Source organism: Echiichthys vipera (genome assembly GCF_963691815.1).
Source record: "Echiichthys vipera genome assembly, chromosome: X".
Lineage (NCBI taxonomy): Eukaryota > Metazoa > Chordata > Actinopteri > Perciformes > Trachinidae > Echiichthys > Echiichthys vipera.
Genome location: NC_139825.1, coordinates 39638228 through 39782406, shown reverse-complemented (window position 1 = coordinate 39782406; position 144179 = coordinate 39638228). Strand labels below are relative to the sequence as shown.

The 144179-nt window shown below is 40.9% G+C and overlaps 7 protein-coding genes across 10 annotated transcripts; 1 reads left to right on the top strand and 6 right to left on the bottom strand.

Annotated features, from left to right (window-relative positions):
• Positions 1–34674: 34674 nt before the first annotated feature.
• On the top strand, positions 34675–41718 carry traip (TRAF-interacting protein; the record flags this gene model as incomplete). The annotated part of the gene is made up of 10 exons (XM_083939631.1): positions 34675–34713; positions 36412–36486; positions 37659–37787; positions 37887–37981; positions 38786–38899; positions 39002–39089; positions 39843–39888; positions 39975–40079; positions 40164–40214; positions 41470–41718. 8 exons carry the CDS (start codon positions 34675–34677, stop codon positions 39980–39982), a joined length of 594 nt encoding a protein of 197 aa, XP_083795757.1. The 3' UTR covers positions 39983–40079; positions 40164–40214; positions 41470–41718.
• Positions 41719–43640: 1922 nt separating this feature from the next.
• Positions 43641–61313, bottom strand: grm6b (glutamate receptor, metabotropic 6b; the record flags this gene model as incomplete). The annotated part of the gene is given in 12 exon segments (XM_083939686.1): positions 43641–43880; positions 45961–46272; positions 46347–46970; positions 49082–49221; positions 50364–50564; positions 50643–50783; positions 51047–51201; positions 51324–51459; positions 53392–53608; positions 59576–60135; positions 60138–60168; positions 61299–61313. Coding segments are annotated over 12 exon segments (2772 nt in total).
• A 2633-nt stretch (positions 61314–63946) lies between these two features.
• comtb (catechol-O-methyltransferase b) lies at positions 63947–68047 on the bottom strand (the record flags this gene model as incomplete). Its single annotated transcript, XM_083939630.1, has 4 exons — positions 63947–64126; positions 64421–64614; positions 64710–64827; positions 67985–68047. 4 exons carry the CDS (start codon positions 68045–68047, stop codon positions 63947–63949), a joined length of 555 nt encoding a protein of 184 aa, XP_083795756.1.
• A 345-nt stretch (positions 68048–68392) lies between these two features.
• Positions 68393–80434, bottom strand: LOC310965936 (SRSF protein kinase 3-like). The gene is made up of 16 exons (XM_083939693.1): positions 80281–80434; positions 79252–79555; positions 79066–79174; positions 78870–78957; positions 77634–77721; positions 76780–76886; positions 76466–76631; positions 76267–76292; positions 76105–76161; positions 74540–74906; positions 74284–74381; positions 70898–71005; positions 70719–70788; positions 70549–70641; positions 69257–70417; positions 68393–68477 (listed from the first exon to the last, which is right to left on the bottom strand). Exons 2-15 carry the CDS (start codon positions 79481–79483, stop codon positions 70233–70235), a joined length of 1794 nt encoding a protein of 597 aa, XP_083795819.1. The 5' UTR covers positions 79484–79555; positions 80281–80434; the 3' UTR covers positions 68393–68477; positions 69257–70232.
• A 4639-nt stretch (positions 80435–85073) lies between these two features.
• ccdc120b (coiled-coil domain containing 120b) lies at positions 85074–99487 on the bottom strand. The gene is made up of 10 exons (XM_083939692.1): positions 99397–99487; positions 91173–91272; positions 89154–89284; positions 88570–88671; positions 88354–88474; positions 88113–88172; positions 87660–87813; positions 87387–87488; positions 86032–87066; positions 85074–85297 (listed from the first exon to the last, which is right to left on the bottom strand). The coding sequence occupies exons 2-10, from the start codon at positions 91219–91221 to the stop codon at positions 85201–85203; spliced, it is 1851 nt and encodes a 616-aa protein (XP_083795818.1). The 5' UTR covers positions 91222–91272; positions 99397–99487; the 3' UTR covers positions 85074–85200.
• Positions 99488–104970: 5483 nt separating this feature from the next.
• mbd1b (methyl-CpG binding domain protein 1b) lies at positions 104971–121701 on the bottom strand. 4 transcript variants are annotated; one of them, XM_083939688.1, is made up of 18 exons: positions 121606–121701; positions 121346–121451; positions 120038–120596; positions 119327–119467; positions 118548–118689; positions 118174–118460; positions 117956–118038; positions 117785–117828; positions 116760–116900; positions 116361–116441; positions 116035–116055; positions 115822–115914; positions 112641–112802; positions 112365–112544; positions 112175–112255; positions 111996–112076; positions 107674–107808; positions 104971–107568 (listed from the first exon to the last, which is right to left on the bottom strand). In XM_083939688.1, exons 3-18 carry the CDS (start codon positions 120412–120414, stop codon positions 107092–107094), a joined length of 2526 nt encoding a protein of 841 aa, XP_083795814.1. In that variant the 5' UTR covers positions 120415–120596; positions 121346–121451; positions 121606–121701; the 3' UTR covers positions 104971–107091. The 4 variants fall into 4 exon arrangements, with proteins under 4 accessions (XP_083795814.1, XP_083795816.1, XP_083795817.1 ...); XM_083939690.1 differs by having other exon boundaries at positions 104971–107565; XM_083939691.1 differs by having other exon boundaries at positions 111996–112073.
• A 5599-nt stretch (positions 121702–127300) lies between these two features.
• On the bottom strand, positions 127301–138318 carry cxxc1b (CXXC finger protein 1b). Its single transcript, XM_083939695.1, has 14 exons — positions 138180–138318; positions 136484–136599; positions 136286–136386; positions 136044–136183; positions 134954–135109; positions 131175–131315; positions 130937–131044; positions 130641–130819; positions 129848–130055; positions 129582–129692; positions 129419–129468; positions 129242–129338; positions 128947–129099; positions 127301–128686 (listed from the first exon to the last, which is right to left on the bottom strand). Exons 1-14 carry the CDS (start codon positions 138180–138182, stop codon positions 128540–128542), a joined length of 1710 nt encoding a protein of 569 aa, XP_083795821.1. The 5' UTR covers positions 138183–138318; the 3' UTR covers positions 127301–128539.
• Positions 138319–144179: the final 5861 nt, after the last annotated feature.

The following is a 144179-nucleotide window of genomic DNA, read 5'->3' as shown; positions in this document are numbered from 1 at the left end:
GTGACCACTTGAGGCAGCTTAAACTGCTCACTGTCGCTCGGGTCCTCGTCATCCTCACTTCCCTCAGACCTCAGGTTCCCTGCCGGATCCTGGTCGCCGTCACTCATGCCCTCAGGTTCTGCTAATGCATTGGGGTCTTCCTCCTCACTGCCTGTCTCCTTCATATGACGACTTCAGCTGAAGTGCTTCAGCTAGAGCTTTCATCTCGACAAATTGAGCTTTATGCTCCTGAATTTGATGAGCAGCTTATTTTGTGGCTTTCTATGTCCGACAACACATATTCCACTTGTAGGTCGTAGCTGATAATTTTGACAATCAGGTCATACCTGAAAGATGGACTCACCAGGGTTTTGATGTTGCCCCCAGTCCAGCCCTTCAGCAGTTTAACCCAATATTCAATCTATAGCTGGGTGTCACTCTTCTTTTTAACTCCCTTAGGACACCCTATTACCATCATCCCCTGCTTTCCTGACAACAGGTTTCGGGAGCAATAGTATCCTCTGTCCTCATTCTCTACCGCTTTGATTGTTTCTTCCTTCATGAAGTCCCAGTCCAAGCCCGGGTTATAGTGCTTAAAAGCGTATAACATTTTTGTCCCCAGAATCCAGTAGGTCTCTTTTCTGTCGTATTTCACTCTCGTCTTTGTTTTGTCGAGTTGTCTGTCCCTCAGATTCTCTTATGCGCATTGAGCAGGGATGAGTTGCAGACTGTTTGGCTATTCAGCTCCGCCTCTCAGAAACAGCAGCTCTGTCCCTGTCGATGGTTGCTCTATTACCTGCAGGTCTCTGAAGATCTCTGCAGGCTGGCGACTCTGCCTTTCCTTGCTGGCCGCCTGGAGACTCCAGTTCCTCAGTGGGTTGTCTCCCAAGACGCTCAGGCAGATTCCCTCTCTGCTGCACGCCTTCTCCTCGGGTCGCCTCACATGAACAGAGGCTGTTCACTCCGCTGGAGTCCCGTCTCAGCTCAACGAATCTTTCGTCAAGCCCCACTTTGGGCGCCACGTGTTAGATACCGCGTATTTCCCCCTTTACAGGTGGTCACGTCCCCGCTCTCCGTTCAAAGATTTAGAGCTCTCAGTGGCTTTACTGGGATTTAACAGTTAAAGGATAACTGATGGACTAATTACGCAGCTGGCGAGGAGACACGCCTAGATTCTAACTATCCTCACACGGACGTCTTCCCTGCTTAGTCCGGTTTGGCACCTGGTTGAATAGCCCCGAACGATCCAGCCACGCCGGCTATGCCCGTTATTGGTAGCTCCCTGTGTGCTGCTTTGTGCTTCATGTCCGTGTGCGCCGCTGTGATTGTTTGGCGGCTGTAAGTGTAATCTCTCTCTCTCTCTCTCCGTTGTGGTTGATGGCGGCTGCCTGGAGTCCTTTCTCCCTCCCTCCTCTCGTGAATGTGTGAGTGTCTGTGCTACTAAAAAAAGGTATGTAGCCTATACGTTAATGCATAACCATCATTTCAACTTACTTAGCCAATGCTAATGATGGTTTTTCCTTATTAAGGTGTTACTGTAGCCACCTCCTTGGGCCTGGGCTGCTGCTTTGTGCGTTGTGTTTACTACGTTCATATTTGCTGCTGCTGCATGCCGTGCGGCGTTGTCCTGCAGTCATCGGAAGTGTCACCACGTCAGCTTGTACAGGACAATTGGTCGGCCGCACGCTGCAGTATACGACTGTGTATCTGTTTTACTGGGGACTGGTGCCCCTTATGTTGAATGAGTGTATCAATGTGTGGATCCTGTTTCATTATTTTTGAGTGTGTGTGTGTGTTTGAGTTCATTTTGGATTCTGTTTATGTAAATCTATTTTGCAAATTCATGTTGTTAATTGAGATATTGTAAATAAGGTAACTGAGTTTTGGGTGTTTTTCCTTACAGCAGGCAGTCATTGCTATATTGTGATTTTAGGTAAGGGGTATGTGGTTTTGTTGGGTTTTCTTTCTGTTTGTGTGTGTGCAACCCCACTAATTTATTGTCTCCTTTCCTTTCAGTCGCTGACCTGGTGGTGGCACCCTGTCTTGTCTTGCTGTGTCCCTTGGAGTGGGTTTTTCTTCACTGAGTGTGTCTACCACGTGTGCCCGTTGACTTACGTTTGTTTCTTTATTTTGGTGGATTCCTCCCCTGCACTAGCCTTCGTCCATCCACTTCGGCCTCAGCCCTGATTAGGTTTGTTTTTTATGTGAATGAGTTTCTTGATTTTTAAGAATATATTAAAATAAAATGCTTTTTAAAACTTTGAACCACTTCTCGCCTTTAAGTAACTACGAACCTGTGTGCCTTGCATGAGAAAATCATTTTCTGGGTGAAATTCCCAGGGTGGCGTTGTCGAGCTCTTAGTATTAGTTTTTTTTTTCTTTTCACTTCCTCCTTGCCACATTTAAATGCAGATTCTTGTATTTATTGCAAATTTAGCAAGGCAAGCAAACAGCTCAAAAATGTTATAATTCATACAAAATCATTAAAACTGATTCCAAATTTGATTATTAATATTATAAAATAAAACTATCAATCCCAAACTACTGAGCTGAGGTGACCAGTCCATAAATCCTTTATAAGGGGAAGAGATGGATGGAGGGAATAGTCAGGCAACTCATTTAGTTCAAATTGTAATCTACAACTGTTTGGAAGTGGTTAATCCTCCCTTATTCGTGATCTTCTTATAATCATTTGCAGATTCTTTTAACGACAGTCCCTTCAAAAGCTTGCTCACTCCGTCCCGTTTCAAACTGCAAAAATAGACAATCTCTCTGTGGTGGTCTGCACAGATGTAATGTCATGTCTTTGCTACGCCCTAAACTTTTATACAGGACATCGTCGACAAGTTTTACCTACAATCGTATGACTACTTTTAAATAATTCTCGGAATGTTATACAGTTGTTTATTTCAATATATGAATTTGTCTTTGTGCTGATCCACAGCTACACATCCCTGGTACTTTCCGTATCAGTTTCACTTTTCCTATTATATCCCCCGGAATTTCCAAAGAAATCCATCTGTCACTCAGTTACATACACGCATACAAAAACATCTTGTAATTTACTTCTGTTTTTTTTATCCGTGATTTTTCATTCTTCGTGTTTAACTTAATCATGTTGTCACATCATAATCAACTTTAACATTAAATCATTTCAAAGAATCCATAGACACCTGATTCCATAAACCTTCTATATCACTCTGCTTGCTTGTGTTTAACTCCTTGGGCAAGAGAAATCGGATTTTGAACCAACTAAGCTAGTTCAAAATTGTTGCCCTTCTCTTGGAGCATGTAACCTTCATACACATTTCTTTACTCCTACTATTATGATTATCAACTGTTAAAAACCTTAGTGAGTAATGATTAATACAATATCAGATGGCAGCTCTAATCATACTTTTTTGTGCTCATCAGTACCCTCTAGTGGCACAGATGGAGATTGCTCCTGTTTTTTGTCCTAAATCTACATCATTTTAAGACACTGTGCTGGTTTAAGCAGTTGAGAGATCTCAACTTATTTGGACAAAGTGTAAACAGTGTCGGACTGTATCCTGGACACCACTAGGGCTATTGAAAAACAAATGATGAACTGTTTCGCTTGTGGATGCAAACTACAGATTTCTGGTGACGCAAATAGGGGACTTTGGCAGAACCAGCAATGGTGGTGTGTTCAGGAACTCTGCCCTGTGCAGGGGGCTGGAGAACAACACCCTACACATGCCAACACGAACTAAACGATTTAACTCATTTACATACACATAAAAAAACATGTTGTGATTTTCCATTCTTCGTGTTTAACTTTATCATGTCGTCACATCATAATCAACTTTAACATTGAATCATTTCAAAGAATAAATACACATGGGATTCCATAAACCTTCTATATTACTCTGCTTAACTGTGATTATCTCCTTGTGCAAGAGAAATCGGATTTTTAACCAACTAAGCTAGTTAAATTTAATGCTGCCCTTACCTTGAAGCATGTAACCTTCATACACATATATTTACTCCTACTATTATGATTATCAACTGTTAAAAACCTTAGTGAGTAATGATTAATACAATAGTTATTGGCAGCTCTCATCATACTTATTGGTTACATACTTGTGTGCTCATCATTAACATCTAGTGGCACAGATGGAAATTACTCCATTCTCCTGCTTAATGTCCCAATTTACATGACTTTGAGACACTGTGCTGGTTTAAGCAGATGAGAGATCTCACCTTGTTTGGACAGGGTGCAATCAGTGTCTGACTGTATCCTGGACACCACTAGGGCCATTGAAAAACACGATGTACTGATGCCCTTGTGGATGCAAACTACAGATTTCTGGTGATGCAAATAGGGGATTTTGGCAGAACCAGCGATGGTGGTGTGTTCAGGAATTCTGTCCTGCGCAGGGGGCTGATGAACAATACCCTCCACATACCACCACCAACACGCCTGCCAGACGCTGACGTCCTAGGGGAGGTGCCACACATGCCTCACAGTGGATGGTGCAGCCTTTCCCCAAAAGCCATTTCTCCTAAAACCTTTTGAAGGACAAAACCTCTCTAGTGACAGAGCAACATATAACTACAGGCTGTCAAGGGCTCGCATGACATTGGAAAAGGCCTTCGGTTTGCTGCCGGCGAGATGGAGGATCTTCCTCTGTACAATACACATGTCGGTGGAAAAAAATGGACACATTGGTTGTGGCAGCCTGTATTCTTCATAACTTTCTCACAAGAACTGGTGATGCAGAATGCAGGCTGTCGTGGGGGGGGGTGAAAAACTGGAGTAGAGTAAAGAACTACTAACTAACTAACTAGAGTAAAGTAATGTGTAAAGAGAGTTGTGTAACATTGCAACTTATCATCAAATATATAAATGAAAACATGTTTAATTAACATAGTTTAACTAAAGTAAAATGCTGTAAAAATAAGTACAGTCAGTAAAGCAGATGGTATCTCTATATTTACCCCACCCAATCTTTGTTTATCCAACCTGCTATCTGTAAAGAAACAACATTTTTTTTTAAATAGACTTTGTGGATGTCAACAATAGCTTTAAACATAAATGGATTAAAAAAGGTTTGAAAGCTCCAGAATCCCTTTGGTATATGTGTCTGTACAACACGAACGATAAGGTAATGTGTGATATTCCAGTTAAAAATAGTTTTAAATACCTAATACCTAAAAATCTTAAGGAACGACAGGACAAAAAATTTAAAGCCAAAATACAAAAAACATAAAGTATATTCAATATGTGTCTTTAGAGAGATCTGTCCGTGTTCCTTTTAAGTAAAGCAGATTGTATCTCTAGATTTCCCACCCAATTTCTGTTTATCCAAACTTCTATCTGTAAATAAATAAATAAAACTTTAATTTTATTTGGGAAAAATAAATGCCACTGTTTAAAAAAAGAGATTTTAGCAGCTCTGAGAGGCGAAGGTGGCATGGAAAGATTAGACTTTGTGGATGTGAACAATAGCTTTAAACTTTAATGGATTAAAAAAGGATTGAAAGCTCCAGAATCCCTTTGGTATATATTGCAATATAGATTTAATGAAACTAAATTATCTTAAAAGTTGTCTAAATTTCATCAGGAGGCGCTTACCGCAGCAAAATTATGCTTTATTCATAATTTCTCTCCACACCAAACTATCATAAGGAACAATGAATTCATAACCAGAAAGAAGAAATCCTTATATCTACAACACTGGGTGGACAGGGATATAATTTATCTTGCAGACTTACAAAATAAGGAAATTCAACTTCTCAGTTATGAGGAATTTCTTAGATCTAAAACTTTTCCAGTCACCCATAAAGAAAATCACGTAGTGATAAATGTTATACCGAGTGAAATCCTTCAACTGATGAAGTGTCAACCTGAAAGCCAAGAACTGCAGGATTTAGACTAGTCCCTTTTGTTAATGGAATAAATATTAAAAGTCATAAATGTTATAATAAACATATAAGGAACTACTTCTACAGAAAAAGGTTAATCAGTCCAAAAATGTGTTTGAAATTCTTAGTTTTCTAATATTCAGTGGGATAAGCATGGCTTCTATCGTATACATTTTTTATAACCAAAATATTGAAAGAATTACATTACAAAATAATGCACAATATTTCCCCCACTAATAGATTTGTTTCAAGGTTTGCAGATTTGGACAACAAATGTGAATTTTGTAAGATTGAAGATGAAACTATTATGCATTTATTCTGGGAGTGTCAGTGTACTTTGAAGTTCTGGAAAAAAGTTAAATTCAAATTTTAAAAAAGCTCAATAAGAAAATAATTTTTGCTTGATTCAAACCGTTAATATAGGTTTATTGAAAGTAGAACTGACTGTCTTTACATACATTCATATCTTTATCAAGTAAGATGCCATACTGTTCCATGTTTGTATTATATTTGTTAAAATTTGCAAATAAAGGACAAAAAACAGCCAGAGTGGCCTAAAGTCTACACACAGCTTTTCATTATGTATACGAAGATATTATTATGATCAATATTAACATATTCCTACATCATATGTTAATAATAAATATATGAATTAAAATATATAAATATAATAATGCCAGTTATATTCAAGATAATGCTTAGGGCACGGAAGTATAATTAATATTACTTTTGGCTTTAGATGGTATTTTAAGAAGAATTGGGAAAATTGAAGAGAGAATTGAAATTGTAAAAAAGCTCAATAAAGAATACAAACATATTTTAAGCTTGATTCAACCCGTCAATATATAGCCTACTATGGTTATTTCTGCTAATTTAAATACATAAATAACATATGCCAACCACGTATATGGAAAATATTTACTCAGTCTACTAACTACCGAGCCATAGAAACCATGGACATAAAAGATAATCCAAAAATATCATACCCCTAGAGAATAAGAGGCTTTGTTTGTAACAGACAGACTCGCTCCTGCTTGGCTCTCGGGCATTTCTACATCCGGTAAGTCCTCCCGCGTTCACGAGAAGCCAAAATGGCGCCGTCCTTAGGGGAGCCTGCGCCACTGAGCAGCTTTCCATAGGAATGAATGGGGCGCCATTTTGTGTCTTCTGACCGTTCTTTTTTCTATGTCCATGAGAGAGCTGCTTTTTGTCAACAGAATGGCAAGATGGCGGCTCCCGTGGTTATATCCAACGTTAGTGATGAAGAGAAAAACACCCGGAAATCCTCTTAAGTGGGCCAAATGCATTCTAAACCGTGCTGGATACGAAACCGCGACCAAGAAGAACAATAAGAGGAATATACGATAAGGTGAACTTTTTATGTTAAGTTATCTAGATCAATAAAAGGCTAAACTATACTTATACAGATTACTATCCATTTGTTAATTCATTCATTCATTAATTTATCCACAAACGAAAACAGCACTGATCAACCATAAAAAACGATCTTTATCAAAAATATGAAATGTAAAACTGTAGACAAAGGATATGTCATAAGGGATAACAGAGCAGCCCAGAGCTAAATATGAAATAAAAAAAACTGTACAAAATAGAATTAAGGAATTAAGCACAGATAGCAGTGTACACCAGAATCCCTTTGATGTCAGTGTTGAAATAATGACACTTCTTGATCTTACTGTCAGTGTCAGGACAATTGTCATCTTCCCTTCTCTTTTTTATTGGACAAATTTGTACAATTATTAACACATTAGTTTGTGCAACACAGTCCTGCAGAGAAACAGGAACGTCTGCCTCACAGGCACTTTCTTTACAGCTGCTTTGTATCACATGCAAAACACTGTCAGGGGCCAGATTTCTTGTCATCCAGGTGACATGTATGTCCCCATCCGCTATTTGCCAACCGTATCCAGCAGGTGATGGAGCACTCAAATTTCTTTGAGACAGGACCTCATTATTGCAGCCTGGTAGTTTGTCCCTTTGCAGTGTTGGTGAGGGCATCAGTAGTAGGGGGAATGCATAAATCTGGTAAGGCCGATGATGCCGTACAGAAAGCCTTGTACCTATCCTGTTTAACATTTCCAGCAGCTGGCTGATCATATAGGTGGCATACATACTGGCAAAGAAGTGCAATTGTTGACTGCTCCAAGTTAAAGTTGGTTCCTAAACTTCCTTAAGCCTTAAGGTACTCATCTTTCTCACATGCAACAGAATAAGCTGAAATAATAATATTTAAAAAGCTGAATATTTGAAAATAATATTTAAAAAGCTGAGTATCTGCAAAAGTACTGGTAAAACATAAAGCTAAATAGAAAAGCTGAATATTTAAAAAGAATATTTAAAAAGATGAATATTTGAAAGATTATTAAAAATTGCTGAATATGTGGAAAAGCTTTAAAAAAGCAGAATATTTGAAAAGAATATTAAAAAGATTAATATTTGAAGAGGATATTGAAAAAGATGAATATGTGCGAAAGTATACAAAACCTTATAATTGGAAAATAATATTAAAAAATCTGAAAATTGTGTAAACATATAAAAAGATTTATTTTTATATTTTTTTATATTTTATATTTGAAAAGGATATTTTTAAATATTTGCTCCCTCATCTTTAACCGCTTAAACAGGATTGGGTCGCGGGGGCAGCAGCTCTAGCAGGGTACCCCAAACACGCTTTTTCCAGGCCACATTAACCAGCTCCTACTGGGGGATCCCGAGGCGCTCCCAGATCAGTGTGGAGATAAAAATCTCTCCACCTAGTCCTTGGTCTACCCCGAGGCCTCCATCCAGCTGGACGTGCCTAGAACACCTCCGTATGGAATCGCCCAGGGGGCATCCTCACCAGTTTCCCGAACCACCTCAACTTACTACGCAAAGGAGCAGCGGCTCTACTCCGAGTTCCTCACGGATTGCTGAACTTCTCACCCTATCTCTAAGGAAGACTCCAACCACCCTCCTGAGAAAACCCATTTCGGCCGCTTGTACCCGCAACCTCGTTCCTTCGATCATGTCCCAGCTTTCATGACCATAGGTGAGGGTAAGAACGAAGACTGACCGGTAAATTTGCCTTCTGGCTCAGCTATCTTTTCCTCACAACGGTGCGGTAGGGGCGACTGCAATAGCATCCTCACTGCTCAGATTCTCCGGCAAAACTCAAGCTCCATCGTCCCCTCACTCGTGAACAAGATCCCAAGGTACTTGAACTCCTTCACTTGGGGTAGGGACTCATTCCCTTATTCCCTCCTGCTGAGAGCCATGGCCTCAGATTTAGAGGTGCTAATCCTCATCACACTGAGCTGTGAACCGATCCAGTGAGTGCTGCAGGTCACTGATTGACCACGCCATTAGGACCACGTCATCTGCAAAAAGCCGAGACGACATCCTCAACCAGCCAAACTGCAACCTCTTCCCTACCCAACTATGCCTCAATATCCTGTCCATGAAAATCACGAACAGCTTTGGTGACAAAGCGCACCCCTGCCGGAGGCCAACCTACTTTGGTAACAAATCCGACTTACTCTCAAGGATCTGGACACACCTCTCGCTTTGAGTGTATAGAGATTGAATTGCCCTCAGAAGTGACCCCCTAACCCCATACTCAGCAGCACCTCCCAAAGTATCTCCCAGGGGACCCGGTCATATACCTTCTCCAGATCCACAAAGCATATGAAGACTGGATGGGCATACTCCCAGGCCCCCTCCAGGATCCTTGTGAGAGTGAAGAGCTGGTCAGTTGTTCCACGTCAAGGATGGATCCGCAATCTTCCTCTTCAATCCCAGGTACGACTATAGGACGAACCTTTCTTTCCAGTACCTTGGAGTAGACTTTACCAGGGAGGCTGAGTAGTGTGATACCCCTGCAATTGGCACACACTCTCTGGTCCAGCTTTTAGAACAGGGGAAACACCATCCCGGTCTGCCACTCCTTTGGCACTGTCCCAGACTTCCATGCAATGTTTTAGAGACGTGTCACTCAAGACAGCCCCTCACAACCCAAAGCTTTCAGCATTTCTGGATGAATCTCATCAATCCCTAAGTGGTTTACCACTGTGGAGTTGTTTTACTACCTCATAGACTTCCGCCAGAGATATTGACGATGATTCCCCATCAGCCTCCAGCTCTGCCTCTGCAGAAAAGGGCGTGTTAGTTGGAATAAGGAGTTCCTCAAAGTGCTCCTTCCATCGCCTGATTACCTCATGGGCTGAGGTAAGCAGCCCCCTGTCCTTACTGTTAACAGCTTGGACATTTTCCCATTGCCCCCTCCTGAGGTGTCGAATGGTTTTCCAGAAGCACCTTGGTGCCACCCGAAAGTCTCTCTCCATGACTTTTTCGAAATTCTCCCACACGCGCTTTTTTACGTCTGACACGGTAGAGGTTGCAGCCCTTCTGGCCCGTCGGTCCCTTGCATCCGCCTCTGGAGTCTTCCATGATAACATATCCCGGAAGGACACCTTTCTTTAGTCGGAAAGTTTCCCTGACCACCGGTGTCCACCACGCGTTACCGCCCCTTGAGGCACCTAACACTTTAAGGCCACAGCTCACCGCTGCAACTTCAGCGATGGAAGCTTTGAACATTGCCCACTCCGGTTCAATGCCCCCAACCTCCACAGGGATGCCAGAAAAGCTCCGTCGGAGGTGTGAGTTGAAGATCTCTCGGACAGTTGACAGCTCTGCCCATCTCTTCCCTGGAGTGTCCAAAACATACGGCCTCAGATCAGATGATGGTACCACTCTGGTACCACGTACACTTATGAGCATCCTTATGTTCGAACATGGTGTTTGTTATAGACAATCCACGACTAGCACAGAAATCTAATCACAGACAGCCTCTCCGGGTGTCTCCATCGTTGTCCACGTGGGCGTTGAAGTCTCCTGGAAGAACTATGTAGAATATTCACTCACTCATCTTCAAGCGCTTAACCAGGATCGCCTGGAGACTCCGGTTCCTCAGTCGGATGTCTCCCAAGTTTTACATACGACTACTTTTACATGATTCTGGCAGTGTTATACAGTTGTTTATTTCAATATATGAATATGTCTTTGTGCTGATCCACAGATACACATCCCTGGTACTTTTTGTATGCAGTTTCACTTGTCCTATTTTTGCCCCTGGACTTTCCAATGAAAGCCGTCTGTTGTTCAGTTACATACACACATACAAAAACATCTTGTGATTTACTTCTGCTTTTTTTATCAGGTATTTTACATTCTTCACGTTAAACATCGTGTTGTCACATTATAATCAACTTTAACATAAAATAATTTCGAAGAACTTGTCACAGATTGGTGATTTTGGCAGAACCAGCGATGGTGGTGTGTTCAGTAATTCTGCCCTGCGCAGGGGGCTGGAGAACAACACCCTCCACATACCACCACCAACACCCCTGCCAGACGCTGACATCCTAGGAGAGGTGCCACATGTCATAGTGGCTGATGCAGACTTTTCCCAAAAGTAATTTCTCCTAAAACCTTTTGGAGGACGAAACCTCTCTTGTGACAGAGCAACATATAACTACAGGCTGTCAAGGGCTCGCATGACAGTGGAGAAGGCCTTCGGTATGCTGCCGGCGAGATGGAGGATCTTCCTCCGTACAATAAACATGTCGGTAGAGAAAGTGGACAGATTGGTTGTTGCAGCCTGCATTCTTTATAACTTTCTCACAAGGCCTGGTGATGCAGAATGCAGGCTGTTGTTTGAGGGTGAAAACCTGTAGTCAGTGAATGACCATCCAAACCGTGGTGGTCAGGAGGCCTTTGCTGTGCGATGTTTTTCTGAAGCATAAACACATCTCATCTATGTCTCAATTCTGATTACAGTCAAAGAGGGCTTTATTGGCATGGAAAACATGCTTTTAAAATGCCAAAGCAAGTGTGAAATTAAAACAAAAATATATGTACACTAATTAAGATCTACAAGAGTAAAGTCATGTGTAAACAGAGTTGTTTAACATTGCAACTATGTTATCAAATATATAAATGAAAATATGTTTAACTAACATAGTTTAACCATATATACAGTATGTCTACTTACAGAGGTCAGCACAATGCAAATTACCAGTGTACACCTCCTTTTTGGTTATCTTTCATCTTTCATCATCTATCTTTATATCTTTCTCATGAAATTAAACATTTAATCAATTGACGACTGTTTGTGTGTGCAAAGAAATTCACTCCTCTGTGGCATCAGGCTTAAGACTTAATGTTTTAAAGTATGAAATCCTATGTCTCTACAACACGGACGATAAGTTAATGTGTGATATTCCAGTTAAAAATAGTTTTAAATACCTAATACCTAAAAATCTTAAGGAACGACAGGACAAAAAATTTAAAGCCAAAATACAAAAAACAAAAGTATATTCAATATGTGTCTTTAAAGAGATCTGTCCATGTTAAGTAGAGTCCTTTTAAGTAAAGCAGGTGGTATCTCTAGATTTATTTATCCCACCAAATCTCTGTTTATGCAACCTGCTTTCTGTAAATGAATAAATTAATCTTTAATTATTTTTATTTGGGAAAAATAAATGCCACTGTTTAAAAAAAGACATTTTAGCAGCTCTGAGAGGTGAAGGTGGCATGGAAAGATTAGACTTTGTGGATGTGAACAATAGCTTTAAACTTTAATGGATTAAAAAAGGATTGAAAGCTCCTTTGGTATATATTGCAATATAGATTTAATGAAACTAAATTATCTTAAAAGTTGTCTAAATTTCATCAACAGGCACTTAACGCAGCAAAATTATGCTTTATTCATAATTTTCTCTCCACACCAAACTATCATATGAAACAATGAATTCATAACCAGAAAGAATAAATCCTTATATCTACAACACTGGGCGGACAGGGATATAATTTATCTTGCAGACTTACAAAATAAGGAAGCTCAACTTTTCAGTTATGAGGAATTTCTTAGATCTAAAACTTTTCCAGTCACCCATAAAGAAAATCACGTAGTAATAAATGTTATACCGAGTGGAATCTTTCAACTGATTAAATGTCTGAGAGACAAGAACTGCAGGATTTAGACTCGTCCCTTTTGTTAATGGAATAAATATTAAAGTCATAAATGTTCTAATAAACATGTAAGGAAAAAATTGAAAGAATGACATTATAAAATCTTGCACAATATTTCCCCCACTAATACATTTGTTTCAAGATTTGCAGATGTGGAAAACAATTGTGAGTTGTGAACAGACTGAAGATGAAACTATTATGCATTTATTCTGGGAGTGTCAGTGTAACTTTGGAGTTCTGGAAAAAAGTTGAAAGCTTTTTTAGCATTCAGTAAAATCACTTAATTAAATTGGAAGCAAAAGACGTCATTACCTGCTATGAAAACAAAAACAATACAATACAATGGTTTGTCAATTTACTAGTTCTTCAAGGGAAACATCATGTCCATAAAACTAAATTCTCCAAATATCGGCTAAACTTTAATCCCTTCAAAATTAAATTTCGTAACTTTGAGTCTGTCCAAATTATTAATAATAATAAAAGTAATTATACCACGGATAAGTTACATTACTTTTTTCAAAGAATTGTAACAATATAGCCCACGTCTTAATTTAAGTTCTTTGTATTTATTTTTTCCTTATTTGTTGTTTTTTCTATGCCTTTGTATCTTATTAAGTATCTAAGTACTCTTATATCATGTCATTATAGTCTATTGAAAGGAGAACTGTCTTTACATACATTCCTATCGTTATCAAGTCAGATGCCATACTGTTCCATGTTTGTACTATATTTGTTAAAATTTGCAAATAAAGGACAAAAAACAGCCAGAGTGGCCTGAAGCATGTACACAGCTTTTTATGGTGAATACGAAGATATTATTATGATACTTATTAACATATTCATACATCATATGTTTATAATAAATATATGAAAAACATATATAAATATGATAATTCCAGTTATATTAAGGATACGACAGGGAAGTAGAATTAATATTTATTTTTTCTTTAGATGGTATTTTGATACATTTTAGTCAGAGAATTTAAATTTTTTAAAAAGCTCAATAAAGACAACAAACGTAATTTTTGCTTGATTAAAACCTTTAATATACAGAGCATCCGGAAAGTATTCACAGCGTTTCACTTTTTCCACATTTTATTACGTTACAGCCTTATTCCAAGTTGTATTAAATTAATCTCTGTCCTCAAAATTCTACACATAATGCCCCATTATGACCACGTGAAAAAAGTTTTCTTGAGAGTTTTGAAAATGTATTAAAATAAAAAAACAAAGAAATCACATTTACGTAAGTATTCACAGCCTTTACCATGAAGCTCAAAATTGAGCTCAGGTGCATCCTGTTTCCACTGATCATCCTGGAGATGTTTCTACAGCTTAAATGGAGTCCACCTGTGGTAAATCCAGTTGATTGGACATGATTTGGAAAGGCACACACCTGTCTATATGTGGCTTGGTCAAGAATGATGAGACCGAACACAATAAAATATTTTTGTGGGTTTTCTTTATTCCCCGACTGAGCTTAATAAAGAACAGCGTTAATACTATTTTTCTTTTGAGGACACAGGACAGGTTAACAAAACAGAATGGAAACTTTCCCTATTTCTTCGTCTGACCAAACTTATCGACTCTAACAGTTCTCTTTAGCACTTGAGGAGCATTGGTATATGTAAGATACCCACAGCTGCAGTAACCAAGCTCAAACTCATACTGATCAATTTGCTTTAACTGAATTCCAGAGTTTAATTAGCTATCTCTAGACAACAGTAGTGGCACCTCTTTGAACAAAGAAAATAAAAACATTTCTAAGTGCATTTGTAAGGCCACACAACTCATCGCCACTTCAAAATAAAATACTTAAATTCCATGAGAATTATATAAAAGTACATTCTTACAATTTTTGGAAACTCACTTTCACTCCAGTGTGCAGCCTGTGCTCCAAGACACACACACCTGGATCAATATGCATATATCTCACCTCTAAATTAGACAGAAAACATACAAATGGACATAGCTTAGCTGGATAGTTAGTGTGCATTGAAATGAGAGGATTCTGTTTATCCATATGCTTTAGAATGACTCACGCTAACCCCCGCTGTTCAGTGTTGCGCTTACACGCACACAAACTCATTTACAGATCTGCATAAATCGTCAGGAATACAAAAACCATCAAGAGTCGACCTTAAGCCTTCTAACTCATTCCTTATCTCATTGCTGACACTTCTAACCATTTTTATACTTTACTAAAATTTGGAGGGATATTATGGGTTACATAAACAAAAATACACACCACGCAGTCAGTTACCTCCCGTCACAGCTGCTTCCTTGTTCCCGGTGTCTCTGCAAAACTGTGTACTCGCGCGATTTGCATAGTGCTCAACTCGCTGCGCAAGACTGCTCCCTTGAGCGAAAAAGTCTGATACCGCAGTACTAATCCCACAAGCAAAGTACACAACACTTTAGGGAGCCCAAAACTCCAGCGTAAACCTTGTTCACCCGTTTACATATATAAGGTCCCACAGTTGACTGCATGTCAGAGCGCCAACACCAAGCATGAAGTCAAAGGAATTGTCTGTAGACCTCAGAGACAAATTTGTCTCGAGGTACAAATCTTGGGAAGGATACAGAAAAATATCTGCTGCTTTGAATGTCTCAATGAGCACAGTGGCCTCCATCATTCGTAAATGGAAGAAGTTTGGAACCACCAGGACTCTTCCTTGAGCTGGCCGGCCATCTAAATTGAGCAATCGGGGGAGAACCTGATGGTCACTCTGTCAGAGCTCCAGCGTTCCTCCGTGGAGAGAGGAGAACCTTGCAGAAGGACAACCATCTCTGCAGCAATCCACCAATCAGGCCTGTATGGCAGAGTGGCCGGCGAAAGCCACTCCTTAGTAAAAGGCACAAGGCAGCCCGTCTGGAATTTGCCAAAAGGCACCTGAAGGACTCTCAGACCATGAGAAACAAAATGATCTGGTCTGATGAGACAAAGATTGAACTCTTTGGTGTGAATGCCAGGCGTTATGTTTGGAGGAAACCAGGCACTGCTCATCACGAGGCCAATACCATCCCTACAGTCAAGCATGGTGTTAGCAGCATCATGCTATGGGGAGGTTTTTCAGCAGCAGGAACTGGTAGACTAGTAAGGATAGAGGGAAAGATGAATGCAGCAATGTACAGAGACATCCTGGATGAAAACCTGCTCCAGAGTGCTCTTGACCTCAGACTAGGGCGACGGTTCATTTTTCAGCAGGACAACGACCCCAAGCACACAGCCAAGATCTCAAAGGAGTGGCTTCAGGACCACTCTGTGAATGTCCTGGAGTGGCCCAGCCAGAGCCCAGACTTGAATCCAATTGAACATCTCTGGAGAGATCTGAAAATGGCTGTGCACAGACGTCTCCCATCCAACCTGATAGAGCTTGAGAGGTACTGCAAAGAAGAATGGGCAAAGTGCCTAAAGAGAGGTGTGCCAAGCTTGTGGCATCAAATTCAAAAAGACTTGAGGCTGTAGAGGCTGCCAAAGGTGGTTCTACAAAGTATTAAGCAAAGGCTGTGAATACTTATGTAAATATGATTTCTTTGTTTTTTAATTTCAATACATTTTCAAAACTCTGAAAAACTTTTTTCACGTGGTCATAATGGGGCATTATGTGTAGAATTTTGAGGACAGAGATTAATTTAATACAACTTGGAATAAGGCTGTAACGTAATAAAATGTGGAAAAAAGTGAAACGCTGTGAATACTTTCCGGATGCACTGTATAGTAATTAATTAATGAATTAATTACATTAATATATACTATCGTTATTTCTGCTAATTTAAATACATAAATAACATATGCCAACTACGTAACGGACATCATTTACTCAGTCTAATAACTACAGAGCCATAGAAACCATGGACAGAAAATAATGATACGAAAATTTCAAACCCCTAAAGAATCAGAGGCTTTGTTTTTTAGAGACAGACTCGCTCGTGCTTGGCTCTCGGGCATTTCTACATCCGGTAAGTCCTCCCGCGTTCACGAGAAGCCAAAATGGCGCCGTCCTTGGGGGAGCCTGCGCCACTGAGCAGTTTTCCATAGGAATGAATGGGGCGCCATTTTGTGTCTTCTGTCTGTTCTTTTTTCTAAGTCCATGAGAGAGCTGCTTTTTGTCAACAGAATGGCAAGATGGCGGCTCCCGTGGTTAGATTCAAACTTAGTGATGAAGAGAAAAACACCCGGAAATCCTCTTAAGTGGGCCAAATGCATTCTAAACCGTGCTGGATACATAACCGCGTCCAAGAAGAACAATAAGGGAAATATACGATAAGGTGAACTTTTTTATGTTAAGTTATCTAGATAAAATAAAAGGCTAAATTATAATTATACTGCTGGTTATTAGTTTGTTCATTCATTCATCCACAAATGGAAACAACACTGATCAACCAAAAAAAAACTCTTTATTAAAAATACGAAATGTAAAACTGCAAACAAAAGATATATAATAAGGGATCACAGAACAGCCCAGAGCTAAATATGAAATTAAAAAAAACTGTGCAAAATAGAATTAGGGAATTAAGCACAGATATCAGTGAACACCAGAATCTGTTTGATGTCAGTGTTAAAATAAGGACACTTCTTGATCTTACTGTCAATGTCAGGACAGTTGTCATCTTCCCTTTCCACTTTTTTTTTTAATGGCACAATTTGTACAGCGAGTAACACATTAGTTTGTGCAACACAGTCCTGCAGAGAAACAGGAACCTCTGCCTCACAGGCACTTTCTTTACAGCTGCAGTGTATCACATGCAAAACACTGTCAGGGGCCAGATTTCTCATCATCCAGGTGACAAGTATGTCCCTATCCTCTATTTGCCAACCATACCCAGTAGGTGATGGAGCACTTATATTTTTTTAAGACAGGACCTTATTATTGCAGCCTGGTAGTTTGCCCTTTTGCAGTGTTGGTGAGGGCATCAGTAGTAGGGGGAATGCATAAATCTGGCAAGGCTGTGCCGTACAGAAAGCCTTTTACCTATCCTGTTTAACATTTCCGATAGCTGGCTGCTCATATAGGTGGCATACATACTGGCAAAGAAGTGCAATTGTTGACTGCTCCAAGTTAAAGTTTGATTATTTGAAAAGATTATTTAAAAAGCTGAATATGTTTAAAAGTATTAAAAAGAGATCATAAAATGTTTTTCTATTTCCTTTGCCATAAAAGACACTTGTGGAGTCACACCCAGAGAAAGTGTGAATTCCAATTAAGGCTGAACACACGCTGGTTCAGAGATGATGACACCTTGGTAATGTCTATGATATGTGTCCTGTGGCCAAGCTGCATCATTTAATAAGGTGAATATGTGCGAAAGTATAAAAGATCTAAATATTTAAAAGGAATATTAATAATGTAGATATGTTGAAAAGAACAAAAAAAAGCTGAATATTTGAAAATCAGAATATGAAATATTTTAATAATGACAGGGGGAATTATTTAAAAGAGAAGACTATTAAAATAGCTGAATAAGTGCAAAGGTATATAAAGGCTTATTATTGGATACAAATATTTAACATGTGAATATGTGCAAAAGTATAAAAAGATGAATATTTGAAAAGAATATTAAAAAGCTAAAAATGTGCAAAAGTATAAAAAGCTGAATATTTGAAAATAATATTTAAAAAGCAGAATATGTGCGAAAGTATAAAAAAAGATGAATATTTGATAATAACATTAAAAAACTGAATATTTGAAAATAATATTATAAAAGCTAAATATTTCAAAGTAATATTAAAAAAGCTGAATATGTGCAAAAATAGAAAACAGAATATTATTTAAAAAGAATATTAAAAAAGCTGAATATTTGAAAAGGATATTAAAAAGCCTGAATAGGTGCAAAATTATTCTATAAAGCTGTAGATGTACAAAAGTATGAAAAAGATGAGCATTTGAAAATAATATTTAAAAAGCTTAATATGTGCAAACGTATAAAAAAGATCTCTCTCATCTCATCTTCATCCGCTTATCCGGGGTCGGGTCGCGGGGGCAGCAGCTTTAGCAGGGGACCCAAAACTTCCCTTTCCCGGGCCACATTAACCAGCTCTAACTGGGGGATCCCGAGGCATTCCCAGGCCAGTGTGGAGATATAATCTCTCCACCTAGTCCTGGGTCTTCCCCGAGGCCTCCTCCCAGCTGGACGTGCCTGGAACACCTCCCTAGGGAGGCGCCCAGGGGGCGTCCTTACTAGATGCCCGAACCACCTCAACTGGCTCCTTTCAACGCTAAGGAGCAGCGGCTCTACTCCGAGTTCCTCACGGATGGCTGAACTTCTCACCCTATCTCTAAGAGAGACTCCAGCCACCCTCCTGAGAAAACCCATTTCGGCCGCTTGTACTCGCGACCTCGTTCTTTCGGTCATGACCCAACTTTCATGACCATAGGTGAGGGTAGGAACGAAGATTGACCGGTAGATCGAGAGCTTTGCCTTCCGGCTCAGCTCTCTTTTCGTCACAACGGTGCGGTAGAGCAACTGCAACACCGCCCCGCTGCTCCGATTCTCCGGCCAAACTCACGCTCCATCGTCCCCTCACTCGTGAACATGATCCCGAGGTACTTGAACTCCTTCACTTGGGGTAAGGACTCATTCCCTACCTGGAGTAAGCAATCCACCGGTTTCCTGCTATAAAAAAGATGAATATTTCAAAATAACATTAAAAAAGCTGAACATGTGCAAAAGTATATAAAAGCATATTTTTGGAAAAACAATAAAAAAGCTGAATATTTGAAAAGGATATTAAAAAGCCTGAATATGTGCAAAATTATTTTAAAAAGCTGTAGATGTACAAAAGTATTAAAAAAGATGAGCATTTGAAAAGAATATTTAAAAAACTGCAAATTTATATAAAAGCGTGTTTTTGGAAAATAATAAAAAAGCTGAATATGTGCAAAAGTATAAAAAGCAAAACGTTTGAAAAGAATAATAAAAAGCTGAACATGTGCAAAAGTATAAAAAAAGCTGACTTTTGCTAAATAATATTAAAAAAGCTAAATATTAATATCAACCATAGACCAATTCAGAACAATCTTAGTGTAGAATGCAAGATCTTCTTTTCTGTACTGGCTAAAAGGATGGCCTCATACATGACAGAGAATGAATACATCAACACTGCTATCCAGAAAGGTGGGATCCCAGGCTTCTCTAGATGTCTGGAACACACTGGAGTTGTCAGTCAGATGGTCCGGGAGGCCAAGGCCAGCAATGGCAACCTGACCGTTGTTTTGCTGGACTTGGCTAATGCTTACGGATCAATCCCCCACGCCCTCATCCATGCAGCACTAGACCATTACCTCATCCCTCAGCACATCAAGGGAATGATCATCAGTTACTTTGGCGGAATCCAGCTACGATTCAAGACAACCCACTTTACCACCAAGTGGCAAAACCTGGAAAAAGGGATCGTAACTGGCTGAACAATGTCCCCCATCCTCTTTCATGGGAATGAACCTCATTATAACAGCTGCTGGGAAGGAAGCCAGAGACCCAAAAATGCAATCAGGCATCCGACAACCCCCAATGAGAGGTGACATGGACGACCTTACTGTGACGACCACAACCCATGTGGAGGCAAGGTGGGTGCTTACTGTTCTAGACCGCATGGCAACATGGACCAGAATTAAGTTTAAGCCAAAGAAATCAAGGTGCATGGTGATCAGGAAACTGACGAACAGGGTCACGCTTCATGTGCAAGGGGAAGTGATCCCGTCGATAAAGGAAAATCTGATCAAGTGCCTCAAGAAGTGGTTTGACGACTCACTTACCGAACAACATCAGCAGTACAGAGAAGCAGACAGAGGAATGGCTGAGGAGGATCGAAAATTCAGGGCTCCCGTGGAAGTTCAAAACATGGCTTTACCAACATGGGTTGCTGCTAAGACTCATGTGGCTGTTAACGGTGTATGAAGTTCTGATGACAAGCGTTGAAGGAGTGAAGAGGAAGATCAACAATCACCTCGTAGGTGGCTGGGAATCCCTCCAGGCTTCACTTCAGTAGGACTCTACATAAGATCAGGGCAGCTCCAACTTCCTCTGTCAACCGTGGTGGAGGAATTTAAGGTCGCAAAGTGCAGACCCATAATAACATACAGAGACTCCAAGGATGAACAAGTCAGACATGCAGGCATCCTCACAAGATCAGGATGCAAGTGGACAGCTGACTCATCTGTTGCACAAGTTGAAAGCATGTTGAAGCTACATGACATCATTGGAACGCCATGCACAGGAAGACAGGGTCTTGGAACTTCCCATGTCCAGCAATGGCAGAAGGCAGGATCCAAGGACAAAAGGGCCATGATCCAGAAGGAGGTACGGAACCTGGAGGAGGACGGACAAAGGGCATGGGCAGTGGAGCTAGCGTCCCAGAGAGCATGGACCAAGTGGGACCTACTCAAGAGGAAGATCACATGGGGAGATCTGTGGACATTGGAACCTTTCCGCATCTCATTTCTGCTAAGGTCGGTGTATGACACACTTCTGACTCCGACAAACTTGCACAGATGGGGCTTGAGGACCCATTGTGCAAACTCTGCGGGAAGAGGGGTACCATGGCACACATCCTGTCAGGATGTAAAACAGCACTTGCCCAAGGAAGGTACAGGTGGCGCCATGATAAGGTGCTCATGACACTTGCTAACAGCCTGGAGCAAGATAGACGCAAGAAACGGCAATCCCAGGTTTGTGAGCAAGTGTTTGAGAGAAAGAGTGCCAAATACCAGGATCTCTTGCATGACTGCAGGGGGAAAGGTTGGCTGGCATGGCTCTTTCCAGTCGAGGTCGGCTGTAGAGGATTCCCTGCCCAGTCAGTGTGGAGGATGCTCACAGCCATTGGGGTGACGGGGAGGGAGAGAAAGACGGCAGTTCACAGGATGGAGGAGGCAGCAGAAAGAACCTCTTGCTGGTTAGCTGGAAGCCAAGTGGAGTTGATGGGCAGTGATTTGGCCACCACTGCTGACCCACCAATGTTGAGGGTGTTGCGGTTCACGGTTGAAACTCCCAATGATCATTCGATACCGCCTGATGACATCAACTCTTCCTGGCCAAGGCTACATTCACCAAAAGTGAATGAAGGAGAAGCATCTTTGGATGTAATTGTAATCATGAAAAGATTATTAAAAAAATGAATATTCACTCCCTCATTTCAACCGCTTAACCAGGATCGGGTTGCGAGGGCAGCTGCTCTGGCAGGGGACCCCAAACTTCCCTTTCCCGGGCCACATTAACCAGCACCAACTGGGGGATCCCGAGGCGTTCCCAGGTCAGTGTGGAGATATATTGGTTACTACCATCAGGGCATACCCTGTCAACACCCAGGGGTTCCCCTTCCACACAGTCTCCTACAATGTCCACAGTTCTCGCTGACAGGGCAAATGAGATAACTCAATTAGTTCAAATTGTAATCCACAACTGTTTGGAAATGGTTAATCCTCCCTTATTCGTGATCTTCTTATAATTCCAGTTGCTGATTCTTTAAACTAAAGTCCCTTAAAAAGCCTATTTCAATCTGCAAAAATTGACAATCTCTCCGTGGTGGTCTGCACAGATGTAATGTTGCATCTTTGCTAGAAGGTCCTCTGGGGTGGAAGAACAAGGAACAGACTACAACCTAAACTTGTATAAAGGACATCGTCGAGAAGTTTTACGTACCATCGTATGACTACTTTAACATAATTCTGGGAGTGTTACACAGTTGTTTATTTCAATATATGAATATGTCTTTGTGCTGATCCACAGCTACACATCCCTAGTACTTTTCGTATACAGTTTCACTTCTCCTAGTCTATTCCCAGGACTTTCCAAAGACAGCCATCTGTTACTTATTTACATACAAATACAAAAACATCTTGTGATTTACATCAGTTATTTTCCATTCTTCATGTTTAACTTTATCATGTCACATCATACTTCAACTTAACTTTAACATTAAATCATTTCAAAGAATCAATACATTTTTGATTTCATAAACCTTCTATATCACTCTGCTTTTTCTGTGTTTATCTCCTTCGAGATTCAAGATTCAAGAAACTTTATTTATCCCGAGGGAAATTATTGTGCAACAGTTTCAATACAAAGGTGGGAAAGGATCAGAGTAACTATAAGTGGAGTGTAGCAGCATTTCTTTCTGGAATAAGTTACATTCAGTTACAGTAAAGTACAGTGAAGTGTAGCAGCCTTTCTTACTGGAGTAAGTTACAGTCAGTGACAGTAAAGTACAGTGTAGCAGCATTTTACAGAGATACGTTACAGTAAACCACAGTAAAGAGTAGCAGCAGTAAGTTACAGTACCACTAAATAAAGTGATGTAGTGGTGATATAAAGTGACAGTGTAAAGTATAGCAGCATTTCTCACTTAAGTGACAGTACAACTGTGTAAAGTGGTGCAGTGATGATATAAAGTGACAAAGTGACATTTTCTTAGGCTACAGTGTCTCCACTGTTCCTTACCTGACCAGGGGGAGATGAATTATAAAGTTTGATGGCCACCGGAAGAAAAGACTTCCTCCGACGTTCAGTATTACACCGGGGGAGAATGAGTCTGTGGCTGAAGATGCTTCTGCTGGAGGTCAGCAGATGGTGGAAGAGAAATCTGATTTTTAACCAACTAAGATAGTTCAACTTATTGCTGCCCTTCTCTTGGATCATTCTTTACTCCTCGATTATCAACATTTTAAAACCTTAGTGAGTAATGATTAATACAATATCATATGACAGCTCTAATCATCCTTACTGGTTACATCCCTTTGTGTGCTCATCATCACCATCTAGTGGCACAGATGGAAGTTACCCCTGCTTTATGTCCCAAATCTACATATATTTAAGGCACTGGGCTGGTTTAAGCAGATTAAGCAGGGCGGAAGTAGCTCAGTCCATAGGTGACTTGGCTGGGAACCGTAGGGTCGCTGGTTCAAGTCCCCGTGTGGACCATGTATGGAGCGTGGACTGGTGGCTGGAGAGGTGCCAGTTCATCTCCTGGGCACTTCCGAGGTGCTGTTGAGCAAGGCACCGAACCCCCAACTGCTCGGGGCGCTGGTTACTGGCAGCCCCCTCGCTCTAACATCTCTCCGTTAATTGCATGTATAGGCCCTGTTTGTGCATGTGTGTATTTCGGGTCTGTGTAACACGTATAATAATAAGAGTGAAAAAATCCAATTTCCCCGTGTGGGATTAATAAAGTAATTCTTCTTCTTCTATTAGAGATCTCAACTTATTTGGACAGGGTGCAAACAGTGTCGGACTGTTTCCTGGAGACCACTAGGGCCATTGAAAAACACATGATGCACCGATGCCCTTGTGGATGCAAACTACAGATTTCTGGTGACGCAAATAGGGGATTTTGGCAGAACCAGCAATGCTGGTGTGTTCAGGAATTCTGCCCGGTGCCCTACCACCACCAACACCCCTGCCAGACGCTGGCATCCTAGGAGAGGTGCCACATGTCATAGTGGCTGATGCAGCCTTTCCCCTAAAGCCATTTCTCCTTAAACATTTTGGAAGATGAAACGTCTCTCTTGACAGAACAACATTTAACTACAGGCTGTCAAGGGCTTGCATGACAGTAGAGAAGGCCTTCAATACGCTGCCGGCGAGATGGAGGATCTTCCTCCGTACAATAAACATGTCGGGGGAGAAAGTGGACACATTGGTTGTTGCAGCCTGTATTCTTCATAACTTTCTCACAAGGCCTGGTGATGCAGAATGGTGGCTGTTGATATTTTTCTGAAGCATAAACACATCTCATCTACGTCTAAATTCTGATTACAGTCAAAGAGGGCTTTATTGGCATGGAAAACATGTTTTTAAAATGCCAAAGCAAGTGTGAAATTAAAACAAAAATATATGTGCAATAAGTAAGATCTACTGAAGTAAAGTAATGTGTAAACAGGGTTGTGTAACATTTCAAATATGTCATCAAATATATAAATGAAAATATGTTTAACTAACATAGTTTAACTAAAAATAGTTAAAAAATGTAATTTTGCTATAAAAAATAAGTACAGATAACTCAAGGTAAACATGGAAAAATGTAGACTCTGCAGGAAATGTATTTGAAAGTATCTTTTGTGTATATACAGTATGTCTATGTACAGAGATCAGCACAATGCAACATTGTCAGTGTACACCTCTCTTTGGTCATCTTTCTTTTTTTTTTTTTACATCTTTCTCAATTAAACAATTTAAACAATTAATGACTGTTTCTGTGAATGTATTTGTCCCTTATGACTTTCCCAAGTAAACTTATCTAGTACTGTGAGATACTTGTTTTTATACTTCTACTCCACTAATTTTCAGAGGGAAATATTGCACCTTTTACTACACTTAAATTTGATGACTGAAGTTCCAAGTTACTAAAATATATTGAAAACCTACATTCAAAAAATATGAAATGCATTGTTATGAGGTCAAACTACCTACAGTTTAAAAAATGTTAAGGAGGTATGGTACAGAAACCTATTTTCAACTTCCTCATTTCTAATTTAAATACATATATAACATATGCCAACTACGTATATGGACAACATTTACTCAGTCTACTAACTACAGAGCCATATATACCATGGACAGAAAATATAATACGAAAATATTATCAAAAATCCGAGGCTTTGTTTTTTAGAGACGGACTCGCTCGTGCTTGGCGCTCGGGCATTTCTACATCCGGTGAGTCCACAGGCGTTCACGAGAAGCCAAAATGGCGCCGTCCTTATGGGAGCCTGCGCCACTGAGCAGCTTTCCATAGGAATGAATGGGGCGCCATTTTGTGTCTTCTGTCCGTTATTTTTTCTATGTCCATGAGAGAGCTGCTTTTTGTCAACAGAATGGCAAGATGGCGGCTCCCGTGGTTAGATCCAACGTTAGTGATGAAGAGAAAAACACCCGGAAATCCTCTTAAGTGGGCCAAATGCATTCTAAACCGTGCTGGATACAAAACCGCGTCCGAGAAGAACAATACGACAAATATAAGATAAGGTGAACTTTGTTAGCCTAAGTCATCTAGATCAATAAAAGACTAAATTATACTCATACAGATTACTATCCGTTTGTTCATTTATTCATTTATCCACAAACGAAAACAGCACTGATCAACCATTAAAAAGCGATCTTTATTAAAAATACAAAATGTAAAACTGTAAACAACAGATATATAATCAAGGGATAACAGAACAGCCCAGAGCTAACTTAAGAGGGATCCACACAGAAAATGGAGGTCCCAAGAGAACGATGCAGAAAGTAAATTAAAATTAAATGAAAATGCAGCAATTATACTTTAAAAAATGACGATCGACATAGAAAATGTTACCACATGTAATGGGGAAAGCAATATGGGTTGTTTTTCTTAGATTGGAATGTATTGTCTATTAATTTCCAAAACATATCATAAAAAAACCTAGTGGCTCAAACTAGAGACCGAAACATAAAAGAAGGACACCAAAGAAGATAGAACTTAACGTTTTTTATTAAACAACTTCCCAATCCCAACAGGAAACAAACATTCCTGAGGAAAACTAGCAAAATACAAATGAGGATCTTACCCAAAAAGGGACCTGGAGATGCCGGCCAAACTCAGCAAAAAATGGAGGGGGGACCAGGCCACCCCTTATAGGGACGTCGGAGCTGGCCCCCCTCCCTACCTAACAAAACCTAATTATAAACTAAAAACCAAACTTAGAAAGAAGGCCGCCGGCCATCTCCAGGCCAAAAATAAAACAACTACTAAATCAAAGATTTTAACAAATCATAATGTGGGACCAAAGGTGCTGGTGGGTCTGTCTCTCGAGGGAATGGTCTTGCTGGCTTTATATAGCAGGTTGGCAGCCTGATTGCCAGCCTGCTGAGAAAAGGGAAAACAGGTTTAGGCACGGAGATCTTTCATGGCCACACGCAACACCCCCACCCTATGATGGCGAATACCGGGAGTGCAACGTGAGGTCATTCACTCATCAGAAAAAGAGCGGGACAATGTGTCGGCCAGGACATTATCCTTCCCACGGACATGCCTGACCTTCACATTGAAATACTGCAGTAATACTGACCACCTCATTAACCTTCGGTTTGTGTTCCGCATCTGGTTCAGAAAAACAACAAGGTTATGATCAGTATATACACAAGCGTAGGTTCCTTAGTAGAGCCTACATAAACCTTGAAATGTTTTAAGGCCAAAATAAGCGCAAGCGCTTCTTTCTCAACCGTGGAATACACACGTTGATGCAGATTGAATTTCTTTGAGTAATACGAGACCGGATGCTCAATCCCATCATCCCCATCTTGAAGTAGGACCGCACCCGCGTCACTTGCATCCACAGCGAGTTTGAACGGCCGCTTGAACGCCGGTGCAGCAAGAACTGGAGCATTAGTTAATAAGGCTTTTATGCCATCAAAAGAATGCTGACAGCTCGGAGACCACTTGTAACGCACTTTTGGGCTCAACAGGTCGGTTAAGGGGGCTGCGACGGCAGAAAAGTTCTTGCAGAAACTTCTGTAGTATCCTGCCATTCCTAAATACCGCATTAGACCACGGCGAGTGACAGGCGGAGGAAATGAGAGGATTGCTTCTACTTTAGAATGGACAGGCTTAACTTGACCCCGACCCACAATTTTGCCGAGGTATGTCACTGTAGCCTGCCTGAAATCACACGTGGCAAGATTCAAAGTGAGATTGGCCTCACTCAATCTGCCAAACACTGCACGAAGCTGTTGAATGTGTTCCTCCCATGTTTTGGAAAAAACGACAATGTCGTCCAAATAAGCTTCGCAGCCCGATAAATCCGACAAAACCGTGTTGAGTAAATGCTGGAACGTTGCCGGAGCGTTTCGGACCCCAAATGGCATTACAGTGTATTCTAGGAAAGCATCAGGGGTCACAAAGGCAGATATAGCTTGAGCCCTGGGTGTTAACGGCACCTGCCTATAACCTTTTAATAGGTCAAGTTTTGTGACAAACTTGGCACAGCCAACATTATCAACACAATCATCTATTCTTGGCAGAGGATAACAGTCAGGTTTTGTGACCCCATTCACCTTTCGATAATCAGTACAAAACCGATCCGAGCAGTCAGATTTTGTAGCCAAAAGACAGGGTGCACTTGTGCTAGGCACAGCTATGCCATTTTCCAACATGTAGTTCACCTGTTCTTGGAGACAAAGCCTTTTTTCAGGATTAACGCGATATGCGTGTTCTTTGATTGGTGGAGAACTATCATCAATGTCATGCTGCAACACATGTGTACGAGTCGACACATCTGAAAAGAGAGTTAAATTTGAGCCAATTAAACTGAGCACATCCTCACACTAAGACGGAACCAAATTTGGATGACATTCATGAAGATTAGAAAGCATTTCTGAGTTTTTAAGGCACCAATGAATTACGTCACTGGATATACCTACAATATCATCTTCGTCAACCTGAGATTCAGGAGAAGGAACACTGATGTTGCTAGACAGCACCAGAGTTACCTTGTTACCTTGTCACCATCAGCAGTTCCTACACTGGACAGCCCCGGTGCCACACTGACGTCTGGACCATCAGAAGAAGTAGAGACAGACTGGGACTCCCTGTCAAAATAAGGCTTCAACATATTAATATGGCACAGCCTACTACGCCGTTGACGTTCAGGGGTGTCAATGATGTAGTACCGATCGCCTACCTTCTTTTTGACCTGCCAGGAATAGGCAATAAAACCAGCACTTTATCACCAGGACTAAAACTCCTGCTTTTTGCATCCTTGTCAAACCATCTCTTCATTTTACCCTGTGCAACGGTCATGTTTTGCTTTGCCAATTCACAAGCGCGGTGAAGTTTGAAACGGAACCTCGACACATAGTCAATCAGATTTTGAGGTTTGCTATCACCTAGCCACTTCTCCCGCAAGAGTCTAAGGGGCCCTCTCACAGTGTGTGCAAACACCAGCTCGGCGGGACTAAAGCCGAGGGATTCTTGTACCACCTCACGAGCGGCAAAGAGGATGAGGAGATGGACACCCTCGTCCAAGTCCTTGTCAAACTCAAGGCAGTAGGTGCGCAACATGGACTTCAATGTCCTATGGAAACGCTCGATGGCTCCCTGACTCTCTGGGTGATAAGCGCTTGAACACAAATGAGTGATGTTAAGCTGTTTCATAACTTGTGCAAAAACACGCAACATAAAGTTAGTTCCCTGGTCGGATTGTACAATATTGGGAAGGCTGAACAGAGAAAAACTTGACCAAGGCTTTAACAACAGCTGGAGCTGTAATAGAACGCCAAGGAATGGCCTTGGGAAAGAGAGTTGCTGTACACATTATAGTTAACAAGTACAAGTGCGATGGAAAGGCCCAACACAATCAATTTGCACACGCTCAAACGGCTCAAAAATAACAGGGATCGGATAAAGTGGATATGGAGAGATGGCTTGAGTTTTAGCAATCTGACAAACATGACAAGTTCTACAATGGTGACGCAAGTCACCTTTTAGCCCTGGGCAGAAAAAGTACCGCAAGATTCGATCAAAGGTCTTATTAATTCCTAGGTGACCAGAAAGTGGATTATCATGTGCTAGTTTCAAAATCTCACTTCGATACATCTGAGGGATAATGGTCTGTTCCACCACCCCCCAACTATCATGACCAGATAACAGTGGAAGTTTCCACTTGCGCATGAGCAAGTTACCTTTGAGGAAAAACCCTGTTGACAAATCTTTTAACTCCTCTCCTGAAATGGACAGGGTCTGTTGTTGGCTCTAAGCTTGTCACCCTGGAGGAGGTCTGAGGGATAATGGTCTGTTCCACCACCCCCCAACTATCATGACCAGATAACCGTGGAAGTTTCCACTTGCGCATGAGCAAGTTACCTTTGAGGAAAAACCCTGTTGACAAATCTAACTCCTCTCCTGAAATGGGCAGGGTCTGTTGTTGGCTCTAAGCTTGTCACCCTGGAGGAGGTTGTGGAGCACAGGACGCTGGCAAAACTGCTGGTGATCATGGACAATGTCTCCCATCCCCTCCATGAAACCCTGGACAAGCTTCAGAGCAGCTTCAGCAACAGACTCATTCAACCCCGCTGCCTTAAGGAACGGCACAGGAAATCATTCCTACCTGTTGCCGTCAGACTCTACAACGCTGCACAACAACGCTGAGCGGCGCTCAGGGAATAAACTCTCACTACTCATAGTGATCACTGAGATGCACCTTATCTCACTTGCACATTAAAATCCACATTGCACATTTTAATAGTGTTTTTATCTGCAATACTGTACTTCTATTTTATTGTTCATATTTTATCTTATTTTTAGTACTTCTGATTGCTCTGTACCGCTGCTACGATGACCTAATTTCCCCTCGGGGATAAATAAAGTTATCTATCTATCTATCTATCTATCTATCTATCTATCTATCTAAATCACACATTCAAAGAGAGGAGCTAGTGATGCGCCTCGCTTCTGATCTGCAACTAGCTGCTCATGTGACATGCAAACCTTGGAGTCCAGTTGAGGCAGAACAGGCAGGAACCTCTGGAGAGGCAGGTGGAGAAGTTGAACAGTCAACCAGAAAACTGTCAGACAGTTCCACCTCAGCCTCCAGTTTTTGATGCTCGGCCATTGCTCGTGTCGCGGCACAGACAGAAAACACTTTGGGAAATCTCAAGGCCAAATCGTCAGAGTTTTCTGGCAGAGGAACCTCTGGATTATGAGCATTTTACCGCCAGCCAAATCATTGCCCAAGAGCAGAGTCACCCCCCTCGATTGGGAGTTGCGCTCGGAGCCCCACCTTTACCCCTTGACCAAATCTGACTCAAGATAGATGTTATGAAGCGGCAGGCCCACATATCGCATGTCAAAACCTCGAACAAGCACATCTGGTTTAACAGCAGATTTATCTGAAAATGGCAACACATGCTCCAAGATTACAGATTGATTAGATGCAGTGTCCCTGATGATATGAACTGGTACCTTAGGGTCCCCCTATGTCAAAGAGACAAAACCTTTCATTAAAAAGGGCTGGAATTAAGGGTCAGGACTACGCACCGGCTCTGCTGAAGCTGAAATCAAAGACTCACTTTTAATTAACACAACAGATTTTGGTGATTGAGACTTGTTCTTAAGAGTAAAGCATTTGTTGATGTTGTGACCAATTTTCTTGCCATAACTGCAAGTTGGCCTCCCCACTGTCTGACTGTTCAGGCTTCTCTTCACCCTCCCGTTTAACAAATGGAACATAGGTTTTCACTTGAACATTGTCTGAGTGAGAAGAGCTAGATTTGTCTGAGTGAGGAGTGTTAAATTTGCGCCATGAGGAGTAAGAACTACACTACGACCCAGGAGTCCTCTCAAAACTGTCTGTGAGTGAGCACATACTCATCTGCAAGGACAGTTGCAGCTGCGAGAGTCCGCGCCTTTTGCTCATTAATATAGGTTGCAAACCTATCTGATAAACAGTTTTTAAACTCTTCTAGCAGGATGAGCTCACGTAACTGTTCAAATTCCATTACTTTAGATGAATGACACCAGCGGTCAAACAGAGCCTCTTTCTCCCGACCAAACTCAGAAAAGGTGTGATTGTCTAACTTTTTATACCGGCGAAACTTTTGCCTATAGGCTTCTGGCACCAATTCAAACGCTCTAAGCACGGCAGCCTTGACTTTGGCGTAGTCAAGACTGTCAGCAGGTGACAACGATGTGTACGACTCCTGGGCTTTCCCAGTTAACACACATTGCAATAGTAACGGCCAAACCTTTTTGGGCCATTTCAAAGTGTCACCCGTGCGCTCGAACAGAATTAAGTATTTATCAACATCCTTACCATTAATTGGAGGAATCATACGGATACATTTGTTCATATCAAAATTGGCTTGTGCACCACTGCCATGTTGTTGGGGAGGGGGCCGGTTTAGCTCTAGCTCTTTTAAGCATATTTCTCGTTTAGTCTGCTCTTCTAATTCCATCTGTTTAAACTTGAACTCCTGCTCTTAAAGCATGGCTGCTGCATCCCCCTCACTAGCTTTGTACTGCAACTCTAGCCGCCGCAGCTCTAGCTCCACTTCTCAACTTCCTAATGCTCTGATCAGGAAAGGCCTGTTTTATTGACAAAACAGCCATGCCAGGGTCAGTAAACATGCCTTTTACAAACAATGCAGTCCATAATTCATGTTTTATCACTTTATTTGCTTTTGTCTTTGAGACTGATGCTATAATGAACAGCAAAAGAAGTGAAATTATCTTTAGTGCAGTTATGAAACACCTCAAGAGAAGGCTGCTTAACAAACTCTTCCAAAATAAACTCCATCCTGAACTATGGTCACTAAATTATGTCTTAAATTATCACAAAACAAAAAATACCAACAAACAAAGCGCATCAAAATTTGCAAGAGCAATAAAGGTTTTAAGGCATAAAGCCACCACAAAAACACTTATCAAAAAATACAACTAAGGCACAAAAACAATGCCCGATGAGACACAGAACAGCAATGAAAAACACTGCCCAACACAGCATTACATAAGTGGTGTCCTAATAAGGAGTGTGCCAAAATTGAAGTCTACCAATGCAAATGACAAATCAGAAACTCAGTAAAACGTACCCGTAACTAATACTGAAAAAAATACTGATATTTTTTAAACAAAAGAGACTAAACAATTCAATTTGGGTGGACAAAATAAATCCAAACCTTCAAAATTCCAAATGTGCACACCAACAAAATTTACCAGATTTCAGTTAAATTTAAGGAGCGAGAGAGGGAAAAAAAAGTTGGGACGAGCCCCCATTATGTTACGGCCTCCAAACAATTGAATAAATTGACTAGTGGCTCAAACTGGAGACCGAAACATAATAGAACGACACCAAAGAATATAAGACTTTTAACGTTTTTTATTAAACAACTTCCCGATCCCAACAGGAAACAAACATTCCTGAGGAAAACTAGCAAAATACAAATGAGGATCTTACCCAAAAAGGGACCTGGAGATGCCGGCCAAACTCAGCAAAAAATGGAGGGGGGACCAGGCCACCCCTTAAAGGGACGTCGGAGCTTGCCCCCCTCCCTACCTAACAAAACCTAATTATAAACTAAAAACCAAACTTAGAAAGAAGGCCGCCGGCCATCTCCAGGCCAAAAATAAAACAACTACTAAATCAAAGATTTTAACAAATCATAATGTGGGACCAAAGGTGCTGGTGGGTCTGTGTTTCTCGAGGGAATGGTCTTGCTGGCTTTATATAGCAGGTTGGCAATCAGGGAGTTGATCGGCTGCAGGTGTGTCAGCCTGATTGCCAGCCTGCTGAGAAAAGGGAAAACAGGTTTAGGCACGGAGATCTTTCATGGCCACCTTTACCTGGTTAAATAAAGGTTTGACAATAATAATAATAATAATAATAATAATAATAAATGTCATAGGACACATTTACAGTGCCCTTCAGTGAAAGTGTTCAAAAAAACAGGAAAATCATTTTTTTCTTCCAAAATGGTGTTTCACAAAAAAAAATGATTGCCTATTTGTCAACTACCCGTATATGTGCATTAATCTTGCCCTCTAATAAACCTGGAAAGGAGGCGAACAAAGCATGTAATTATAGACCTATTGCCCTAACTTCCAATCTTTGTATATGGATGGACAAAATTCTAGTTAGAAGACTTAACTATTTTCTTGAACGTAGAGGAATTTTTGCTACTTATCAAAATGGTTTTACTGACGGTCAACTATGGATACTGTAGTTAAAGTCAGTAATGAGATGGAGAAAACCTTTAAAATGAAGGAGTTGATGGTTATCATGTTTTTTGATATTGAAAAAGTTTACAACTCCATGTGGAGGGAAAGATTAATATATATTATTATTATATTGATAAAACTGATCAAGATGGGGATTAGAGGAAGATTTTATAACTGCGTCCAACATTTTCTATCTGAGCAAAGATTTAAAGTTAAAGTGGGATCAGAAGTGTCTGAAGAATTTTTAGACTTAGAAACATAATTCCACAAGAGAGCGTTATCAGTCCAGTTTTATTTAACATCATGATTAATAATATATTCATGAATTTGGACAGAAGAATCGGATCGGCTTTGAACGCAGATTATGGGGCAATTAGGACAAGGGGAAGAGATAGATACAATAGTAATGAACACAATTAGGGGAGCAGTCAGAGATGCAGAAGAGTGGTCATACAACTGGGGCTTTAAGATTTATATAAGTAAATCATGTTTCATGAGAATAACCAAGAAGAAAAGGGATAGATGCACAGAATGTACAAATATATGGGAAAGATATGAAAAAAGTGGACAAATTCAAATATCTTGGGATTTGGCTAGAACAAAAGGGCGTATGGAGAACAAAGGTGGAGTATATAGAATTAAAATGCAAGTAAGTTATTCATTTAATGAGGGCAATAGCTGGGAAAGACTGGGGAGCAGACAAACAGTCATTAATGTGTGTCTACATAGGGATCTACAATAGATTATGGATGCATGGTGTATGGAGCAGCAGCTAAAACACACTTAAATAAAATAGACAGAGTAATAAATAAAGCACTGAGGATTTGCCCTGGCGCAATGAGGTCATCACCCATGAAATCACTACATGTAGAATGAGGAGAAATGCTGATGGAGCTCAGAAGAGATAAACTATTGCTGGAATATTGGAGTCGACTACAGGGATGTGGATTTGAAAACCCTGCAAAAACTGTAATCCAGGACTGGAATATGAAACTTATCAAAGTAATGGATTTGGATGGATACAAAAGCTAATTCAGAGGACATAGGGTAAGTAATATACAAATGGCCGCTACTCCTGTTAGTAATGGGCAGAAGTGGTTTTAAATTCAATAGAAATGAAGAGAGAATGGGAAGAGGGTGAGACAGTGTACAAGGTAAGTAACTATATTAAAAACAATCACTCCAGGTATTTAGACATATATAGAGATGGATCCAAAGATGAAAATGATAAAGTAGGAATAGGTGTAGATATTTCATCAATGCATATCAATATTAGGAAAAGGTTACCAGATTAAATTTCAGTCTATTCAGCAGAGATGATGGCAATCATTATTGGTTTACAGTGGGTAGAGGAAGTTCGACCAGATAGTGTTCCTTGTTGATTCATTAGCCGCCCTTCTAAGTATACAGAATTGTAAATCTAACGGACAATACCTTCTCTTAGAAATATTACAAAGCTTATCTACAAAACGGGATTATATGCTGGGTTCCTTCCCATGTAGGAATCAAACCAGCAAAAATATATAATGTAATATATATGCCTTTTGGAAATGAAGAAGTTAAAGCAATATTTAAAAAAATAAGTAATAAAAAAGTGGCAAGCTATGTGGGATAGAGTAATCACTGGAAGAAAGTATTATCATGTACAAAAAAATGTGAGTGCACATGATGTTAAAGGGAAAAAAGAAGGGAGGAAACTGCTGACAAGAATGAGAATAGGACACAGGACTGAATAAAACAGGAAAAAGTGTAACGCACGAGTGTGAATATGGACAAACAGAAAGTGTAGAACATGTATCGATGAAGTGGGAGAGATACATGGTGGAGAGAAAAATAATAAAGTGCAGAGAGCAGGAAGAGTGTGGAGGCATACTGGAACAACAGGAGTATCAAGTATTTAAAAAAACAGGATTATTTAAAATAATTCACTGTTTATAACCAAACTCCCCTTTTTCAATATAAATATATGATTTTATTATTTTATTTATTTACCCAATTATTTAATTTCCTCTTTCTTTTTATGTAAAAACACAGATGGTAGTGTTACATGCTCCGATACAGCTGGTGGCGGTAAACACCAAAGAAAGTCATCGTTGCAACGCACCAATTAACAAAGAGAAGAAGAAACATGAGCATAAGAGGGAGACGAAGAAGAACGCACTGTGATGGGCGGGGCTTGCGTTTGAACGTCCAGCGGGTAAACGGGACAGTCAATTGTTTGTGTTTGAGTTTGAGTTATGTCTGTGCACTTAACTACATCTTCTTCATTTCCAGACAATATAATCGATGCTTGGTGTTGTAACGAAGGGCTGCACGCTGACGTAAAGTCTTACATTTGTAAGTATGTCGACTGTCAAAGCAGCCGAAGTTGACAAAAGTTAAGTCGTGTTGGCGTCACAGAGCCTGAAACAGCTGACATTAACACGAACACCGGTGTGAACAATGTTTGCACGTCGAGTAATACATCTGGTTTTCACGTTATTGTTCACAACAGGATGATACTTATCACAACAAGATGCCTTATCGAGCATTTTGCACAATCTGCTTCGGTGCATTCGAGGCATCCAGAGATGTTGCTGCCATCCAGTGTGGGCATACTTTCCACTATGACTGGTAATCTGAAATAGAAAGTCAAATCTTCAGCAGACACATTTCTAACAAGTTATAAATGGCAAATTAATCAATTCCCCCCTCTCTCTCTCTCTTCTCAGTCTTCTCCGGTGGTTTGAGACAGCACCTTCTGAAATCTGTCCAAAATGTAGACAGGTAACCTTGCAGCACTTTAAACTTCCACCGTCTTTTCAAACAGAAGAAAAAACGTCAAATTAAATGCTGTTGTGCTCTGTATGAAGGCCAGCACTAGCCAGGATATGACCAAGCTGTTCTTTGACAAGGAGGAGACCACGGCGGACCCTGAAGTCCTACAGGTGCCGAACTATGAGCATCAACGCAATACGACGCTTCACCATGACGTCACAACAGTATTCGTGCTTCCGGGTGGCAAATCCACTAGTGAACAAGTCCTTCCCTGTCATTTAACCTGAGTAAATGGCTTTAATTACAGGGTGATCTGCACCAAAGTGGAAGTAGAATTAATTTACACACTTCTGAGAATCTACAAGTGAAGTTTCATAGTTGTACATGAGTCAGATTAGTAAACTAAAGTGACGTCGATGAGAGAAAGCAGTCAGACTGTTGGTGGGGCTTTACATTTAAAACTTCTTTAAAACTTTACAGTATATTTTGGAGCTGTTAAAGTATGTCTTATTGTGAATGACATGAAGTATGAGCCCCAATCCTTTGAGATTGATGTTAATGTGGATGACGGCAAAGAGATTGGGGACGTCTGACTAGGGTGGAGAGGAACACATGGCTAATTCATCAGTGTTGGTGTCCTTTTGACCACTCTGGTTAACACAAAGATAAATCAGGCTGTTAAAGTGATATTTGGTTACAAAAAAAGGAGTTAGACTATAGTTTAACACCATTAAATTAACTCTAAACATTACAGCATCATTTATATTTGTAGTTTAAACAGAAAGTTTGATAGAATTTAGTCCAACTGGTGACACGTATCTGTTATCTGTGAGGAAATGTCTCCACAAACACGATAATGGAGGTTTGGTTCACAGTCTGCCCCGTTAGAAGAGGCTCCTCCTCCACCAGGCAGTCTTACGGTCTTCTCTGTAGCACTAGTTCTTTTAACAACGTTCACTCCCTTTAACCTCCTCACCGACAGGTTCTGCTGGATAAATTTAGTATTTTCTGAAGGAAATCGATAGAACCCCTACACCTTTTGCTCTATATCAGGCGGCTCAACCCAAAACACCACACATTTTTGTTTTTAACTAACACTGTTTAAAGTAGCAGCAGTGGTCAGCTTCAGGTCAGTGGAAGCTGCTCGTGTTCTGCCACCCGGAAGTGTCTTGATGACTGTTGTTTACACACTTTCTGAAATGCCCTATTATGACTTTTAAATGTTTTATAGAGAGAAGGCACTTAAGCTCTAAAGGTAAGAAACCTAGCTATGTTGTGATCCGGTGATGCTTGATTGTTAAAAGTAGACAGCACTAGTTCATCGTCTGAGATCCTTTTGTAGAGCACAACTTGCGTATTAAACAAAAGGGGGTTGAACATTTTGAAGCAAACGGCGGAAAAGCAGAAGAAAGATCTGGACAGTACACAGCAAAAGCCTGTGGACGAGGAGATAATCTGTGCTACCCTCAGAGTAAGTTGTCTGTTTTGTTGTTTAAACCCATTTGCTATACTGACTCATCTCTCATAGTCTCTCTGAAATGTGTTTTATTTGTGTAACTGTTTGTGACAGGCACAGATGTCATTCCTGGTGATGCAGCAGAATGAAATGCAGGCTGCCAAGGAGGAAGTCCGCAGTCTCAGGGTCAAAATACAAACCCTTGAAAGGTATATGCAAGCCTTTAAGTTCTGTCATATGATCATATGTGGGGTTACACTTTATTAATTACAATATGGGAACAGGAACTCCATGCATCGCAGGGCACAAACCTTTAGAGAGATAAGAGCAAACAGGCGGGTATCTGATCTGTGCAGGTGCATTATAATAATGTCCCAAGCACGCAGGCAGGCTTAGCAGATCTTTTTTTTTTTTTAAAACTTGGAAACAAAAGGTAAAAATATTTTCTTATCAACACTGAGTTCAGACTGACATAATTAATTAATGCTGAAAACCTGTGTACTTGTACTTTATTCTACACAGAAATTGTACTATGAAGCAATAAGGGAATCTATTAATAATTGGGTTGATACCAGAGTTGGTATCAACAGAGTCTTATCAGTTCCCCTCCCTACCCACTGTATGGTAATTGCCTTCAAGACACAAGATTTGCGCTCACTGGTGTTTGACATGGGAGATACTTTAAAAATACAAAAATAGCCAGAATACACAGAGCTACCTATAGCGCCGTAGCCCCACCTAGTGGAAAAGACACGCCACCACTGTCTGGGATGCACAAGTTGGAAGCAATCCTACAACACCACTACTTGAATCTAATTCTACAAATAATATAACACTATTTATATTAGTGTAGTCTAATCTTTACCAGCAACTGTGCAGAAATGCTACCATCTAACAGAATGAATGGATGTGCAAAAAAAACAGCTGTGCAGAATTTGAAAGTTGATAGATTATTGCTGTCATACTGAAAGTCATACTCATTCTGTGCACTAACACTGCTGGTTTGGCTGCAGCCTGGATGTGGTGTTGCAGGGCCAGAGAGATGAGGTGGAGTCCATGGTTGAAGATATAGGGGTCAGCGAGGCAGCAGTGGAGCAGCTCTCTATGTACTGCATCTCCCTGAAAAAGTAAGGAGCCCAAGAGCTGCTGTGACATTCACAGGTCATTTTCACACTGCATCATTTAGAGCCTGTTATTCACTCTACATTTATTTCCTCCCTTTTTTGTAGAGCGAACGATACTCTAAAAGGTAGACTGAAGTCTTCAAACGACATGCGTGAGGAGCTGAAGAGACACGTTTTCTCCTCAAACAACAAGGTAACATTTTTTAGCCATAGCCAGTCACCACATCCAGAGGAATCAGTTGTTGAATGTCAGTTGTTTTTTGTGTCATATTAGTTACATAAAGCCAAAATGGAGGTGAATCAGACTAAAGAGGCCATGACGTCTCTGCAAATGGATCTGGCTGATGCTGACAAAAAGATCTCTGTAAGGCAAATCCCCCAAATAAGTTCTTACTTTCAGTATCAGAGAAAGCCATGGTTGGGATGCCTGCATGTATGTCTGTCTGCAGAGTCTAAAGAAAAAGATGGAGTTTCTTCAGAGTACTCCGAGTACCTCAAAGGGGACTAAAAAAGCCAGCAGGTGGCTTAGCTTTGAAAGGTGCGTCACCCAGCCACTAGACTGCAATCTCACACGCTTAGACCTGTGTTATTTAACAATGAGGTTTTTGCGCCCATCTTTCAGCAGGGCTCCAATGAAGCTAGACCAACCTTGCCTCGACGAGCCTTCAGATAGCAAGGTTCTCAACAGGACTTATGACGTCACTATGCCAGAGGCTGGGCCTAGTAGACAGACAGGGACGAAGGCTAAGAAGATTCGTCTTACTAAAGCGTAACTTTAATATTGCTCATTGTGGGAACGTGTGTGTTGATCTGTTCTCAGGTGGTTGTGGAAGCTGCTCTCGTGTGAGCCATGTGTTCATAATATGGCGTTTTGAAAACTGTCTTTTTATATACTAAAGATTAAAAAGAAATTCCTTGAAACATTATGTAAAATGCTTTGTTTCAGGCCAGCTGCTTCCAAACACAAGGAGAAAAGTTCACCTCTAAACATGGTAGGTTTGTAAATGTCACTCAACAGTCTGTTTTCAAATTAGTTGCATATATCTCTCAATACTTTTTAAAAAATGTTTTACCTCAGGCTTATGATGATGAGGACGAATCCAAGGATGCTATTTCGAAGAACTCCCACTTCAAAAGGAAGACTTCTAGTAGACCGTTGCATTCACAGACGAGGTCTGAAGTTGTAAGCACAACCATCTCCTGTACTTGGAATGTTTTAATGCATCGCTTGTCCATTCAGTGATTTGAAGAAAATGTCTCATTTCAGATGAGCAGTGGTTCTGATGGTTTAGGAGGACGTATGAACTTCATCCAACCTGTATCCTTTTTTTGCTGACATGTGGAATCTATGCGTATTGCTTGATTTGAGTTACTTAATTATTCATTTGATTGTGGATTGTAGAGCTGTTGAGTTTGGTGTTCAAACAAATCAGCTTGTTTGTCGAGGCTCACATTTGTGGTGCAGTGCGACATTCAACAAAATTTAAAGCTAATTATTATATTTGTATTATCTAATCATTTTTTATATTAGCTCTGTTAAATCTACTGTACACAACCTGCCCAGTGAGAACCCGCAGACAGTTATTGACTAGCTAGTGAACACAGTATAGCATTTAGCAGCTAAAGAACCAGATTTTTTTACTCTGGACTCGATGAAGCTCAAACCACTACAAAATAAAATATTGGACTTTTAAGTACATTTATCAAAAGCTAATGTTGCTAAAGTTTCCCCTTATAACTTTTAAAATTAATAGTATGTGACTGCTGTGTTTTAACCAAGCACCAACCTCCGGGCCTTTTTGTCTAGCAGGGGGCGACGCCACTTGTGGCAAAAATTAGTGTTTCTATAGAAGTTAGCGAGAAAATGGCCCTACGTCTCACTTGATTTACCTCCAGTAAACATTTTCCTAATGGGTTTATGGTCTCAATCTCTAGTTTGAAGTCTTGTTCCATACAGCGTGATGTTCATTTTGTAAATTATGGTCCCATTTAGAATAAAATAGATGAGAAAGCAGGGGATGCTTAGGACGTGGCGACCTGCTGATTGATAAGTCACTACACCACAGTTTTGTCCGGTTTGTGTACTGTCTGTGTTTTCGGTGCATGAGAGTTGATTAACATTTTCTTCACCCATATATGTAATGTTTAGCTTTTGGCTGGGATAAACACTTAAATGAGCCAGCACTTTAGTTTTGTACCTTGCTAACCAAGCTAGCACAAGGAACCACATTTGATTACTTGGTTCCACCCTCTCAGCCAAATATGGTCACTTCTGGCTCCAAAAAAAACCATTTCACCAGCCAAAATGCCAAACCAGAGGCTTTAAGCTGGTAGTCCACAAACCAGTGAGTGAGGTCACAGCCACTTCCTATTAACAGTCTACAGTTTTAACCTTGTTCCATGAAACCCCAATGACAAAAGAAGTGACTGTGGCTTTAAATAAAAAGCACATTCTCCTGGGTGTCAAAAGTCACAGAAGTGAAATTTCAGCAAATATTCATATCAGAACGTGATTATTACAGAAGAAAACATGTCTAAACTGTCACACTCCTTAACTGATTTGTCCACTCCAGCCTCCTTTATCGGATTTTTTCTCCCCGGTTAACACTGAAATTAGAATAACTAGGCCTCAACCCAAGAATGAAACTTCCCTGGCTCCAGTCAAGATGGCTTCCTCGAGTAAATGTGTGTGTTGCGCGGACACACTGAACTAACCTGGCAACGGTTCTGCCACTCAGCACTAAACTTGAACTTGTAGGTGGAGACGGTCTTGAATAGCCCTGGAGTTGGAACTTATTCTTTTCTTATGTGGGTTGTCTTATTTTGTGTTCGACAAACTGATGTCAGGTTTTTTTTTTTTGTGTGTATATAATTGAGGTATTTCTTTAACTGATCCTGCGAGATTCAAACCAATTTAAAAAAAAAATATTTTGTTTAATAAAGGTGTTTGCTACAAAAATTCCCTCTTGACTGCATTTATTCACAAACATTTTGCTCTTCTGCAGAGGGCAGTACAAGCAGTGTTTTATCACAGGAGGTTGTGGATCTCAGTCTTCTTGCTCTGTGAGGACAAAGTACTGCACGTGGTAACTGCTTCATCCATTTGTATTAAAAAGGCCGAAAAACGTCGCTCAAAACACTATCGCTTACGCCAGGTGATTTTTACCTGACATAGTACACCTAATATAAAGTACTTGTCATCAAATATATCAAAACATGACAATACATGACAAATTTGAGGAGTGTTTTTTTTATTTGAAACAGTGTCATGTCTAACAAAATGAAAGAAATACACGAGTGGACCATATAAAAATGCTCCCAAATTACTGGAAAATTAGGAATTTGCAAATAAAAAATTCCTATAATAATGAAGATGGAAACTTGTTTTTTGGTCCACCCGTTCCTGGTGAAGTCTCAGTGTCCTTGGCACACAAATAACGCTTTCCCTGGGTAGAATCCACCAAAAACTGCTTTACCTTTTATCACTATTGCTGAGTGAAAATCACCCAAACATGTGCCTGTTGTGTGTTTTGGATTAGGAAAACACCCATGCCATCAAAGATGTCAAAGACAATGCTGAAGCTCCCCAGAGACCCATGATACTCAGATAAACGCAGCATATTGAAAATCACATACATGTATTTGCTCGGGTGAAAACCACCCGACAATGGTGTTCTAGGGTTAAAAAGACCTTCAGTAAAACCTGAGTTGTGCATTGTGATCAAGTATCCTGGCAAATAAGGAATTGTTAATTTTGCGAGTTACCTCATTAAATGTTTCCAGAAATGAGGAATGAAGTTATGGACTCAATGGCACAAAATCAAATCTGATGACGTGAAGCTTTCTGACAAGGTTCCAATGCATGAACGAAACAGCTTGTCTACTATTTAGGCAAGTCGCCGTACAGGCTGGCCTTACAGGAGATTGCTTGATATTTCAACAATATGGGGAAATGGCAAACATTGTTTTCCAGTGTGAAGAAGTAAAGGTACTATGTAGAACATAAATATCCTGCTCATAATCACTTGTATCCTATTTGAACCCATGGATTTACAGTTTCCACAATGAAAATCATCCCATTGCCATAAGCATACATAACACTAATGAATGAATAAAATGCTTTGTTGCCTTAGTGACTGGCCGTTGAATGATTCTGCTCTGAGTGATTATAGTCAAGTGAAACATCATACCTCCCTAGTGGACTATCAGAAATAGTAACAGGACACAGTGGTGCATTTTAAAAGCTGGTTCCTTCCAGTGTAATCAGAAGAAAAGTTCACAACACCCCATACAAACAATATTTCAAAACATTCATGTAGACATAAAACACACAATCCATGCAGTGCTTTTGGAGCCAGTAAACAATGCTTCATTGACCCCGTGGGATTCGTCATATAAGTACATCTTCCTGTAGGGCAAAGGTCGCCATTTAAACATTTTTTTTTTCCCATGGAAAATTAAGCTAACAATACCTCCTTATCAAGTTGAGGTTTATATGTGGATGTTGTTACAAAAGAAGAAGAGCTCAGGACGGTTCAATGTCCTGTTCATTACTGATTCTTTGTGTGCTTCATTCCAGGTTTAGCAGATCTGAGTTATCTAAATAAGTGTGAAAAGAAAAAACATCCAGAAATGTCTTTGCTGGTCTTTCAATCCATAATAAAGGGAGAGAAAAAACAATCCAGCCAAGACTGTCTCTGTGTGGGCTTGTGACATCAGGTGATGAAAACACGTTTTCTTTGTTTCACTGTGATCTGTCCGGCTCGATCTTGGACTCTCCGTTCTGTTTGTCATTGGACTTCTGGGACAGGTGCGTGGACACAGTGGCTGCCTGCACCACGGCTTTGAAGCTGCGCTTTCTCTTTTGGACGTTCTGCTCTGGGTGGAAGATGATGACATAGACCTTGGGGATGTAGAGCATGCCCAGGGATACGGTGGCGCTCAGGCTCATGGACACTGTCAGGGTGGTGGTCTGGATGAACATCTGAAACAGAGACACGGCAGGTCAGAAAGATCCCTACACACACACACACACCTGTGGTCACAGCTACTAGATGAATGATCGATTCATTTCTGCGAAATACTCTTTAAGTATCTGTCAGTGTGCACTTAATAATTGATTGTATCATCTTGCTCTGGTTCAAGAAAATACACTATGTCATCTCATGGGTTGTCACAATGCAGTCTTTACAATTCTAATCTCAAAGCACAGGAGGCAGTGTTTTTACCTTGATGAATGATACATGAGCTGGAGTCAGAAGAGAAGACTTTATTTATGGATTTTGACCATGTGTACTCCATACTGCTCTTCCAAATCCAAGAGTAATAATGAGAAGTGACATCTCCTGAGATCTGCCTCCAATAAATTATGAACTCATTATTCAAGCCAACTGTACAAGTCATGAATAAATAAAGCCATATGTGCCATAAATAAGATATATTTGTGCCATCAATAAGTCATAAATTGTACACTATCCTCAGCAGCAGCAGAACATCCTGGTTTTTCCTAGGCCGATGCCCGTACCGTATAGTTTCTTTTATCATTTCTGTTAAGCTTTTCATCGGTTGACCTCTCCCTTTGTAAAAGGAGCTGTGGTGATTGTATCCATGTACTTGGCCTGAGGCGAGACTGGCTCAGAAACATTGAATGGTTGTTCTATATGTAAATACATGCATCCAGCAGGTAAATCTCCTCCTCCTGCACGTGCTCCTACACATGATGGGAGGACAACAGACACTATTTTCGTGAGCCAGACAAAAGTAAGTGTCTATATTTAGCTCTTGTTCTAAGTGATGATTAATTGAATCGGATGGCTGAATTGGTTAATGTGGGGTCCCCTACCGTCCCTCCGCTCATCTGACCTCCTTTCTTTCCCTCCCTCCCTTTTCTTAATTCACTTCATTTCCATTCGGAGGAGGTGAAAGGACTTTGAAAGCACCTCAGGCTTTAAATGTTTCAGCCCGACTGATTCATAATACGGCTCTCTATTAGTCGAAGCATATCTCTGTTTTTCAAATATTCCCCCAGCAGCCTCTAACTTTGCGACAGCAGAAATAGCCCATGAGCTAAATTAAACTCTCAGTACAGCGGAGGCAGGATGTCCTGTGAGTACAACAGGAAGCAAATATAATATGACAGGCAACAAACTCAGATTTCACTTCGAACATCTGAGGGATTCATTTACTCTCTTACTATAAGTGCTTCTTATTTTGATTATTTAAAATGCTGCTAATACAATATAGGATCTACAGTAAAGATGCTCAGAGAAAAATGGAGTTTCCCCAGCGGGATTAATACAATTAAGTTTCTTTCGCCTTCCTTAAAAGGCTGTAATAAGATGAATGTACTTAACTTGATAATTAATTGTAGAGCAAAATGAAGGACTGAACTTTACTTAATAATGTATTAACCGATCAATTAATAGATTATACAACTGTACTATAAAGTTAATAATTGTGTCATTAGTAATTGCACAATAATCAGAATTAATGAGAATTATTTTCTGCCATCTTTAAGGTTGTTTAGGTAGACATGTGGTAACACTGCCAAAATATTCAGGTTATGAGGGCTATTGTTTTATTTGACATCAGAAAAGTGGATAACGAGGCCTCAGAGGGCCCTGTATCTTACACCAGAACCAACTGGTGAATTAAAATGAAAAACATAGGTTGCAGCTGTTTTCTTTATCTTACATGATAACAAAGAATATCTTTGCATTTTGAGCTGTTGGTGGGCTAGCACAAGAAAAGTATTGTTTTTTATCTGTATTTACTGTTGCTTTATCTATTCAACCTTGGGATGAAAATCTAATTATAGATCTGATTTCTTTAAAGATTCGGATAATTTCGATACCATCATGGATATCAGTATATTGCGTCATTTTAAAACATGTGGTATTAAAAAAGTATCAATACTTTTGTTATCTTACTTCAAGTAACTAGTAATTTCCCTCTGAAATGTTGTGGAGTAGAAGTATTAAGCATCATAAAATTAGTACTCAAGTAAAGTACAGGAACCTCCGATTCCAGGAGATGATCACCTATAAAAATGTTAGATTTCCCACCTTCTCTGTAGACTGCGCTGTACCAAAGAAAATTGGTACAAAAGCCAGCCAGACGATGCAGGTTGTGTACATGGTAAAGCCGATGGGTTTGGCCTCGTTGAAAGTTTCAGGAACTCCTCTACTCTTGATGGCATAAACAGTGCAGGTGATCATCAGTACGATACTGTAGCTCAGACACAAGATGAGGGACAGGTCGGACATATCACACTTGAGGACTCCACGGGCAAACTCTGGGTTTGGCGGCTTCTGCTCCTCGTAGTCGATGATGGTATGAGGGGGCATCACACCAAACCAGATGAATACCCCGAGTAGCTGCAGAGAAAGAAGCATAAGTATGCTACAAAGAATCTAGGCCAATTGTGTGGAAGAAGCATCCACATGCATACCTGCACTGAGATGAGTATAAAGGTGATGATCAGCTGAGAGGTTGGACTGATGAATTTCGGAGGTGTGACCGACTTCTTGCCCTGTTCAAAGATACGGTAGATCCGGTTGGTCTTGGTGAGCATGGCAGAGTAGCTGATGGACATGCCGAGCCCCAGCAGCAGCCTGCGAAAGGCACACACGGCCACACTGGGCTCGGCTATCATGAGGAAGGTGATGAGGTAGATGAGGAAGATGCCAGTCAGCAACACGTAGCTGAGCTCTCTGCCGGAGGCCCGAACGATGGGTGTGTCGTTGAAGCGGATGAAGGTGACGATGACTCCGGTGGTGGCTAGGATGCCCAGGATGGCCAGAAAGACAGGGATGATTGCCCAGGGAGAGCTCCACTCCAGCTTGATAATAGGCGTGGGCCGGCAACCTGTGCGGTTCTTAAAGGGTCTCATGTCGAAAGGGCACATGTCACAGGAGAACTCATCCAGCAGGTACTGGTAGCCATCACAGAGCTCACAGTGCCAGCAGCAGGGAACGCCCTTCACCATCTTTTTCCTCTCTCCGGACTCGCAAGGGAAACTGCACACTGACTCAGGGATCTTGTGGTCACCACCTGACCACTGCATTTCTTCCGGCTAGGGTGAATGTACAAACACACAAACACTGTCTTACTATAATTGCAATTTGATAAGAACTGGCTAAGTACAAGAAAAAAACACTGACATTACTATGTTACAGTGTTATAGCATTACAGCAGCACTGTACAGATTAAGAAAGTTTTTAGCCACAATTAAGTCACCACTGCCAAATTTTAGAATTGGACATAATCTCACCAGATCGGTTGTCATGTCATGTTCAGTTTGAGGAGGGTCTCGACACCTGATTCATTGCCTGAGTGATCAACAATCTGGTTCTAGGACAATCAATTGGAAGTTTAAAATGTTGGTAGGCTATACTGCCAGTGCATTTTCACGGGCTGAATTCTGGCATGAGGTGTTTTCAGACTATAGGAACTTGTTTATAGTTCTTGGAACACAGATCTAAGAAGTCCCTTTCCACTGTGTCCACACAGTAAGAACTATCGTAGAATTATCGTAGTTCTTAAAAATCAGTTTTGAGGGACTTTTTTAGTTCCTACTTCAGAGTCACTAGGCTACTCTGTCAGCACAAGACATAAGTGACATAAGTGTATGTTGATTGGTCCAGACCTTAGTGTTCATGATGTTTGATCGAACACATGAGTCAGCCAGCTTGATGCTTCATCCACACACTGCATCTACTATATCTTGCTATCACCAGATGAGTGACAACTTAGTTCAGCTCATTTTCTGTAACCAGTGTAGCATGATGTAATAAGCTAGCTCGCTTTACTGGTAATTCCACCCTACTTCCATACTACACTGGTTACAGAAGATGAGCCAGACTCTGGGCTAGTGGTCATTGGGAGATAACTATGCAGCTCCAGAGAGTGAAAAGCCAGCTACCTGTAGTTTGCCAGTGGTTGGAAATAAGGCAGAGGGAGCGCCCTGTTTATGTCACTACACCGTTCCTATTGCTTGTGCAAATGCAAACAGAAAAAAATACCTCAAAGCTAGGTGTAGTTATCGGGGGAGCCCCCCGGTGGAAAACTCCGTGGGGAGTTGCCAGAAGTGGTCTGAAAGCAGCTATGGCTGCTGTCAAAACATCTGTTATAATGAGCTTGAGAAAAGAAGGACATGAAACATTTTGAAATAGTTGCTATCTATATCTAGATATCTAATTTGCTATATTGCCGAGTTTGCTGAGATCAATGCCCTTATTATGTATGTATGCTAAGTAGCTAAGCTTAACATAAAGACTGAAAACAAGGAAATTCTGAAGGTCTGACTCAAGCTTATTACAGGAAGTTACTTGCCTGCCATCACCAGACTAATTGCAAAAGCTTATTAGTCTAGGCCCTGTCAGTTTATTTTTGATTTCAGATTCAGAGCAATGCTTCTGGAGACAACTGGATAGACCTAGGAAACATGTCCTACAACCAATCGCAGCAACGAAAGGGTGGTGCTTGCTCAGAGGAAAACAAGAAAACAAGGGTCACAGACTTTCTTAAATTACAGCTTAATAGAACGCTTAAAATGTCTTTCTGAAAACATTATATCTGAGGAATATGCAATACAGAAACAGAATATGGAGTCATATTTGCTCAACGCTGTCTAGTTTCACAGTTTGATCTGAGTTCTGTGAGCCTGGTTGTGCTAAATGGACTTGCAGACTGGACAGTGACGCTGTCAATCATTGTCTTAAACCCGCCCCACATGAGATAAATGGTTATGGTCAGTCTGTCCACAGCCAGGTCAGCTGAAAATCTGTCAGTGTGGGAGAATGCCCAGACTTTACTGCCAGAATAAGTTAAACATGAGTTTGGCCGATTTTTCTGGTTTCCAGGCTAGAAAGTTACTGCATCTAGTCAGGAAATGTAAGCTTCCCTAAAACTACAACATGACATTTTAGCACGATCAAGATAAAACCTGTAGGTTAGCGAGCTTTAGAGGTTCTGCTAGGCTGCGTTTGTTACCTTTGGGCAGAGGCAAGCTAGCTGTTTTCCCTTATTCGCAGTCTTAATGATTACGGTAGCTAAGCTTACTAGCTGTCGCTCTGGCTACATGGTTAGCCTACAGATATGAGAGTGATATCAACCTTCTTAAAATGTCAAACTAATAGCAGAAGTTTGCGTTATACCTCAAACGGAACAAAAACAAATAATTACATTGAGGCGAAGGTGGTTTGTCCACTGGCCGATAACCTTGTAGCCGGGGTTGCTGACATTAGACAGTTGGTATTGGAATATATCGTAACGACCAGGAGCGTCTCCATTCTCATTGAACATCACTCCAGTTCCTGCGCTGCCTGTTTGAGGGAGACAGTTTTAATCAACTGTGCACTCAAAAAAGCAAAGAAATGAGGGAAAAGGGAGAAGGAATTTAAGCTCTGTAAGCTGGAGACATGCACCAACATCTTTAGGGGCAGAGAAAACACCCACTCGCTGTCGAATACAGCTTGTGTTTGCTTTCGTCAGTCTTGTGCAATAATGTGAAAGCTGAGTGCAGGGTGCTCTTTGGTGAAGGCTCTGCTCCACGCGTACAGTCTTTCAGTGCACTCTGCTCTGTTGCTCTAACATGATTGAATGTTCCTCTCAGGTCCCTGCAGGCGCTCAATCAGAAAATCTTCTATACAAGCCAAGGTCATCCAGCAAGAGTGTGCAGTAAATAGGATGCTTTCATAGAACACTTTTCTTTTTCTTTTTCCACACTCAGACTTTTTTATGAAAGACGAGGATGAAAAGCGGCAGTGTTGTGTATAGAGGAGAGCAAGGAAGCAGCCCTAGGGAGGGGATGTGCTTTGAAGAAATGTGCTGTATTCAGTCGCAAGGTACATTAGCAGAAACATCTCAAGGCTTTCGACTTCAAGCTAACCTCCCTTCTTCTGTTTTCTTTTGAGAATGTGCTTCTTTTCTGCAGTGGGCAAGAAACATATTTGTCTAATCAAATCTCATTTAAGGTTTCTCGTCCAGTTTGATGAAAGAAATTAAACGATTTTGAATCTGTATCATCACACATTGCAAAAGATAGGGGAAAAAAAACACGAATCACACGTAAGGTTTCATGGTGAGAGGAAAATATATAATCATAATTATTTGACTGATATTGCAATTGCGATATGATTCACGATATGTGGGGAAAGATCATTTTAGCAGCATTATTTTTTTATGGAAAAACATAAAAATGATCATGAGTGAGTGAAAAAATAGTGTGATCAAAAAAAAAGTCAACATTTTTGATGGGAGTGTTTTTGCAAGGATCTTAATATTTGAAGTCTCTAGAATATGACTTGTAGCCTGAAACAACTCTGCAGTACCATAATACTTAAATCTGAATTATATTTTGCCTTAAAAAATATCATGCCTTCAGCAGTTCTGATATTTTCCATATTGGAATTTGTCATAAAATTGAGATTAATTGTGTAGCCCTAATTGACCGTCATAAGCTCACCGTTGAAGTTGACGGAGCGAATGTATTGTAGCAGCATCTGTCCTTCAACAGGGTCCATCTTCTCGCAGACGCCCATGGAGCCAGGACACAGGTCCAGGTGCATGCTGTGTAAAGCGTGGGCCATGGCGTACACAGCATCAATCACAAACTGCACCTTGCCCTCCTGCTCGTACTGAGAGTGTTGACTGATTCTTTCCTCACCTAACAGATAAAGTGTCAAACGGAATTAACATTTCAAGTCCAAGGATTTCCCTGAATGTTAAACTGTAGCCTGCTTACCTGTACATTTTCTTCTACCAAGTTCATACTTTATGCCGGGGCGGGTTAGTTTGCACTTAAAGTCGTCCTCCCAGAATTCGGCAAACCAGATGTTTCTTCTGTTGTTTTCTAGAGATCTTGACATGAAGTACTGGTCGAACCCTGAATCATTCCACAAACCACTTTATTCAATGTTTAATGAAAATGTCAGTATACCAACAATCATTTAGTGCTGCGTGAAAAAAAAAAAAAAAAATGTAATATGATTATGGGTCAGAGTACTTACTGTGCTAATTATTTTTTTAGGGACGGTTTTTGCATTAACATCTATCAATGTCAAATGTTGCAAGGTATTGTAGATATGCCTAGGGCATCCAGTTGTCTAGAGTTCAATGTAATATTTCTATTGAATATATTTGACCTACCATCAATAGAGGCTCTTTTGGGCAGGATGGTGACAGCACCCTCAGCCACATCCTCCTGGTCTTGAATGGGGGAGCTTTTGGCCCCCCAACTGTCGGAGCCAACAAACAGGAAGTGGCCTGTCAGGTTGGCCTTTTTGGCAGACTGCAACACCCGTCTGAAAGAGAAAAGATCATACTTAATCACACACTTCCTACTTTACTCCTCTGTGTGACCAAGTGTGGTTATATACAGTATGGCTAATTTCTCTACCATGACATACAGCAGAGCTTGACTCACTTGATGTCGTCTTCATTGGCAAAGATGATGACCCCACGTGCATTAGAGGTCTCCATCAGTCTCTTGATGATCTTCTCAAACTCCCCTGGTCTGGGCTCTCTGGGAATCTTTATGGACTGTGCAATACACAGCCCCCCTGTGTCAGAAATGTCGGCAATATGTTGGTATTACTGTTCTCCCCTGACAGTGCAGTGATTACGTATATGATACTAATAATTAATATAACTGAAATCATAAAAAGTAATTCACTAAAAGAAGTAACACTGGTTAGACTATTCATATAGCATAGTGTTATTATATAAAAGCAGATATTCATGTTCCCTTCCCATCAGCCTTTTAGCAAATGTTAGCATGCTTCCACGCTGAACTAAGATGGTAAACATTATACCTGCTTAGAATCAGCATGAACATGGCTCAAAACACTGTGTCAAAGTCATCTGCATAAAGCTACTAGCATGGCTGTAGACTAGTTTCTAGATGAAAAGCCTCAGACCTAGTATTGAAAGGTATTGAAACTAGGAAACATGTTTTAATAATTCTGTGAACTATTGTACACCATACTACTTACAAAAACAATAAATAATACATACTTGCTGGTAGCTTTGAGACTTGCTATTTAAAATAACATTTAAAAATCGAGAGCGTACCTATGTTCCCCGCCTTGTATGTGACCGGGGAGCTAGATGTTTCCTGTTTTCACAGAAAGGGTCCTATGTTCCCCGGTCTGTTATTTCACAATCAGTGCCGAACTTCCGGGCAAATAGGCTTATGTAGACCCTAACACTACCCCCTGACCCTGACCCTGACCCTCACCGTTACCCTTACCCTAACAAAATGCTGAATTAGAGGCAGAGGCTTATGCCAAAAGGGTCCAATGTTCCCCTAAAAATCCACATGTTATGTATTGTATTGTTTGCCTAGCATGCTGATGTTTAAGTATTGATCATGTTCATCATCTTAGTGTAGCGTGTCAGTGTGCTAACAGTTAGTGCTAATAATCACTAAAAACCAGGGATGGGAACTGGTAAGGTTTGAAAGACACCAATGTCAGTAATTATTTTGCTTATTGGTCAGATTTTTTAACAATTCCCTTATTGATTTCTAAAAAACTTTCTGTGTGGAAAAAGACAGCTACTTTATCATCTCTGAGTCTGAACACAGTGTAGGTGGAATATTTGTACAATTTTTATTTAGGTTTTCAGGTTTTTCAAAGAATAAGATCTGCTCAGCCTGACTGCATGGCACTAATGTTATTGCTAACGCCGTGCTTTGGAGTGTTTTTCCTCTCTGATTTGTCTTGTTTTATAATTCGCAAATGTCAGAAAAAAAACATGCTGGAATCGCTAAAAGGAATAAGCTCAGAGGCATATAATTCTGATTTTTTTTCTTGGTTATTAACTGGAACCAGTTCTCGATTCCCATCCCTACTAAACGAAAGTACAGATGGAGTCAATTTTGCAGGAATTTGGTTATGAACCTAAATAATGGAAAATTAAAGTTATTATTATTGTTGTTAACAGACTTATTACAATTAATTCTGGGGGAACATGAAGGTCTGTACCAATTAACAACAACAGCAGCAATAATAATAATAATAATAATAATAGAGGCATATTAATCAAAACCACAAATATAAACCTTATAGTGCACTAGGGGAAAGGTCAGGGCATCACTAAAGTCATTAGGATTCATCCTCTGGAGACCACAAATGTCTGTAAGTTATTGGTAATCCATCCAATAGTAGTTGAGATATTTGAGTCTGGACCAAAGTGGTGGACCGTGGTCAACATGCTGCTGTAGTAGTGAACTGTCGAGCATCGTCAATTATTGATGTGCAGTATGTGTTTGATACTATGATGATATGAAATCTGAACCTTAGTAACATCATTTGAGCTTGTAAACCCATCTGCGGCATTGACTTCTGTTTGCCCTGTTAGTTCTTGTGTATTAAAGGATTTCTGTTTCCTATTTTAGTCTTTTAATGAGCGAGACCACAGCCTGATAAATGAGTAATCCCTTATTGTCACAGGAGTGAGTTCACATTCATTAAGCCAGACAGACACACAACCTGCTTCTCTGGATATCTGGAGGAAGGCGTCCACACCACTCTCTCCATAGTTGCCCTCGGAGGCAATTGTGGAGACGTAGTTCCAGCCCATGGCTTTGACTATGTCCACCATGGCCTGGGCTTGGTAGGAGTCAGGAGGTACCACACGGGAGAAGAACTCGTAGCGGCTTTTGTCGCTCAGCTCCGGGGCAGTGGAAGCATAGCTAATCTGGGGGATCTGAGACACAAGGATGGGTCAGTGATGACGAAAGGGTCGGGTCAAGGGGAAAATATGAGCAGGACAATTAGGCCAATATGCAATAAAGATAAAAAGACAGAGTGGAAGACGCAGTGAACCATATCAGAGGATGATGCACCACTTACTCACAGAAGACTCACTCAAAACCTTAACAGTGGCAGCCTTCCACGTTAATTCTAATAAGTCGTAGTGCATCTAAATCCCAAAATTAGACCAAATCATAGAGAGCAATCATCTCTTGAACAGCCTGTGTTCTCAGTAATTCTCTGAACTGATACAACTTCACAGTGCGATCTGTCCAGAGGTGGTCTGTGCGGAGGATATAGACTACATCACAGTGAAATACAGATGGTAGGAAATACTGCTGTAAAAGCATTTGTTTGGGGGGGGAATGATGAGAAGATTAATTTACTGGTGTGCTACTTCTTTAATGACACAGTTTATGTCGACAGTTTCAACCCTGACCCTGCTAATGCCGGTCCTCCAGCGTGGCTTAACGTTGGGCCCTCTGGAGGGGACGAGGGGAGAAAGGTAGACACAAGGGGTGTAGTGAAGGGAGAAGGAGAGAGGAGCGCGAGAACCATTTCACAGATTATCTGGAAGGATTATAGGGGTTTTAGTCAAATTATGTTAAGCACAGAGGGAGAGACAGAGATCAAGAGACTAGAAAAAGGTTAGCATTTCTCAGCTGTAAGCCATACAATATATTTAATTCTGATGGCCACATGCAGCTTCAGTTTGCTGCTGTGTGTTAACCCCATCAAGCTCAAATGTACTGGTCACTCTCCATTTTACAGACCACATCCTCAACCAGATATGAACTTTCTCCCCCCCCAAAAAAACATTCTTCCCTCACTTCGTTAAACAAGTTCTTTAAGAGACACATGACATCAGTGTCCAGAGGAGACCATCAGTGATAGCAAGGAGATTCAGCTGTCTGTATACAAATTTTTAATGAACAATACGAAACATAATCCTCTCCAAGTTAATCCCATAGAAGCATCTGCACCAATTTGCTTTCTAAAATCAATGAGCTGTATCAGTAACACAAGTATCCGCTTACACCCCGTACTGCTGAAATCTTCTCTCTATCAGTAAATGACTGAAGGTATTTCAGGTCCAGGCCAAGGAAATGTGATTGTGGTTTAGCCGTGACTTCAACGGTCTGATGAAACTTCAATGAACAGAAAGAGAAGTTTGTGCAGGTACAAGATAAAGATCCCATGACACGTTTAATTTTTTTTTAAATCGTCAATAGTGGTGTGTAAAGAATGATCAAATGATTGTTCAGAGTATACAACGTGCCCTGAAAGGGTCAGGGAAATGTGTTGTAAAATACTCAGTTTCGATGACTCTTTCAGGGTCTAATATTCAATAGACAAATTTAATTTTTTTTTGTAATGATTTAAATTATTATTATTGATCAGTTCGTAACAGATTTATTGGAGTTTGAGAAAAGTCTTTTTAACTCCAAAGTGATATCAGGGAAATAATGTGATGTGTGAAAAAGTAACGTAATCTCATCACAGGTTCGTAGAAGATTGTGCGAAAAGTTCTGCACAAAAAGACAAAGTCGACTGCAACGGTTGCTTTTGGTGTCAGCTAGGTTTAGACGCCAAAACCACCGTTACGTGACTGGTTTTAGACTACAAAGGGTGGTGGTTAGGGTTAGGCATCAAAACGACTTGGTTAGGATTAGAAAAGGGTTGTGGTTTGGCTTAGTACGTCCGGGACATGAATTGCAATGTTAAACGATCCGTGCTCGACCTCTTTTGGTGTCAGCTATTTGGACACCAAAACCACCGTTACGTGACTGGTTTTAGACTACAAAATGAGGTGGTTAGGGTCAGGCATCCAAACTTGGTTAGGAGGGCATTCCTTTCTTCAGTAACAAAACAAACATGAAATAAAAATGACTGCGTAATACTTTTCGTTGCTATATGTATGAAAATTGCATGAGAACAGCTTGGATAATGTTGAATATCCCCGTAATGAAATTACTTGTAATAAAAAAACAGATATTAAAGTGTATTAAATTCTGCTGCTTTCAGTATACTGCTAAAATACAACACACTGAAACTGAAAGGACATTTTTTCCATTATTATTTTACCGAACAAATTTAGCACTGAACTGAACACAAAGGCACTATTAAAAGAATGAAATACTCTTTTAACTAACTAAAAAGAAATCCCTCAGTGTCTCGCAGTCTTTTCACAGGCACTATCATACAAGTTAATATCACAATGACAATTTAAAAAGATTTATTGTGCAGCCCTAACGGACTGATTATTCAGATTGTGGACTGTGCATTTGAATATCAGATGATACTGAATTGAAACATTAAAAATAGGCCTACAGGGCGGCTGGTGGCACAGAGGTTAGGGCAGTCGCCCCATGTAAAGAAGCTGAAGGGCCTCGAGGCAGTGGCCGCAGGTTCGACTCTGACCTGCGGCCCTTTGCCTCATGTCTCCCTCTCTCGCCTCATTTCCTGTCTGTCCTATAAAATAAAAACTGCCAAACAAATTATCGTAGAAAAATAGGCCTACAACTAGAAATTATTTAATGTTATTATGTACATTTTTGGATCAATTGTTTTGTCTATTGTAAATGTCAAAATAATCCGCTGGTTGAAACCAAGAGAGAAAAGCAGCAATTTCTCAAACTTTAAATGCTGTAATAATTAGTTGATAATCTGTTCTTCGATTAAACATTTAATCCCTAAATGGTAATTTTCACTGAGTGAAGCAACTGCTGGGTAAAATACAAAACTGATTACGGCTGGGCGATATGACCAACATCTTTTATCTGGATATTGGTAATTTCATACCTTGATAACGATATATCTTGCAATATAACATGTCCTCTGGTAATACAATAAATTGTCTACCTTATGTTTGTATTCTCCTGTGTAAATTACCGGACAGATGAAAAGTAGACTAGGCAGTGTTTCTCATTTTATTAGGATCTTTACTGTAAAATGAACATCCGAATGTTAAGCGGTGTCCAAACGACGTAAATATTCGGTTTTCCGACATCACGATATAAACCATATCAAAATAATAAGTCTTCATATCGCCCATCCCTAAAACTGATATGATTCACACTTCATAATTTATACATCATATTACACACGTGCATTTTTCAGTGCAAAAAAGAAGGCAAAGTAAGCCGCATGTGTGGAAGATGCTGAAACATCTCCTGCTCTGGCTCAGAGCAGATGTTCAATGTATAGTGACCATCAGACCAGAAGTATCCGCAGCGTGGAGTGCAGCACATATGGACAGTAGGACGAAACATACCATTTAAATAAATCTACTCCACGCCGTCCAGGCTACAAGTTGCTGTTATCCTGGAACCAATGTCATCCCTGATGCTGCACTGATGCTCTATTTTCAGCCCAGGGTCCTGAGCTGCTGAGAGGGGCTTAGTCGAGGGTGGGATCTATAATTCTGTAGTTAACATCTGCCCTGTATGCAAGCTGCCCTTTCTTGGATCTCATGTCAACATCCTCACTATAAAGAATTCTGTAACAATCAGAAATGTCTGATTTCATTTTTGTAGGTAAAGCAAAACCGTGCCAAACCAGTGGTTATCGAGCTTTCTCGATACGATGTCAGTAAGTCAATGGGAACATGACATAATGTGGGATTTACAGACTCAATGTCCCATCATCGCTATAAGCAGTGTAATCAATTATCAAAGGTCAATCATCTGTGCAAAAAAAAAGAAACACAATGAACACATAACACGGATTAGCCTGCGGAGGCCAGCTATTATAATAGATTCAACATCCCGTCTAGTGTTGTGATATATTCATCGTTTTGAATGATTTCAGGTGAAATATGTGCTGAATATGTGTCAGTGCAGCAGCAATAAGGGGACATATTATCAAAGTATCCAAAGAGATGATGTTTTTAAACGTGAGGAGTATTCTTAATTAGGTTTGCAGAGTGCAATTAAACCTCACCGTGTTCATGCTGCAGAATGAAGATGAAATTTAATGATGAACCGATTCATCACGTGAGTGGATAAAATGATTAAATGAATAAGACTGCTGTGTGCTTCTGTGCATCTTAACTACATCAGCAGTGAACTGATTTGACAGTACAAGCATGAACAAGTAAGTTCATTAAAATAAAATAATCAGCAAGTCTGAGCCATAAAGTCTATATCAAAAGCAAAATCGTCCGTGCACGTACAGAGACACGGGCTCTATCTGAGCACAGCGAGTCACTGATATCACTGAAACATGTTCAAAACTAAACACAAAATATTACGGATGTATTCCTGATACTTTAAAAGTCTTTGACTAACTTTTTGGCTTATGTGGCACCCAATAATGTAATAGTTTCCTGAAAATGTAATAAAAATTGCAGTAAAATGTAAAAAACAAAACAATAAAGTCATAAACTGTCCTGTCTGATATTGTAATAACACTTTTACCTGTAATGTAATTCCTTTAATTTCTTTTTCTTTTTTTTATTATGATGTAAAAAAGTATGCTCTTTCTCTCAGAAACGTGTGCAAGTACACAAAATGTATAATACTGACAATCTCTATGGGAGTACGATGTAATTGTGATGCAGAAAATGTCACAACATGTAAGTGTGACAGTGAAAGTGACATAATAACCCTTTATGACCAAGTGGAAGAAACATTTAGGTGGTTATGTATGTCGTGTATGTCAAGTGTCATGTAATCCATATAGGTGTTTTGTTGGATTGTGTTTTCTTAATGAGGCAGCATTTTGTTGTAAATCTGTGGTAGAGTGAGGAGGAAGTGTTAGGGGACAGCTACCTGGGGTCTCCAGTGCTGCACAGAGGCTTACCTGACCCTCTTTCATTTGAACTCAATTTATATAACATTAGTATATTCTTAAAACATGAAATGTAGAATTCTGGACTAAAAATGAACATGATAATGTAATAATGTTGTCAAATAATGTAACATCTGTTAAAAAGTATTACATTATCCGTTCTGAAAAGAAAGGAACCACTTGAAAATGTAATAAATGCTGAATAATGTCATACTTTACATTATTGGTGACGTTATTATATTATTGGGTTTTATTACTTTTTGATCAAGTCGTGTTCACATTTTATTACATTTTCAGAAAATTATTACATTATTATGCGCTACAGGCCGCTTAAGATATAATTGTGCTTTGATTGTGAATCACTTCTGTTCTTGAAATGTGCATTACCATGAGTGGAACAAATTAAAATTAAATTGAAATTAAAAATGACACCAGGCTACTTGTGACCCCCAAACACAGAAGAACTGAGAGTTTTCTGATTTATGGCTTTTCTGTCAGGCTGAATAGACAGACAGTAAGTGGAGGGAGGGAGAGATGTTCCTGCAGGAGGTAATCAAAGTGAATCAGGACACCTCAAGTAACCAGCAATTCAAAGTTAAAAACAAAAATAAGAGCATAACTTTAACATTTTTCTATCTATTTTGAATCATCTTTGGGCCCATCAGGTTTATCTTGGGGCTGAGTGAAGGATCCAAACCCCTGGAACCACTGATTTAACTCATGTGCCTCTATTGTGAATGAATTTAAAGCCCCTGAACACCCACACAGGTGTTTTCAGTTAACCTGTTGATCAGACCTCTTCTCAGGACTGTGAGGGTGTGTCTACTGTGATTGACTGACATCTTCCTGAGTCTCCTGTTAGCTTTGTTTCACCTGTTAAGGCGGGACAAAGTTCACCTTTATTTTTCTTAGTGGTAGACATGTATGACTTCATCAATTCAAAAGGCCTGCCCACCTTCAACCCGAGCAGAGGTCTAATCAGCCAGAGTAACTGAAAACACCTGTGTGGGAGTTCAGGGGCTTTAAGTCAGAAAGGAGATAATGACTCACACTGTGATTCAACACATCAACTTACTCACTGAAAATAGTAACTGTCCCAAATGGGGAGAGGTGGTGAAGGAAAACTCACCGAAAACAATCTGAGCACATTGGCCACCATGATGGACACCGAGCTGCCAGATGCCCCGATCACCCCGACCACCCTCTCTGGTTTGGGGATGATGGGAGGCTCTCCGTTTGAGCAGCGCACATCTGAGGTGTCCTTCTGAATGAGAGCCTGGACAAAGAGGAGCGACTGCTCCAGAGCATAGGTGTCTCTGGAGCAGGTGTCCAGGATCCGGGCCCCCAGAGTGATGTTAGGCAGCAGGTCCGGGTCGCTGTTGATCTGGTCCAAGGCGTACAGCATGGCCTCCAATCGATGGATCCCCTTTTCTCTCTTGATCTCCCCACAGGGCACACCAGCAGGTCCCCGAGAGTGCATGGGGAACAGCCCGCCCAAGGTGATGTCGCCCTCGATTTTGATGGACTGGGGCTGGGTGCCCTGCTGGGCCCACGAGCCCGGGCTGATGACCACCAGAAGCACCCACATCAACTGAAGCCATGTATGGGATCTGAAAGGTGAAGTGAGCCAGCAGCTCCGATGGGATGAGTGGGCGTCTGATGTCATGATGATGACCAGCAGAGGTTCTGACAGCACCGGGCCACTCCCTCTACCTTTGACACCTGGGGGCAGTGAGAGAGGTCCCATCATAATGACACTGTGTAGAGTTTCCAGGATCTTTCTTTACTAGGAAGAAGGCTGAAACCTGCTTGGATCTTTATGTTGTGTAATTGTGTAATTATGTAATAAATGTTTGGTCAGTGACGCTATGTGAAGTATTGAAATACAACTTACATTTTCATTGGTTATAACATAAAATGAAACATTTTTGAGGGACGTTATCTCGTAACTTTGCACAACACGTTTGGTATCCTTGGAGACTTGGGATCTTAAATAGAATATTAATGTTTATATAGTTTTTTAGTTCTTTGTTGTTGTTTAAAAACATTGTAAGTAGATGTTAAAATGATCAGGTTACAAAATATATTAAAGCCCACCAGATCTTAAATTTTTTGACACATTTTCTGTGTCAGTCTGTTTTTGATGTATTAGATTCAAAGTGGGAAAACATAAGAAAAGACAAACTATAGTCTATATACAGTATATACCTGTGTATGTATATATGTATATATATATACACACCATTTTAAAAAACTGTAGCTGAGGAAGAATACTTATGGTAAGGAGGATGCCAGGGGGTGAATATTGGAAGCTTTTATCACAGAGAGCTGAGAGCCGATGATGGAAAACACTATAAATTTTGCAAAACAGAAAACATCAACTGAACTGAACCGTTGCAGCATTTCATGCTCCAAAAGTTGGAGCAGGTTAATTTTATCTGCATGAGGATCGCTGCTCCACAGTAACCAGCTGGGGTGGAAGATCCAACAGACTGAAGAAGAAGATGATCAAGAGTGTAAATATATTTAATGTTTCCAGGAAGAATTTGGACAATAGAAAATATTTATGGGGTAACTTCCTTCTGTTCAGAGCTTAGAAAAATTATAAATAACAGCTTTCATGCTCTATAAAAATTGCAATGCATACAAATACTCGTATATAAACTCATATTTATGATGTAAGATCTTTCTATTTTTCTGTGCTGCCCTTGGAAATGAAAAGATTCTCAAAATAAAAGCATAATGTGGATCTGCAAATCACATAAACAGTTGCAGACAATTTCCACGTTTGAAAACATCATTACAGGCAACCTGCAAGTAGAGACATTTCTTCATGTAAGGGCTCTTCTTACCTGTCCATTCTTCATTGACCAGTCTTGATTTTCTCCATCACATGAGTTCTTCCAAACAGGCCTCCATCTGTGGTCCAAAATGTGATTATATATCTAAAGGCAAGGCTCTCCTCCTCACCAAAAGTAAATCCTCTATCATCTCAGAAAGCCGCTGTGCACTCTCAAAAATAAGCAGAACTCTAAAAACATAAAGAAGTAGTTGTGACTGAAAAGACTAAATGCAAGCACTGACTTTTTTAGTCTTCAGGGTGCAGGATCATAGCAAAAACAGAGAAAAGTGGAGGAAAGGGGAAACATTACAGCAGTGAGATTCTACAAATCACTGCCAAATCCCTTAAAAGCTCTCGCTCTCTCTCACTCACTCTCTGTCTCTCGATCCTTTTCCTCTGTGTGCATCTCTGTCCAGGCACTCCCCCTCACCCTCTCTCTCTCCCTCTCTCTCTCTCCCTCTCTCTCTCTCTTTCTCTCTCTCTCTCTCCGTTGAACTCTCTCCTTGCTTGTTCTCTCAGTGCACTAATGGTCACAGATTGGGATTATCATGCAGGCGTCTGTGAAGAAAGCACTAGGTGGACTAGCCCACTTCTTTTTTTTCATACAGCTGAACCAAATGCAGAAACCCGACCCCACCCCCAAGCGTGATGGAACTCACTTTGAGAGATTAGATGAGCAGCGATTTGATTCATACTCTCACGTATACACACACACACACACATACACACACACTCTCTCTCTCTCTCTCTCTCGCTCTCTCTCTCTCTCTCTCTCTCTCTCTCTCTCTCTCTCTCCTCAAACACACCTGTCAACACTGTCACAATGGTGGAGAATATCAGTGCAGAAAGAAAGGTTTCAGCGTCACAGAATGCAGCTGGATTAGATTTATTATTGATTTGAGTTGATGCTTTGGGAAAAGCAGCTCCCAGATCAGTTTGCAGCTCATCATCTGTCAATTAGACGCTTGAACACTGTCTCACTACTGCCGCCTTTTTATCAATACAGACGTGATGCATCAGTTAGTGAGACTTCGATACTGAGAGACATATAAGAAGTTTTAAATTTAAACATAACATTTTAGAAAACTTGTCATCAAAGAATATTTAGTATTTTAAATACAAGTAATCAACTGGGGAAGTTTCATTTTGATATCTATTTGTTATAAGTGTTTACCCTATTCAAGTGAAATTCCGGTGTAAAATCCTCCCAGGGTCTTTTTCGTCAAATACGCTCATCAAATAAGCCATCGAGACGATTTTTTCCGTGTACCAACTATTAACGGAAATATCTATATAGTACAGTACAGTACTATAATAACAGTCGCTAAAAGCCAAATACGGCTAACACTGGTTAGCTCGGGGCAGCACGGGGAAGGCATTAAAACGTCTTTTTTAACCACCAATACTGCTCATGATAACACCAAATAATCAATCAATACTTTATTTGTTAGGGACAGTGCACATTAATGATCAACGATAACAACAACAAAAAAAACAATAAAACAATAAAAAAAAAATTAGAAAAAATACAAATACTACTAAATAAATAAATAAAATACAAATAGAAGAGACAAGAAACACCGCCCAATACATGACATACTCAGGAGGACACCAGACCCACACAGGATAAAACAATGAAATAAAACGTCATGTGCAATATGATACAGACGAGTCAGTGGTCGCACTTTTGATTTGATTTAAACTCCTTTTGAGTCGACCTTTAAAAGATGAATATGTGGGGCATTCCCTTATTGTGGAGGGAAGACTATTCCAGACCCCCCCCCCACACACACACACACACACACACACAACAGACAACACATTCTTCCCAAATGCAGTGCGCCTGTGGGGGATCTCACACTCTCCTCTAACACAAGCCCTGGTGCTCAGACCTTCCAGAGTCCTTTTCTTTATTCTCCAGTGGTGGTGGAGTGAGACCATGGAAACTTTTATATACACAACACGCAAATCTAAACCAAACTTCTGCAGTAGCATGATATAAGTCGATAAGAGTCACACATAAACTGAAGCACCAAAAACGTAGTTAGTGAAACTGAGGTTTATTAAAAGAGTGTTTTGAAAGACATACCAACTGGCCCAGGTACCAGCTCCTCTCATAGTAAAGTCCGTTCAAGTCCATTACCAAATGCAATCCAAAAGGAAGGAGCCCATTGGTGCTTTGTTTTATGGGCCTCACTCAGAAGCTGGAAGTTCCTGATTTCCGATTACAACAAAACGCAGAACGTGCTTTAGTGAGAAGCTTCACCTGTAGACCAACAGCAACGTCACGAACATGGAAGTGCATTTAAATTTAGGGAGAGAATGTCGTCGCAGACACGGATATTGGAAAACTCATACTCACTCTTAGATAGATAGGAACTTAACAGACACTTAACTAGATGAAAAACAAAATGGATCACCAGGAAAAGAAAATCTTACTTGCCTCTCAGGGCTTCCATACTTCATCATGTGGTGTTACAAAAATAAAGCACACAACACAAATTCCTTCACATTACTTTTAATTTCAAGCTTATACACTCTATAACATATTAGAAAAACAGATTGAATTCCCAATTTTGAGTGCTCAGTGAACCAAAGACAGCATAGATCTGAGGTTTACTAGAACCTGTGTGAAACATGAGTATTTTTTGTTAAAAACTACCCTAAGAAGACAGACTTTTCCAAGCCATCCTCCACTTTAGTGTACTCCAGGTGGGATTTGAAGTACTGGCTAGTGTAGCGCGGGCTGCTCCGGACAAACTCCAGGTAGTCAGGTGTTCCAGGACAGATGACGTTGTCCGCCAGCAGGACACTGCCTTTCCTGAGGAGGCCACATTCCTGATGAAAAAGCAAAGGGCATCATGCATCATGGCAGAAAAGTCGAAAAGTTTGATCGTTATAAAATAAGCCTAATAATCTTGCCTCCATCAATTTTGTGTCAGGAAGGTAACGGTCTTTCCAGTGGTCCAGGAAAACCAAATCAAAGGTCTTCACCCCAAACTGCTCCTTCATTTTGGGGATCCAGTCACCAGATGCTCCTTCAACTAACTGGACCTATAGGAAACACACTGTGTTCTGACCTGTACCTCATTATAAATAATTGTTTTTCAGTTTGTGTGGAGACACTTTTACCTTGTCTTCTAATCCTGCCCAAGCGATGACTTGACGAGCAATTGCAGCATATTCTGGGTTAAATTCAAGAGTGATGATCTTGCCGTGAGGTGGAAGCAGGCTGGCAATCCTCACCGTGGAGTAGCCACAGTAGGTCCCCAGCTCCAGCACAGTGGCTGGGTTTACCTCAGACACCACTGAGTCAAGAATGCAGCCTGAGACAATAAAAAAGATACAAAACACACAGCTGAGCCATATAAGATCTTGGTTTTCCACATGAAACACATATAATATTCTAAAAAATCTGTACCTTTCTCATCCCCCACATTCATGGCCCATTCCTTGTTTCTGCAGAACTGGTCGATGGCTTTGACCACACTCCGAGGGTCCCCTCTAGTGGCGTTCTTCTGCACTGCACCCAGGAGCCGCTGAAGGGAGAGAGAAATACTGTAGAGCATTTTCTTTTTTTAGATGATTAATAAGCATAAGTAAAATAACTTCTGGGCTCTCAGTTGTTGGTGTCTATCCTCTTCTTTGAATTCTTTTGGCATTTTCACACGAAGATTCAACAGAACAGCATTAAGGAGCAATAATACTGTATGTACTGCATATATTTTTATCCATCTGCAACTCTGCGACATAAATTGACTTTTAAATGTTTCATAGATTATTAGTTTCTTGTCCCAGTTGATTGAAAGAATTTCCCCTCGGGGATGAATAAAGTATAATTGATGGATTACTTGTACTAAGACAAGTATTTTTGGATGACAAGTTTTCTAAAATGTTATGTTTAAATTTACAACGTACGTGTCTCTCAGGGCTTCAGATTCAGAGGCATTGCTGAAAGGATTAGTGTCATTTCTTTCAATATGGAATCAAGTCAATAGTAGGGATGGGAATCAAGAACCGGTTCTCATGTTTATCAACTCCTTTTATTAATGCTGGCATGTTTTTTTGGCAGAGCATGGCAAAACAATGACGTCAAACTCATGCATCATCTCATGAAGCACCTGGAAACTGGAGGAAGAAGAAGGAGTCATTGTCTTTGACTAAGAAAACCAAAACAAATATTATCTCATTACATCTGCACTGCGTTCAGACATAATAAAACATTTGCACTGACAATGAAAACCTCTTTATCCACACGGAAAATTGATCAGGAATGAATAAGAGAATCCATAAAGAATCAATAAGATCAATAAAATCTTAAAATCATCCCTTTTGTTCTTTTGTTTAGTTTTTTCTTTGTAGTTTGGATGTGACCTGTGCTGAGGATTCATTTCAGAGGCCAGGCAGATAATAATTTAAAGGCATATGTGTATTTATTTTTCTACCTCATCCATCCTCAGCATGTCTTCTGCTCCTGCACAGCTGTTTCTCGTTCCTTTATTATCTGCTGTATGTTCTGTACAGGCAGCACCTTCTCAACATTGTGTTACGGTTTAAGCCCTTGTTGGTAGTTGTCAGTTTGTTTGTGTGTTTGCCTTGTGTTTAAAGATTATACTGAGGTTTTTTTTGTTAAACTTGAAACCCTCTCAGTCTACAGTCGCTCCACACCCATTATATAGATATTCTGGGTGTGTCTTTTGTGTACACAAAGTTTCCCATCAGGAAACAAACAGAATCCTGTCGAAGTTCAACCTTAGCGGAGGTCTAATCAACTGGTTACATCTGGGTGAGGGTGCAGTGACTTTAACAACAGTATTTAAAAGTTTTAAAGAGCTTTAATCAGTTATTTCAGGAATTCAAACCAGCAGCTTTCCAGTTCTCACCTTTGACCTGTGAGGTGCACTCTGCCTTACATCGAGAAATCCAAAAACCGAACACTATTTCATGGCAAACTGTGTGTAAAATGTTTATCTCTGGTTGTTGACTGTAAGCAAGTATACAATTTTATTTAAAAATGTGAAGTTAAAGAAAGTTAAGCTTCTTCTGTTCATTTACTAAGTCGCATTGTGAACACTTGATCAAAAGACAACGAGGCCTAAAGCTTCTTTTGCGAGTTTTCTTTCATTAGGGACAGATGAAGAAGCACCAGCCCTAATTAATTAGCACAAAGGAGCTCCTTCTCAGGAAACAATAAAGAAGTGTGAACTCACATTTGTAGGCAGGCATGCATGCCTATTTTTTATTCCCTGTTTCTCATGCTGGATGTGATGTAACTTCATGAAAGGCGTCATTGTCAAGTTAAAATTATATGTTATCTGACTGATTGTCTATTTTATATTGTATACTTTATACACATGTTTTATATTATTATGTGTAAGACAAAGTGCATCCATCCTGAATGCTGTAATGTTAACATCTACCCTATATCTTTAAAATTTGCATCGTCTGCTGTAGTTTTTCCCTCCCCCATCGTGGCATTTTTATTGCTGAAATCCGTACATGTCAGTGTTGTTCACAGACAGGTATACAGCTCTAAACTGAACTGTAGGTCTTGACCAGTAACTTCAGCAGCCAGTGTTGATGAGAATAGATGAAAGGCCTTTTGCTGGTCATAGCAGGAGAAGAATCCCAGGTGTCACTAATAACATAAACAATTGTTCTGTTCCATCACAGTGAACCAGCGTGCACGAAAGTAAAGCAGATGGGCACCTACATGGAGTTCAGCTATAATGAATGCTATTAGTTACACATGTGAAAAGTCTATTGTTTCAGGTTTAATCTATTCCTGACCTGCACCTGACCCGTTTTCTCAAGAGCTTAGTGAATCTGGTTAAAACCAAAGATCCGAAAACTGAAGGAAGTTCAACAATGTTTTCAGTGAGCAACAAGAGGTCATGGGGTCAAAAAAGTCTAATTTAGTTTTTCAGTACATTTCAGTGCAACATGTATTGAGAAAAAAAAAAAAATTTGTGGCTCTATGGATGGCAATGTTAGTCTTTCAGTTGGTTCACCACCGTTGGATTGATTGCCATGAAATGTCATATATTCATGAGAGCGAAGCCCAGTGACTCTGGTGATCCATCAGGCAAAGTTTTAATGTCCAACACTTTGTCCAAACCAGTGATTCTTGTCAGCCTCAGTTGTGCTTTATTTGATCTAAATTACATTTGAAACTTTGCTTGCGTATCAATTTATGAAGTGATTTTATGGAATGGTGAAATCAGCTTAAAAAGATGTAGGAGAAAATTATTTATCGAGGTACAGAAAAGAGGAAGGGGGTGTAAAGCATGCTGATGGTGATGGTGATGTTGGTTATATTTTTCCCGTTCCTGGGTCGTCATGTTGATTTGTATAAAGAAGAAAAATATAGTGGTTCAGTTGTGGGGGTGGACACTGGAGCGGAGAGCGGTGTATGTAACTGATGATCAGATCAGTATAGAATAGGGGTAGGACTAGATAAGCATATTGCTTTTTCTTACTCATTTTCCAACACGACATGTTAGTTTATGTTGCTTGTTGTTTACTGCTATTATTTGCTCCTTTGTTTGATGTACATATTTATTTTTCAACTGTCCAAAATAAAGTATGTTATTTACAAAGCTCTATTTTCTGCCAGCCTAAATCGTCTCCACCTGTAGGACTATGTGTGCCAGGGCTGCTCTTGTCAGAGGTGAACACTGTATAGGGAAGGCCCACCTGAGGACGGGTGGACTGGGTCAAGGTGTCCAGCATCCGCTCCACAATGACATCATGCCACATTAGTGCCAAGGCTCCATGATACTGCACAGCAGCGGGGATCAGCCATCTGTACAGAGCATACAGAAAAGCTGCTCCAGCGGTGCAACTGTATAGAAGAGTCAGCCACATCCTGTAAGCAAAACAGAGAAAGCAAATGTTCATTTGGCATGGTTATATGGTGCTGGATTAAAGAAAGAGACTGTGATATATTATCCACAGATACAGTATTGTAACAACACATCTGCATGAGATAAATGAAAGCTCGCATATCACTCTCCCATCCCTTTGTGTTGGGATAATGAGATGGGTGTTTACTATGCAGAGTACAATACTGTCACTGCTCCTGTTTTCATTACCTGCTGCTGCTGCTGCTGCTGCTGCCAGTTCCAAGCTGCACACCCACACACAGCCTTATGTGGTCATATCACTGGAGGATATCATTTAATACCAACTGCAATAAGCATAGGTAAACACAAACACAGTCCTTTGTGTGCGGCTTTCCCTCTCAGATATGTCGAGCACGGATGAAGTGGGAAGAACAGAGCAAAAAGGAGGAGAATAGCACAGAATCCTAAACAAGGGCTCCTTCTGCGGGAGAGCAGTGGAGAGGCTGGAAACGGCTTTACCTTGCACTAACAATGCAACTGTGAAAGACCAGTGGTGGTTGAGGTAATTCCTTTTGATTTGGAGTTTGAGTTGCATGGCAACTGGCTGAGGGGTTAAGATCTATGTCACAAAAGGCAGAGCACTGGGACTTTAACCTTTACTTTGCTTTCTCCAGGCGTACACACAATCAAGAGATGCAGAAACAGAAAAGCAGAAGAGTCTTGGCATGGCTTGAAAAACACACTTCCCTCTTTTATCATTGTGTAGAGAGACAATTGCACAATACCTATTGACATGCTGTGCATACTAACACATCCGATCACTGTGCAAATCATAGAAAGTTTTCAAATAAAAGAACAGGAAAAATAAAGGTTATATAAAATATCCAGAAATGTATGCCTTGTTGAAGATGAAATACAGTATTTGTTGTGAAAATGGCCCGACTGAAGAGTATAAGCAGCTAAGTCAGTAACTCCCCAATTTGTGCACACACTCTTCACTCCACAGCAGGAATTTAACCAGGACTGAGCTGTGGTCTCCCTTGAGTAACAAAGGAACAAAAACTTCACAACAAAACACCTCATGCATTTCTCTCATTAAAATCTAACAGAAAATGAGACTTACACGTGTGGGCAGGCAGCGCTCCCTGTCCCTGTCTCCCTTCCTCTCACTGCTAGAGGACTAAAACCTGTGAGTTTTCTAGCAGGCGGACATATGCCTGTGTTTATATGTTAACTCCTCCCTCCGCTTTCTTCCATCCCCCTCTCGGGGCACTGCTGAATGTGAACATGCAATGTAAGGAATGCACAACTGACACTCACACATACACGCACACACTGACACACACACACACACACACACACACACACACACACACACACACACTGGTAATGAAAAAAAAGGAGGGGGGGGAATTCCTGCTTGGCATTTATTAATGGTTTCTTGGGGCTCACTTTGAATGCTGTTGCATTCACTTTTCATTATGTTCAGATGCTTAATCTGATACTTTATTATTGTGTTTTATTTCTATTTTGATTACATTTTCACCCTTTTCTCCTAAAGCACCCTAAATTAAGTTTCTATCACAGACTGCAGTGTGTTGTTGTTCTTAAAAGTAATAATAAAACTAATATCCTTATCTGTGGAGCGTTATCATGGTACTCCTTCAAGATGACGTTTCTGAATATGTCCATGTCATATCTCAGATGGTATACCACTACCTTTTCAGTGCTTAAAACAAGTGTTTCTTCACGGTAGGGTCTTGATTTAGCTGTCTTAAGAATAACTACCTGAGAATAAAAGCAGTCATATGTCAGTTTATTGAAACTCAAGAACTTTTTGATCATGTAACAAGGCAGTTTTCCAGTAGGATTAAAACTTCTCTTTGGTCATTGCTATGCCTGAATTAGTTGTGACTTCCATAAAAATACTAAAAGACCAAGCCTGGAAAATGCTCTTCCTCAGGCTAATAAATATGAATGAAATCTGCACTCATGATGCCAGCACCAGACTACTGCTGTATATCCCACAGCTGTCTGCCTCCCTGCTCCTCAACAGAGAGCTAGTCCACTGAGGTCTGAACAAGACAGAACAGGTGCGTCTAGGAGGAGATCCAGGGGTGTTTCAGACACTCGGCGGCTGTGGCTCTTTTTTCTGGCAGCAGCTCCAACATGGTCAGGAGGAACGAGCTGAACTGGAGGGCCTCCTCCTGCGGCCACTCGTACTTATCCAGCAGGATCTCAAATAAGCTCCATGGCTTCAGCTTTGAGATGTGTCGCAGTTGTCCTGCACAGGGTAAGAAGTAGAGTGGTTGATGATGCTTTTGACTAATTTAAGTTATTAATACTGTTTTTATAATCAGACAATAAGAATTTCTAAAGTATACTGTGTTTGTTTTTTAATTTAGTATGTTTTACCTTTACGGTTAAAGTATCGTTTGGAATTTCTCCCTGACAGGGCGAACTGACATGGAAGGGATCCCAGCAGCTCAATGATGTGGGCAATGTGATCTGAGAGAAGAAGGAGCACAGTGTATTATAAGCACATTTCATTTAATCACAAAAGGGATGCAGTGAACAACACAAACCTTCCTCGCGGGAGAATGAGGCCCCTGATTGGGGGTCGAACAGATAGTCCCCTGTGGCCAGCTCAAAAGCCTACAGTGTACATAACAGAATAAAGAATGTGGCTGTGACTCATCTAGAGATAACAATGTTTTTTCCCCAAAAAAAAACAGTCAAATGCACATCGAGGTACTGGGCTCACCATGCAGGCGGTGCTCCAGATGTCAGCCGGCGTGTCGTAGTCAGCACCGATCAGAACCTCCACAGAGCGGTACTGACACGTCTGGATGTCTTCAGTGAAGTGTCTGTGCTGATGACAAGAGACATGAGATTTTAATGTTCCACTGTTAAATGGCCTCCATCTATGAATATTAACAAAGACCCGCAAAACATGTCTTTATTCCTCTTCAGCTAAGTGTAAATTAAAAGTGTAAGAGTGTCATTTAAAATCGATACTTTACTGGGTCACTGTAAAATAAATACATTCTTATTTAACTTTCTACATGAAAAGACAGATTTCTTACTCGAATTGTGTTAATCTGATTATTTTATTATAATTGTGTTGGTATACAATATTATCTCAATAACTATTCTATTTGTAAAATGCCACTAAAACATGCCTTTAGGGACAAAACTACTGCTGATATGTTTACAGTGACAATGCTAATATGCTGATGAAGTAGGTGCAACGTTTCAGTAACCATGTTCACCATCTTATCACACATCCTGTTCGTTGCGAGGCTGTCGCGCCTTCATTACGCCCTGTCGTCTGTATGAAAAAAGGCACCGACACGGAACGAGGGGACAGATCTGTTGTGTCTCTGAGGCAGCAACAGCGGTATTCACAGAGCTGTAACAGCACCGAGCCGACGTCTGTGTAAATGGGAAAGCCGGCAGAGCAGAACGACATGTAGGCTAGTGATGCCAAAAGACCGCAGTTCTCCAAGTGTTCAGTAGGAGTTGTTTGCACAAAAGAGCAGTTTCTCATTGACCCCGAAGTTAAACAGGCTGATTTCACAACATAATTACACCAATTTAGGCTAAGGTCTGGTACAAAGAACATGCTAGTCTGTATGTTTTGGTCATATCTCAATGACAACACTAAGGAGGGTGAATATTTTTTTAACAGGCTAGTTTTTTTTTTTGGAGGTTAAAGATTATAAATAATTAAGGGCGCGGCCTCTTGAGTGACAGTTAGCCTCTGTCCCTCTTCTTCAACTTCTCCTCGGAGGCTAGTTGTCAGGATTAGCATGCTAACTCCGTCATCTCGACCTGGACTGTGCTCATTCGTCTGGTGGTGTTACTATAAGTGACAAGATGGTTTTCTCTTCGATCGACTGTACCAACAGATGGTTTAGGAACACAACGTGTTAACGTTAGCTCTGTTATGCTAATTTAATAGCTGCACTTGCACCATGACTTGCAATATAAGTTAGCCTACAATCGATAGCACATTTAGATGCTAATCAGGCCATGAGGGTGGGTGTTTTACAGTCTATGGGCATGGTACTGTGTTGAATATCAGTTTAAATCGTACATCATAAATGCTGCCTGTACTCGACTCGCAGAGCCGTTGTTATCTCCGCTAGAGACACAGGAAGTTAAAAAAAAGACTCCTGTTCTCCTCTGGTCCTAGAAAAAATCTCAACATTGACTCCCACTCCTGTTTATCTAGTAATGTGTTCTGTAAGCCTAGCTCCCTGGTGATGGAGCTAATGTGGCTAATGTGGCTAATTCTGTAAATGCCAGCCAGATGGACGTATCTCCCTCCCCCTAATGTCATCATTGGCCTTTTTGGTTAGAGGAAATAAGGCGGAGTCAAAGTCCGACAAGATGGCGGATCCCAAAGGCAAATATGATTAGATCAAGTTGAGACTATAATGTATAAAGTCGGCAGCTTGTGGGTCGGGTCGGCCTCCAGAATGTTATGGGATCTCTGTATGTAAAGCTCTTTAGTTTAGCACGCTACAGTGATATGGGAATGTCATTGGTTTTGCAGGAGTTTGGTCATAAACCAAACTACTGGATCAAATAATTCTTACAAGTCCTAGATTATATATGTTTGAGCTGATAATGGCACTAGATGAAAAATCAGAGGGTCATCAAAGTTATTTCAATTCATCAGGTAAAGGGTTTGTAAGATATTTCATGCAATCCATCCTATAGTAGTTGAGACATTTCAATAAAAATACACTAATATAATGGTGTTGGAGGAAAACTAAAGGATCACAAAGGTCTGTAGGATACATCCTCTGGGAAATTTGAATTTTGTACACAATTTCATGGCAATCCATCCAAAAGTGGTCAGATATTTGTTTCTGGAGATGAGTGTTGGACATCCCTAAAGCCCTTAAAGGGGAAAATAACATGCCTGCCTCTTTCTCTAAATTAAATTAAATTAAATGAGAAGCATAACTACCACCACCATCTCTCTCCATACTACATTTCAAATCAGCCAACACAGTTTTGGGAGCTGTGCCTTTGCACTGTAAATTCTGCTACTGTGCATTACAGAAAGCAGCTGTCACATTTGTTTCCATAAAAATGACGCATGGGTTGGAAGTGTTTTTGTAAACTAGACATGTGGCTTTCATTACAGCTGCCTCACTCCTGTATATTATATTAGTACTCGCTTAAGCCACATTCCCACTTCCCCAGCCACCAGCATGACATTCTCCATCCATCCACCAGATGCCCTCAGACTCTCCCAGCTGCCCCAGGCTCCTGACTCTCATGACCACCTGCTCACTCTCACTTTCCCCTCATCAACCCTGCTGTATATGTACCACCCTGTTTCCACTCATTCCCCAACAGATCGTAAATGCTGCTTTGTCCCTTACGTTCCAGCCACCTGTTCCTGTTCCTGAACCCGAATCTGTACCTTCCTGTCTGTACCTTTCCACTGCCTCATTTCTGTTCATCCGTGGATTCTCACTTACTCCTGCTTGAAAGTGCTTATCATGCCAGTAAGTTTATATGTCTTCATTGTTTTTAATAAATCACAGACATGTTCCTGTCTGCCTATATTACACTCACCTGACTGACAGTAGTCATAAAACACCTCACAAATGTGAGTTGCAGAAGAAAAAATATTATTTTGTCCTGGACTCCTTGATTTAAGACGAATCCTTTAAGATTTTGATAAACCTGAAAATAATTCCATTTATCAATTTGTTGCTGTTTTCTTCTGAAGCAATTTTTCTATAATTGCATGCCAATTTTTTTTATAGGGGTGATGTTTTTGATGTATCTCATAAACCCACTGACTAGTTGCAGCTGAATGTAGATGACTTATGCACATAGCAGCTCCAAGCAATCCTGCGAAATGTGATAGCATGATAAATATATAAAAATATAACTCAAGAGTCTGCAGTGGGATTCAAGTATTCTCCAAAATCTCAGCCAATCAGCATGTTTCTTATGTATATTTTGATGCATAAATAAAGATGGAGATGAAGATTTGAAATAACGCTCTCTCTGAATTATGGAGGCTTATGAAGCCAATGAGGAAGTATGCACTTACTGATGGCTGGTGACACTATTTAATTTTGTATATATCTAGGTTTAGCTTGTTAAATAACCACTTACCACCCAACAGGCATTGCCCAGGTCAGCAATCTTGATGAGGATTTTATCAGCATTCTGGGGCTTTAGTAGATCCAGAAGTACACCAGAGTCCCTGATTTCTGAAATAACATTACAGATTATGTGAAAAGCTCAGACTTACTGATGATGATCTAAAAACTATGTAAATATTAGCTCATGTAAACACATCAACTGTAAACATTAAGTTTCCACAGGGAGAGAAACAAACTGCTAACAACACAAATGCCATGAGACTGACCACCAGGAGATGACGGTGAAGGAGGAGGTAGCTCTTTGTCTGTGGTCTGATGTAATAACACTGATCTAGAGCCAAAGACAGGAGCAGTTATGGTGAGGTCTGGGCACGAGCAGATGGAGTCTCTGGGGTTGTGTAGAGTCGATTCAAATCCGTCTTCCAACAGCATTGTCCGCCTCCTTAACATGAGGTTAGGACCTGTGAGTTTAGAGTGACAGGTGGCGCTACGGTTGCTAGGAGGAGCAGTGACATCACAGAATGACACGTGAAGTTTGTCTTTTTGATTGTGGTCAGATGCACCCTCCTTTCCTCGTCGACTCCGGTCTCTTCTTGTCAGTCTCTTAAGGGGGCTCCTGGAGACCTTGCTGGACTGCAGAGGTGCAATCAGTTGTGGGAGACAATCAGAGGTGAGCACTGAGTAAAACAGTGAATGACTTGTTGAATGAATTATCATAACCTCATGTCTGTTTTGAAAGTGAAGCAATACATGCAAATTAAAGCCTCTTTGACCCCATTTACACCTATCCAGATTTGACCTACTGTAGATGTTATTTAACCTGATTAAATTTACACCTGGTGTTAACATGTGTCTCCAGTGTCCACAGATCTGAAAAAACTCTGATCCTGAACCCTGACTTGACCTATCCTTAAACAGGAAACTGAGTGTTCGGGTCCAGAACAGCTGATCAGAGCATAACAAAGCATTGACACACACCGGGGTACACATCGTTTTCTTTAAATTTTATCTGACTTTTCTCTTGTTGCTGCTAGAGTTCTTTGTGTCTGGGTTCAAAGTTGTGCATTCCTTGGTGTCTGGACCTTAATTGTCTACATTGTGTTCAGTGTAGTCACAAAGTGTCCCTGACAGCACACTCTGTCCCCAGTGCAGACAATGCATGCACGTTTGCACTTGTACTTTGACGTGGTCAACCACCATATTGCTGTCCGATCACTTGAAAATGCAGTTTAATGCCAGGTGTAAATTTTGTGTAGGAAACATTACGTATTCTGTGACCTTTTATCAACTTGTTTACCAACATATCTGTATCTGCATGCCTATTGTCCATACACAGTAGTAACAATAGTTTTGCATGAAATCCAATATCTCAAATATACATTGTGAAGCTGTTACTCTATATGTTGTAAAACAGTAAGTTGCTAACAACAAGCTATTTTGAAACCACTACAGCGGTTGTTGGAAGGACATCAAAATCTGCAGTTGTGTCCTTTTACAGAAGCCTACAACAAGCAACCCCCTCCAGAGTGTTAGTGTCCTGATAGTGACACAGCAAAACCCCGAGAGCAAGCTAGCAAGTTGCTCACATGCTTGTCAGAAAGGGGGGGGAAATTGCCTTAATTGTAACGTCACATATGTGTGTAGATTACGGATTCAAATCTAATGCAGTGTGATGTCTACGGCTCCCTCTAGGATTCTAGAAAAAGTCAGTTTGTGCATGTCTCTTGCCGTGCCTTTTCATGATTTCACTTAGGGAGTTTCAGGCTGCAGATGCTGTCAACATGCAGGTAAGTGGCTCAATTGCAAAAGCAAAACACAACATCCATCTTACCCACTCGCCAAGAGCGTGGAAAACCCCAGTCAGCTTCCCCAACAAGTTGGACAAACTCTTTGGAAGTCATAGCAGAAACATGCCATAATGTAATTTAAATAAAACACAACTGTCCTAATCAAATCAGTGCAATATGAATGAACAGAAGAATACATTTCACACCTGTTTTTCCCTGGAGCTTCTGTTCACTGGCAGGAAGCGGAAAATCAGCAGGAAAAACGAGGCACAGAATGTGAAAATGAGTGGAAAAGCCAACAGCAGTGAACAAGAACACCTCCAACAGCCTCAGATTCCTGTGACACATATTCCTTTATGAAGCTAGACATACTGCACATGTAGCTGCTAATTCAGCATCACTAACCTGTGGAGCTGGTGAAAGCAGAGGACACTGGCAGCTGCCACAGCTTGGTGTTGGCCGCCAGGTTCTTAATGTAAACCTCATCCACTCTTAGGAGGATGTTTTCTGGCTTGATGTCTGTGTGGATAATCTTGCATTTTGTGTGCAAGTAATCTAAACCCTGCAGAACCTGTGAAAAGGAATGAAGACACATTCATTAACACTGCACCAGGTGTTAATGAGGAGCAAAAATAGACGATATTCTGTTGAAAAACAAGAGCTCAGTCAGGGGTGAAAAACAGGGAGGATGATGGATGGAATAAAGGGTCACACAGCACCTGTCTGAGGATGCTCTTAACACAGGGCAGGGGGAGGCCAGTGTAGTTGGATTTGATGATCCACCTCAGCACCTGGTGGCCCAGCACCTCCAGAACCATGCACACATCTGGTGAACACTCAAGGAGCTTATTACATACTGTACAGTTCGGGTATTTAGAGTTTTTTGGGTATTTGAAGAAGGCTAAAACACATTGGCTTAATATTTTTATCTACCACTGTGATATAAGGATGGTGTGTATGTGTGTGTGTGTGTGTGTGTGTGTGTGTGTGTGTGTGTGTGTGTGTGTGTGTGTGTGTGTGTGTGTGTGTGTGTGTGTGTGTGTGTGTGTGTGTGTGTGTGTGTGTGTGTGTGTGTGTGTGTGTGTGTGTGTGTGTGTGTATGTGTGTGTGCAGTCGGCAAGTCTGGCAGGTCGAGTTGACTCAAATTTTGGATGTTTCCAACTCTCGAACCCCTCCCACTCTACCACCGAGCTCCTCCACTCCCTACCAGTGAGTGCTCGTCAGAGCGTGTGCATCAGATTCCTGTAAACGCACCCATGTTTTCTCTCATCAATAAACGCCATGGAGTACATGCTACATGGAGGTAGGCTGGCTTACTCATAGATAAAAACAGCTATCATCATTTAGCGTATGCCTAGCTTGAGGCGTGTGCCTGTGATATTGTAACATGCGCAAGTGGAGATCTGTGGCGTGTGCAGGAACTGTGAACTGCAATGAGTGGACAGGATGATACAGGCGCCATGGATTTTTGAAAAACAAACAACAAGCTCTAGGTGCACGTAGAGGCTTGTTTTTCTTTCTCAGGAAGAGTAGGTGATTACTTTTGGACATGATATGTTTGTGTAAAGGATACGCTCTCCATTCACTCCAGTGATCCTGAAGTCATCAATGAGGTGTACGATCGTCTCACGTTTTGGATCTTTGGGGTCACATTCCCTCACCTGATGGTCATTTAGAGAAAACAGCAATATCAACAAAAATGTATAAACATGACAAAGACAGCCACACTTCATAAAACCTATAAAATGCAATGACATGGCCACTGTGTCGATTCAATCAGTACAAGATGCTGTTGCATGAATTCCTCCTAAAACTTTCAGTTCCAATGTTTCTGAGTCATTTTCTGAATGTTTTGGGTTTTTTTGGGCTAGATGGATTTAAAAAACGTATGTGGAGGATGCTAACAAGTAGCTCAATGAGACGATAAATGTTATCACCCTGTGGTGGTGACAACATTGTGGTCACACGACCGTAGTGTAGGTCGTTTTTATCCCAACCTTAGCTTTTTACTGCTGCCGATTGCATTTACGCTTCAAGCCTAAAAGAGGTGTTACTTTGTGAAGATTATCATGCTGAACTAAATGTGTAAGTATGATAAACGTTTGTTCCCCACAGAGCTTATTTTCTGAAATAATCCAAAATCTACAAAAAAACATAATTCCTGCAGTAACTAAATGTTTGCAGATATGCTGAGCAACCAAATATATTATTACATATTATTAGACTTATACAGAGAGCTGCTGTGACATATTCATTTTGTTTTTCAAAATGCTGTGTACTCCACACACACACACACACACACACACACACACACACACACACACACACACACACACACACAAACACACACACACACACACACACACACACTCACACACACACACACACACACACACACACACACACACACACACACACACACACACACACACACACACACACACACACATACACACTCACACACACACACACACACAGGATGTATACAGTGCATTCTTCTCCCCCTCATCTCACATAAAATGATCACAGTGTTGATCACCTTTCCCTATGATACACTTCTTTTGATATATGAATATATGAAGATCTCTTATTAGATATCTTGAAATTACATAATTAATTGCATTTAACGATGTCTTCATCAGTTTCACTTGTTAGTGAATATTCTGCCACAGTGGAGACAGTATTTTCTTTGTGCTGATCAGACACTCAAAAACATTCTGGCCAGATCTACTACATTATAAGAATACTCTAAAATGATTATTTAAAAAAAAAAATTGAGTGTGATTAAGAGCAATGTAGTCACACTGACACATTTCAGAAGTTTGATCTCATCCAGTGCCGTCTCTGTGAATGTTTGAGCACTCTTCACCACCTTCAGAGCCACAAAACGGCCCTTCCTGCATGCAAACAATTATGGCAGTTAGCTACTGTTATCATATTAGATTATCTCTACATTATGTTATCACGTTATATATGAAAAGTCAAAAGGTCAAACCTATACTTACACCATATCCCAGCAGAGCCATACAGTAGAGAAGTGACCCCATCCCAACTTTTTAACCACTTGGTAACGGTCAACGAAAATATCTCCATTCTCTACAGGGTAGTAACCACCTGCAACCCAAGTTACAACTGCATCAAAGAAAACATTTAACCAGTGTGTTGGAGTTTGGTGTTGGGGCGCTGCCTACCAACGCCGTAGTCTGCAGGATTCTCTTCATGCTCGTCATAAGATCCCAGAGCCTCAGGTGAATGAGGATGTCTCTGTACAGCTGGAGGGCGATGGACAGGTTTGCTGGGCTTGGGGGAAGGTTTAGGACTCCCTGCTGTGTCTGGGGAGGGGTGAGGGCTAGGTTTGACTGGTGGATTCGAAGAGTTGGCTGTAAGAAGGGCCGATATAGCAGCAGCATATGAAGATGACATGTTTAATGGAGCCTGAAGAATTCAAGCACATCTGAAGGAGGGTCCAGGTGACAGCTGCACTGAGGAAGAAAGCTGCAACCAAAATGTGTTTTTTAAATATGGAAGGAGTTCTTTAAGCTTGCTAACATATCTGAAACAAAGTTGATGATTTGGCTCTGGCAGCTAGTTTGTGGTTTTAGTCACTGATTGCAGGTTTGCAACATATAAAAAAGAGTTTGCCATGACTTTTCAAAGTGGCAGTGAATGTGTGCGTTTATTTTTAGCTGGATGAATGGCATGTCAACGTAAATAGCTCCTGACACTGGCCCAGCTGCAACTGAACTCTTTCTGATACTGCATGTGTGTCCGCTACAGTTGTAAACATGAACTGCTGGCAGTTCAATATAGTTCATGTTATTTAAAAGTATTAGATCAATGCTTTGGAAAGTCAGTAAAATGATGAGAAAAATACAGGCGGCCAGGCGACTCTCACTGTACTGCAACTAACTCAATAAGTACTAAGGTGGTTAATGAAAAATGTAGAGCCTAGATGCATTTCTCAGACAAAACTTACACTTTTACCTTACAACATTAAAGTACTTTAGGCCTAAGTAACTAATTTATTCATGTCCATCTTTTGCTTTTTGCTCACGCAGCAACATAGTTTTGTTTTAAGCTGGAAGTCAAGTTGACTCGTGCTGGACTAGACTAAATCAGTACTCTGCATGTTGCAATCCTGGTCTCAACGATAAAAACTTAAGAGAGCTGTATTCGTTCACAATTAATACTCAACAACATTTGAGGAGGAGCCTACTTACCCCTGTGTGTGACAGTTAAAGAGTAACTTTGGATATATCCAGTTTTAATATTTGTAACACGGGACATGAAAGAGCTTGGCACAAGGACTCAACCGGCTCTGCTCCTCCTCACTGTGTTCTGTGCGTGAAAGACACTCAGGTCCAGGAATAGCACACTCCTGCTGCTGCTGCTGCTGCTGCTTCTGACAACATTTAACACTATGCAGCTACCACTTCTATTTCCAGACAGGGTGACGTCACTATCTCATTTATTATTTAATCTCTGATTTTATTACAATTCAATTACAGGTTTTACATACTGGTCACCCTGAAAGAATAATGCTATCTTAATGTAAGATAAGTTATTTAAAAAAAAAAAAAAACTGACAGAAGGTTGGTATTGCCATATTCTTGTGTAGCAAAACCAGGGTTACACTGTAAATGGATGGATTACTGAACAGCCCTACCGTGCAGAGGTCCAGGGGCCCATAAGGTTAGGAGCCCTGACTCATAAAATGTTGCTGAAAAAAAAAAAAAATGATCACAAAGAGATCCTAAAAGACCACAAGTATAACCATATGACTACAAAGAGCAAATGTCTACAGGTACAAAATGACCACAAGGGGCAAAAAATGACTGCAGGGATGCAAAATGACCACAAATACATACTAAATGACTGAAAATAGACACAGAAGGACCACAGAGACAAAAATTGATGATAAAGACACACAATGAAAACAAATAGATGTAAAATAACCACAGAGAGAAACAAAACGACAACATATATACATAAAATGTCTAGAAAATAGATGCAAAACAATCACAGGGACATACAAAAACTTGAATGGACATAAAATGACCACAAAGAGAAACAAAATGACCACGTAGAAAAATAACTGACCATCTAAAAATAAGTGAACGATGATCACAAAGACCCAAAAATTACAACAAAACAACTAAAAGACTCTCTGGGTGTCTTGTCCCTGCGTAGACGGGGAGCTCTTACATGTCTGTGCTTAGGGGCCTATTGTCGCATAATCGGTCCATGACTTTAGGGCCACAAAATCATTATTTCAATCATAAATCATCACAATTCAAAAGACATTAATTCAAACACGTTTTAAACAAGAACCTTTGAGGTTATGGCAGTTTTTCATTTAGGGAGTATGGACTCGAGGGAGAGTACAGGAACCCTACCCCATTGTCCATTTACAAGCACATTATGTTTAATGATAATAGAGAAGGGTCATTTTTCTTTTAAGTCATTTACAAATACACTTAGTTTTACTAGTTTCAGAAACCCGTAAAATGCTTCCACTATTACCGCATATCCTACAATAAATAAAGATGTTGGACACTTTCTGTGTTGATTTCAACATGACACTTTATTTAGTAGAATGAATGCACAATCTCATACATACAGCATATGGCGGGCCTATTTAGTGGTATTTCATTGGCCTCATTATAAAGAGAGGAGGAAGAGAGAAAACAGCTGCATTTAATATCTTAAAAGAGAAAAGAAAAAAAGAATAATCAAATATTAACACATCACACTGCTGAATGTAGTGGTTTTAACACACACACATGGTCAATCCCCGCACTGATGAGAAAGAGCTACAGTAGATAGCTACAAAATGTAATAGGTTCATAAATATAATATAGTTTGAATAAATTTGCTTTTGAGCTAAATTTATATCATTAATTTCCATTTTACGGAGTACATATGAAAAATACATTTACGACCCCCAGTGCACAGCAGTTTGGTCTTTGATTTCAGGTTTGAACGCGCTGGAAGAAGCTCTTTGAAGCTGGACGCTGAGAGGACGTGAACACATCAGACAGCAGAAGGAACCAGGTAACATTCCACGGCGTGCTACGGTTTGTAACAGAGTAGAAAACAACACCACGTACGACAAACGTAAAGAATTACATTCAAATGAGTCTCAAGATGGGTGGGGGTGGGGGGGTACTTTAAAATGATCTGTAAGACATATACTGTCAGTTTCCTTGAGGATGTCACGTGTTATTCTGGTCTTTGTGAAGTTTACATTGCAGAATGATATTAAGACTCTGGTTACAAATGTAGAAATATTTTATGGCACATTACTACTCTGATATAAAAAGAAACAACACAAAACCAAGCACATGAAATGAGTTGAAATCATTACAAATACAAAAATCAGCCAGCATGAATTCTCATTAACAAATTTACTGGTACGAGACCTGCTCACACCGTCATTCAAAACTGCCGAAGCCCTATTCTGTTCACACCACCAACCCCACTTTTTACAACCAATTAAATAGTGCTCACTTGGGGGTGGAAGAGAGGGGGAGGTTATTTTGATTAAATACTTATCATGTCATTAGTTTCAAAATGATATTGTTAGTACGGGAATAAAACATTAGCTTGAAACTCATCAGTACAATCCACACTATATACAGACTGACACTCAGATAGACCTTCAGTACATGCGGAAAAAAACTCACTTTCCTTATTTCTTTCCCACCAATTATAAACCCTGTCTACTGCCTGTCATCTCTCTTGGTGACAATTTCAAAGGGAATTAAGGCTTAAGATGTTCATAAAGTGCTCCATATGACACTCAAATCCTCCACAACTAAATGCAGAAAAAACTGATTTGATGAGAAAAATCGTCATACAGTCATGTGCTACCGCCGTGCAGTAGGTTTCACAACAGCCCTCAGGTTTTTCCTACAACTGGTCAAATTGTTCTTTCAAGGTCAGCACAGAGAAAAGCTACATTTATTGGCCAGCAGAATCTAGAAAACACACTTAAACCACATTGGAGATCGAAATTAGAGAACAAATTATTAATACTCTATATATTCTGAAATGCTGTTTTTATTGCTCATAATTTGATAGAACATCTGTGGCTGTACCACTGCTGTACTAGCATGTTCTTAAATAACCAAGGCACTTCAACAAAAACCTTTATTATGTAAAAAACACAGTGAGCAAAATTAGAGAACAGTCACCGAAAACCACCGTTTTCTTAGGGCTGTAGGATTCAAAATTGAATAGAAAGTGTAGAGGCCACAGCTTTAAATGACTTCAGCACATCTGCGCCCACAGGACATCACTAGTTTCTCACACTGCTCTGGTTTGATCTTGATCCGTTCTTCTTCAGTCTCTTCCACAGTTCGGTAACTGTAGTGGGTTTCTTAGCTATTACTTTGTTGCCAAGGATTTTCTAGACATTCTCTATGGGGTTTAGATCTGGACTCTGACACACCGCCTCTAAATTTAACGGACTCCTTTAGACACTTTGCGTTCAGTCTTTCCCCAGTCCAACATCGAACATAATGTTTCCCATCAGACACAAATAAATTGAACGTCCTCTCATCGCTGAAGTCACTCTGGACCAGTTCTCCTCTGTCCACACAACATGCTCCTCAGGAAAGGCAAGTCTCGCTTTTTATTCTTTCTGCTGATGAGAGGTTTGGTCACTGCAGAGTGGGCTTTCAGTCCAAACTGTCTTAAATGACGAGACACTGTGTGCAGAGACAGATCCTTGCCCTGTTCAGCACTGAACTGGCGAGAAACTCCAGCTGCAGTGTTGAACCTGATTCCCCATTGAGAGTTTTTAATAATCCTGTCTTCTCGTGCACTTTTTTTACGTGGACGAGCGGCCTTTTTGAGGGACTTAAATGAATCTGTGTCCTTGTGAAGATTCAATCTTCTTAAAATCACAGACTTTGAACACCAAACCTCTCTCTGGTGGTGGAGAGGGTCGTCCCTTTGTTCTTCATCTGGACAACCTGCTGTCTCAGGGTTTCACCTTAGAACGGCTCGCCATCTTAAAAAGTAACCAGGAGAGCTGCCGGATAAATAGGATGTGTCCAACTATTAAGTAAATTGTCACCAAGTGCCAGATTAACACCAATAACTGGGAGGGATCTGAAAGTGTTCTCTTATTTTGCTCACATTTATTTTCACAAAATAAAGGTTTTTGTTGAAGTGTTTTGGTTATTTAAAAAAAAAACATGCTAGTTCAGCAGTGGTACAGCCACAGCTGCTATTCTATCAAATTATGAATAAAGAATAACATTATTTCAGAATAAATCAAGTATTTCTAACTCTAATTTTGATCTCCAGTGTATGACATCATTCCAAATACCCTATAATTTAGTGACATCGTGAACTGCATCGGCTTACATAGGCTTAATGCTAGCATTTCAGGTTACTGGAAAGCACTGTAAAGTTTTCTAACTAAGGTTTGGTTCTGATATTAAAACATTTAGGCACTCCCGTCTGCTACACCAGCACACTACAGTTCGTGGCCCCTTTCATTTATCAAACATGAAAAATACAAATGGCTGTGAAATTAACAGCAGATGAAGACTGAAGCATGTTTTATATAGTTTACAAACACATTCACTGGCATGTATTAATACTTTTCAAATGATGTGAGCTCATATAACATCTTTGTATATCACAAGATTAATGAGCAATAAATTACCTCTTTAATATAGCTGTTCTTTATATCTCAGAAGATACAAAATAGTAATTTAGAGTTGTATATATTCTGTAAAAAAGTATATCTGGGGAGACTTTTCAGGGTCATTAGGAAGGACTTTACTGCTCGTATTGGACCAGAAATATCGATATATTAAGTACAGCATGACCATATTGTTATTAGTGAGTCATCTCCAGTGTACATCACATGAGAAGACTGGGTTTGATGTCCATATACTGGTGGGATCAGCTAGAACAAGGGGAACTTGCCAAGGCTTTTTCACACTGTACAGCTACAGTTTGTCATGTATTTCAGTCTCTTTCTGCTGAGGTTGCCGTGTTTTGCTTTGCTGCTGAGGTCACATTGTATCGACTTGTCTGTGTACGTGTGTGACTATGTGAATGTGTGTGTCTGAGGTTACAGGGTTTTTGCTCAGATTATGTAGTGTATGTGTTCTGCTGCTTCAGACTAGGGTGCCTGGGTCTGCACTGGGTTCCTTTGGGGTCACCTCTTGCATCTGTGGATGAGGAGTCTTCTGATAGAGAGAGAACTCCATCGACCTGTTGGGGAGGAAAGACAAATCAATACAGCACTCCACAAACAAGAGGCGGGGAGTGGAGGGTAAAACCACAAACAGAATACATTTTCATTAAATAAAAAGTAGGAATCATAGTCAGAAGCTCTGTGAATTTAAGGACAGGAGACAAAAAGTCCCTGTCATAATATTAGGAGCCTATAAATGCATTTGCACATTTTATTTGTTGAGTTGTGGATGTCACATGTTAATGCGACTGCGGTCTCTCACAGGTCACTTAAGGCAGTTAAAGAAAGCCTGTGTTATCAGGAGATAACCGAGTGCCTGGGCGTTGGCAGATAATGCTAACCATGCAAAATACAAAAACAACCAAAAATAAAACAACCATGGTTGTAAGGGTCACAGGATGATAGGTGGATTGGCTGGAAACCAAGTGAGAGTAATAGCACAATCCTCTGCTGCATGCTTCCGATGAAAAAGATATTTACGCGAATCTCAATGTAAATAAAAAAAGTGACTGCATTTGCAAACACCTACGTTTGTACTTGAAGTCTAATAAAATGTATTCTGCCTTGAGTGCAATGTAATCGTCAAACACAAAACAATGTACAAGAAAGAAGGACCACTTCCATTCCTTTAGGCTTGTTTCTTTTTCAGTTTTTATGAATTCTGTCTCAAACACTGATGATGATTCCCATCAATATACTTAAAGGTGTAAACGAGACAAAGCATTGAGGTAAAGAATAATCAAATACTGACCTTCCATGCAGTGGGTGACCATGGAAGCTGGCTGACTGGGGTATCTGAGACCTGTTGAGGTTGGCTGGTTCACCTTGAACAGACTGGGCTTGGTGCACCAGTGGGTGGGGGTGTGAGAGGCGGGAGATTCCTGCCTCGTGGCCCTTTGAGGCAGCAGGAGGATAGCCAAGGGCGTTCCTCAGGTACCAGTCCCTCAGTCCCTCCAGAGCAAGGGCTTTATGCAAGCTACGTGTTGAGTCTTCTGGGGTCGGCAGAGAGAACTGTGGTCTCCGGCTGAAGGAGGGGCCAGATAACTCGCCCTGGTAGGGGTGCAGGTTGGGGATGGAGGATGTGGTGGTGCCAGAGGCAGGAAGAGGAGACTCGTACGCTGACAGCAGGATGGCATCCTGGGGATGTTGCTGCAAAGGAATAAAGGGTCCACAAGATTTGGTTCTGGTGACTTTGACCCTGCGCAGCTCAGCTTGGGACCCTCGGAGCACCATGGGGCTATAAGGAGGTGCAGCGCTGGGGAGGTGCACCTGGGAATGGGAAAAGCCGTTTGCATGGGGAGGCACCGCTGCAGTGGAGGAGCGAGGAGAGGACATGTCCTGCCAGATCCTGCCTGTGGATTGGTACAGGGGTTGCTGCACTTGCATTCTCTGCTGTTTCCCCCAGATATAGTCCATTAAGAGCTCATTGTAGCCTCCACCTGCCCCTCTGTCGCCCATGGACAGACGCAGTTTGGCCTGGTCCACAGAGCCATCAACATGTTTCTCAGGGCTGCCCAGGTGAATGTGTCGCAGCTTTCCATCAGTCAGTGTCTCTGAGCTCTTGTAGGGCCCTCCTCTGGGGGGCATCCCATTTCTGGGAGCTGGATCATCAGGGAGGCTCGATCTATCCAGCAGGGCCTCGGAGCTGTTACTGCGCCTGGCCCTGGAGCTGTAAGGGCAGCCTCTGCGGTCAGAAGAAGAGCCCTCCTGAGCCAGTGGAATCATATACGGCACATCCAGGCTGCCAGACCATTGCTTCAACCCGTTACCACCCACTGCATCCGACCTAAGGCAGAGACGAGCACAACAAAAGCTTACATTAGGAGTGAGCGCGGAGCAACTATGGATAAAGAAAAGTGAGTGAAAGCAGTTTTAATCACAACCATGTAAATGCATTTAACAGAAAATCTTTAAAGGAGGGACACAATTTGTATGCTTAAAAACCAAACAATGAGCCCTTGCTGGTAGCTAAATATGATACTAATCGTTGTTACAACCCTGACTCTGTCCAAGTCATTAAGCCATTTCCAACCACACTGTCATCACAGTGGGAGGGAGCTGTAACTGTGCTGCATCAGACAGAAGCAACACTGTATCACAGATTACCTGACGTGAACGCTGATTGGAGCAGTTCGGGCCAACAGAGGAGTGGCTGGAACACTTCTACCTTCAATGTTAGATGTACTTCTGGGTAAAGAGTGAGTGGGGCTGTAGGAAGCAACAAGAGGATGTGTATGTATTTAACAATCATCCCCCATTACTGAAAACAATCATTTGATGTGTGCACACGTACATTATTGTGTAGAATAGTATGTACACTCTCAGACACATCAAGAAGACTGCACAGTTTGCAGTGTGGAGTCACTTTAAGAAAAGTACCTAACAGAGCTGGTGACAGAATTGCGGCGTGTCCTCATCTCATAGTAAATCTCGACTGGCGACAGCTTCCTGCTGATCCTGTGGTCAGGGCTGCCCACGGTGAGCCGGGGCTGAGACAGAGAGCGCTGGTCAGCCACCACACTGGGAGAGGACTCTTTTGGGAGAGGAAAAGCAAGGAAATTGAATAAAGACCACTCGCAGACACAGAAATGATCACTTTCATTAAAGGCACAAGCGGGCCATTATTTACAACTGAAATGTGACTGCATATTCTTATTTGGTGTCTTAACACCAGGAGAGCGAATGAGTCGCCCACCCACTTGTGTTGTATTTTGAATGTGAATAAGGCTCCAAGAACATTGAGCTATTCTACTGCCTACTGCCTCAGTTAAGCTCATTATGGATATGGAGATACAGTATCCACCAGAAACAGTTGTTGACAGAGAGACTCACCATTGTCATGGGATGTTGAATCTGACATGGAGCTTGTACTCTCTGACATGACAGTGTCCTCTGAAAGACAGCAAACCATTCAGATGATGCAGCATGGCATCTCTTTATCTTTGCTAAACATAAATGCAAAACTAAAATGTGTTTTTCAAAAGCATAAAATGCCAATGACAATGCAGCTTTGATTGTATTCAGTTATACCATAACTGTGTGGGTGTATGGATGTGGTTTTTGGTAATTCTACCTGTGTGACACCCCCGGTGAACCGTCCTCTTGTTATTTGGGATATTTCGCTCTGATTCTGAGTGTCTGTACAGAGCCCCAGTGAAGATCGCTTTCATCTGCTTTCTTTGGGCAGCCTCATCCTGCAGCCAGGGACAAACAGTCGTGTTAGACCACAAGTACACACGGCGGTACAGCTGCTGCGTAAACACAATTGATATTCAAGGTGTTGACTTACCTCCGCCTTGGTGTTGGGCGCCAGGCCAGTTCTGCGCTGCACCAGTGGGGGTTTCTCTCCTGTCTCCAGGGGGAAAGCATGTGGCAACTTCCCAGTCAGCTCCTGTAGAGGACATTCATTAGCCCCCAGTAACTAAAATCCATCTTCTCACATAAAATGCCACCACTTAACAGATTAGTTTAAGTCTCAATAAAACCACCCCTTAAATCACTGAAATAGATGCCATGAATAATGTTTCTATCCTGCTTTACTTCTAAAGCAGAAACAGAATAACCCTGCAGATGAGTGGTGCTTCACACTTCTAAATTAGCTACACTGAATACAGAGTAGACAACTTGTGAATCCGAGAATGACGCACACAGAGAGGAGAGCAGGTTCTCTGGAGCAATCAAGAAAATATTAATATGCAACCCATTGTACAGTATATGAAAAAAAACACTGGTCGCCAGTTGCATCTAAGGCTCAATTTTACAGAACAGTAAAATGTGCCATAAGCTGTAATTTAGTGAAGTCTCTTCAGTAAAAACAACAAAGCACTTGCTCAGTATGGAGGTGACGTATGTTTCAAAAGGGAAGTTACTCACTGCTTCCTGCAAACAGACTTGTTTGAGCTCTCCCACTCTGGTGTTGAGGAGAGCCTCCAGAGCCTGTTTCCTCTCTTGCAGAGCTGCAACTCTCTCAGCCTGCAGCTTGCTGTCCTGGCAGCCTTGAACATCTACAAAGCACAGCACATGGGACACATCTTCAGAAACACTTAATTAAGACAGTTTGTTTTTATTGTCAACAAATCTTTAGAAAAGACTCAAACCAACAATGTCTAAAGTATTATCAGTGTATCGGAAGCCTGATATATCTTTGTCTTTTGTTAAAAACTCATCAGTGAGCTGCAACATTGCACTGGGTGACATGTTTCCTCATCAACCTTGTGCGTGGAAACTGTAGTTTACTTTAAGTGACCCGTTTTCTTTAGTTCGAACCAGATGTTGTCTTGTGGATAAGAACCACAGATTGGGGAGGGAAGTCCGAAAGCCTTCAGAGACGGACTAAAGGCGCACTCACATTGTCCTTCCGCACCGAGCCAAAACAGGTTTTGCGGGTAAAGCCTAGTGCGTTTGACCAGTGTGAGTGCAACCTAGCTGCGGCCAGCTGGCCGTCCACAGCCCGTTTAAGAGAGGTGGACCTTTGTAGAGCCCTTTTGCACATGTACAAGCACAAGCGTGCACACGTGTATGAGCACGAGCACGACGCCTACGACGGCTCTCACGTCATTCGCCTGTTCGGACATAAAAGGAAAAAAAAAGACGGACCATGCGCGGACATTTAACAACAACAACAATGGCGGTGAAAGGTTCACGTTGGTGTGATGCGGGGGTGGAGTGTTTCCTGCAGATTTGGTCGATGAAAATATTCAAAAACAGTCGACAAGACGCACAAAAACTCTGAGGTCTATGGAAAGATTTGTAAACAAAGCAACGCATCGCGATGACGTCATCAATGCGTGTGCCGTGTTACGGCGTGATGACGTATGGACAGGCAAGAAGCATTTGCGCAAGGCCCAGGCAGTGTGAGTACAAACCAGCCTGGCCCGCGGGGGGAGAGGAAGGGGGGGACAAATACCTTAAAGCACGGGGCGAGGTGCGGAAGGACAGTGTGAGTACGCCCTTAGGCAATGTGTGTTTAACACATTGCTGGTTTTTGTCTTTCGTAAGGGGGTTTTGTTTACCATAAGACCACGGGAGGCAGGACATTTTAGGCTGGAATGCAGATGTGAAGGATTCAAACTAACACACTTAATTTTTTCAGATATACTTATTGAATTAGAAATGCGGTGTTTTGGTAGCCTTACTCATCCTGTTTGGTGTTGTGCCAAAGTACAAAATACTGGGAGGCTGTCCTGTATGAAACTCCAAAACTGCTGGGGTAGGAACTTGAAATGGATCCAATATTTCTTCTCCGGGGTATAGTAAATAAGTAAAAACTTTATAATGTTTTAATATTCTGTGCAGGGAAATGTATACTACTTCAGATGACCCCCAGTCTCAGGCTGGCATAGAATAATAATGCATCATATTCCCTTAGATTTCTTGGCTTTATTTTTGCACTTGAAACTGTTTTAATAGATTAATTGACCAACCATAACTGATGTATTAAACTAGGCTATTTGTTTATACTTGTAGCATATGAACATTTACAAAAAAAAGAAGTAGCACAACGGAGCTGAGCTTTAAATTTGAGTTTTGTTGCCGTAATTTATTATTTTAATCTAATATCATTTTATTTTATTACTTTGTATTTGCTTATTTATGTATGTCTCTGAGTTTATAAATATAAACATAGTTTAAAAATGCAGTGTTTTGGTTTTATACTGTTTGAACAATATGACAGTTCCTCTGTGCTCTGATCAGATTATCTGACAGCTGTGGCGACTGTACGTGAACAAAAGGCCTTCACACATACATCTGTTTTTTCAGTTGGCTGTTACTCAGAGAAAAAAAAACTTTTGTTTTGCTTCTGTTGAACTGTGGGAGAAAAAAAACAAGCCATTCCAGGCTTGTCCAGACATGAAAGTGTCTGTCTTTACACTGCGAGTCATTAGTACTCACCAGGAGCCCCCAAACCCATGGATGTGATCAGATGTCCTTTGACCTCCATGTGATGTAATTCTGGGGACTTTACAACTCTCGCTCCCAGCCACGCCCTCACCTGATGAAGAAACAACAAAGACTTAACTGCTGCTGAGAAACATCAACAAACTATATCAACATCAACAAACTGTATCCAGACTCTCTAACCTCAGCTATGTGTTTTCTTTAGGTCTAGAGTCATTGGCTGCATTTCTCTCAGTCGGCAGTATAAGCATGGCATGATTACACCAGGTACCATCAGGGGGCGCTACTGCACCTCTAATCAGGTGTCTAAGGCTGAGTCCTTGAAAAGGTTCAAACATGTTACTACTACAGCTGAAAAAGAGAGGAATAGTGAAACACTATATTGATTTCTCTGTGACTAAAAATAAACATGAATGTCAGAGACGCAACAAGCTGAAAGTCAAACTGTCACACAATATGTAGTAAAGAGAATATGTTATCTGAATAGTTGCAGCTTTGATAAAAACAGCATAAATCCCAGATTTGAATAAAATCAGGCATTATTAATAATATGCATTTAGTCTGTTTTATAGAACATTTAGAAAATATCAAAAGTTCAATAGAAGTCTGATGATGACTTCGTTTGCACCTTAAGGCGTTCTGAACACGCAGTAATAATCTAAAATTAGCTCTCAGATACAATTAGCAACCAATTAATTTGCAAACAGAAGGAAATGAGACAGGATAAGAAATATTAATAATGCATGGACAGACACAGAGAGGGAGAAACCTAAACCCTCAGTGTTTTATGTCTCAATAGCTACTGGTACAAAACAGAGGGATCCAGAGGAATGGAGCCCGAAGCACAGTAAATCAGAAGTGAGGAATAAAGTCAATGTTCAGTGAAGTTTCCCTCACTCACGCTGTCATACATTCAGTCCAGAAAATATACAATGTGGAAACTTTCCCTTGGAATTAACAGGAATTAATGGGGAATTTATGGGAATTAACAGGAAAGATATCAAATAAAAATATAGGCTGTATTTATCATCATCGTCATATGCAGCTAGAAACAAACATTTACCTTATCATAAAGACACACGCATAATAATCTATTAATTTGCCAGATTAATCCATGAATTTGTCGAATACATACAATATCGAATATGCCATGTTGTGAGTTAGTTAGCTAATTAGATAGGTTTAAGGTGAACAACTAATTCAAAGTATAAAATAAATGTTTTCCAATAAAGAATGAATTTAATATAATAACGAAAAACCCTCAATTAACTCAATCAAGCTACATTCAACATCATAACGGATAACTCAGAAAAACTAGCAGAGGCAAAGTTACAACAGTTTATGATGCTTTAAGCTACTATCAGCTGGTTAAATGAAATAAACAATATATACAGTATATCTTCACTCCAGTAATAGAATCAAAGCGGCCCTGAAAGTGTGTAGTCCTGTGGCTCAGGGCAGTAGTGTGAGCTGCACATGTGATGGGAGAATACACTGTGCATGCAGAGGGTTGTAATGTTACTGAATATAAATAAATTATATTTAATGGGATGCTGTTAAATTATCTGTACATGTGATGGAAGAGAGCTGCTGAATGCAATGCACAGTTACAAAGCAATTAAATGTCAGTCATTTTAACTAAAACATGCCACCGATGTTGTTTAATATCATTTATACCTTTTAAACATCAGATCGTCTGGGATAGTTAAACTGTCGCCTAACATTAATAAAAGGCAGGAAATGCTCCCTTCACTGCAAATGAGCAATGTTTCATGTGCACTTTTCCACACATAATAGAGATTCATTACAAACAAAGCCTCTTCCCTAATACCCAATAGAGAATTGACATCCAAAAATAGCAATTGCGTTTTCTGCCAAAAGCCTCTCACTCAACACTGCTCACAAATTGCAGCCATAAACAAGCATCTTGCCAGTCGAGTAAATCATAAAGCGCCTTCATTCAACCCTCAAATCTAGACGGAAGGCCTCAAGGGCTGAATCAAAATTACCCGTCCATAGAGTGCTTCTGTCAGCATCACATCTCTCAAAAAGAAACATTTATCAGTTACTCTGAGCAGCTGTCTAAAAGCTCTGCACACAATTGACCATCTTTTTGCTTTTGGGGGGTCAGTAAGACAGTGTTCTGTTTTCCTCACTCAAACAACATAAAAGAAAGAGGCTCACTTTGTGTGAAGACATACTTTAAATAGTTGAACGGAGTTTGCGTTGGCTCCTGTCCTGGAACTGAACCAGTAACTGCTGTTTGCTCCTGTACGTGTGAAAACCCCCAGCATGCTTGACCTCCCATTGAAAGACAAGTAGGAGCCTTTCACACAAACAAGTGGCAGAGTTACGACGCCACACATACAAGAGCTCATCATGTGAACCCTGTTAAACAAAACTGAGCGCGTGATAATCTGATTTTAAGTTAATCTAGTGAGACAGACTATCACCTGGGAATGTACAAGACAGTATCATGTCTGTTCCCTGTTGAACAACAAAGCTGAGCAGTAAACGCACTGAGAGTCAAGAGAAGACAGACAGAGACATTTGGTATTTATCTGCATGGTCGCTGGGCAGCTGGAGCCAAAAGGCTGCCATGCCTCTAAAGAATGGCTTTGTCCAGCAACTAAAACATTTGCTTGGTGCTATCCTTTTCACTCACTAAAATGTGCCTTTTATCTCTTTGTAAAACAATCCTTTTACTTCAGTGCTCTGGGTTAACTAATGTACATTTTTGTGTTACTAAAACTAACAAACTATCATTTAAAGTGTTACAACATAACTTTTAAATAAAGAAATAACACATTAAATTCATTTGCAATAAAACCCTCCCTTTGTTGTCGTCAGCACACTCAGGGGTTTTCCTGCTACAGGTTACTTGGTCTGATATGACCATGTAAATATTACTGTGTAACTAATTTACTATATCAGCGGCATCTACATGAAAATGTGTGAGGTTGAGCTGCTGTACCCCAGTGTCAACACACATCAACTCTCCGGAAAAGCAGCAATTTTATCACCTTGAACACATCCTGTACTTTCACCACCTATGTGGTGATTGAGTGCTACTGACATCAACTGACGTATGTGAAGTATTTTCAAACTCCACAACACAATCGGTGTGTGTTGCGCTGTTTTAGCATTTACCATCATCCCGCTTGTTTAGTAAAAGACACACATCTGGCTACAGGCTGTATTCACACCAAATCAGGTGTTGCAGGAAAATGCCAGTCCTCCGGTTGAATTTGAGTAGCGCGTTTAGGCGCAAAACGCCATGTTTCACAAGTAGTCACTCAGTTTGGCATCAATTAAAAACCCACCGTGAAGTTAAATTCGCAACCTGATTAGTTATTGACAGTAAAACTTGAATCTGTCGATGCAGTCACTCAAACACTTGTAGAAACGTGGCTAAATTCTAGCACCATGGGAAACACAATGGAAAGACGGATGGGCCACAGAACCGAGCATCAGAGATCTGCCGAAATCTGCCAAATGACACATAATTGCAGCAACGCCTGATTTGATGTTGATGCTGCCTCTTATTAGCCACGCAAGATTAGGAAGGTAACGTGCAGTGGAGAAAATCTGGAGAAGTTAGCCAAGTGACCGAACCAATCAGTGTTGGTTTTGAGGCGAGTCGAAGTGTGACGCACGTTGATCTGATTGGTTGATTTGGCCCGTATAGGGGTGAGAGAAAGATAATTTATCCTATCAGCAGCCAGGTATTTTCTCCTCTTCCCAAAAGATCTCCATACGAGGGTTATCCTCTTATCCAGTTCATGGAAATTTTAAGGTTTTCTGGAGAAAAAATCCAACAAGAGCCTTTGCTATTTGTTCGAACTAAACAGAACATTATTTCCGTAGAAAGCTAGCAACAATAGCTATATTATCTGAATAACTGAAACAGAAAAGGTGCCAACTATAGAAGGAGATCCGACGGAAAGGAAATACAAAGAAAAAAAGGAAAAGGCATCATAATATGAACCAGAATTTCTGCCGTGAGATCTTTGCAAAGGGAAAAACACCAAAGTGGTGAGTGCTTAGCACCAAATATAGGCCTACATCAAAGCTCTCCATGGCTACCACAAACTCAAGTATCACTTTAAGACAAGGGTGAATCAATCAACTGCAACAGACCGCCCTCTAACCACTACTGAGTCTAACAAATAACACACCTGAAAGGATCAGTGGTCTCACTGGTTGAAGTCAAGCGCTAACTGCTTAAACATCTGGTGTACAGATGTGTGCAGCGGTACAGGTACAACAACATGAGAAGGCATCACATTCCAGACAGAAGCCTGCGGGAGAGATGGCGGGACAATGAAGAATCAGATCTAGAGAGTCACAGAGAGCAGCATCAAAGGGATCAGAGGAGATGTGATTATGAGAGATATGAACATGATCATCAAACACATGTTGACTTTCCATGTGTAGGGGGATGAGGGACGGGTTCTGGATGGTGGTATAGATAGCAGTGTGGGAGCCATGCTGATTAAAACATGAGCTGTGCGATGAGAGTGAGCTGCCCCTGTGCAGCGTGCATCACAGGAATGCAAATCAGCGACAAGTTTAATATTCAAGTCCGACGGGCTAAACACTGGAGCCTGTAAGGTAGGTCCAATCCTACCGTGTCCACACAACGAACAGCACTGCTCTTTCCCTTCAGCTTAGCAGTCATACATATTAGATCACAACATTCACAGCTAAGCAAAAATCCTACAGGCAACAGTTTTACATCCACTTTTTGCACTTCCACTTCTCATTCCTTGATAAACACAATGCCTCCCAGCTCTTTAAGAAAGGCACTCTCTCTGCTGTCAGCTTTTATCTGGCCCAAGAGTCCCAACAACATTTATATAGCAGATATATTCATGACTTACTAGACAGATGTCTCACATGCTTCTGCAAAAACCTCATATCTGTCGCCAGTGGCAAGGGACGCACAATATGTTTGTTATATCAACAAGCAATTTGAAGCAGCTGAGATGTAAAAGAGCAGCTGAAATATCACCTCCAGCCCTCTACAGACAGGTGAGGCTGACAGCCCTCATGTTGACTGTTGGTGTTGACACAGCTGCTGCTGTTGTGAACTTACACATAGTAACCAGAGCAGTGTTACAACTATGTTTCTGAAGAGTCAGGAGGCCAACAGTATTGCAGAATATCCACATCAATTGTTGTGAGGTTGGCTCTAACAATGCCTTCAATGGTATGGACAACACCTCTGAACCCCACTCTGATCATTTGTGAGAGAATGATAATGTGATTTTTATCTGCAGGACCTCCTTTCCCTTTCAATGCCAAAGTCCAAGGATGATTCAGGTTTCCGCAGGTTTCTGATATTATTTAGACATTATCTGCCAGTTAGGTTGTAGTAATTCATTTTTTTTTTTTTTGTTTTAAAGATACTTGATACCTCTTACCACAGTAAAAATATAAACAAGTCCAAGGCACACAAAACAGAATCCCCTGCACAACTTGAAAAAGTCACCGAACACACCAACACAGTTCATTTTCTTCCCTGTTGTTTCCCCTGTGCAGCCTGGGCTTGAAAATCAGATTGCACATCTGCTGCTCGACTTCAATACTTTCAGTACTATGAAATGTAGATATTGTATGATTTTGAAAGACTTGGTACTGAAAAGTATCGTACTTTAATACTTTTGACAATCTTACCCAGCAGAGCTGAGAATGCAAATGTCCGAATCAGACTTTCCCTGCCAGCTCCCTAGTACAAAGTCTGTGTCATGTCAGATTGAGTCCATGTGTAAGAATTTGCAGCAAGCAAGTGGGTGTTGATGACATTACCATCATGAATAACATGAAGACATCAAGGCAAATGTCTAACTGAAAAGATGCTGACATTATGGATGGCTACATGACCGTGGTGTATTCAACATCATGTCCTGCCTTCTCTACACTCTACCCAGGCACCACCCCTCACCTAAACCAAATGGAGTATTTCCAGTAAGTGAAAGCGTGTCTGACACAGACAGCTCCTCCTGTGTGCTCCATGTGTGAAAGGGAAACTTTGGGCAATGTCTGGACCTGATCTGTCAGACATCGTCAGAAGTTCATATGAGAAAAAGTCCTATGATAAACAAATCGATCAGGGTCTGACATACAGCTGATTCAGTGTGGAGGATTTACTGAACAACCTCCACCTGACCAACCCCAGCCAAAGAACTGTGCAGGTCAGGGCTTACTGAAGGTCAGGTGACCCAACCCCCTACTCCCCATACGAACATGAGCTCTTCTTGTGCTCTCTATATCCATGAAATACTGATTTATAACACGCTTATCGGCACACAGCAGGGCAGCTTAGCTCAGACTCACCAATCGTGTGGCTCTCCATTTCCCCTCCCTGGCCTTGACGCTCACCTTTGCACATTTGACACAGCTACTGCGGGTGAAACAAAGCAATCCTGATGATTGCTATCCACCTGGATTCTGCTAAGCTGAGGTTGGGGGAGTAATAAAGAAAGGAATGCAGCTCTAACATCCTAGGGGATTATTCCTATGCATTTTCCCTTTGTGCTGTAACACCTGGAGGGATTTCTGTATGTATCCAAAGTTGTTTTTATGTTCCACTGTGGTTGAAATCCACCCTGTTTGCTTTTGGAGGGTTGCTTATGATCAGCAGCCACGGCCATAGCCTTACATTTATAGCCTGATCTGACTCTTTTATGCTTTTGTGTTCTTTACGACTGAAAAAATGTGGGTGAATTATCCGTCCTTATCTACTAAAGAGAGCGCTACTGCTCTGGTGTAGTTCCCACACTTGATAATGTTGGGATTTCATTCCCTAAGCTCACACATTTAGCTCCAAGACATGTTGGGTGATTTTAAAGTCATGCAAATGTCCAGGTTAAGAGTTGGCTGAAAGGTTCTGGGTCCACATCAGGGGGTGAGTGTGTTTCTTTTCACACAGCCCACTTAATCTGCATACTTGTCAGTCAACTACTTCTACTGAAATCATGTCAGTCCATGTCTTAAGGGCATTATAAAAGGAGTAATGTCCCCTTGTTGTAAGGTAATGGCAAAAGAAATGTGTTAGCGCCAAACTGGGTCAATTCCATGGTGTTTGAATTGTAACACTCATAGTAGCATGAAAACCACAGGGAGCTCTTCATAGAAAAGTAGAGTGCTGTGCTGCCAATTTGCAAGCAGGAACCAGCAAGGAGTGAAAACAAACATCAACATGTGTCAAAATCCCCCCAAACAAGAAGACACTGAATGGTCTCCCTGCAATATAACAGCTACACCAAACCTCTTTGCAAATTGCTTAATGGTCCAAGAACTCAACGCCCGGCAAATACACACAAACCCAAAAAGTAGGAACGATCAGCACTTTCAAAAATTCTTGGCAGCTAAGTGGAAAATCCTCTTCTGAAAACAGAGAGGTGTTTCCCAGGTAGTGAATCACCCTGAAGGCACAGTCTGACCCACACAACAAATTTGGATGAGTTCTTTCAGATCCAGACAGACATCCATGTTCAGGAATCTGTTAATAACGGGGCTTAACGCTGCTGCATGAGAATGAGCAGTAATCATAAGTGAGAACAGGGAAATCAATAAGGCCCAGCAGACAGCAGCTATTTTGCTTCATAACAATGCAGTATCAAGGAGAAGTTGTGTATTCCCAAGAAGCCTGACAGACATTTTAACTCCTTTAGAGCTGTGCATTTAAATTCACGCAGATGCATCATGCTGTTGCAATCCCGGCATTTCCTGCCCTTTAATGAACGTGGTACACAAACACAATGTTCTTCAGTTTCACGAGCACACATGAAAGAGATTCATTGGATTTCATGATATACATCAACATGCATTTATTTTCCAGGCTTGTTATTTATCTCAGCGTGGAAAGCATAAAGCAAGTGTTCCCACATTGAGCCCCGCTGCTTCTAAAGCTGCAGCCATCCTGCGTCTGCATAGTGGTTTCAGACGGCAGCACCGGCTGGTAATAAAACACACTGGACTAATTAATAGGAGCAATAACATCGCAGGTGTGTCACTGACTGACACGACGGCAAACCCGTTTTTACGTTGAGGTACATTCACGTCCAAATGATACATAAAATGGCAGATACTGTCTTGTAAGCGCCTATGTAGGCCAAGCTATTTCTTATAGAGAATACAGGCTGAGTTGACGCTATTCATTAATACGCCCAGTAAAGATGAAAGGACATCTTGGAGCAGAATCCCCTCTTACCAGAGAGCATGACCGATGCCTCCGGAGGTCTCCATGGTCCTCTGTAGCAAAACCAAGCCGAGAAAAATCATTCCTGCATGAGACCACAGGATAAAATCCTCCCCAGAAGAAAGCTTGAATTGATTAAACGTGCAGTAATTCGTCGTACACGAAAAAAAGCCCCTCGTTCATGGTGGCGTCGTATCCCAATTGTAATTCAGCAGCAGCCTCGCGTCCTCCGCTGTGTCGGAGCTGTACGCATCTCCGGAGCCGAGAGGAGAGAGGTTTCCCTTCTGCGCCCGATGAAAAAACCAAAACCTCGATTTTAAAGCCAGCCGACCCTACACTGTCACAGCAGCGCCGCCCCTCCCAGATGTAACGTGCCTTCAATGTGCGCCACTTAATCTGGTCATGGTTATACCACAAATGTTATCCAGTTGTTGCGCACGATGACGCGAAAAAGTAAAAAAACACGTTCATTTTAATTGACTATTGCCCGAGCGGTTCTTCTCCCTGTATGCGTATCCAATTAACCTATTTAATTTAATAAATAGGTTGTTTAACACATTCTTAGTGTAGGTATATATTTATTTATATACTAATAAATATGTATCGAAATGTGCCATCTGGACAATCTTTACCTATTTGGTCGATGATATATATATATATATAAATATACATAGTAGATACATATTATTATTTAATAATAATAATAATAATAATAATAATACAAGCCTTTGTATGGTTAAAATGACAGAAATCAAAGAAAAAATTAAACCAACTTGTAGTGCCTAATTCAACAGAATTAAAAGCGTTTTACCAGTGGCGGATTAAGGTGGTCAGGGGCCCCTGGCTACTGTTTGTTTAGGCCCCCATCATTATGGGAAAGTGACGCCGCGGACGGCCGCCTCGATTTGTTAGGGTGCATTGTTTTGTGTACAAACACCGTTTTTTGCTCTGCCTCCAGGCTCACTCTCACCTGAGAGGAGCTCATAAACATTAGGGGAACAATCCCATTGGTTTGTGTCCCGAGTTTCTTGCACCCACGGCTATTTTAATGGATATTCTGGTCAAAGATACGCTCACCTTTGTGGCCTCACACCGTCGCAGGGGGACGCCCGGTGGGCTTGTGTGCCTTCACCAACGAGGAAGACGCACGCCGCTACACGGAATATTTATCTCAAACGTTCGCACACTCGGCAATAAAATGGATGAACTCCAGTTTCTGTTGAGGAGAAATAAGGACTTTTATTCATCCTCTGTTCTGTGCTTCACAGAGACATGTCTGAGTGGGAACATCCCAGGCTCCACGCTGCTTAACCGCGAAAAACAAAGTGTGGAGGTATTTGTGTAGGTATTTGTTTCTACATCAACAATGGCTGATGCAATGATGTAACTGTGATAAAGCGGCACTGTTCTCCCTTCCTGGAAACTTTTATTGTTAACTGCAAGTCATTCTACTCTCCCTATGAGTTCGCTTCGTTTATTCTGGTCGGTGTTTACATTCCACCAGAGGCCAATGTGCAGGGCACAGCGTGCACTCGACGACCAGATACTGGACGTGGAGCGGACCAACCCGGACTCCTTAGTTATTGTCCTCTGGGATTTTAACAAAGGAAACCTTAGCCACAAACTTCCCAAATACAGACAGTTTATGAAATGTGCGACCAGGGAGGGGAACACTCTGGACTGTAGTGTAACAGTACACTACAGTCAGGTGCCTATCACGCCGTCACCTGCGCTGCACTGGATCACTCTGACCATGACATGGTCCTCCTGATTCCTGCCTACAGGCAGAAATTAAAACTTTATAAACATGTGATGAGGACATCAAAGAAGTGGACCAGGGAGGCTGCGGAGGATCTGAAGGCGTGTTTGGACTGCACTGACTGGGATTGTTTCAGGACTGCTTCTACCAGTCTGGATGAGTACACAGAAGCTGTAACCTCATATATGAGCTTCTGTGAGGACTGCAGTGTGCCATCACGCACCAGGGTGACTTATAATAATGACAAGACCGGGTTTAAACCCAGACTTCGGCAGCTGAGGTTGGATAAGGATAAGGCTTTTAAGAGTGGCAACAGAGCAGAGTACAAGGAGGCCAAGTGCAGGTTTAGCAGGGCGGTGAAAGAGGCTAAACGACTGTACTCAGTGAAAGTCCAACACCAGTTCCCCTCCAACGACTCTGCCTCTGTCTGGAGAGTGCTCAGGCAGATCACCAACAACAAGCCAAGAGCCCCCCTCTCTGCTAACGATCGTCACCTTGCCAACAACCTGAACAACTTCAACTGCCGCTTTGAAGACAATCAGGTCAGTCCTCACACCATCCCCCACACCACTTCCCACCTACACCACGCCCCTAGCTTTACTCCCCCCACTAGAACGGAGGTAGAACAGCTCCCATCATCACAGCTGCCCTCCACCTCCCCCCATCCACCATTAACACCTCTGTCTGTACTTGAGAGGGACGTTAACAGGCTCTTCAAGAGACAGAATCCCTGCAAAGCTGCTGGGCCGGACTCCGTGTCTCCATCCTGCCTGAAGCATTGTGCAGATCAGCTATCTCAAGTGTTTACAGACACCTTTAACTCCTCACTGGAGACGTGCCACGTGCCAGCATGCTTCAAGGCCTTTACCATCATCCCAGTTCCCAAGAACACAGGACCCAGGATTAAATGACTACAGACCCGTCGCCCTGACATCTGTGGCCATGAAATCTTTTGAGCGTCTGGTACTGTCACACCTCAAATCCACCACAGATTCACTCCTGGACCCCCTACAGTTTGCCTCCACTTTATCCTCCAGCACCTGGACTCCCCAGGATCCTACGTCAGGATCCTGTTTGTGGACTTCAGCTCTGCATTTAACACAATCGTCCCTGCTCTCCTTCAGGACAAGCTTTCAAAACTCAACGTGCCGGCCTCCACCTGTCAGTGGATTATAGACTTCCTGACAGACAGGAGGCAGCATGTGAGGCTGGGAAAGCACACCTCGGACACCAGGACATTCTTTCTCACCTGCTCTTCTCCCTGTACACTAACAACTGCACCTCCAGTCACCAGTTTGTCAAACTCCTGAAGTTTGCAGACGACACCACCCTCATTGGACTCATCTCTGGTGGGGATGAGTTTGCCTACAGGTGGGAGATTGACCACCTGGCGACCTGGTGCGGGATGAACAACCTTGAGCTCAATGCTTCCAAAACAGTGGAGATGATAGTAGACTTCAAGAAGAGCGCAGCCCCACCCTCCCCCATCATCCTGTGTGACTCCCCAGTGGACACTGTGGAGTATTACTGCTTCCTGGGCACCATCATGTCCCAGGAATTCAGGTGGGACCTGAACTTCAGCTCCCTCATTAAGAAGGCACAGCAGAGGACGCACTTCTTGAGGCAGTTAAAGAAGTTTAACCTACCACAAACAATGCTGGTCCACTTCTACACTGCCATCATTGAGTCCATCCTCACCTGCTCCATCACTGTCTAGTACGCTGTTGCCTCTGCGAAGGACAGTAGAGATTGCAGCGCATCATTCGCTCTTCAGAAAGGGTGATCGGTTGTAACCTCCCTTTACTTCAGGATCTTTACTCCTGCAGGACCCTGAAGAGAGCGGGGAAAATAGCTGCTGACCCCTCTCACCCCGGACACATGCTGTTTGAACCCCTCTCGTCCAGCCGAAGGCTCCGGTCTATCAGGACCAAAACCTCCTGCCACAAGGACAGTTTCTACCCCTCTGCCATCAGCTAACACAGCTAAAGACTCTGACTGAAACTTATGGACCTACGACTCACGTATGCGTTGCACCAACGCCGCCCCACCATCACTGGACACTTTAACTGCACACTACCTCCTACACTACTTGTGTAAATACATATATGTATATACTTTCTATTTTAACGGTAAATAGTTTATTATGCTTATTTTTATGTCTGTTTCCATGTAAGCACTGTCAAATCAAGGCAAATTCTTTGTAATGCAAAATACTTGGCAATAAACTTGATTCTGATTCTTAATCAAGCCTTATCAGAAAAAAAACATTAGAACAAAAGAAGAGCCTTCAAAAATCCTGTCAATTTAGGATTTTCTTTAGTAGATCTTGGTCCTGTTGTTCTTTCAGCCGTTGTTGTTTCTTCTTCGTGCTCCACTATCACATTTCCTTTCTGACATTTTGCCACTGTACTGTGTAGTAACAGACAGTAAGTCACGTATCATTAGACAACAAAACTGACCTTATGAACTGGCCACATGATGGCAATTGATTGGGTAAATGTGTCCCATATCTGTCCAATCAGTGACTTCATTTTATTAAATGTTTCTAAGGGCCCTAACAGGAGGCAAGTTTTTTTTTTCCCAGTGAGAAAAATTAAAAAAAAAAAAAAATAGCCTGGCAAATCCGGGGCCCCTGCACACCTGAGGCCTTAGGCTGCAGCCGATGCCACCCTGTGCATTAATCCGCCTCTGCCGTTGATGTTGAAAGGGAGACTTTCCTTTTAAAAGGAGGCTACTGCACAGATTTCCTTTCAGCGGTGGAGGGCACATAAGCGGGGTCTAGGCTCTAGGGAGCCTCCTCCGGAAAGTTTTCAGCAACCCTGACACTTATTCTTCTTTTACACTTTATTCTTGTTGATTGGTTAAAATGTTTTTGTATAGTTGCACTGTCGTTATTTGCTGCTCTGTGTGCCCTGAATTGCCCCCCGGGGACAAATAAAGTTTTTTGAATTGAATTGAAAACACAGATGACACGTAAAAATATAAAAATATGACTCGAAGCAACCTAGTCTGACTTTATTCTTGAAATCACAACAGTGGCTCTACTTCTCCGTCGTAGTTGACGGACTAATTCCAGCCTTTAGTTATATTTCTCGCTCTAATGTGCGGCTGTTTTAGAGTCGTTTTGCAGCGTTTCTTCCATCTATCAAAGTGTAGCCTCATCATTGCTTCTTCTTCCTGTTTTATGGCAGAAAACAAACCTTTGCTTTTATGGTTACATCCTGCACCAACTTTTCCAAAGGCATTGCTATGCCTGAGATGCTTCCACTACTTATTCAAGATAATTCTCTCTGCTACTTTTATGTTTTTACTTAGGGTGCAAATGCACATGCTCTTAATATTGATTGAGACGTGTCCCCTGCGACCCCCCAAACGTTTCTGACGTTGTAGAGATGGTGCTCTTCAAACACACAAAGATGGACCACAGATCGAAGTCTCTAAGCAGTATAGGCATTAGTTGTGGTTCCCACTGAAACAATGCTTAATAATAAAAGCAATAACTAAACGGACAAGTAAAGCACCCCGATAGCACTGAAACATTATCTAGCTCAGTTTACTTTAGTCCCATCACATCACACATCCTAATAAATATATTGACATGCATATTAAGCAGCAGCTGTGGTCAGTTAACACTTTATTTCTTTCTCAGGATGTTTCAGATGTAGTCGGTCCATCTGATTAAAAGCATGTCAGCAAGAACACTTTAACCGTACATATACTTCAATAAGACAAACAGAAAAAGTTTTTTAATAGTTTTTATTAAAAGTCTAAATAACAGACTTTTAAAGGAAAATGAATTGATCCCAAACATCTCAACATCTGCACAATTACTTGAGGAAACCAACAAAAAAGTCTGATCTATTTTCATGATGCATAAACTTTCACAATGTTAATGCCAGTCATTCATTTAACATCCAAATGGATAGGAGGGGCAAGAGAAAATGATTATAATTAATACTACACAATTTAAAGAGAATCAACGATAGGGTTTGAAATACTGTATTCAGTACCAGTGATCATAAAAGCCAAGAACGGAAATAGAGCAGATGAAGACACTTCTATCATCCTAATAAATACAAAATGTCATCGTCTGTACGATGAGTTTTGGCTACACCAAATTTCAATTGAGGACATAATTTCCAGAAATATAGCACATAGGCTAAAGGAAGTACCATGATCTCAGTGTTGTTCATTTCACAAGTTGAATGTGCCAATGAAAACCTGCTGATGTCTTATTAACGGCTAAAATCTCTGCCACAGCCCAAACATGATAAAAACATGGGAAAGATTTTATTTTTTAAATGAAAAAAAACAAACATATTATGGTCTGGAGGAGCGGTAGTTACTAAGTTACTAAGCAGTGAACTCCTACGTCCTCTGCAATGACTACCTCAGATGTCTTGACTTTTTTAATAGTGGCTTTCTCTTTGCCTCTTACATGAAGCTTAACTGTTACAGAACTCCCCAACTGGAGCTGTGTAGGTCATCATGACTGACCTTTATGCTCCGCTGGATAATTTGGTGTCCTGGAAATATTCTAGTATCCTCTTCGATTGATGCTTTCAGAAACTTTGTTGTGGTTAAATTAAGCTTGATATATTCTACACAGAAGAACTAAACCTGTATTTCCCTCTAATCGTAACTAAAGGTTAAAGTAAAGTATAGGTGAATATCACTCACTGTTATTTTTATTTTAAACCACTTGTAGAAATGTGTTTTGCACATTCTGTTGATTTTTGATTCAATTTAAAAAAGCAGGACGGGAAATACATTTTTATAAACACTGCCGACATTAAATGTCAAAATATCGAAACCTTTGATTGATCGCTGGAAGTGTAGCTTAACCCTCCTGTTATCCTTGGGGCCAATTTGACCCCATTTTATGTTTAACACTCTAAAAACATGGTTGACATTTTGTTTTGCTTTATATTTATGACATTTCCTAATTTTATGGAGACAACTGGGAAAACCTAAAATTGGCATTATTAGATTTTGCTCATTGTCCTGTAAACATATTTGTCGCATCAATGTTCATTTGTCAATTTGATCATTTTAATGAATATGTGAATATTTCTATCTATTTTACAATTCAAATATTTAGAAATGTTTGAAATTTACCAAATGTACCCTGTATGTAAAACATGCTACTGTCCTTGAAAATGTATAATACTTTCATTCCAAATATTATAAATAACACAAAATAGTACTTACAAATAATATACTTGCGTTAAAACACACAAACAAACATCCTTCGATCCAATTTTAGATGAATCAGTAAATACACATAGAATACCTGACATAAAAAACTTGAGTAAAAAGTTTGATTATGTTCATTTTCTGGATGTTTAAAACTTGCTGGGGGTCAAATTGACCACAAGAATAAACGGTGTTTAGGGAAACAGGAGGGTTATATTGACTGGGTGAATATAACAAAACAAACAAAGCAACTGTGAATTGAGTAGTAATTATACTGTATGGTTCACTAAAAAGATGCAAACTGTAATACACATGACAACATTGTTGACATGATGGTGTCTGCAAGATTAGAGGGTGGACTGCTGAGGATTTCTGCTCCTCAGAATTATAATAGTGGAGTTTATTGATTCCTCAAGTAAGAGTGTGAATCAACAGACAGGACACTTATCACACACTAATGGATTTCAGCCCTTTCCCATCACACTGCCCAAAACTTAACAGTCGTGAAGAAAAAGCCCTACACCAACGTAACAGAAGACATAAGAGAAGAAACACACAGGGATTATAATGTCACAGCTCCTGGAATGCCTTTGGTGATTCTTCAAATAATCAGATCATACTATTACAGTCTGGAGGTAAATCCGTAAAATTCCATTTCTATTTTCACCAAAAGAAAAACAGAAACAATAAGAAGAAAATAGCACCAAGTGGTCTCCACTGTGGTCACAGATCTTCTCCTGTCGCTGCTTCAGTTAAAGTCCTTGAAGCGACCTGCAGTGAGTACAGATGCTCACTTTCCTCTTAACCAGGAAATCACATGTTGATGCCCGCTCCAGTATGACTGGGTCTGTACCAGATAAGGGCTCTTTGGGGGGCAGCCCCTGGCACACAACGTACTTCTCCAGGCCCAAAAGCAGATTGACTACTTCAGTCACAGTGGTTAAGTGTGTTGGGTAGCTGTCGTATAGCGAGTGGGTGGGGAGCAGGGGCTGCTTTTGGACGGTGACCTGATAGCAGAAGCCTGGGTCGATCAGCACCATGGTGTCAGTCAGGTTGGACTGTTTTGAACACTGGATGAGCTGTATCTGCGGGCCCTCCACCATGATGGCATACCATAGGATTGGCATTACAGTGGAGCGCAAAGAGTGGAGCAGTTTCATTAGCTGGTTTTCTATTTCCGCACTACTCCCAGACGGGTTATCAGCCAAACTGTAGATCTGTGTGATCTGCTGAGGAAACATAAAGGGGTCTGTATTATTATTACTATAATTTGTATTATTATTACATTATATATTAAGACCAAGTCATATAAAAAGTCTCAGCTGTAGACTTACCATAGGCAACTCGTCCTCTTCTTCGTCTTCTTCTTCGTCTTCTTCGTCCTCATCATCATCATCATCATCATCTTCAACATGTTTTGGACCTTCTCGGCCTGAGTGTGATTTCTGTGCATCCCATCTGAGCTGGTCCTGCATTTGACAAGGTGAACTCATGAGCTCAACTGAGAACGACAACTGCAGACAGTGAAAACCTTGGCACCTGAACTCGAATTGAGTTTCAGCCACATCAATCTACAATCATCAGTGTTTCTATTAGATCGCGGACCACGTATCATATCATGGGATAGATAAACACTCCTGATATTTACTCAGTGTTACTACATTTCACAGTAGGAAATATCCACATCTCCACGGAGTACAGACTGGCTTTGGTGTGGCAGTGGCGCCTCACTGCTTGAGCTCGATGTGTAACTTTACGCTCAGGTCTAGTCCACACGAACACGGGTATTTTTGAAACCGAACTTTTATGGCCCCTGGTTAAAATAAATTCCTGTCCACACCCCCGGTGTGATAAAAAATATCTTGTCCACATGAAACATTAAATTCCGCCCCCGTCTGCTCGTCACATCTAGATCGTCCACAAGTCTCCATGGTTACAACTGACTGTTGTAAAACAAGAAATTGCATTTTTCCTCGGTTTTCCTTTCCGCACATGACTGCTGAAATCGGAGTTTTTGAAACAGTTCAAGTTTTAAGCATCTCAAATAAGGAGATGTGTTGCTTCTCTATGTTTTATATCATATTAAACTGAATACCTTTGAGTTTTGGACTGACGAAACAAGACATTTATAGTCATCCCCTTGGGTTGGACATTTTTTACTATTATGAGGCATTTTGCAGACCAAACGATTAATCTACAAAATAATTGGCAAATAAATATAATTTGAAACTAATTGTCAGCTGCCGCCGTAGTGTGGTATAATGTAACTTTGCTTTAGGTTGATTACCTGGCCAACTGATAAAACTACATATGTACATCGGTATCTGTTTATTTATAAAGCTCGACATCTTGGCAGCTCTTGAGGGAACAGTAGAGCAACAAACATGAATCTACAACACTCTCACACCTCTTAGCTCTTGCTCATAAACATTACATTGGAAAATATTACTGACTGCACCTTTCAAGCAGAGTTAGAAATGGAGTTGAAGCAGTTCAGAGCAGCAAATATGGGACAGCAGTCAGAACAGAAAGAAAGATGATTTACTGGGATTTTATAGACACTGGGCCTCAAACAAGTTGGGTCCTGATCAACCTGAAGTGGGTTTGGGATCTTTTGTTGTTAAAATCTCTCAACAAAATGTTTCTTGTTTCTGCCTCATCAGCATTCAAGGCATTGTGCGATAAGAAAAAACTGTTTTTTGTAACCAAACAAGGATTATGAAACATAATTCAAAGCCTTTGCCTAAGAACCAGGGCTGTATGGTATGGCCTAAAATGTATATCACGGTATAATTTGAAGCATAGACAATAACAGGATTATATTATATATATATAAATATTATAAATTTGTATATAAATGCTTTTTAATTACTGTTCTGAAGTACACGTTTGAGGCTCCATTTATTTCCTTGAATATTTTCTTCTCATGATACTTTATACTTCTACTCCACTATTATCAATCCAATATTCTACTTTTTATTCCACTACATTTATCTGATAACTAATCTGTTACTAGTGTCTTTACAAATGAAGATTTTTTTCACACTGATGCAGAGTAAACACACAGGCTTCACAGTGACAGCTTTAAGCAAATACTTCTCTGTCCATTCGCTGTTGAATTGTCGGTTTCCTGTGCCAGTCTTTCACTTTTTCAGAGTTGAAAGAAACCATGTAGCGGTGATTTAACCACAGATTTAAACGGGCTGAAACGATTGCAAGAACATCAGGTACGAAATGGGCTATTTTGGAGCGGAACGCTGCAAAAATGGCAGGAGCGCACGTAGCGTTGTGGCCACGCACCAACAGGAAGCACATGGATTAAGTCTCCCAGCGCGCTGAGACAGATGCGCGGAGATGCGAGCTAGGACAGCGTTCAACATTGGCTAATACGGCCATGAATCACTTTTTCACAAAGGCTTCTACTCAAAGGGCCCGTAAACAGAGTCAAAATACCATAGCGCAAATTCCTACCCTCTATACAGTTTATACTGTACACACCTACTGCACACTATACTAAACAACACAAACACTACAGTTGCTTTTTTTTGTGAGAAGCCCTGGGGCATGACGCAAGCACCACTTAACCTCTCAAACCCCACTGACACACCAGTAGATCAGATATTACAAATACATGCTGTATAGTAAAACACGATTGTCCTGCAGACCTTTATTTTTAATTCTAGTGAAGACATAAGTTTCCAAAGATGCCAGATATGTCAAGCTACATTTTGGGTAAATGTGTATAAAGTTATGCAAGAGACGTCTACACTGCAGAGTTTGATTTGATAGATATTTCACTGAATGTAAACATTGCATTCCTATTAATTAAAGGGTGGTAGTGATGTGTACCATATAACTGCAATAACCCCATTTCAATTCTGTCCACCTTTGTTGCATGTCATAACCTCTCTCTTCTGTTATAACCACAATAACCACGTAACATATGTACTCTCACACTGACCCAGGAGAGAGCAGTGGACACTCCAATGTCAAACAACAGATCAACACAAGCACACCTGTTGCAAAAAGATTCATCAACCATGGATGAAACGCAGGAGGTACAGATTGCAATTACCATGGACTGAAAAATCCGGGTCAAACAGAGTTGGAACGAGGCCTGGATTCATCACGCTGACCACAGGCCAAAAAACAGCATGACAACAGAAACATAAGGAAATGGTGCCAGAACTTTGTGTGAAGTGTAAACAGGAGGCCATGATGGCACATGATAAGTCAGGTTAAGTGCTATTAAAAGGTTCAGTAGATAACATTTATATATATATATAAAAGTTTTGCCATATTTGCCCAAACTGTCACTATATTTTGACAACAGTACATGATAGATAATCTGTGACAAAAATATGTCCCTTTGCCTCCACCTAGTGCTGCTAATGGCATCTGCAGGATTCCACTGCCCCCAAAGTGAAGCAACCAATCGGAGGCGAGGAGTCTCTTGACGGTGCGGTGTCAATGACTTGTGAAACTAGGCAGCGTTGGTCAAATATGAATCGAAATCCTGTTACTGCCTTGCTAGTATCATATTAGCAGATCTATGTCTGACTGGAAAAGTTAACAATCGTGGGATAGGCCAATTAAGCCAATCACAATCGCCTAGGGTGGCGCTACGCCCAGGATGAAGCAATGGTGCCCTTGTGAATTAGAGAGCAGAAGGAGCCTGACATGCAGTACCGGGTGTCAGGCACGGCATGTTAGTTACTCGCACTGTACATCCCGTTAGATAGACTACTGCATTACCTATTTATTGTGTTCTGTTCAGTTGTAAAATGCAAAGGTTTGTGACTTGGCTGCAATATTGAAAACAGTTGAGCCAAAACCCAGAACCATCCACCTGCCGGACAAACAACTTCATTTTGTTGTTGTTTTTCTTGAAAATGCCATTGGGAGCATTAGGAGCAGGAAGAAGAGCGTGTTTTTTCTCCACAGATTATCTGTCTCATATACTGTTGTCAAGACATAGTTAGTGTTTGAGCAAATATGATAAAAACATATTTAATTTTTCCTAATCAAAAGTTACCTCGTGAATCTTTAAGCACTGGGCAGCAAGAATTTGTGAGGCATTAATTATTAATTAATTAATAAATGATCGGCTAATTACGGCTGTGCCGTCAGTCCGACAGTCTTACACAGCGCTGTTAAAGTTAAACTAAGTATACCATCAGCTATTGTCGAAGAAATATACTAACAACACATCATGTTAGAACAACAAATACTTTTAATAAGATTCCCGTATCAGAAATCCTATCACTCAGTTAACAACTGGCATGACCGTGGGCTGCACTGGACTCGTGCACCTGCAGCTGTCCTGCGCCCATCATGAGACGGTTTATTACGTTAAAAGTGCAATTAAAAATAATAAATAGTCCAAGAATGTATTTGGAAAACTATATTTGTAGTTCGCCTATATTGATAGCCTACATTAAGCAAAAGTTAATGATTTATTTTTTTAAAGAAATGTGCTATATCCTGATATATATTATCATCATCAGGATGATAAATTACCTATATCGTGATATAAGATTTTGGTCATATCATCCAGCCCTACTCCAAGTCCAAAACTTCAGCATATTTTTGGTCTAATGGAGAAAATGTTTTCATTATTACCAAAACAAAAAAAGAAGAACAAATGTGAACTTACTAGTTCTGAGTTGTGGTTAGTGATGTGAGGAACACTGTCAGGCAGCCCATTCTGCAGTGTGAAATCCAAAAGACTCAGCTGCTGAAAGACAAAATTTAGTTGACATTCTGTTTGGTAATAAGATCAGTAATAAGGTGACAAAAACACGTAGATTTTATTATTTCGTTATTCATTCAAACCTGCATAGATGTTTGGTTGCTTCTCACATTCAGTTCGTATGTGTGTTTGCTACTACTGGCAGGCTCAGAGCTCCAGTTCAACTACAGCAGTCAAACATAAGCAAAGTAAGAAGAAAGCTCAAATTCTTCTTCAAAAACAACCGCTACAAGAAAGCAAACCAAAACACTGTAACACCAAAGGCGAACTCACTGGTTGTAAGTTACTGTCATCATCTTCATTGTCAGTGAAGTCCATGCCTGATAATGGTCCTTTGTTTTTCTTTAACCCTGACTTTCGGCTGTATGTGTAGTGAGGTCTCGGCCTCCCCGGCAGCATGGGGCTGTCTGGCCCATAGTCACTTTGTCCCATCTGGAAAGGCAGCAAGTGCCTCTGCCAAAAGTTGCACAGAGAAATTTAAAAAAAACAACATTATTACATCATTATTGCAAGGGAGAGATTCATTAAGAAAAATTGGCAGGGTTTTACCATTGCCTGCCTCTGACACTGACGTAGTCGACACTTCTGCCTCTTCTTGTTGCTGCCTCCAAACTTAGGTTTGTCTACACAGAAATCACATGTGCCGCAGTCTTTCCTGCAGAGACAGGCTTTACATTCTCCACAGGACCGCCGCTTCCGCTTCTTATGCCACTGAAGGCAAGTCAAGGATAACAAAGAAGAAAGACAATTTTATGCAATTACTCAACACTGACATTACAAAAAATATGTTGATAACAGACAACTTATGAGCAGAGTTGTGGCAGGTTTACGCCTGACAGGAGCTAGCCCAAAGTTCAGTTCCAGCAATATAAATAAACTAGAGATGTGGACGGGGGGCTCACACCTGATGTCTGTGATGGGAACTGGGACACTTTGATCATTCCAGTGTGGATGTCCTAAGTATAAGGACACTGTAACATGTCAACACTCTTGTGACATAAGTGACAAAGTGTATTATGCACATGCCATAATGATTTATTTGCCAAACCATAATATAGAAGACAACAATCAAAGAATATAACTTTAAAAAATATTTACTTATTGGTGTACTTGAAGAGCTATCTTGCTGATTTAATCCAGCTTTGAGAGATGGCAGCGTGCAGATTAATGGAGTTTGGATTCCCTCCATGGCTACAGCGCATGGAGCACTGGAGGTTTACAGGGGTTAAAATTGGCAAAGTATCCCTTTAATAGAGTATTTAATAGTAATTAATAGTTAGTTAGTTAGTTAATTAATAGTAATTCATATAATTTTTTGGGATAACACTCGAGCGTTACAGACTGGGAATAGGAAGACTTTCTGTGGTTGAAACCATTCCAGTCATAACCACATCAAATAAGACTTGTGGTCTACTACTACTCACTACTCAAGTCATTTTTTCAGTAAATACCTATGTACTCTAACTTAATTAGTTATTTTAATGACTATGTTTACTTCTACTTGATTACTTGTTTTAGTTTTTTTACAAAGTAACCGTATTTTTACTGAGTGCAGTTTTTAGGCTATACGCCCAACCTCTTCCACTCACCGAGTGCATTTAGACGTACATGATTAACCTGTTTATGAGGCTAATTGGGGTTATGATCGTACTCTGTATTTCACGTATACATGATAAATACCATTAACCTGGTTACTGATTACAGTATTGTATTTGCACAAGTGCTATAATGTTTACAAAAATAAAACGTCAGGTGTCATGCCAAAAAGTGAGCATTTGTCAATAAGTGATTGCCGTCCGCTGGAGCACAAACAGCCTGTTTAAAGTGAAATTCTGGCGTAAAAATCATCCACGGGTCTTTTTCGGCAAATACACTCATCAAAAACTACTAACTATTAATTAAAGACTATTAACGGAGATATCCCGGAGAGTCGATATCCCGGAGAGTCACTAACAGTCGAATGCAGCTAGCACTGATAAGCTCGGGGCAGCGCAGTGAAGGCATTCAAACGTCTTTTTTAACCACTGATACTGCTACAGAAAACACCAAACCTCTGCAGTAGCCTGATGATAGTCCCTACACAGATGGGTGTAGGCTTATTTGATGTATGTAGGTGCCGAAAAAGACCATGGGATAATTTTATGCCAGAATTTAACTTTAAGCTATGTCGCCCTATTATATTAGTACTTACATTGTTCACAGCTCACTTTTTGGCAAGTGGAAAACTGCATGTTACTGGTTGAATTGGCCATTAAAAAGATATCTCAACAGATGAGAAGTACAAGGACAGCTATAATTTGTCAAATATAACTTACATTAATGAAATCAAGTAATTTTGAGGTAGGAAATCTTCCAGTTACAGAATAGGAACTAGATAAGATAGGCCTACAGCTTTAAAAGGCAGAAAACACTCCCACTGACAGAAATCACTTTTTGGCACAACACCAGCAATGGGAGATGACAGGAGGGAGGGACAAACATTTTACCTTCAGTATGTTATTAATTAGTTATTTCTAAAACGTAAACAACATTAATTATATCCCTGTCATCACATTACTGGGTAAAGTTTAGCAGCGTGTTAAACAGTGTGTTGCAGCAATGAGGCATTTGGTGTCAATTATTTAGGCAAAAGGACGTAATTTATGTTAACTGACATTAGAACTGAGAGCATAAACTATGCATGCAGCTTGTACTTCACACCGTTCTCCACACTGGTGCTAGCATGTAAGGTAATGTTAACTGTCACTAACAGTACGCAGACGACAGGGGAGCAGTGGATAAAGATACGTAGCCTCCTCATTACCGGAAAAAACATGTTTACAAGCTTGTCTGTGGCTCAAACACATGAAAGAAATACTCGCAAAAAATGATCTTAATCTGGTTATTCATGTCCATGTAAACACGGAAATAAGTACTTAAATATTCAATCAAGACTTTTACTGTGCAACTGTTTTGTATGAGATAATAATTGCATTCATTCCCATCCACCTGTTTTTATCCAAATATTCAAAGATATTTGATCTTCCAATATATTAGTAAGTAAGTAAAAGAAGAGTGGAAAGACCAAAGTTTGGGGGAAAGGGCACATACCAGAAACAAGTTTTTACATTTGGCTGAGGTGGAAAATCTGTCCCGTTGATACAACTCAAATGTGACTTAGTCCAATGAAAACTGACTAAGCAAATAAATCATTACCTAAATTACATAAACAGCATTCAAGGGTACAATCCAATGAAGAGCTAAAAAATTCACATACATCCACACACATCTGTGCTGAGAGATGAGGAGACCGCAGCTTCCCTCAAATTAATCAATTAAACAAAGATAATACCAAATGTTCATCACAGGGTTTTTCATCATTTGAGGTTTGACTCCTTTATTCATGTAATTGCATGGATACAATGATTGATTTGCATTTTATTTTGCCAATTCCCTGGAAATGCAGTTGACATATGAGCTACATTTGAATGTGAGTGTAATCATCTTTTAACCCTTTCAAAAACCAAACACCTGGTCCAGAAAGTTTCAGTTTGCCACTGCTGTGAAAGATAAATATGTGCTTTGTTCCAGCTGAAGCCATATAATAAACCCCACTGCAACTATGACTGTACCAAGCACACGAACAATGCTGATGTGGTTTAAGACGTTTCTATGAATGTTGTGATAATCACTGTTACAAAAAAGAGTTTGTATTTCTGTAGGACAGCGAGTAAAAAAAAACCCAACTTACATCATCATCATCGTCAGTTGACATATCATCTTCATCATCAACGTCCACGTTGACTGAGAAGTTCTCCGTGTCACTGCTTTTGAGACTCAGGTGCTGTGAGAATAAAACATCAGTCAGAGTGCAGAAAAGGTAAAGTAATAATGTTCAGTACAGTTTTAGTAAAACACAAATACATATAATACAATATTTTGTATTGTATGAAAATAAAGTTACCTGTGAGTCTGCAACTTCACTCTGCAAAATAAAATAGTGGTTGTTAGAACTTACACAAATATAATAAACCGCTCACTGTCAAAGCCCAGAGTCTGACTGACTGAAAACATGTAGAAAAACAGAATATTCTTGGCCAATAGTCAGTGTATTTTAATGATTTGTGCTTTTATAAACAGCCAACAATCAATATAGACTTAACAAACAAGCAGTGAAAACTGAGCATTTTACATGTAGCGTTCAACAAGAACCTGTGGCTTGCGAGCACAACAGAGATGAACCTTTAACAAGCAAGTAAACATGTTTATTGATGAACAAGCTTTTATTACCTGGAAGCTCATGCTGTCATCAAATGTATCAGGAATGTCAGTATAAGGCCTCTGTGGCACGTAGCCTCCACTTCCAGGGCCCTGGTGGAACATACAGAAAAAAAGCTGCATGAATGCTAAGTGACATAAAAAAACAGATCACAAATGAAACTTTTATGTACTGGGGAATCCACAATGAGAAAATGTAACCACCGCAAACACACGGCTGTGTCTTGTCTCTCCAGAAAGGCTTTTGCTATCTAGCCTATTTTGACAGCCGTCTGGTCAAGACGGCAAGCGCACTTTCTGACTCACCTGACTGTGCTGCAGCTCTGTTGCTGATACTGTACATGGGTGCTGATAAAAACACTGTCATGCCAGTAACATCGCAGCCGCACTTTTATGTGTCAGGCAGCTTACCTTGCGAATAGGACATATACACTTGCGTTTCCGGCATAGGCGTTTCCGTGACTCAGGGCTCTGCAGGCCGTGTTTGCAGTTCGCACACTGCCCACAGTTCACAGTGTTGTGACATCCAACGCATTGTCCACATGGGATCCACTACAGTGAACATGAACAAATATAAAAAAGCAGGTTTGTTTATTTATTAATATCTAAGTCTTGTTTGTATTTTTTGCACATTTTCATCAGTATCCTAACTGCAGAAGTAGATAAGGTAATTTTTCCTCCTAATGTTGAAGAATATTAAATTTCCCCTATAATCTATGCCAGATGAAAAAAACTTTGATTGCATGTCGAGTCAGTTTCGACAATTCCACTTCCTCATATAAACAAAACATTTACTTCATCTTAAAATTCTGAATCCATGGTTAAATACATTGTTATTGGTAAGTTCCAAATGGACCACATGCCAAAATGTTGTCTAGTTAAAATGGATAAGGCTACATCCACAGAGCTATGTTTTCATGTTAGAACAGCGTTTTAAAACACTTAAAACAATCTCCATCCACACAAGCATTTTAGTTCGGTTTCAGAAATGATTTTTGTCCGTATCAATAAGCCTGAAAATGCATATCACATGACCATTTGCATAATCTGGAGATGCAGAGGAACACTTCACAGGAAGTACAATATTGAAGGAGTCGCTGGAGGAAGTCATGATTAAGGTAAGTGTTCTCAGACAAGAAGGATAAAATCACAAAAGGTACGTCAGCCCACCAAAGGGATAAGACTGACTGACGTGGGTGTCGTTACATTTACAAAAGTCTGTGTTTTCACCCGCCGAGTCTAACATGCAAAACTTAAAACTGGGTCAACAGAATTTCCAAATGTCTCAGTTTTAGGAGCTTGGAAACAGCCACAGAGTCGTGTGCACGCGAGGTGTAAAAGTAGCAAAAAGATATGCATTTTAAAGTTAAAACGTAGTAGTGTGGCCTAAAATGAAGCAATTCAATCACTCAAGTTGTTGACAGAAAATGCTTTACCTTTCTAAAACGAACCATAGGATGCTCTTTTGTCTTTGAGGCAGCTGTAATTAAAAAAGAAAAACATTGTAGGATGGCCATGGTTATTTCTATAATTTATTTCTATCTAGCTATTTCTAACGCAGTATTTTCTTGAGAATCACAACATTGCATTCTCATAAACTGACATACCCCAACAGGAGGGACAGCAGGGCCTCTTCCTCTGTTTGTCATACCATGTGCCAGTGAAGGAAATACCACATCTGGCACAGACCCTGCAGGTAAACACGATAATGCTCAATTAATATCAACAACTCACCACAAACAGCTCAGCCTTTGACTCAAATAAGGTGTTAATTAAATAACAGTTTTAATAAGATTGACATAAACTGAAGTAATAGTGGACTCACAGTGTGTTGTCCTCTGACCCAATTTCTCCATTTATAGATGGGAGCAGGAGCGCTCTGGATGATGAGGGAAGGGGAAGTCTAATTTTATCTTCTGCTAGTAGATCCTGATTGCGAGAACCTTCATTTGAAGCTCCTATTGTACTGAAAAAGGAGAAACTTGTCTGGTTGGGGTGGATGTTTTTGGGCCCCAGACTGGGGGTGAGCCTGTGGTGGGAGTCTGGAGTGTCGGCCCCCTCTCCTCTCTCCATCCAGCTGGACTCTGAAGACGAACGCTCACGGACTTTTCTCTGATGGAAAAGAAAGTGAGGAAAACTAACCTCTGAGACACGCATATTTTAAATGTTTTAAGTTTTAAGTGATAAAGAGGCCAATACCTTTGCTCTGTTTCGAACTCTTGTTGGTGGTGTTACGCCCTCAAAGAACTTTCCTGACTTGTATTCAAAGTTTGACAAGTCAAAAATCCCCTCCATCAGTGTCATCAGTTCTACTCGGCTTCTCACTCGTTCACCCCGTGGACTGTAAAGAAAGAAAAAATAAATTACAACTGCAAAGAGCTGGATGGCAACAAATACAACCCTATGTTTTCATCCAGTCACGGGCTTCTTCTTCTATGATGACAGTTATTCTGCTTTTTTTTTAATTGATTATGGCTGTAACTATGAATAATTGTTATTAGTAATACATCTAGGGTTTTTTGTGTAATGAATTGTTTAGTCTTTAAATGTCAAAAAATGTCATTACAAGTTCCCAGAGTCGACAGTGACCCTGTGAAATGGATCAATGTGTCAGTTCAGTTCAAAACCAAAAGATATTCAAACTACAATCATAAAAGACAAAAGGCATTCATATCTTGTCTCTTGCAGCAGCAAATATTTCAAATTTCAACTCAAACTAGGCTCTTAATTGTATTATTATTAATTCAAATTAAAATTATAATTTGGTCATATTGCCCAGCCCCAACACACAGGTGTGTGACTGACGACAAAGAGTAAATGTAGTGGCAGAAAGCAGTTAAAGTAAGTAATAAAATCTCAACATTGCAATCAACACTATTGTCAGGCCAAGTAAATATATGATAAGCATGTTCTGCCTCCTACATTGAAAACAACAGTACAAAATAATCATTTTTACATGTCGACTAGGCAGTATTTACCTCATGTAATATACATCCTTCTGTCCAATGCTAGAGCCTGAGCGTCGGACCACTTCTTTGCGTTTCCAACCGTCTCCGAGTAATGGCCACTCATCCCACCCTTCGTCTGGATGTGATCGCTTACGACGGGGAAACTGAAGACTGAATTCAAAAACATGGGAATTAGAAATTATGCAGTTAGAAATCTTAACTCCACAAGGGAAAAATATGTCTATGCAAAGCCACCCCGGAAAATATTAATATGCTAAGCTATGCTTTGTTATATATATACATATATATATACAGTATATAGATTAGTTTCAACAGATTGAGGCAGAGTCGCCTAGAGGTGGAGCTGATTCTTAGTAAAGAGAAAGACATTCAAAAACCCTCTGCTTTATCATTGGCTGTTTGACCTATAACCTCATAATATTAATAATAATAATTATTATTATTATCATCATACATTATTTCCTACCAAGAAAACCCCTGAGCTAGTGTACATCACCGTGTAATTATTCCCTGTTGAAATCAGTAAGAAAATGAGTACAGCATCTTAGCATGTGCACATCAGCACTGATAGCTCTACAGTGATGAAGACAATGATGCTCGCTTAGCATCCCAATCATATAATAATATGATACAGATAATAATAATAACAATAAAGGACCTGACCAGCTTCTTATGTGACAGGAATTGCACTATTATTACATGATCACAGATTCTACTTACTGATATATCCTTTTCTTCTCGCTGCCTGCCAAGCTTTCACTTTCTCCTGCCAGGCTTTCTAACTCCGGATCATTCCTTCCATCATCATCATCATCCTCAAGCGGCTCGAACCAGTCAACGGGAGGCTCGCCACCAGGGACCATAGCCTCTTCCGTTGCTTCTTCTGGAGTTTCCTTTGCAAGATCTGAGCTAGGGTTTGTCTTTATATCGAGACTGTCTTGGGAAGCCAAAGGCTCCTGTGCTGGTGCTGGTGCAGGTGCTGGTTCTGCCTCAGGCGTGTTTTCCATTTCGCTGCTTTTCTTCTCTGTACTTTGTGCTTCATCTTTTTCCACAGGGTCTCCGCCAGGGACTGAGGTATCAATTGGTTCCTCGTTCATTGATGCACCCGTTTAGGCTACAAACAATTCAATTAAAAAAAGATATCATCTACAGATTTTCTTGCATCCCATTTAAAGTGGTGTTTGTTTTTTTTACATGTCTGTCGCCTTTGCCACTGAGGTCTTGGCAGGCAGGTGAACCTCAGGATGGTTGACAGCTGCTCAGTTTGTCATAACACAACCTGAAAAAAAAAATGCTGTTTAGAGAGTGTAAACATTGTGCGTAATGCACAGTGTGCAACGTTTACCTAGCTCAATGGCTGTGTTACTTTAAAGGTTGAATATGGAGAATGAGTAGAACACCGCCATCTAGTTTCTCAAGATGGTAGTCGCAACAACAAAAAATAATTCCAGCAGTCGAGTTGCCAGGTTTGTTGCCCAGTGTGCCATGTCAAGTGATGAATCATACAGGGTAATGACTAATTTCGAAAATCAATTAAATTTACAACAGTAATTAATGTTAGTCAGTCTTCAATTGGAAGTATTTCTTTGAGTGGTGTGTAATCCATTAGCTAGCTCTCAACTCAATGCTGCCGCTATTGGCTTGTACAATGTAAACAGGACGTGACAGAAAGCCATTGTCAAAATGTCTTAAAAAAATAATTCAGACTAAATATTCTTTCATTCTGTACCCCTCAAAACAAATATAGCTTTCTACATTTTCAACCTTTAAGGTAGTGTTAGCTCAAAACAACAAGCTCGTCACACTATTGTGTGGCGTTCGTCGATGCAACGAGCCAACGTATGGTAAGTTCAGCATAACAGAGTAAATATATATATAAACAACTAAGGATAGACTGAAAGTTATCTTGTAAACATGAACTCTTATAAATAATGCTAACAGCATATGGCTTCCACACATCCATTGTTAGCTAACAAGCTAACACTCGGTTATAGCATTCGGAAAACAACGCCAGAGACTCAAACTAACCTCAGCTGCTGAAGGTGTTGTTAGTGCTCTTATTTTCTGGTATTTTGTTCTTAACAGTTTAGCGATATATCTCACATGTCCAGCAGCCGGAGAAGAAGCAGTGAAACTGAAAGCAAGAGCAGCGTTGGTTAGCAACCGCTAGCTAGTTAACGTCACAGCGTTCCATGGTTCCAGTGTTCCATGGTTGCTATACCAATATGATATCAAACTGTTTCTGAGCAGAGAGCCGTGAGTCGCTGCCAGCTAAATATGTTTGTTACCTTTAAAGTAGTAGTCCCGAGATTGCTGTCTCTCTAGTCCAAACTGGCACCACTTTAAGAGGTAGAGCTAACGCAGCTAACTTCGATGTATGTAGCACGAAAACGGTTGTAGGGACCAAAGAGGGCGAGACTCCAAGGATGGGAATCCGTCTGGCTCGTTGACTCCGCCCACAGACAGGACTGTAGGTCACACATCACTACACCAAACAATGCTCTCGATTAACAATGGCATTGAGGATGACTCTGAAATGTAACATATGCATGTAAGTTTGCGATTGATAATACAAATAGGGAATGTATCACCAGTCGGACGCCGTTCGCTGGTATTAGCCTTATCCAGACTGATCTGTTCCGCCGCAGTTTCCGCTCTTTTCCAGGTGCTTTTACCGGGTGATCCGCGTCGAAGTGCAAGTAGAATTAATGTACACACTTTTAAATATCTACAAGTGAAGTTTCTTATGTTTACATGAGCATTTACGTGGCATATTAGTAAAAATAAAGTGACGTCGATGAGAGAAAGCAGTAAGAACGTTTGGGCTCAGGTTGTGGTTTACATTCAAAATGTAAATTAAGAAGACTTTACGGTATATTTTGAGCGTGACAGTCACGCATTTCGGTCTTTTATCACGCACTCCAGCCACACATTGTAGTTCCCATGCAGAAAAACACTGTATAACAAGCTGCAGTAGCTGCTTTCGCTATGGAGCCGGCAGGAATCAGCCGCGTCTCTACTGGAACTCAGTGGAGCTGCCACTTACCAGCCAATCAGAAAAAAGACGGGGCTACGCAATGGCCAATCAGAAAATAGCACTGTTGTATCTGGGTAAGATTTGACGCAACAACCAATGAAAAAAAAGCAGTTTTATTCACGTGATTCTTTTTTTCGTTTCGTAACTTTATTCACACAAATAGACTTAACAACAGTGATTACTGTTCAATCTTCATCAATATAACAATAGTAACAATAACAATAACAATATCGCTCGAGGTAGTGCATTAATCATAAATAAAAAAAACACTGATGTACATAAATCACTACAGATCAACTTCATTACAAATGGCTTTGGTTTCCACAGCTCTGCAGTTGGTGCAGTACTTTAGTGTGTCCAGGGAAGAGTTAAAGTAAGAAATTAAAACAATAAAATGGTTTGCAAATGTAGTGGTGTGTATATAGAATTTACTTAATAATAAGAAAAATTGAGTTGACGTTGTATACCTCACAGTGTTTAACTAAAAGAGCCTTCCCAAAACATGATGTTGTGTTTCATCTGTGATGTGACAAAAGGAGCAGAGAGGATCCACATTTAACATATATCTTACAATAACAGAATTAACAGGATAACATCTGTGCAATCATTTCAGAGACACCTCTCGCATCTTATTTGAGAAAAAAATTCCTGGGTAATAACCATGTATTTTTTTCTATATCAAAATACCAATTATTTAAAAATATATAGAAGCAGGTTTACTAATTGTGTATCTTTGTATTAATTGCCTTATACATCTATTATTAGTTTTATACATACAAATAAGAGAGGATCTGAGTTTCCTAAAGCTTATCACCCCAACCCCACGTCAAGGGGAGAACGTCACTCTTGCCTGTCTTCAACACTTAAAGGCACTGAAAGTATGTTGTTTTATTGTGAAGGACTGGAGTATGGTCCTGGATGTTTTGACAGCATTGATGTTACTGTGGATGATCAGCAGCTCCCAGTGTTTACGACGAGGAGATCGGGGTGTCCGACTAGGGCCGAGAGGAGCACACGGCTAATTCTGTTGTTAGTGTCCTTTTGACGACACTTGTAAACATAAAGATGCCTGTGAATATTCTCATTTGTCCAGGTCATCGTTATCCCCAAAGCAATTTCAGTCAAAACAACCACTGCATAAACGCATGGCCCAACACAGGAGAGTTAACTCCTCAGGCCTGGACTCTGCTGTCCACTTACATCTCAAGGAGAAAGCCCACTCCTTGAGGACAACAATGTCCACATCCTTGGCAGAGGAGACAGATGGTTTGAAAGAGGAGGAAAAGAAGCCGTCTATGTAAAAGTAGAGAAACCATCGCTAAACAGAGGAGGAGGTCTGAGACAACACTTATCTCCAGTTTACAATGCTGCCCTTTCATCCCTTCCCAGCAGATTCAACAATCTAACCTCAAAGAACAACTGTTCACAAATGGCCTCCTGTGACTCCAATGACTTTCGTTAAGACTCAATAGAGCACCAACAAAGTCGAAACACACTTCCAACTTGGAGCACAAAGGGTCAGATGCGTACATGAACAGATGAAGCCTCTTGGACGAGAGGTGAAACATCTTCTTAAGCAAATAACCAAGTCCAGTTGCTTTTGACTGAAATTGCTTTGGGGATAAACACGAGGATAACTTAGGCTGTTAAAACGATATTTGGTTACAAAGATAAGAAGTTAGACTTTAGTTTAACACCATTAAATGAACTCTAAACATTACACCATCATTTATATTCGTAGGTTAAACAGAGAGTTTGATATAAATTAGACAAAAAAACTGTCCGACAATCTTTTTTTTTTAATCTAGCCCTATGTTTTAGAATAGAATAGAATACAATTACTTTAATGATGTCAGCAAATAAACACTTTGTACATAACATAAATAGAATCCAATATATACATAGTGTATATATACAGCGCACAGTGTGCTATAAACAATAAACAATAATAATGTATACAACAAAATATTCAAAATATACTATAACAATAATAATATATACAACAAAACAGTAGAGAGAGCAGAGTTCTCTGTCAGGCAGAGGTGAGAGAGTTATTATATGCAGTGATGGAAGGATTTCCTGAATCTGTTGTTACGACAGCGAAGCTGAAGCAGCCTTTTGGAGAAGGTGCTCCGCTGTCTGACCAGTGTGAGTTGGAGAGGGTGGAGAGGATGATCCATGATGGATAACAGTTTTTTCAGTGTCCTCCTCTCCACCACAGCCTCCAGAGTGTCCTGTTTGCAGCCAGTCACAGAGCCAGCCTTCCTGATCACTTTGCTGAGTCTGTTGGTGTCGCTGGCTCCGATGCTGTTTCCCCAACAAACCACAGCAAAGAAAAGTACACTGGCCACCACAGACTGATAAAAGATCTCCAACATCTTGCTGCACACGTTGAAGGATCTCAGCTTCCTCAGGAAGTAAAGTCTGCTCATCCCCTTCTTGTAAACAGCTTCAGTATCAGGTAGCATCGCGGTATTTCCATTATACAACCACTCAGTGAAACATATTTAATTTGATTTGTTGCTTACTTATTTCAATTCTCTAAGGAAAGAAAAGTTCATTTATTTCAAGTATTTTAATTAAAGTCAGCCCTCTCCAATCAACAGGTGAACAGGGGTGACTTCTCACATCCAGGCTCCATCCCCTTTAATATCGCCTTTGTCATCTAACTGCTGCCTACATGGGTCATAAAGATAATAACATACTCTACAGCTGGGATCGACGGGCTGCCTTGGAAACACCTATCTGCCATTAATATTCATTTGTAATAACATATAGTTATGTTAGTTTGGTCTTTAATGTAAAAAATATTATTGTATGCTGCAAATTATATGTACTCCCCACATCTGTTGAGATCGAGATGCTATGAGATCGTATGAGCATGATATGTTTTTGTCTTTAGTCGTCGCCATCTTTTAGCCGGGCTCTGGTCAGTTCACATCGGTTCAAATATGGAAAATGACAGATTTGCTTTTGGGTGCTCCATCCCAATGAATTGAAGAAATGCAAATAATAATTTTACTCTTACGAACAAGTTGAATTTGACAATTACAATAATAGTCAATTTCAATAATTCAATAATAATAATAATAATTTTAACATAAAGGTAAGTGACAGCCCTGAAACCAAATTAAGCGTATATAGGGTAAAGAAAAAAAACCTATTTATTAAAGTAATGTATCAGACAGATGCTGAAAACAAATCGAAGAGAACATATTTCTCCTGTATTAGCTTCTTTGCACTGGCTTCCTGTGAAATCTAGAAAAGACTTTAAAATCCTCTCTTTACCTACAAAGCTCTTATTGGTCAGGCTCCGTCGTATCTTAAAGTACCCTATTACCCAACTAAATCGCTGCACTCTGAGAATACAGGGCTACACGTCGTTCCTAGAGTCTCCAAAAGTAGAATGGGAGGCAGAGCCTTCAGCTACCAAGCTCCTCTCCTGTGGAACCAACTCCCAAGTGTTATTCGGGAGACAGACTCTGTCCCTATATTTAAGAGTAAACTTAAAACTTTCCTCTTTTATAAATCTTACAGCTAGGGCTTACAAGCCCTCAGCTATGTTGTTATTTTCAAGCTGATTTTGTACAGCTTAATGATGCTGCTATAGGCCTAGTCTGCCGGGGGACAATTCTGTTGCTGATACTCTGAGCTTCTCTCCTCTCTGTCTGAATCATTCATGTCTCATCAATGCATGTAACTAATTCAACTTCTTCCCCGGAGTTGTTTGTGCTTTGTCGTCTCGCAGGTCTCTGCTGATCGTGGTGGTGCCTGCTGCCGTTGTCCTGCATGACACTTCCTGCTACTACAATAACTATTAGTCATATATACTGTCACTAGTCTTATAAACTATACATTTGTAGCCATAAAAACACCATCAGTGGTATGTCTCGCTGTACTGTAGCTGCAATTGCCACTACTCATCATTGATGTTTGCCAACATAATTTTTAGCATTTTCATATCCTATCACCTAAAATGTTCTTGTTTCTACTATTCTGTTGTATTAACTGCCTTAACATATAAGTCATATTCACATTACTATAGATGTTATTATAGTCACTGTTACTTTGGTGGTTGCTTGGATTTCTGGTACTGTCTCTCTGTCTCTCTCTGTCCTTTTCGTCCTCCACAGAGCTGGGTCTGTCTGACGTTCCTGCTGTTATAGGGAAGGTTTTCGTTGCCACCGTACTCTACCGGGGAATTGTTGGGTCTGTGTAAATCATAAATAAGTCATTGAGTTTGGTCTATACCTACTCTGTAAAGTGAGTTTACTTTTGTTGATTTGGAACTGAGATATACAGAGCTCTTGAATCAGTGCTCATTTACAACAGTTTCATGGCACAAACACAACAGAACCTAATGCTATGCCTCAGCTGTTGCTCTAAAAGCATGCAGAATTGCATTGTTCAGATGGCTTGTTTTGGTTCCCAAAGGATAAATTAAAAAGCAGGGCGAAAGGAATTTGAGCCAAGCTGTTTTTGTAATGCCCGACTTCATATTTGAGCAAAAGGTGAATAATCCACTAAAATGTCATTTAAACCAGAATTGTGAAGCCTGCCAGAAGTGTAGTTAATATTTTAACTTAATTGTATGTTGTAATTGGGTATTTTTTTATTGATTATATCTTTATTTCCAACATTATAAACATATCATGGCAGCAATTTTATAATGCAGTAAGAAACTAATTATATCCAGCAGCTTTGGCCTGAGAAGCAGTAATTTGGGAGGCGCACTTGACGGCAACAGTGCTTGTTAAAATGAAGTTCACTTCATATGGTAAATAGGTTGTCTTAATATAATAGTTTGCTGTTAAAAAACACTTGTGCAATACTAATTGTGTAAATCCAATAATTTACTGCTATTCAGGCAATAAACAAAATGTAAGCTGAAGAAAAGATAAACATATTTCACTCAAAACACACCAATGTAAGTTTACGGTGTTTATTCAGGGCAATCATACCAAAAACAAATGTTTTCGATCAACAGTAGTTCATCTGCCACCGTCAGGAAAAATATATATCCATTACTTCTTACAGTTAATTATCATACAAAGATTTAAACATAGTTATCTAGTTAGAAAATCTGTGATCATTCAAATGATAAATATCGTTTAAAGCCCCAACACTTAAAGTGAAATTCCGGTGTAAAATCATCCCAGGGTCTTTTTAGGCAAATTTGATCATCAAATAAGCCATCGAGGCAATTTTTTTGGGAGTAACAACTATTAACGTAGATTTTCAGGACCGACGCTAACGGCCTGTTGAACGCATTAAAACGACTAATCACCAATACTGCTCCAAATAACACCAAACCTCCGCAAAGGGAAAAGGAAGGAGCCCATTGATTATTTCTTCCAGCAAAACATGTAAACGTTGTGATTTGTTGCAGACACAGTAATCCCTCTGCTTAAGCATCTCGATCAACATCTCAATGTCCAGAATCAAAACAATAAGCCACTGGTTTACCAGAGCACGGTCATCATACCCCAATGGCAGCCTTTGAAAAGTTTCTGGGTTGTAAGCTTTCATTTTTGTTTCACAGCCAGAAACGATACAAACACGAACCATTCTGTCTCTCTTTACTTCAGGTTGCAGGCTGGGGGTCTTTACCCGTTCCTGCACTCACTGTGTGTCTTCTGCAACACACGCCCCCCTGAGATCTGCGTAATGTTTCGGTGCTGCAGGGAAAGCTGTGTGGGACATTTCACCAAACTGCTACAAACCACACCATATACACGTTTTTTCGTGAATAAATCATCAATGGGCTCCTTCCTTTTGGATTGCATTTGGTAATCGACTTGAATGGAGCAGCTGGTACCGGGGCCAGTAGGTGAATTTTTCAAAACACTTTTAATAAACTCCATGTTAACATACAACGTTGTCGGTGCTTCGTTTTATGTGTCAGGACTCTTTTCATGCTACTGCTGAGGTTTGGTGTTATTTGGAGCAGTATAAGTGGTTAAAAAAGATGTTTTAATGTGTCCAACTCACCGCCCTGAGCTAATCACTGTTAGCCACGGCAGGCTGTTAGCAACTCCCCTGTAAATCTAACTTAAAGTAATAGTAGACTTATTTGATGACCCAATTTGCCTTAAAAGACCCTGGGATGATTTTACGCCGGGTTTTCCCTTTAAATCTAGCGTACAGTGATCCACAGGTCCGAGAACAGGTGCAGACCAGGTCGACTACCTGTCCTTGTTGCTACGGAGATCGGTCGTCAATGGGTCATGCTGAATAGTTTGGTGCAACATCAGTGCGAGCAGCCCAGCTCTGTTGGTCATAGCAGTCCTGACGTTACGCTCCTGTTCAAAGAGCTCATCCAACTTGTACCACTGTGGGTGTGAAAAAAAACATGTTACAGTTGAAAAATGGGTCTCATCATTGTTTACCTCATTGTGTGTAGAGGGCCAAGAGACATTCGCTTTAAACAGGTGTAATTTCAAATGACCTGAAACTCTTACTATACCTAAAGTTTCTAACTGAAAAGATGCAGAAATACCAATAAATATATAAGTTCTACAACTGATATATATATATATTAAAATAATGGTCCCGCTCTGTAAAACCTAAGCAACAGTCTTGTTTGACTTACCACCCTGACTCGCTCCAAGTCCACCTCTGCTCTCCTGAGCTTTTCCCAGTTATAATGTTTGTTGCATTTCCTTTTGGAGACCCTGCAGTAGTCTCCAGTCAGCTCAAACACATTCTTTACCAGAGGACACCCACACACCTCATCCACTGGAATCTATGCACAAAGCAAAAGAAAAATACACATTTTAAATCTCAACAAAACTCCACTTCATGTTTAGCAGGTTATTACTGTCAATATTATAAGTTTTAGACCAAGTAAGCAGTCCTTAGAGATTCAGGGAGGAGTTTCCACTGACCTTAGGATCTCTGGAATGTTCTGGACACAAAACCTGAAGCCTCTTACAATAGGTTTTGCTCTGGGGATTGTACACATCACAGAAGAGTCTGGTTGCTCTGTGGAAAAAATAAATGTTAGTAAAACAACTGAATTAGGAAACGTCTCTATACATTATGAGAGGATATCTTTTTCTAACCCTTCGAGCCTCGTAGGGAACATGGAACCAAAGGAGGTCTGGCTCTCATACTGTCAAGACAAAAGCATCAGGGAAAGAAATGTTAGAAGGGGCCCATTGTTATTATTTTGTTTGCATTTATATTCGATGCTTAGAGGAGGCGGCAGGAACTCAAAATAGTCACCTTTGCGTAACATCTCTCCATATGTCTCAGTGCCACTTTTGGATTGACGGGATGACTACAAGACACACAAAAAATCTGCAGGTCTGTGTCCTCGCTGTCGCCTTCATTTACCTGCAAACAGAACCAAAGCATTTTTTAAAAAGTAGCATTGCCTCTCCTCTTTTTCAGCAGCGTCAAAAGCTGACTTTGACATGAACCACAGGAAACCATCATGAAACCCAGCTGTGTGGCTGACTGAAAAAGCACGCAGACTGCTGTCAGCTCACCTCCTCATCCTGCTGGACCGCCTGCTGCTTGGCCTTGGTGATGATGCCTTCCAGTTCGTGGAAGCGTCGCTCCATCTCAGTGAGGCGCATCCGGGCATTATACTGTTCTTTACGGATGCGCTCCAGCTGCTTCTTACCGTGCTCCTCAGCGATGCAAGGACTCTGCTGCCACTGCTGGATACGCTGAGGGAGGATCTCATAGATCCGACTGTGGAACAAAAATGTACCCCGATTTTAATGTTAAAAAAAGTCAACATGACCAGGGTTTTCCTCAGTTGTAATTTAATCAGCTGCGATGAAAAGCCTCAGAAACACTTTCCATGGGTTTCCATGTTGTGATGTCACAACTATACTATATATAGATAGAAAGTGTCAATACAGTGCTGTTCCCCCTGCTGCAATTGCGGTGCAGAGACAGAGCACGCAGATGTGGCAGATCCAAAAAAAAACAACAACACACGCTTAAATGGGGCCTTAAGATGCAGGTGATAAAACTGAGCATTTCAAACAGAGAGTGGTTTCAGGATGAAAAAAAATATTGTGCACTTTGAACGTTAAAGAATGTAAACATGTTCTAGTAGAAACCCAAAATACAAGTATGAACCTGAAAATGAGCACTGAATTTCTCTAGCACTAGTTGCAGCAATAGTACTATAATTTGAATACAAACAGAAGATAGGAGCCAACTGGTTTTGACCATGCCATTTATACTAAACAGTAAAATAGTAAGCCATACAGATTCTTTCCTAATAGAAGCACAGCAACACATGTAAGGTAAAGTAAGAGTTCTTACTTTGCAGCTAACTTCATGCCACAGTCCTCAGAGCAGTATTTGGAGTTGGCTCTGGCTGCCTCCACACAGCCTGGCCCAAGACACTGACGTTGCCCAGTGTTATCGCGTAGGTCACCCCTGTCGCTGTGTCTGGTTCTGTCTTTGTGCCTCTGCTTCTGTCTGTGGCGTCGTGACTCCTTCTGGATAGTTAAAAAGAAGACGTAGTAGACCACATGTTACTGTGTGTGTTGGGATTTACCATGTTAACAACTGGCAGCACTGCAAATAATAATAAACATTTCTATAAGGAAACTTACTTTCTTGTCAAACTTCTTTTCTCTTCTCTTGACATGCTTCACCTTCACCGCTTTTTTACGCATGACAGGACTGAAAGGCGACTCATCATCTTCATCAGTATTCCATGCCTGGGTGAGAGGAGAGCAAAAAAAAAAAGACTTGACATACAGTTCCAGATCAAATGTTTGAGCTGCTGATAGAGTGGATCGAAAATGAGCATGTTTATAAGCAACAAGAGGGTGTCAAATGTTCTGCTACCATGTTGTCGTTAAGCCCTGCCGCCTTGTACTGTTGGTAGAGATCCACTTCACTGTCGTAGTCCTCAGAGTACCGTCTGTGGTAAGAATTGTCACTCCTTTCTTGCAAAGACATTTCTTCATCCTTCACACGCAGCATTTTCTGTACAAAATAACAAGAAACATCACATTTCCAAAGTAGCCACAAGAGAGTGTGCAAATACAGCAGATATCTTTCATATCAGTAATGTCATAATTTCTTCAAGGATTGAAAAAAAAAAAGCATGCTTTAAAAAGGTCCCATATTGTAAAAAGTGAGATTTCTATGTCTTTATTTAAATTATAATAAAGCAGGGTTAAGTGCTATATAAATACTGTGAAAGTACCAAAACACTCAATCGACACACAGAAATGCACACAGCCCGTTGACCAGGAGACACTGACCAATTAGAACAGACTGGGCTTGTTTGGGTTGAGAGCTTAAAGTGACAGGTGTAAAACAGACAGAGGTGAATACAGGTATATTCAGAGAAAAATAATGCATGTAAACTTGTTCTAATTGAAACCCAAAACTACAAGTATGAACCCGAAAAGGAACACAATAAGGGGCCATTAAGTTTTTTTCCTCTTTACTTAGGGCCAATTCACGCGCACGCAAAACTTAAGTATTGTTTTGGCCGACCATCCACACACTGCCGGTGTTATCGGAGCCTAAAAACGGTATCTTTTGAAACCAGGTCCAAGAGTGGGTAGATTTGAAAACGCCCCTGTGGCGTTGTAGTCTGGAGGGCGACACCACATACTTAGTTAAACGATGCCGTCATCTCCCCACCTCGGACCACTAAGTGTCACATGACAACAACAGTGCTGCTGTAAGGGCGCACTCACACTGTCCATCCGTATCTTGCCCCGTGCTTTATGGTACTTGTCCCCCCCTCCCAGGCCCGTTTGTACTCTCACTACCTGGGCCTCGGAGCGAATGCTTCTTGCATGCCTATACGTCATCACGCCGTAACACGTCACATGCATTGATTGATGCCATCCCGATGCGTCGCTTTGTTTACAAGAGCGTGCTGTCTTTTGGCCACATAATGGAAAGCAGGTTTTTCTGACCAAATCTGCTGTAAACACTCCCCCTCCGCATCACACCAACGTGAACATTTCGCCGCCAATGTCCGCCCTTCTTTCTATGTCCGAACCGCCATGGGCCTTGTGCTCGTACATGTGCAAACGTGCTTTACAAAAGCCCACCTCTCCCAAACGGGCCATGGCTGGTGACTGTACCGCGCCGGTTGCACTCACACTGGTCAAACGAACTAGACTTTAGCCGTGAAACGTGCTTGGGCACGGTACGGATGGACAGTGTGAGTGCGCCCTCAGTTGCTAAATTTGTCGCTAGTAGCTTTGTATGAATAGAGTTGCTAAGAAGGTGTAAATGGCTAAATCTAGAGAAAGTGACCACCTGTAAGCGCTTTGGGACAGGGAAGTGGCACACAGCAGCACCCGCTGCTCAATGGAGGACAGTAACTACAGTGACAGTGATTTGTGCATCAGAGTCTCCAAAACAACACAAAAGTCTCCACTAACACCAGAAACAGTCGACAGATTTCTCTATAGGATGGATGAGGATTTTGGAAGTCGCCAGATTTGGCGAGAAACTCGCCCCTGACGGTTGTATCATGGGTGAAGCTAGCCATTGAAATTCAGCACCCCTAAAACCTGGAGTGAGAAATATTGTTATTCTAAAAGAAATTGTCAAGCATAATGGTATGATCCTAAATCCTCACATCTGATTGGCTGTGATGCTGACCAATCAAAACAAAGTTCTGCCTTGAGTAGAGCTCAGGCTGGGCACTGAGGTAAGCAGCGAAAAAGAAAAAAATATTTTGCGCATGACTATGGTCAAGTCACTGACAAACTGTCAGCTGGTTGAAAAGGCGGTTTTGGACAGAGGCTCAACGAGCGTGTTTGTGAGAGAGAGAAAGATGGAGAGAGAGGGTTGAGTGAGCAATACAATAAATAAGGAGAGCGAGCACCGTTATCGAGAACAAAGCAGTGAATCAGGAAAATACTATATTTTCGCCATTTCATCACAACTAGAAATGCAGCTATAGCACCAAGTATCTCCCTATCTCCGTCCTCATTTATATTTTATGGTACAATTTAAATCCAGCTACGAAAAAAAAGCCTGAAAAGTCGGAGTTCAGAGCAGAAGTACAGAGAGGCGTTGCTATGGAGATGGTAAACCGCCTTGCCTGGTCACATTGGTCTGAACGGGTAGGTTTCAGAACGCTGCAGACCTGAATGTTGCAAGTAGCTGCAAGTTTCAACTCGAAATGATGCTACGGGTGTCTTTTTCCGATCAGTCACCATGGAAACACAAACCTTTGCCAGCTGCGGCATTTGGACCAGAGTGAAAACAAATGAGTTGAAAAACTAAACGACATATCACTGTATACCACCAATGTGTGTGAAAACATGAAGTGTGGCTGCTGCACAAAGGCAGTTTTTATTTATTTTGAGATTTATATTAGTTGTTGCTCAGTTTTGTGTGTCAACAAAACTAGACAATAAAATGAGGTTAATGTTTGTCTTTTGCTGCGTTTATTCATGTTTTACCAAGACTATAACAAAGAAAGATAACCCTTCTAGCATTTGTCTCTCTCTCTCTCTCTCTCTCTGAGTGAGTGTGTACATAAAGCAGTACTTTAAAAGAAAAAAGACATATTCAGGAGAGAGACTGACTTTTGAGTCCATAATGACTTTAACAAATAAACCAGCCATCTGTATTTCTTATAGTCCCCTGCTTTTATTTATTATTATTATTTCTTATTTCAAACACACAATGGAGAATATACAGCTTCTCTTGTGGAAGGAATTTGTGATTTAAAAAAAAAGTTTTTGTAAGCCTAATAATAATAAAAAAAAATATTTATAATGACACACCTCTCTGTCCCCTTGGATAGTTTAGACAGGTATGCAACCCAATACCTTAGAGGTGGCCATTTGTAAATAATTTAGACTGTTGATATAAAAAGGAGGCACATAACACTTTAATAAGAGCTTTATATACAGTGTTTGTGACAGTAATAGTGACATGGAAGAAGAGTAAATGTAAGGAAATAATGTTAAAATGATAAAAAAAAATGATGGCTTTTGTTGCATTAAAGCTTCCAAAGCTTTGCCTGTTTCTTTCCAGTCAGTTTTTTTTTAACAAATTATGGTGCCCTCCTCTAACAAATGTCATAATAACTAATATCCAAATGTATTTTACAAAATACATGTTTTTGTGTGAAAAAAGGGTGGTGGTAGTGGGGATCATTGGGTGCTCAGCACCCTTAAAGCTCCGACACTAGAATCGCCCCTGGCCTACACAGCAGCTCCTCGTCTCTTCTTCTCAGTTGCTGTGGAAGTTACAGCGCCACACCCAGGCCTGGCATGTGTATTACAGCGTTTTCAGTCAGTTTCACGTAGACGCAGATAATTCTTGAGCCGAGGCTGTGTGGACGGAAAACTTTTTAAGAGCGAAAAAAGGTTTTAGATTGTGTGGACGTGCCCTTAATGTTTTGGAACCGGTACCTCACAACATATGAATGATGAATTATTATTACTACTACTACAGAAAAACTTTCTAGGAAAAGATCGGTGCAGGAGCTAACATGTATTGACAAGTTCAAACTACAAAGACAAACAAAATTTAGATGAACATTAAAAAAAAAAAAGAGAAATAACAGGGGAAAATGTTAAATATTCTACACTTCAATGGCATTTGAAAAAAAAAAAATAGATGGAGTGACTCACCCTCGCTCGAACCTCACATTGCCTAAACCTGCACTTCTGTCTGATTTTATTAGGGCCTCCAAACTTCTTCATGTCTTTGCAGAAGTCACATTGGGCACAGTCCTCAGTCCTTCTGCAGGGCTCACATTCCCCACACATTCTGACTGAACGCTTCACCTGAGAGAAATAAGAAAAAAAGGGACAATAAGAGGCATTGCACTTTAAGAAATGTGCATTGTTATACATCAGAGATAGATAATTACTTTAAAATGGGAATTATTTTGCTGCAGCAATCAGGTACAGCTGAATATGATACAATAAAATAAAAATATCTGGGTATAAGAAATAAGTAGAAACACAGAAATTAACATAGGCACGTAAGACAGACATAAGCACGAGATAAAGCAAGATCAATTAATAAATAAATAAATAGTTAGGTGTAGTGGCAGTATGATGGTAAAATAAAATACTAATGTATATGTACATGCAATATGATATGTATGGGATATGTAGTGTGGGTATAATATGCACACTGATACTAAAAAATACTATGAATATGTGGAGAGAGAATGTGCATGAATTTACAGATCTGATTTAGTCCAGGTGGGTGATTGAGGCGCTGACGGAGGTTTATGAATTGAAAAGTCTTATTGCCGTGGGTTGGAACGGTTTCCTGTAACGCTTCTTAGAGCAGCGGGGTTGGATCAGTCTGTGGCTGAAGCTGCTCTTCAGCTTTCCCAGTGTCTTGTGGAGGGTGTGAGAGGGATTGTCCATGATTGCTAGCAGTTTTGCCAGCATCCTGTCCTCCACCACCTCCTCCTAATCAGTCTGTTCAGTCTGTTGGCGTCCTTTGCCTTGACGCCTTCACCCCAGGACACCGCAGCAAAGAAGATGGTGCTTGCAACCACAGCATCTTGTTGCATACATTAAAGGACTTGAGGTAAGGCCGGCTCAGGCCCTTCTTGTAGATGGCCTGTGTGTTGGTGGACCAGTCCAGTTTACTGACCAGTGTGACACCAAGGTACTTACTTTACTTACTTCAGTTTAATTTCATTATGCTCTTCAGATATCTCAATCAAATCTAAATATTTAGGTCAAAAGTATAACTTACTTTAGATCCACGGCGCCGTTCACTCTTATAGTCAGGAGTACTTGGGCTGCTGTACTGCCTGTCAAATCCTCTGTCAAGCTCAGCTTCCTTCTCTCTGTTTTTCTTTGATCTATACTTTATTTCCAGTGAGGGGTTTTTATCTGGTGACAGGAAGAGTAAAAACAACATTTGATTATTTGTGACATACTTAATGGTAAGCATGAAACTCTAAAATGCTGTGATATAATGTGTTTTTTCATCACCTCTGCATCTCATGCAATACCACTCCCGGATTGCCTTCGCCATCTTCTCAGTGATGTTAATGCAGTGGCCGTGGAACCACTCATTACAGTTATCACAGCCGCTGTCAGTGGGAGGAGCAAATGAAGAAAACAATGTAACAATTGTTGCATCCATATGCCTTGATGATTGAAACAGCAGCATTGGTGTTGTGAACTTACATCATGAAGCAGTTGATGTCTGGTTTCCTGCAGATACAGTACAGTGGAGCATTCTCTCCCTCCATACTGCTGGACCCAGGCCCAGGTGCATGGTCCATGTCAGACAGCTCGCTGTCCTGAAAAGTACAATACGCATCCCAAACCACATTACAACTGGTGGAAATATAATCAGGTGGCACATATGAAAAATTGGACTTGATACAGAGAAGATTAGCATGGCCCCTGCGAAAGGATGACATGCAAATCTGTGACATATACTCAACACTACTGATACAGGACATGTTACTCAATGACGGCAGATGGTTCTGTGTGTTTTCAATAATACAGATGGTTTTGTTATTAAGGTAGCATTTTATTTTGCAGAGTAGCTCTGCTGTAATATAGCCTTTCTGCTCAGTAACTGGGGAGTCTCCCTACCTACCCTGATCAATGCAGTGATTTAACCAGCATACGAGTTCAACAGTGCTTAACAGGTAAATTCAAGATACCAATATTATGACTTCGGTACTGCCTAAAATATCTCGGTACTTCTTAACATAACCACAATGAAATGATAATGCAGCTGTTGTATGTAAAATAATATGATTTGTCAGAGAACATTCATATAAAAACAGGAACATGTTCGTTATTATCAGGACAATTGTTCGGCCAATGTGAGGTTCTGGGCATGTTTCACCAAGTTGGTCGCTCCTGTCAACATGAAACCACACCCACTCTGTCTGCAGGCAGTGATGAGGCAGAGAAACTGCACACTGTCGCACAAAGCTGGAGTATAGATACTAATAAAACGTGAAAAAGTATCGTTTTTACCGGCTGGGTACCCCGGTAACTAGTATCAGTTTACCGTGCAACACTATTATAAAACGAAACAAGACCATTCTTCCTGTTGTTACTGCAACCAATTCTGTTCGTGCATCTTTTAAAATGTTTAAATATTTTTAAATATGCTTCAAAACCTCAGACACCAAGCCATGGTGTTACATATTTTAAATTAAGCTAAGCTGATTTTAACGTCACACTCCCAACGATGCAGGCCAAGTACCTGTTACAAGTTGTTAGCGAATTAGCAGTATATCATAATTAAGATAGTAGAGTCTAAAAAAACATTTGATGTGTTGAAATACGGATACTGATCAAAATAAAAGCTGTTGGTCAGCTCACCAGCACACACAGCATGAAAAACACGAGAAACGTGTGTTTTGTTGCACATCTCTGTCTGTGTTGTGAGCTTCAGCTAGCTTAGCTTGCATAGCAGCCGGTTAGCTTCAGTTGCTAAGCTAAAGTGTCAGTTGACGCTTTTCGGCTGGTTTACTTTGCTTCACTTCACACACAATGAGTCGTCACAGTATAATTTTATAATAGATAATGCTGCAACGTTATTATTCTGCATTAACACGACTTATATTTAAACGATATAACGTAGATAACAAGCCTGTGAATAAGCTCACTTGTCCAGGTCATCGTTATCACCAAAGACAGCTACATTTAAGTAAAACACAGCTTGGCTTGTTGACAACCAAGTCCAGTTGTTTTCGACTTAAATGTATTCGGGGATAACGTAGATAACAATATAGCATAAGTTGGTTCACAACATGCTCCTGTGGGATGTAAACTTACGGCCGCGTAACCTAGTCATCGCCAAATTCAATCGACGCTACCTAACTGTGACAAAAAAGTATTTTTATCTCGTACTTACCATTATGTGAGGCCTGTAAAGTTACACTCTTCGGTCGCTCTGCAAATATAATGGAAAGGAAACAACTTCAATATGAAAACAGTGAACGTATTAGCGCGATAGCTTACTTTCAGCTAAGGTTTACACCATCGGCTGTAAGTTTACACGGACACGATTTCGGGCGCACTCGGCAGAATTCGTTACTACTCGGGAAATTTTAAAGCTTCTTCTTCTTCTTCTTTGGGGTTTAACGGGACTTTACATCCCAAATGTTGCATTACTGCCTCCCTATGTTGCTACATTGACATTACATCCAAACTCAGGCTTTTAATGAGACCTGATTCTGCCAGGAATCTCATAATTAGTTTTCTGCCCTCCTCTGATTCTCCATATTTCGAAATGATCTGCACTTTAATCTCAGTGTGTCCAGCCCTCTGAAGTCTGCACATATGCACAGAGCATGCTCCACAGTTTCCCTCCCCCCACATTCATCACAGTTTTTGGGGCAGCAGTAGCTCAGTCCATAGATGACTTGGCTGGGAACCGGTTTGAGTCCCTGTGTGGACCATGAACGGAGTGTGGACTGGTGGCTGGAGAGGTGCTGTTGAGCAAGGCACCGAACACCCAACTGCTCGAGGCGCCGATCCATTGGCAGCCCCCTCGCTCTGACATCTCTCCATTAATTGCATGTATATAGGTCCTGTTTGTGCATGTGTTTCAATTCAATTCAATTCAAAAAACTTTGTCCCCGGGGGGCAATTCAGGGCACACAGAGCAGCAAATAACGACAGTAAGACAGTATGTGTGTGTATTTCGGGCCTGTGTTTCTGAGGGCTGCACCATGAAAAGCGCCCAGAGCAGTTTCAGGGGTGCTCAAGGACAGCTCGGTAGTGCCCAGGCGGTAAAAGCCAACAGTCCACCCTTCTATTGGTCCGTATGGGGACTTGAACCGGCAACCCTTCGATTCCCAAGCCAAGTCCTGATGGACTGAACCACACAGATTAGTCATTCATTTGCAAGTGATGCTTTATGATGTATTTGCTTGGTTTGTTTTAATTACCTAACAGTTTGTGGTTTTATAACAATAATAATAATAAATAAATGTCAGTCAATCAAGGTAATGATAAAATTATAAGTGCAGCAAATAACATTACAAAGATATTTAAATTCTAGGCTAGAGATGTAAGTTTGAAGTTCTCCCGTATCTGTCGAGCTTATTTTTAACAGAATATTAACAACTTGATTTTAATATCCTTTAAATTAGTTTGTACAGTTATTATAAATTATTAACACAATATGTTTTTTGACTAATAAAATTTCTATTCATATAAAAAGTGAAAAAAATGTATTCTGTATTTCTTTTGATGTGTTTGCTGGCGAACACACGGCATGGCAAAAATCATAACAGGAACATTTTTCAGTTGACAGACATTCAGTTAGATTTATCTCAATGGACTTTATTTCGTGGCAGGGTACCATTTCCAGGAAGGTCCAAATGTTGGTAGGTATATTAGTGTCCAACCATGCATGTTATATTTTCTGCCTTCTCTACGGGCCCGTCCACAGAGACGCGTTTTCACGTACCTGCACTACTTTAGTATGGATTTTGGCACACCACATGCAGCCGACGTTATCGGAGCCTGAAAACTGTATTCTTTGAAACTGGGTCCCAGAGTGGGAAGATTTGAAAACGCCCATGGCGTTGTTGTCTGGACAGCGAAACCGCATACTTTGTTAAATGATGACATCATCGCCCCACCACCAGCCTCTAACCCCAGTGTCACATAACAAAAACAGTGCTGCTGCGTGAGAGGAGAGAGACGGACCCATAGACTGTTGACTGAACTGTAGAGATTGAACAGCGAGCTGACCCTTCTTCAGCGGCTCTTTTTGAGCAGTTGCTTCCGCCAGAAGATGTGAGAGCTCTCGGGGTTATGGTTTACTTTAGGACTGTTTTACCTGGTAATAATGTTGAACAAGTTGCCGCCCGTTCGTAAACAAGATGGCAACGCGGAGCGCCGTTGAAAGAGCTTGTTATTGATATGTGTTATGATAGACGTGTTCCTTCACAAACCTTAAGTGTAATAGTTGTTGGTTCACTGTTGAATGTGAGAAACTGTCTATGTTATTTCATTGTCAATACTGTTGTTGCATGTCACTCATTCGTAGTATGGACAGATATGTAATGCTTTCAGTTATAATGTTACTCTTAGGATTTTGTACTCCATTTGTCAAATTGTAACACTGTGTTTTTATTTGTGTCTCCTTCGCTTTGTTAAATGATTTTTGTATATAGTCATACTGATTATTTTATGTTGTTTTGTTACATAACCACACACCTATCTACAATCAATAAATAGTTAAAAGGAATATCTTGTCTGCCCAGTGCATTCTGACAGATGCCCCTTGGTGGACACAACTTTGCATCACCAGTACAGTCTATATTAACCAACAAAACATTTGGTCCTTCGAGCCAGAGGCACAGCGTGGCCACCTTGGGATTGCTCAGATCAGCATAACACAGGAGACCGTCCCTGCCAACAGACCCGGCCACCAGCCTGGATGGAAGACTATGATGTGTCCCTTCCAGCACTGCAGTAGTTTTCTCGATCTTCTCAGCCTGGAGCCCACCCGTTGGAGCAACAGTAGCCCTACCACAGCAAGGAGCAGCTGCACCATACCCTAACATGCCTGAGTATTCAGATCACTCTTTCCAGAGTGTGAATGGCCATCGCAGGCAGAGGCCTGCACCTCAAACGGCACCTGAGGTCCTTGAGTCCCTTCACAGGCTGATGGAAGACAATCAGAGGCTGAAGGGACAGGTGTCGGACATGCACAGATGACTGGATGCCAGTGCTCCGCTTGCCAATCCTCTACCAACAGCCCTCTCATTACAGACATCTGGACCACCACAGTGGCAGCACCACATAATGCAGGATGATGGTGCACATCAACCCCTGTCATTCCAGCCATCTGTGCCAGCTTGTGGTCACACTCTTCCTCCAGGAGACGACGAGGACTGGCCACTACCACCACCACCTGTAGCAGACAACAGTGAGTACCAGCCCGTATCACAGGACTTAGTGGCAGAGCTTACCACCCTGTTAAGAGAAATGAAGGCAACCACGACCCTCTGCGCTCCAGGTGCAGACACCAGGTTACTGTGAACCCTATACCCCATCAAGGCATGAATCAATGCACAGCAGACCGCTACTCCCCCACCACCCTAAGACTGTATATCGTGTGCCAAAGCCCACAATCCCTGCATTCACCAAAGGGGACCCGAGGGAGTTTGCCAGGCTTAAAGTTTTCCTGGAGAATCTGCTGCTCTGCTACAGAGCGCTTTCAATACCAGATCCTGGTGGATTATCTCAAATATGAGTAGGCTCTACTCTGACCAGAACTGACACTAGTGGGTTCAAGCGTTTCGCCCTGAGAGTGAGAGCATTCATTGGTATGTTAGACCAGCTTGGGGACAATGGACGAACTGAGCTTCACTGTGGGTCACATGTGACATGGCTGCTGTCCAAGCTGCCTCATGATATGCGAGCAGAATTCAAGAAGTTCCTGTATCCCATGTGTGTTACCATTCTCAGCCTTTTGCACTTTTCTGACAGGCTCAGTGTTGGAGTCTCTGTACGGTGAGCACAGGAGGAAGGCAGGACCAGAGCACCGGCGCGATGGCAAGAGCGGCAAGAGCCCTAGTATTCTGCACACCGAAATCAGCCTGAGAGCACACCAGTAGCAGGGCAGCATTCCCCAAGCACAAAGCAGCCAGAGAGGACAGCTCCCTACTGTTCCAACAACCAGCATTTCCTCAATCAGTGTGCTAACTTCGCAGAGCTGACAATGGAACAGATAAAGACGTGGATCAAGACCAACAGGAGATGCGGCCGCCCACACCAGGCTGCACAGTGCCAGCTGAAGACTGTATGTCAGAAGTGTAAGGAGAAACACCTCCAAGCTTTGCATGACGTGAATATCAAACCTGCACCTCAGAATACATCCTGCCTTGTCAGTACAACCAATGAAGTCCTGTACCTGGACAGGGGGTCTGGTTGCAACCAAGTCTTACTCAAAGTGAGTAAAGTGCTGCTCCGAAAAGGGGAACACACCATAGAACCATATGCTATCCTAGATGAGGGGTCGGAGAGGACCATTCTCCTCCTTGCAATAACACAGAGACTGAGGATCCCTGGTGAGCCAGAAGATTTAATAATTAGAACTGTTCGCCAGGACCTCAAGAGTTTTACACGGCACGGCAGTGTATTTCTCCTTCTCCCCAGCTGACCAGCCTCTGAAATTGTTCAAGATACACAGAGCTTTTACTGCTGACCAACTGAGTCTGGCTGAGCACACATACCCGGTAAAGTCACTTCAGAGGAAGCATAAGCACCTAAGAGGTCTACCCCTGCAAGCAATTAAATAAGCACACCCTCTGCTGTTGATCGGGTCAGTCTACCCCCAGCTCATCACTCCAGTGGAGCAGCAGTAAAGACAGGGGCGGACCAAGCACATAAAGCAGCAGCCAACAGCACAACAGTGTCTGCACATTTCCACCCTTTCACCGGCTGGTGAGCTCCTGCAGAGTGTACAGAGACTGTGGCAATTGGATGTCCTCCCCTACAGGAGTTCGAAACTGACCACATGCTCCAGATCAGGAAGCTGTCCAGCTGCTGGAGACCAAGACCACACACATAGATGTTGAGGGGTCCAGCGATACGCCACTCCTCTCCTCAGGGTAAGGAACATGCCACAGCTTAAACTTAGACTTCTCTTTATTGATCCCTTTGGGATGACTCCCGCAAGGAAATTGAGTTTCAAGCAGTTTACAAAAACACGAGGGAGGTATAAAAAAGACAGTATAAGATAACCAATAAACTCTAAATAAATACAGAAAATATAAAAAAAAAACGATAACAAAAAACTTTTAGTTAAATATATACAGTATGAAGTAGAAGTAAGAATACAGGTTAAATAAAATTTGCAGAAAATGAAATCAGATATGTTAAATGTAGAGAAAATGTACAAGGTGTAATAAGCCTGTGAATATTCTCATTTATCCAGGTCATCGTTTCAGCAATTTCAGTCAAACGTAACTGGACTAATAACCAAGTCCAGTTGCTTTTGACTGAAATTGCTTTGAGGATACAAGGTGAAATATGTAGGACTGTATATGACAGAAATGAGCAGTAAGATTAAATCATTGAACTTAAGTGGTGGATTAATTTATTGCACAAAACAAAAACTCACCAGTGAGTCCAGTTTCATGCCGTCCACAGAGCCAGCCCGCCTGATCAGTTTATCAAGTCTGGAGATGACCTTCTTGGATATGCACCCCCCCCCCCCCCCCCCCTAAGAAGTACAGCCTGCTTTGTGTCTTCCTGTGAGCTGTAAGTGGTTAGTGTGGCACCGAAGAGCAAAGTCCCACACCAGACTCCGATACTTCTCCTCTCTGTCACCCCTGATACATCCCATGATGGCTGTGTCATCGGCAAACTTCTGTATGTGACACAGCTCCAAGTTGTAGCAGAAGTCCGAGTAGTACAGGCTGAAGAGAAGAGAGGCCAGCACTGTGAGGGGCTCCATCCTCGCTGCACCGCTTCCGTTAACCAGATGGGAGTGGACTCTGTGTAGCATGTAGAGGATGGCATCCTCCACACCAACATCTGGCTGTTACGCAAACTGCAGGCGGTCCTGGGCGTGTCGTACCTGGGGTCTGAGGAGGCTGAGGCGGAGCCTCTCCAATGTCTCTATCAAGTGTGAAGTGAGTGCCACCGATCGGAAGTCTTTCAGCTAGCTGGGCCTGTTCTTCTTGGGAACCAGAATGATGCAGGATGTCTTCCAGAGGGTAGGCACTCTCCCTAGCTGCAGGCTAAAGTTGAAGATCCTTTGTAGTGGTTCCCTGAGCTCTGCTGGGGTGGGATAAGGGGTGGTTAAACCTGTTGAAGAAGTCATTCAGCTTGTTCACCCTCTCCATTGTCCTCCCTGTAGCTCTGGTCTTTGTGTTGTGACCTGTGA

Bases quoted from the DNA above. Each gene is read 5' to 3' on its own strand.
- LOC310965936 (XM_083939693.1), bottom strand. From the start codon at position 79,483: ATGTCATCTTCATATGCTGCTGCTATATCGGCCCTTCTTACAGCCAAC. The intron at 79,175-79,251 runs GTAGGCAGCGCC...CTTGGGTTGCAG, and splicing joins TCCTGCAGACTACGGCGTTG to GTGGTTACTACCCTGTAGAG. The intron at 76,632-76,779 runs GTGCTGTGTGAC...TCCTTTTCACAG, and splicing joins TTAAGAGCATCCTCAGACAG to GTTCTGCAGGGTTTAGATTA.
- ccdc120b (XM_083939692.1), bottom strand. From the start codon at position 91,221: ATGGAGGTCAAAGGACATCTGATCACATCCATGGGTTTGGGGGCTCCT. The intron at 88,475-88,569 runs GTAAGTCAACAC...CCCTGGCTGCAG, and splicing joins CGCCCAACACCAAGGCGGAG to GATGAGGCTGCCCAAAGAAA. The intron at 87,067-87,386 runs GTAATCTGTGAT...TCTCTGCCTTAG, and splicing joins CCAATCAGCGTTCACGTCAG to GTCGGATGCAGTGGGTGGTA.
- mbd1b (XM_083939688.1), bottom strand. From the start codon at position 120,414: ATGAACGAGGAACCAATTGATACCTCAGTCCCTGGCGGAGACCCTGTG. The intron at 115,915-116,034 runs GTAACTTTATTT...TTATTCTCACAG, and splicing joins GTGAAGTTGCAGACTCACAG to CACCTGAGTCTCAAAAGCAG. The intron at 107,569-107,673 runs GTAAGTCTACAG...ATGTTTCCTCAG, and splicing joins AAGAGGACGAGTTGCCTATG to CAGATCACACAGATCTACAG.
- cxxc1b (XM_083939695.1), bottom strand. The intron at 131,316-134,953 runs GTGAGTCACTCC...TATTTTGTACAG, and splicing joins AATGTGAGGTTCGAGCGAGG to AAAATGCTGCGTGTGAAGGA. The intron at 129,693-129,847 runs GTGAGCTGACAG...TTCTGTTTGCAG, and splicing joins CGGTCCAGCAGGATGAGGAG to GTAAATGAAGGCGACAGCGA.